This window comes from Amblyomma americanum, chromosome 1 (assembly GCF_052857255.1).
Source record: "Amblyomma americanum isolate KBUSLIRL-KWMA chromosome 1, ASM5285725v1, whole genome shotgun sequence".
Taxonomy (NCBI): Eukaryota; Metazoa; Arthropoda; class Arachnida; order Ixodida; family Ixodidae; genus Amblyomma; species Amblyomma americanum.
Genome location: NC_135497.1, coordinates 542,513,018 through 542,657,196, shown reverse-complemented (window position 1 = coordinate 542,657,196; position 144,179 = coordinate 542,513,018). Strand labels below are relative to the sequence as shown.

At 48.0% G+C, this 144,179-nt stretch overlaps 1 protein-coding gene, 1 long non-coding RNA gene and 1 pseudogene across 2 annotated transcripts; 1 reads left to right on the top strand and 2 right to left on the bottom strand.

Moving 5' to 3' along the window:
- Nucleotides 1-84,039: 84,039 nt before the first annotated feature.
- LOC144129384 (uncharacterized) lies at nt 84,040-84,831 on the bottom strand (annotated as a pseudogene).
- Nucleotides 84,832-99,586: 14,755 nt separating this feature from the next.
- LOC144107891 (uncharacterized) lies at nt 99,587-137,325 on the top strand. Its single transcript, XR_013309430.1, has 5 exons — nt 99,587-99,625; nt 100,945-101,152; nt 107,756-107,892; nt 114,724-114,856; nt 136,788-137,325. It is a non-coding gene; the product is annotated as an uncharacterized LOC144107891 (long non-coding RNA).
- LOC144109701 (uncharacterized) lies at nt 102,490-105,161 on the bottom strand. The gene is made up of 3 exons (XM_077642773.1): nt 103,489-105,161; nt 102,949-103,164; nt 102,490-102,746 (listed from the first exon to the last, which is right to left on the bottom strand). Exons 1-3 carry the CDS (start codon nt 103,691-103,693, stop codon nt 102,490-102,492), a joined length of 678 nt encoding a protein of 225 aa, XP_077498899.1. The 5' UTR covers nt 103,694-105,161.
- Nucleotides 137,326-144,179: the final 6,854 nt, after the last annotated feature.

Below are 144,179 nucleotides of genomic sequence, written 5' to 3'. Positions count from 1 at the left end.
ACTAGTTGACGCGCACCTTCAGACACAGTACCTTAGACTTGCCAGGAGCGCCACTGGCCGCCATATACTCTCCTCCCTTCGCATCAACCTACCCGCTAACCAGTCAACCCTTATAGCCCTCCCTCGACACATCCATGCACCTCTCCATGTGAAACTTCTTCCTCGAAACGTCCATCCCCAATATCACATCCCTAGCCGCGTAGCTCGCGCTAATGCCCTCCATAAGTATTATGGGCAGGCCCACGATGCCGTTTGGGTAGACGCCGCGTGTACAGCGCATGAAACAGTAGCAGTTGCCTACGATCCAACCCTACCTCACCCCCTAACTCACCGTCTTCCCTCGGGCTCTACGACTGAGGAGCCAGAGGAGACCGCCATCGCCCTAGCCCTTGCACATTCAGAGGCCCAATACATCTTCAGCGACTCCAAAACGGCTCTGTCCAACTCTGCCAGAGGAAGGATTCACGCCCCTGCCTGGCAATTGTTCAACACCCCTGCCCAAAATTTACCGCGCAGGGTAGAGCTTCAGTGGGTGCCGGCTCACTCTGGGAACCCTGGAAACGAGGCTGCCGATAAATTGGCCCGAGGTTTGATTTGCCGGGCTCAGGACCGTCTCGATCCAGGATTCTCGAGGGAGCGGGCGCACACCTTTGCGGAGCTCACGCAAATACCCCGTTTGGACCGTCGGACTTACCCTCCTCCCCACCCCTGTATTACGCACTCCCAACAGATCCTCTTAGGACGCCTCCAGACCCGCTCTCTGTCATCCCCTCAGCTTTTATCCCACTATTGCGGCACATCCCCTGCATGCTCCCTATGCGGTGACCCCCACGCCACACTCTCACATATCCTTTTCGGCTGCCCTGCCGACCCTACCCCGCGGGGACAGCACGCCATCTAGAGCTGGGAGGACTGGGAGGTCGTGCTTATGTCTGCAGACCCGACATCGCAGCTTGCTGCGGTGACTCGGGCTGCCGACGTCATGTCCCGGCATGACCTACTTGATGCAGTGCGGAACTGCGGAGTGGCCCAGGGACCCCGCTGGTTCTAAAACTAACTCGCTCAATAAAGTTTTTCTGTCTGTCTGTCTGTCTGTCTGTCTGTCTGTCTGTCTGTCTGTCTGTCTGTCTGTCTGTCTGTCTGTCTGTCTGTCTGTCTGTCTGTCTGTCTGTCTGTCTGTCTGTCTGTCTGTCTGTCTGTCTGTCTGTCTGTCTGTCTGTCTGTCTGTCTGTCTGTCTGTCCAAGATTTCTCGCTTTGCTTTCCCTTGCCTCTACCAAGGCTCTCTTTCTACCGGTCAGTCGCTCGCTACTTTCGGAAGATAGCGGAACTCGGACGCGCCGATCGCCCTATGAGGTGTGAGGGAAGGAAAAAAGGGAAAGAATCAGCGTAAACCGCGACTCCTGTCCAGACAGCCCTCATCAAAAATGTTCCCATTGCCACGTGAAAGACCTTCAGCGAAAACTTTGGCAGTGATAAATCGACTCTCAGTAGGCATACCTCCACTACTCTAGTCAGGCAGTGGCTTGGGGCACCCTGCATTACAGACGGGGCCAAGCATCACGAATACGCCGACTGAGGCGAACCTTTTCAGTGCATCAGTGAACGGAGCAAAGTAGTTAAAAGAGCACACAATGACGCCCTAAACGGAGTTACAATGCACACCGTAAGTGCCAGCCGCGGAGAGGTACCTTCTCCAGCTGTGCGAGGATAGGCGGATGCTAATGCTGAGATAGTAAAAACAGCGCCTAAGTTCCTCCCTTAGGCTAAGGATTGTTCCCATATCCACAGAAGACCAAGATCATGCCGGCCACATCTCCTAGGAAGACTAAAAGGATTTCTGCAAATCACTGCGAGGCCCCCTGGGGACCTAAGGTACCAGGGTGAATTTACGCATTCTAATAGACCTCACAACGTTTAGTTCCACTTCGAACCGAACACTCAGAAAGAAGGCATATCTCTCCTGGAGGCGATGAAGCTTTGAAGAATGCGTTCTGAGCCAAATACGTAGGCTCATACGTCCCGCAGCTCATAATACAGTACACGGGAACGAGCAACGAGGAACTAGACGTGCCCATTATCCAAGCTGAAGTCTACGCTGCAGCGCGCTCAGCCACCCACTAAACAGCCGCAAGCGCGGAAAAATCACCAACGGAGTTATTAGAAATGTGATCAAAACCCAAACACATATTCTCACAAGATACATCAACGATGCCCTATGGAAAGTATCAGAAGGCCAGGCAGAGTCTAAACACAGAAATAATTAGAGTTCTCAAACCAGGCAAACCACCCAGCCCGGAGGCTCTCAGGCCCACCTCTCTTACCTCCTGTTAGAGGAAGCTGTATGAACGCATCATTGAAACCCGTCTCCAAATTTATTCGAAGATAATGATAACTTCGCTCCCTCCTTCTAAATTAAAAAGTATTACAAAACAATCCATGTCGTAGAGTACACTTATCTTGGCCGTAAATCTCAAGGATGTCTTCGACCACGTCTCGCATAAAGCCATTCTCCTGAAGCTAGAGACTATTGGATGTGGCGTATAAACTTTCAACTACATCGAACCCTGTCATAGCAACCACACAGCCACCCTTGGCCAGGAACAAGTGCGTTCAGCAACGGGACACAAGCCCAACAAAGCCAGAAAGGCAGCCCCCCCTCCCTCCCTGGCTGGATTATCTCCCTAATACTCTTCAATATCGCTATGATCAGCATGGCCACAGGTCTCGACATAGTTCTAGACATCAGATATACTTTGAATGCAGAATAAATCACAATCATTACAACTAAAGGCTCCTTCGCCACTAAAGAAGGAACCTTGCAGATAGCGGCTATAAGTGTCGAAAGCCTGGCAGCAAGATGTGGTATCCGATATGCGCTGGAGAAATTCTAAATCTTTCGCATCATAGGACAAGCATACAAATTCCCGGGTGTGCTCGATGTGCTGTTCGATGGTACCCTAATAAGACAAGACTGTCTCCTACGCATCCTGAGGCTTTGGATTAAAAGGAATATAAAGGCAAAATATAAGCTACAGCGCCTCCACTCTGCAATTCAACAAATCGCTTCCATGATCAAATGGGTACACAGAACCCGCAAGAGAATGCGTCAGGAAGACACCAATACAAGGCCTAGCAATGATTAACCCATCGAATGGACTCCCATACCTCACCCTGCTTAAAGAAGAAATCAGCAAAGACAACGCGATCATCCACATGGCCTACAGACAAGCAATCGGCCTCCTTGTTTACACAGCCAACGAACACCTCGACGTCAACGGTTTCACCAACACCTTCGCCGTGGTCCGAGAGCTGTCCTCTCCTCACAGAAAGACTATTCGCCACTAAAGCCTGAAGAGCCATTCTAGAATGAATTGACACATCAGCAGACAACCGGCAAGTACATGACACCCAGGACAAGGACATAAACACCAATCTGCTCTGGCATTCAGGTGACCCTTCTGCCAAAAGCATGCAGCGGGATATATACGAAGACCCTAATATGGCAGGAATACATTACATGCGCCGCACTCAACAACTAACAAAGAATCGCCGTGTATGTAGTCCCTGCCACACACCCCAACTCTACGATAGTAGTTGCAATTGTCTTAGTTGTACAAAAAAGGAAATATGCGGTGTGTGCACAAAATGAACGCTTCCTTTCAGAATATATGGGAAAAGTACGCATTGCCTTTTGCAATCCAGGACAACAACTATACGGACATTTCCAGCGCCTTCATCGCAAAAAGTACCCATACTGCAATCGAAACAGCTGCAATCGCGCTAGCGTTTCAATATGGCGACGCCTCGGGCAAATACCTCCAAATTGTGAACCTCAAATTCTGCGAGTCGGCTCCTCCTCTCAGGCAGCATTCCCAAAATCAGTAGCGTCCCTGCTCAACACTAAGCGCCCTCACACGACTTCCAAAAAGCAACAAATCACTTCCAAACCTGGGCACGAGGGGCTCGAGGGAATTTAAAATGAGGCCGCGAAAAGGCATGCTCGACGGTGCAATAGCCGAGCAGATTAAGACAGTGAGCTCTCCTACGTCTCCTCCACATAGGGAGAGAGACTACTCATCCTACGAATGCAGAGACAAGTCTACCCGCTCTCACACCGTAAAGTAAACCAGGGAGAGGCTAGGCATTGCGCAGATTACAAACCTACACTTTCTGAAACGTAATTAAATTTGATGTTATCTTTTGAGATCGCAATGGCGGGTTTGCGCTTGTGGTGGCTAAAATCCCACCACATACCACGCAACATAGCAGATGCTCTGACAACAAACACCCGAATTACATACAAACCAATAGAAGGAAAAGCTCAGAACTGGCGAGCCAGCGTGAATGGTGTCCCAATCTAGAGCGACAGCGATGGCCTTTGGGTTCGTGAACTAAGCATTCCACCAGCATGTGCAGTATTTCCTCTCTCTTCCTGCTTTGTGAAAAATGGTTTCGAACACCAACAACAGGACAGGATTGCTTGGTGAGATATAGAGGCAATTATCCCGCAGTGGGCGTTGTTACGGTGATGGTGATGATGTAACAGGCACAATTTTGAAAAAAGAAAAGGTGACATCGTTTACGCAAGCTGTTGCTAAATTCTGCGATTTAGTAGGCGTAACCGTTGTCACTTTTTGTGCCCTATCTCCAGCGCTCCTCGCCACCGGCGGCCTCCCTTCAGCTACCTTCATCAGGGTTACCTCTGCTCCTTGCGCACGTCAAACGACGCCATGCTCTCGGCAGTCGAAGCACTCCAATACAAAATTTAGCATTTATTTTTCATTTATATCCTTTTTAGCTTTTGCTAGCGGTTTTTTATGTCAATTCAGCAGTAATTGAATTTTTTCGACAATACTTTTGGCTACTTCAAAACGATATACTTGAGCACATTTGTTGAGTAGATGTTGTAGGGATTCAATTATGCGGATGGTGATGTAGCTGACCCTAGCTTATGTAAAGTAGGCCTAATCTAGACGCGCCTGATGTGGCCTGAGTGTTACTCTTTCTGTACTTATGGTCTGTACTTACGCTCTAGGAGAACGCAGCGCCTGTAAATACACTAGTAAGCCGCTCAAGCTCTCCCTTTCACAAGAAAGAAAAGTACTGATACTTCAATACACCCTCAAGCTTACGTTGCGTTCGTAGATACGCGGCTCTTACTATTGCTTTTATTTTGGTGTTCTTGAAGAAATCGTGGTATTCAACCAAGAAAACATCGCATGTGAACTTGATTAATTTTATGGGAAATAATATAGACCAATAGTGACAACAATAATTTAGATAACTGATGATTGGCAGTTCATCACCTGAATCGATGGGCAGACTTTGTAGAGGAGTATATAAGCCTCGTCTGCAAGCTGTTCCATAATGTGAAATGAGAGGGCTTTGTATGTATGCGTGTGTTTGCGTGTGAGCGTGTGCATATCATCCTCTTCTGAATGTTTTGAGCACTACATAAGCACGAGCTTGCAATGTTAAAGTGTGAGCACTGGTTGCCTCCATTTCTTGCTTCAGGAAATGTACGCGCGAATTGCATCGACATGGGCCTTCCGGTGCAGTAGGTGTGCAAAATATAATTTTTTTTTAATTCATCCAGTGACTGTTCTTAAAAATCTCTGAAATAAAGAAGATATCAATAAAATAATTGAAGAAAAGCAATAAAAAATCAAAACAAAATTTACAGACAGTACTCAAAATAATTTCAACTGTATTTCAGTGGCGCCCCGCCGCGGTGGCTCAGTGGTTAGGGTGCTCGACTACTGATCCGGAGTTCCCGGGTTCGAACCCGACCGCGGCGGCTGCGTTTTTATGGAGGAAAAACGCTAAGGCGCCCGTGTGCTGTGCGATGTCAGTGCACGTTAAAGATCCCCAGGTGGTCGAAATTTTTCCGGAGCCTTCCACTACGGCACCTATTCTTCCTTTCTTCTTTCACTCCCTCCTATATCCCTTCCCTTACGGCGCGGTTCAGGTGTCCAAAGATATAAGATACAGGTACTGCGCCATTTCCTTTCCCCAAAAACCAATTATTATTATTATTATTATTATTATTATTATTATAATTATTATTATTATTATTATTATTATTATTATTATTATTATTATTATTATTATTATTATTATTATTATTATTATTATTATTATTAATATTATTATTATTATTATTTCAGTGGCCAATATTCAAGAGATCTCCTCACCTTTAATGTTTCATCAACATTAAGACAAAGTTATTTAAATGTGATCTCTCATTATTGAACAATAAGAGTTCAAGTATTTTTCAAATAAAATTTTTTGTGAAGGTTCATAGCTACCGCTGGAGAACTCCACCGAACAAGACACCTGACATTACTTTCACGGCTTTCTTCGCGCTTTCTACTTTGCATTGGAAATTTGAATTGTAGACCTCAGTGTGTCGCTCAGCTCAGACAGAAAATTTTCTTGCTTTTTGTTGAAATAAATATGTTTGATGTTGCACCTCAGTACTTCTACTGCGTTTCGGGCCACGTAGAAAATGAAAGCTTCAGCCTTGAACATCTATCTGCCTTTTCGATTAATACCTTTGTGCTCTGGCAGTAGTGCCGTCGGACGGTGAGGCGCTTGCCGCACAAAATAAAGAGGTCTCTGGTGCACCGATTTTGTTCGCCGGTTTGCTTGGGACAAGACGGCTGTAAATCTTTCATTGCGCAGATTATTTGCGTTTGCTGCATTTTCGTATCTGTCGAACACACAACCATGCTACCTGCAAGTAGCATGTGTTTTTCTTTAATAAAATTTAGAGACCCCTACGGCGACCCGCTCTGGGAGAATGCGAGAGCATTGACATATCACCCACACTGGTCGCCTGTCTTCACTTAATTATTGTGACTTCTAAATGCTTTTTTGTCGTTCGTTTCTGTTTTTCAGCATTTTTTTCTATTAAGTATCTATTTGTTTTTTTGCTTTTACGTAAATTAACACATTTTAACTTGGCTTACACTTTTCCAACCTATTTTTTTCGCTTTATAACCTTTGAACATCCGAGACTGTTATGACGTCGTCCCACAACATCAACGTCCATGGTTTTTATTCTCCTCTAATTTCTATACATCAACCATAGCTTTTTTGTTTAATAATCGTTCATTAATCACATATTAATCTATTTCAAGCATTCATCCTCCTTGTTAGACGACCACGACTCTTTTGACGTCCACCCACTATATCTACGTCCTGGACTATTTCGACGTCTAGTATACTTTTCAGACTCTAAATAATTAGATACTCCACATTAACCAAATTTGCCGCGCATCGTCATTTTGTTATATTCTCTCTCACAATCAATCATTCTTTACTGGTAACACCTCCTCGAGCGATGCAGTGGCTGCCGACAAGATTTGCGTCCACTTTCTGCTGACACGAAACCTCGATGATAAGTAATGCTTTCGCATGAAAACGCTAGACTGAAACTCGAATAATTTGCTTTGTGCAAGTGGGCTTTGCCCTGTGTCGTGAATGGAGGATTGAAAGGGACAATCCCCGATGCAGTACAACGCTGTGTATCAGGCTTGCGTCCCTCGTCGTGCACAGATATTCCCATTCGCGTCCTGCACTCCACACGCAAGCAATGCTAGCCCAGTTCCGGCCGCTGCAGCCGCGTTTTAAAGTGAAATGTGATCAAAATCACCGGCTCGCAATCGTGTCCATGGCCATCCTTTCGCCTTAGGTTAAGCATAGAGTTATGACTGGGCTTGCAGGCGACCATGAGACGTCATTCACCGGCGGAGCCGTTCACTGGATACGGAAGGATGCAAGCTGGTGTGGCAATCAAGGACGCTCAAAGGTGTCGCATGGAACGGGCATCACTCAGATCCTGCCGTCAATGCGGAGCGCGTGACGAGATTTTCTAAACGTGTGCCATGGCGATTACATTTTTGTCACCTGCAAGCTGGCCGCCTAGCAACCACGTCGTCACATGTAAAGACCAGGCCTGACTGTGCATGTGATGGCAATTTCTACATCCGTATTTTTTTAATTTTATCTTTATTTAGTCCTCAAATGCTTTTTGGACAGGGGTTTTACATGAAGGGTGGGCGGCTTCACAGACGATTTCAATGGTGGGTGGCTTCACAAAATAAAATTTGCAATGGCTGTCCTGCAATTTGTCGCACTAGTGTAATGAACAGCTTCATCAAGCAGATCATTGTAGTCTTTCGCTGTTAGTGGAAAAAAACAAGTGAAGGTGTGATGATGTCCGCGCGTGCGGCGGGTATACAGACTTGGAATGACTGCTCCGGGATGAATGTCGGTGATCAGGAGATATAACGCTGTTATCAATTGTAAAATGATAGATCATAAGATGCAGAACGAGCATGGCTATTTTACGCCGACTTTCTAGATTCCGAAGTTTTTATTAGATTTTAGAGCTGTGACACTAGTATAGGCAGAATGGTCATGAAAAAAAAACCGAGCTGCACTTTATTGGATAGAGTCAATGGAGTTAGAAAGATTATTCTGATGAGGGTGCCAAACTAAGCATCCATATTCTAGCTTGGGCCTTATAAGGGTTTTGTAAGCAAGGATTTTCGCTGAAGGGGAGCAGAATTTAAGATTTCGCGTTAGAAAGTCTAGAGTGCGGTTAGCCTCGTTAGATATTTTCGCTATGTGAGTGTACCATGAAAGATTCTGTGTTAAAATAAGTCCTAGATATATATAAGATGTCACAAGATTGATCATGTGCCGGGTGCGGCCTACGAATACCGAAGGACACTGGGGAGCCTCAGTGGTTTTTAAGACCTGCGCCAGACGTAGTAAGTGTGGACTCGTGGTATACTCGTTAGGTATGGACTCGGTGGAGAACTCGTGATGTGGACTCTCTTTGATGACGCCTTTCTGCGCTCTCTTCGACGCTCTTGAAAAAAAAAACATTTTTTACTATGTCAAGAACATTCCAGAGTACATGCTCCTTCCAGGCACAGCCTGGAGCCACCCTGGCCATTTATCGAGAGAGAAATGAATAGCTTAACCTTCCCTTCTTTTTTACCAGAAATTAATTATATCTCCCTGCAACATTGTAGCGAACGAGCTGGCTCATAGCGTCTCCAGCACCTTACTCCCGATGCACAGAATATGTTGGTGGATGCCCCCTTTCTCTATCTGATAACTCTCACCTCCACGTCTCCACCAACGCTCTCGGCTGACTCAGGTGAGCGCTCTCATAAGCCTTAGCGCCCTGCCGCTTACGTCGATGAGGCACGCAGAGGGCACAACCTGGACCACTGTTCAAACATACTGCCTACTTACAGCCTCTCTTACCTACAACACTGGGCGTCGATTGGGTCACCCGCCTTGTTATTGCGGTGACTTCCCTGACACTCCTCCCTTCTGTAGGAAGGAAGGAAGGAAGGAAGGAAGGAAGGAAGGAAGGAAGGAAGGAAGGAAGGAAGGAAGGAAGGAAGGAAGGAAGGAAGGAAGGAAGGAAGGAAGGAAGGAAGGAAGGAAGGAAGGAAGGAAGGAAAACGTTTATTGAGCTCTAGAGAGTAGGTGAGCAATTTGGCGGAGTCAGGTGTGTCGTCCGTCTTCTTAGCAATGGTCGTCTGCCCCTAGTCCAGGGCTCCGCTGGATGCCGCTGCCAGTTGTGCTCGCCGGATTACCCCAAGATGGACGTCCTGACGGTCGCTGTAGAGCATTCCTTCCCATTGCTCCGCACTCGGGTTTGGTATTTTTGGTGCCACCTCTATTTTCTGGCAGGCCCACGTTATATGATAGAGCGTGGGCTCTCCACGCCCTATGCCCCCATTCTTCCTTAATCGCATGGCTGATGGGCACTGCCACTCCGGCCGCCGAGCATGCACCCCTGTATTTAGATCCAGCAGGGAATCTCGGGCAAAAATCTCCAACATATACTTGTTCAACTGTGCCCCGGTATTGAGTTATCAAATCTATTAGGCTTTCATCAGATGTTTGCAGGATTGCTTCGACGTCTGAGCACACCACTCAAAACGAAGTTTACGGCGTACAATAAACCAATTAAAGTCACTGCGTCCCCCTAAGGGATTGTTCTTTAGCAGAATTGACATCTGAGCTAGTTGGTTTTTCATTTTCAAAAATTATATAAAGCGCACTTAGGACAACAGACAAGGGAGACCAAACAACACAAGCGCTTACTCGCAACTGCGCGTTTATTCGAGAAACACACAAAAGGAAGAACAATCACAAACAAAACAAAAGCCATCGCGCAGGCGTGACAGGAAAAGTGCTCATACAGGTGCGTCAAGATAACAAAACTCCCTTTCATGCAAAACCACCATAGGGTCGGCAACACACGTGTGCTGATTCTTACGGATGTGATAGGCCTCTGAAATCTCTCTGGTTAGCTGATTAGGGTGTCGGAACAAGATTTTAGTTTGGTGAAGCAAAGGCTTGCAGCCGCTGCATTTCGAACAGTGCTTAGCGAGATTAGATGAAGGCGACTTATTCAATGACAAAAAATGCTCTTGCAAGCGCACATTAAGGCAGCGGCCCGTTTGACCGATATAGGTCCGGCCACAAGAAAAGGGAATGTGATACACCACTCCTTTTGAACATCTGACATAGCGGTTCTTGTGATTCACAGTGCAGCACCGCTTTCGTTTATCACATACACCGCTGCTAGAGCGCGCGGCAACCTTCGCACAAACACTACTAACTTTCTGAGGGGCATAGAAGAGAACATTAACACCATATCTGTTACCCACGTTTTTTGGTTGATGAGAAAACCGATGAACATAAGGTATGACTGCAACATTTTTCTTTTTCTCCTCAGAACCCTTCAAAAGTGACCTATTGAACTCTTTTACTTTTTTTAGCACCTTGCAAGAAGCTAGAAACAGCAAGTCCTCTGGAAATTCAGCCAATTTTAGTCTGTTCACTTGCTCGCAGAAACTTTCCTTCATTTCGTGAGGGCACGACTTGAGCAAAGACGATCCTAGGCAGGAGACAGCAATGCCGCACTTCACAATTTTTGAGTGATTTGATTGATAATTTAAGAGTGGTTTATCAGACCTCGGAGAATACCTCCAGCACACATGATCCTGCACGAAATGAAGTTTTGTGTCAAGGAACTGCAGGCAATCGTTTGTAGGAGTTTCAAAGGTGAACTGTAATCCACGCCCATATTCTTTAAAAATCTTAATAATGTCGACCACCCTCCTTGTAAATTCATGTCGGTCAACAAACACCAGATAATCATCGACATACCTGAAAATCTTTTTTGCAAGGCCACTCTGATTCTTTTCAATATAAGAGTCAACTCGAGACAGGAAGATATCACTGAGGACGGGCGCTACTTTGGATCCGATACAAACACCTGTCTTTTGAATAAACAAATGCCCATTCCAGTCCACAAAAGTGGAAGCCAGATAAAACGACAGCACTTCTAAAAACGAAGGAACGGAAACACCACAGGCATTGACAAAGCATTGTTCATCATTATCCTCGGTAATGCAATCAGTAACAAATTTCATCAGTGTGTCATGTGGCAGCGAGTAGAAGAGGTCCTTAACATCAATACTAAATGCAGACGCTACTTTAGGATTATGATTCTTAAGGTAGTCGACAACAGCCAAAGAATTTGGCGTCTGATATGGGTCCGCTAAGGTAAGACCTTTTAGGTGCTTTTGCAGGAAGCATGAAACGACATGTTGCCAAGTCGACCGCTCAGTGACAATAGCACGGAAGGGTATGTCGTCCTTATGCGTTTTGGCTGAAAAGAAGACTTCGAGCCTTAGGCCTTCAGCCTTTTTAACGCTAGAGCGCAAATTCTCTAGGTTTAAACGCGACAAGAGTTTCAGAGCATTTTCCTTGAACTTTGTAGCTTTGACTTTAACAGGTCTAAAATGTGCTTCCATTGCCGAATAAGCCTTTTTCTTCAACAAGTGTTCGGGTAACACAACGAAGTACCCCTCTTTGTCGGACACAACACCTCAATATGAACACCTCAATATGATGCACGAGCACCGCTGAGCGAGACAGCCGACTAGTGGGCATTTAAATACCCAATGTCTTCGCATTCAGCGCAGAGAGCTATAAGGGCTCAGTTAAAATATCTGACAGCTTTATTCACAACATCCCAGTCGAAATGTTTTTTTTTTCATTTTCATCATTGAAGCTCTCCCAAAGCGTTCCACCAAACTGTTATTAAAATAAACCTCTTTTCAGCACAAATGTTGTGGGGGTTCTTACTAAGCCGTCGAGCCTCCTTTGAGGTCTAGGCCGTGAACTCCGAGCTCCCGGTATCGCACACCACGCGCGGCCGTTCTCACGGCGGCGCAGCAGAAATGCGAAATAAACACAGCATGGAACAGGACGCTTTGCCCGGGGCCAAACGTTTATTGGGTTCTCCCAAGTCGCTGGCTGCTTGAATCTTGATCTGCGACCCTTGCCGTCTGGCTTGGTCGTGCGGCTGATGGGGCAAGATGGCGACAACAAAGAGGGAAGAAGCGAGGTAATTACCTGACGTCCTCTCGCTGTCGCGGCTCGCTGAAGTCTCCCCCGGCCACGACCGGTACCCGCCGATTTCGGCGCACTTGCCCGTTGTCATATTCGGCCAATCAGCGACCGCTCCGGCGGCGCCTGGCGGTGCGCGCTTGCGACCGGTTTTTGAGAAAGGAGGCGGCGCAGCGCTCTCGAGCAGACCATCTGGCTACTCGCCCGTGGGGAAGGAGGAAAGCTTCCGCTTTCCTGCTTCTCCACGGCGCGCCCCGCCGGCCCGGGAAGGGTACGGCACTCCGAAACTCCCACACTCCTCCTCCCTAAAGACCGAACGTCCCCTGAGTTCAGCGGACTGTAGACTGCAATGATCTCATTAAAGCCTTTACCTTTATTGGCCGCTTACAAGTTCCAAGTCCCCCAGCAGATCGAAATCCATAACAAGGTCTCCGATGTCGTCGTCTGCTGGGGTTGGCGTCGCAGCAGAAGGCGCGGTCCCTGGCCCGGGTGGTGCGACCAGGGCTCGGGACTCCGGGGCGACCTCCATCCGAAGCACCCTGGCCGCGAAAACAGGGTCCCGCGCCATCCGGGCCCGCACTACCTCAGCGTCCAGGCTGCTCCCCTCCAGCCGCTGCCGGTGGTAGCTGGAGGCGACGTGCGTGCGCCGGCTGACGATCAAGCCGCCGCACTCCGGGCAGTAGGCGGCCGTCAGCTCCGGTGGCATCACGGCTTCCGGGTGCGCTGCCAGGTGGTCTGTGATGGTGTTGCCCCGGAAAATGGAGGGGACCCGCTCCCGCGCCAGACCCGCCTCCACCTGCAGCTGTCGGTCCCACGGCGCCATGCTCACGTATGAGCGCGGTGGCGCATCGCCGGCCTGATGCGCCCAGGTGGCGACGGACCGACACCGGGGTCCGGCTGTCCCGGCCGAAGCGGGTCCTCGGCGCCCGGCTGCCCGATCTGGGTGGCGGGGTGCGGGCGCGGCCCCCGAAAGCTGGTGATGGGGGTCAGGCGCTTGCAGGACGCCGGCGTGGTACTCCGCTGCACCGCGGCCTCCGTGCTGCCGCGGTCGCGGCCGTGGCCCTGCTTGTGGCCGCTGCGCCGATTGATGTCTCGTCGCACCACGTCCGACGCGGCAAGGGTCCTGCGTGGGGCCGCGGCACCGGCTGGTCCCGAGTTCTTCGTGCCGATGGCCGGCGAGCCCGTTGCCGCTGGTGGTCAGCTGGACGCTCGTGCCCGGAAGCTCGCCCCACCGACACTTGACAGGATGCCTCCATGGTGGTGCGTTCGAAGTGAGCGCCGCGGTCACTGGGGCTGACGACCGTCTTCCCGCAGTGTCCTCTGGGAAACACATTCGAGATCCCCATTGGCTCTTTCCTTCGGTTCTAATATGTCGCAGCTTGCCATTTGGAAAAGTCACGGTTCGACTGAGGAGCAGGGGTTGGCGGGGGTCATCGCGTGGTCCCCTTCTGGGAATTTTGAAGTCCATTGACCTCTCTGCGGCCTCGGCCACCCCTTTTCGCCGGTGGGTGCAATCTTCCGGGGTCCCTCCATCCTTCGTCCGCTAATCAGCCTTCGGCACGGCTCGGGCAACCTTCGCCCCGTTGTCCCCTTAGCAGCGCTTTCGCTTGCTGCGGGTATTGTAGGGGTGCGTCGGGGTCAGCGACCTTTTCCCACGATTTCGCGTGGCCGGAACCTCTCTCTTCACGGCGACTTCCCTTTGGAAGTACCTTTTTAGCTCCCTTACATGGATGGGCCCGCTGAGCCGAGCCGAGTTCGGACCCCTCAGCTTGTAGTTCAGTGGCGACAGCTTCTCAGCAACGATGAATGGGCCGACCCATTTGGGCGCGAGGCCTGCCGCAAATCCCGTGCTCGCATCGCTGAGCGCGTGGTTGCGTTTGAGAGCCAAATCTCCCACTTGGAATTCCAAGTCCCGATGCGTTCGATCATAGGCCGCCTTCTAGCTCGCCCTGGCTCTCGCGCGATTGCGGCTGGCCTCCTTCACTGCGTTTTCTATGCGTTTTCGCACACGCCGCGCGTAGTCGGCAGCTGCCGTCTGGGCCGGAGCAGCATCCCTCCTTTTGGCAAGGACAATGTCCGTTGGCGTCTGTAACTCCCTCCCAAACATCAGGAAAGCCGGCGTGAAGCCCGTAGAGCGGTTTTCGCTCGTTCGCAGTGCGAAGGTGATGGCGTCGAGGTGCTCGTCCCAGTCGCTGTGCGTCCGGGCGTATGCCCCGAGCAAAGGTTTCACATCGCGATTGCGACGCTCTGTCACATTGGACTGTGGATGATAGCACGTCGTTTTCTGCTGCCGTACTCCCATTGCTGCGCACGTGTCACGAAAAACCTTTGACGTGAAGTACGATGCATTGTCGGTGATCAACCGGTCGGGGAACCCAAAACGGCAGAATAATCCTGAGATTCTCGCCAGGATCTCATTCGTAGTGGCTTTTCGCAGCGGATAGAGTTCAGCGATCCCGCTGAAGTGGCAAGTGACCACCAGCACAAATCTGTGCCCTCTTTTGCTGCGCGGCAGCGGTCCGATCAGGTCGCACGCCACGATTTCCCATGGCTTTGTGCTCACGATCGGCTGAAGCAAGCCGGGCGGCCTTCCCCCTCTCGGCTTTCTCTCTTGACAGACATGGCAGGTTTGTACGTATTTACGTACTTCAACCTTCATTCCAGGCCAGGTAGCAAACCGACAGAGTTTCTTCCATGTCTTTGGCGCACTCCCATGGCCGTCAGCATCGTGGTAATGCTGCATCACAGCTTGCCTGAGCTGGTGCGGGATGACGGCTTTGAAGCACTCGTTTGAGTCCTCTTTGCTTGGCACGTATTTCAGCAAAGCTCCGTCAGCATCAAGCAGGAAACTCTCCAGCTCACTCGCAGCACTGCAAGCTGCACTAGAGCTCGCGCCTACCCATTTGCTGCGGTTCCCAGGCGCCCTTTGACTAGATTCGTCGGGCGGTCCGTCTCTTCACTAAGACCGGCGACCAGCCTCCGACAGAGTCTTCCTGCTGAGCCTTGATAAGCTCTTCTCTGCTGAATGTCCGCTCGATGGGGACCTGCACACCAACGACATGCGCGTGCAATCGAGCGAGATCTTTATCCCCTCGGCTCCGCTCTCCCGACGCGTGGGGAAGTTGCTGCGGCGTCTTCTCCTCTCCACCGCCTGGGAAGAGGTCATTCACTGGCGCGCGCGACAGCGCGTCAGCAACCACGTTTGTGGTCCCTTTTCAGTACCGCACTTCGAACTCGAAGCGCTGTAGCATCAGGGCCCAACGCGCGAGCCTTCCGCTCGGCTCACGAAGGCGGGTTAGCCATGTCAATGCCATGGGGTAGGTTTCGACCGTGAACTTGGTTCCTTCTACATACATCTCGAATTTTCGTAGTGCGTAGATGATTGCCAAGCATTCTTTCTCCGTCACTGAGTAGTTGCGCTCGGCCGGCGTCAGCGCACGGCTGGAAAATGCCACGGGTCGGAGTTGTTCGTCCTCCATCTGGAGTAACACTGCGCCCACTCCGAAATCGCAGGCATCTGTCTGGATCACGAATGGCCTGTTTAGGTCTGGCAGTTTCATTGACGCGGTGTCGGCGATGGCCTGAGTCAGTTGACGAAAACTCGTCTGCTCCTCCTCTCCCCATTCCCACGGGGCTGCCTTCCTTAGCAGCTTTGTCAGGGGGGTTTGCAGGCGTATGCAGTTAGGAATGAACTGGCGGTAGTAGCCGACCATCCCGAGAAAGCGGCGCACGGCCTTCACGTCGTTCGGCGCTGGAAATTACAGGATCGAGCGAAGCTTCTCCGGGTCCGGGGACACCTGTCCGCGCCGCACGCGGTAGCCGAGTAGGCTCACTTCCGCTCTGCACAGCTGCGCTTTGGCGGGGTTGAGTGTGATGCCTGCTTCTCTGAGCTTTCCCAAGATATCCCAGAGATGATCGAGGTGCTCCTCGAAGGTACGGGAGTAGATGACGATGTCGTCCAGGTAGGCGAGGGCGTGATGCCATTTGGCGTCGCCGAGCACACGGTCAATCAGCCGCTGAAAGGTGCTCGGGCTTCCAGACAAACCGAAGGGCATCCTAACGAACTCGTAGAGACCCCTGTGGCATGTGAATGCCGTTTTGCACTCGTCGCCTGGTCGCATCTCTACCTGGAGATAGCCCTTGCTGGCGTCCAGAGTAGAAAAATACCTCGCTCCGCCGAGGTTTGAGACGATATCGTCAATGCTTGGGAAGGGGTACGCATCTTTCTGCGTGACTGCATTCAATCGCCTGTAGTCCACGCACAAGCGCGAGCTACCGTCCTTTTTGGGGACGAGTACGACTGGGAACCCCCAGGGACTCGTTGAACGACGAACAAGGCCCTCATCGAGCAGCTCTTGCAGCGCCGCGTCAATCGCCTGCCGTTTGGCGGGGCTGACCGGTCTGGGATTGGATTTCCAAGGCTGTGCGTCCCCTGTTTCGATGCGGTGCTGCACCAGTTGTGTGCAGCCGGGGCGGTTCATAAATATCTCCTCGAAGTCGCTTAGCAAGGAGCATATGCGGCCGCGCTCACGCTCCGTCAAGTCACCCGCGTTCGCGAGGAGACCGTGTAATTTGTCTTCCTTGTCCGCACAAAAGGCGCGGGGTCGGCGACAGGCCGCAGCTACTGACTCCAGCGGCTGGGGGGGGGGGGGGGGGAGCGTTGTTCTCTCGGGAGGCATTCCTCATCTCCCCTTCGGCGTTTAGACATCCGATCAGTCGCGGCGGGCGCGGTAGCGAACGGCTTGAGTGGCGTGAACGGGCTTTCCCGGTAGCCGCCGTTGCCGATGTCAACTACGATTCCCGATTTTGCCAAGAAATCTCGTCCGAGAATGGCGGGAACCGTGAGTTCAGGCAGGTGAATGAAGCGGTGTCGTCGTTTACGCTGATTCCAGCACACGACAAGACGCGCATCACCGCCGGAGCACGCCTCTCCGCGCGCGAGTTGGAGGGGCACGTTGCGCTTTCGCAGCTGAATGCCCTTCCGTCTCAGATGAGAGACGACCTCGTCTCCGATGAGCGATGTGCTCGCGCCAGTGTCGAGCAGTGCTTTGAACGTAAATCCTGCGATTGCAAGTTCTATGTGATGCGTCGTCGGCAAACCTTGGCTTGACCACGTGATCACAACGTCACCTCACCGGCGGGCTATAAAAGGGGCTGCCTGAATAAATCGTTCTTTTCTTGTTGTGTCATTCCTGCGTGATGCTATATTGCAGTGGCGACGAGATAGCGCGCCGGCGCTAGGCGAACTTACGTGCGCAAGAATGAGTGCCGGGCGGCCACCGGAATTCACGGATGCAGAAGGTACGTGGCCTACGTATCGTGTTCGGCTGGAGGCTTACTTCGAAGCCCATAGCATCGCGGAACCAACGAAGAAGCGAGCGCTGCTCATAGCTTCGCTCACAGACAGTGCGGTGCGAGTGGTGCAGGGGCGGTGTCATCCAAAACAAGTGAATGAGCTGAGTTACCAAGAAGTCGTCCAGCATTTGGAAGACCACTATGCTCCGCAAGTTAACGAGATCGCTGCAAGTTATGCTTTCTTCAGGCGCTCGCAAAAAGACGGGGAGTCTGCCCAGGACTTCATTGCGGAAATTAGGCGGCTAGCGGAGAAGTGCAACTTCGGAACGTCACTGGAGCGCATGTTACGGGACAGAATTGTGTGCGGTGTGCAAGATGAAGACGTCCGGCGACACTTACTGACTCAACGGAAGCTTACACTAGAAGAGGCGGAAGACTTTGTTGTCTCGGCACAGAAAGCCTCCCAGAACGCCAAAAGCATGCACTCTTCAGAGCCAGGAGAGGTACATTTTGCCCGTCAAAAGAGTCGTTCATCGAAGCCGCGCCCAAGGCTGGAGAAGGGCGATACATGTGGCAGGTGTGGTGGCGAGTCGCACACCAAGGCGGAATGCAAACACCTTCACGCGGTGTGCTACCGGTGCGGCAAACGAGGACATCTGCGCCGAATGTGCCAGTCCAGCACAAGTTTCCTTCGGCACGCATCGCACCCGGGAGGCCAACGACGCCAGGGCTCCTACGCAATGGCAGCAGCAGGGGACACGAGCTCGGACGACAGCGAAGCCCTGTACACTATTGCAGCGGTTCTCCACCAAGAAGCCAGCATCCGCAAGGTTCGGCCAATTTACAAGGACATTAATTGGAATAGCGTCCCTCTTACTATGCTGGTGGACACAGGATCACCCGTGAGTGTCATCTCCGTAGCGACGTTCCGGAAGTACGAGGCGCTGTGGCCGCCGTTGCGCAAATCACAGCTTAAGCTATCCTGCCTCTTGGGCGAACTTCCAGTTGTCGGACAGCTCAGTATGACGGCTACATGCGACGGGAAAGGCATTCCGGGTACGGTCGTAGTGGTCGACAGCGTCGGACCATCTTTGTGCGGCAGAGACACAATCAAGGCATTCAACGAGGCTGGGGTGGCAATGCTGTCGCGTGTGGTCGCGAGTGTGCAACCAGTCGAGATAAAAGCTGACAGCACGGAACTGCAAGAGCTGCTCAACGAATATGCTGACGTGTTTGCTCCAGGACTCGGCGTATGCAAGGGACCACCGGTCACATTGCAGCTGAAAGAGAATGCGTGTCCAAAGTTTTTTAAGGCCCGTACGGTTCCCTACGCTTTGAGGGACAAGATGTCTGAAGCGCTGGACCAACTGGTTGCGCAAGATGTCCTGGCGCCTGTGAAAACCGCCGAATGGGCAACACCAGTGGTACCCGTTTTAAAGGGCGATGGGTCTCTCCGAGTGTGCGGAGACTTTCGTATGACAGTGAATGCAGCCACAGTGATGGAACAGTACCCGTTGCCTCGAGTGGACGACATTTTTGCTAAGCTGAATGGCGGAGAAGTATTTACGACGTTGGACTTACGCCAAGCCTACAACCAGCTACCTTTAGACGCGGATGCCAAAAAGATAGCAGTGCTGAACACTCAGAAAGGCCTCTTCTGTTTCAACCGATTACCTTTTGGCATAAGTTCTGCTCCAGCTATATTCCAAGAGGCGGATGGACGCGCTGCTGGGCGATATTCCAGGAGTTCAGGTGTACCTGGATGATATTATCATCGCTGAAAAAAAGGACGATGTATCAAGGCTGAAGAGGGTGCTGCAACGCCTGCGGGAGTACTGTCTCCGACTGCACAAGGATAAGTGCAAATTCCGGCAAGACGAAGTCACTTTTCTCGGCCATCGGATCGACGCTAAGGGTCTGCGACCAAAGGACGATAACATCAAGGCTGTTATCGAAGCCCCAGAACCTACTTCAGTGAGTGAGCTGAAAGCTTTTCTCGGACTTGTAAATTATTACGGCAAGTTCTTGCCCAATCTGGCCACTGTGCTGGCTCCGCTGTACGCCCTCCTAGCTAAAGGGGCCAAGTGGGAGTGGAACAAGGAACAAGAAAAAGCTGTTCAGAAAGTTAAGCAGGCAATTGTGGCTTCCAAGTTCCTTGCTCATTACGACCGGATAAGCCACTGCGGCTTGAGTGCGATGCGTCATCAGTAGCATTGGGGGCCGTTTTGTCCCACCGTGTGAACGGTGTTGACTACCCCATCGGATTCCGGTCCAGGACACTCACAAAGGCAGAGCGTAACTACTCTCAGTTAGAAAAAGAAGCACTAGCACTGGTGTTCGGCGTCGCACGGTTCAAGGACTACTTGTATGGACATCGGTTCGTGTTAGTAACCGACCACAAGCCTCTTACTGGTTTATTCAATCCAGGCAAACCAATACCACCGATGGCGGCTGCGAGAATCCAGCGCTGGGCCTTGTTCCTTGGCAACTACAGCTACACATTGCAGTACCGCAATGCAGACGCCCTCAGTCGCTTGCCATTGCCGGTTACGGAGCCGCGGGATGTCGCTCCCGACGAGTACGTTTTGTATGCCCAGTGTCTTGAGGAAACGGCGGTCGGCGCCCGGGAGGTTGAACAAATGACAAGCCGAGACGCCACTCTTCAACAGGTCAAAAGGTGGATTGCCGACGGATGGCCTCCGTATCTACCGCAGGATCTTGATCATCTCTGGGCGTACTTCAACAGAAGAACAGAGCTAACCATGAGCCACAATTTGGTGTACTGGGGACATCGCATTGTTCTACCTATGGCGGCGGCAAAGCGTTTGTTGGGGCTGCTCCATGAGACGCACCCTGGTATGACGTCCATGAAAAGCACGGCGAGAACGCTGTTTTGGTACCCGGGTCTGGATTCTGACATAGAGCGACTGGTGAAATCATGCTCTATTTGTGCACAGGCCGCTGCGATGCCACCGGCACAGATACCTTTGGCGTGGCCAGCAACCGGGGAAAGATGGAGCAGACTACACGCAGATTTCGCAGGCCCAATGGACGGACATATGGTATTGGTCGTCGTAGACTCTGAAACAAAATGGATAGATGCAATTCCAATGAAAATTGCCACATCGCAAACAACGGTGAACGCACTACGGTCAATATTTGCACGCTTCGGCCTTCCAAAAACCTTCGTTTCAGATAACGGTCCACAATTTGTGGGCGCCGTTTTTCGCGAGTTTCTGGCACGAAACAACGTAAAGCAACTCACAACAGCCCCTTATCACCCACAATCGAATGGTTTAGCCGAAAGAGCTGTGCGCACGCTCAAGGAAGGGCTAAAGAAAAACCCTGGAAAAGACCTGGAAATGCGTATAGCTCGGTTTTTGTTCCGATATCGCCGAACGCCTGTTAAGCATGGCAAGTCGCCCGCGGAACACTTATTCGGCTACCAGATAAGAACAAAGATGGATTGCATCACGCCCGGTGAGAAGTCGGCAGAAAGCCAGCGAAGAGTAGGTGCGACTAAATTGGATGTGGGAGAACCGGTCTGGATGCGCAGTTTCGGAGCAGGTCGCAGGTGGATTCCAGGAGTAGTGCATGGTCAACAGGGCTCCAGGATGGTCTCCGTTGACTCGGAGCAAGGTCTTCAGCGGCGGCACTTGGACCAACTGAGACGTCGGACTGAATCAGAAGACAGAGCCTCTGGAGAAGTTGGCAAGCGGGAACCTGCGGACGACGCTCCGACCACGTCGCAAGATAGCCCAGAAGCATCCGGGACGGAAACTGGCCCGCCTGGTTGGCGAAGATCAACCAGACAGCGACGGCCACCTGTACGCTTTCCTCTTTAAGGGGGGAGAGATGATGCGTCGTCGGCAAACCTTGGCTTGACCACGTGATCACAACGTCACCTCACCGGCGGGCTATAAAAGGGGCTGCCTGAATAAATCGTTCTTTTCTTGTTGTGTCATTCCTGCGTGATGCTATATTGCACTATGAACGGACCACTCACACTGATCGGTGTTCCAACCCTGAACAGCGAAGGGGCCGCGATTGCGGCTGCATCGCCCGGTTCCGCCACAGCCGCCGGCGCCATTACCGGCGGCCTGCCTCGTTTCCCGGCCCGGCAGGGCACGCCCGTGCAATGTGACCCGCTTGGTCACAGTTGAAACAGCGCACAGAGTTCCGTGCATGGTACCGGGACGGACGAGGCTGCTCTCGCGCACGGCCATCCGTGAGCGCGTTCCGAACCGGCATTTCTACCCGGTGACGCTGTCCGTCTGGAGGCGTAATCCCTTCGCGATCGTTTGACCGACCTTGGGAATCTCTGTCGGGCGGTTGGCGAGCGGCTGACCAGACTCCCGGCCGTGTGACCTCTGTTGCCCTGAGCCCGTATGAGTAGGTATCCAAGGCGCGATCCGAGACTTCGAAAAGCGCGCCTTGAGCCGGTGCCCGAGCGGACTCGCTTCGTGGACGGGTGCTGCCGTTCCAGGCGCAGCTGGGCTCCAGTGATTCCGATGAAGGTGGTGGGGGCCGGTACGCGCGGGCTGCCGAGATTTCGGCTTGTACCCGGCGCGCTTCCACAGCTAGCTCGTTCAAGTCTCCGCAGCGATTTCCCCGCAGATAGAGAACAAACGTGGGGTGGCTCTGTCGGACTACCCTTTCCACTCGCTCCGCGTTCGAAGCTCCGGGATCGGCGTAGTCGTAAAGCTCCTGCATCGCCCTGACGTACTCGACCAGAGATTCATCAGGGGCTTGCGGGCGCAGCTCCAACTCCCGCCGCATCCGCAGATGGTAGTCGTAAGGAAGGAACTCCTCCCTGAACATCCTGCGGAAATCGGCCATCGTGCTCGCGGTGTGGCCGACCAACCGGTGCCACCGAGCGGCCTGATCGCCGAGCGCAACAGGGATCACTCTCAGAAGCATATCACGCTCACTCGTGCCTGTTGTCGGACCGTACTGGTCGAGAGCCAGCAAAAAGTGGTTAGCGCTCGTTTGATCGCTGTAGCCACTGTACTTGGGGATCGGAGTTCCGATCCGCGGGCTGGGCTGTGCGGATTGCAGCGCTTGCTGTAACGCGCTGGCCAGAACTTCGGCGAGATTTGCCGCGTTTGCGGGTGTCTCGCTGTCAGGAGCCGTGATGAGCGGTGACCTCGTCGCATGTGGCGCGGTCACGGTTGTGCCGTTTGGCAGGTGTGAGACGGAGGGCGATGTGCTCGCCTGTTCCCAGGCGGCACGCGCCGATGATGGGTGAGCGCCAAGGCCTGGCGTGCTGGTACCGTGGCATCTGGCGGAGTTTTCCGGCGTCCACGGTGTTGCGTACGTCGCGCCTGCGACGGTGTGTCGTCCCGTCCGTTGAGCTGATTCCGCTGCAGGAGTGCCTGGGGCAGGGCGTTCCCTAAGCCCCTGGCCCAGCTCTGTGAGCCACATCAGATCAGGCAGTGTAGACTGCGGATCCGCCATGTTCGCCGGGAGCGAGTTGCTCAAGCGCGTCTGCGCGTGAGAACCATGTTGGGCGCCAGTTGTGGGGGGTTCTTACTAAGCCGTCGAGCCTCCTTTGAGGTCTAGGCCGTGAACTCCGAGCTCCCGGTATCGCACACCACGCGCGGCCGTTCTCACGGCGGCGCTGCAGAAATGCGAAATAAATACAGCACGGAACAGGACGCTTTGCCCGGGGCCAAACGTTTATTGGTTTCTCCCAAGTCGCTGGCTGCTTGAAACTTGATCTGCGAACCTTGCCGTCTGGCTTGGTCGTGCGGCTGACGGGGCAAGATGGCGACAACAAAGAGGGAAGAAGCGAGGTAATTACCTCACGTCCTCTCGCTGTCGCGGCTCCCTGAAGTCTCCCCCGGGCCCCGGCTACGACCGGTACCCGCCGATCTCGGCGCACTTGCCCGTTGTCATATTCGGCCAATCAGCGACCGCTCCGGCGGCACCTGGCGGTGCGCGCTTGCGACCGGTTTTTGAGGAAGGAGGCGGAGCAGAGCTCTCGAGCAGACCATCTGGCTACTCGCCCGTGGGGAAGGAGGAAAGCTTCCGCTTTCCTGCTTCTCCACGGCGCGCCCCGCCGGCCCGGGAAGGGTACGGCACTCCGAAACTCCCACAATGCAAAACACACTATGAGAGCACCTAACGAATACTTACGATGTGTAATATGTATAGTATAATTTGTTTTTGGGGGAAAGGACATGGCGCAGTATCTCTCTCATATACCGTTGGAAGCCTGAACCGCGCCTTAAGGAAAGGGATAAAGGAGGGAGTAAACGAACAAAAGAAGAGGTGCCGTAGTGGAGGGCTCCTGGATAATTTCGACCACCTAAGGATCTTCAACGTGTACTGACATCGAACAGAGCACGGGCGCCTAAGCGTTTTTTCTCCATAAAAACATAGCCGCCGCAATCGGGTTAAAAACCAGGGAACTCTGGATCAGTAACCGAGCGCCGTAACTACCAAGCCACCGCAGCGGGCAATGTGTATAGCATAATTTGGTCACTGGGTCAGTGGACACCTAAGTCGCGCTGTGAGTACGCGGTGGTGCTGCAGTCTCGTGTTTTGACTCATGAGACGGTCCTCTTGCAACGTTGGCCGAGGCAGGAGCGTGGCCACTTGAGCTCCAAGCAGCGCGCAGGGCACTGGATCACATCGACTGGCATCACCGCGCACCGGACGGCGGCTCGCTGCTGCAGCGTATGCGCTCGCACCCACACTGACGAATGGGCGCGGCGATACTCGAGTATGAGCAATTGACTCAAGCACTACCCCCCCCCCCCCCCCCCAAGGCTCCTGCGCGCCCTACCCTGCTGCCTCGGAGGTACAGTGAAAGATCGTCGCCATCGCGGGAAAGCGCAGCACACCCCTCTGTGCTATGCAGCAGCTGGCCAGAGCCGTCATACACGAGCTCCAGGACCATCTGCTCGTGTACACCGACGGCTCAGTGACCAGCGACAGCTGCTTCCTTGCAGCGGCGGCTACCATCCCCGCCCTGCGACAGCACAGCCAGCAACGCGCAACCTTCCTGGGCTCCTCCACCACTGCGGAGTTCATGGGGATCCAGCTCGGGCGGGACCAGCTGCTCACCCTCGGTCCTCCTCCGCCCGGGAGTGCTCTGCCGTGCTACTGCCACGCCGCCCTCAGCCACCTGCAATCTAACGGCCGCGATACCCCATTAGTGCGGGAAATTCGCACGCGCATCGAGCGCCTCGCGCAGAGAGGATTCGTCGTACGTCCGCAGTGGGTGCCCGATCACCGCGGCATCGCCGGCAACGAAGAAGCTGACGACCTCGCTACCGCTGCGCATCAACTACCTGCCAGCGATCTCCCTTTTCGCTGGAGGACGTGCGCGCGGCCATCCACGACCACCTCCGATAGCAGCACCCCGGTCCACGCATCGCAGGAGGTGAGCGCATCGACAGTATCACCGGTCGTCGCGCACTTACACGGTCGCAACGTGTAGTCATCCTCCGCGCGCGCATTGGCTGCGTTTGGCCCGGGGAACGACGGGAGCAACACGGAAATGTGACGAGTGATGTGTGTGACGGATGCGGTGCAGTGGAAACACTAGAACACCTGTTCCTTCACTGTGCCGCGTTCGGCTATGCTCGGTGCGATATGCTTGCGGCCTATATGGTGCTGTGCATACTACCAGACTTCCTCAAGACGCTATTATGGCCGCAGGGCAGTGCGCGCACTCATGAGAGAACCTTGGTGAGCCTCTGTGCATTCCTCGAACGCATGGGCTTGACGACCCGTCTGTTCCCCACCAGGTAGTTACACACAGTGACCGAACGCTCCGCGAGTGCTACCTTTAACGATTAATAACTGGACGCCCCACTCCAGTTGTAGCCAACACAGTGCTGTGCGCGTGTGTTTTAATTCCTCCAACATGAACTAATCACGCGCACAACCTGGACACATTTCTTATTGTGTAAATAGTTTGAATATATTACTTCTCCCCTATCCTCTCTTCCTGTCCCCTCACCTCTTTCATTTCATTTCTCCATTGTGCCTGCTATCCTTTATATACGCTGCCCCAGCTCAGGTGCTTCGGTATCGATGGCAGATGCCGGGGCTAGCAAAAATCTTTTCTTTCCTTTTTCCTAATATTTTAATAAAAAACCACTACTACCACATTTCCACCACCACCACCACCACCCTTCAAAACGCGGCCGCCGCGGTCGGGTTCCAACCCGGGTTCTCCGGATCAGTAGCGGAGCGCCCACGTGGCGTTGGTGTCCAAATGAATGTGACCAAATTATAATATACACATTACCCGCCGCGGTGGTTCGGTGTTTACGGCGCTCGGCTACTGATCCGGAGTTACCGGCTTCGTACCCGACCGCGGCGGCTGCGTTTTTTTTTAAGGAAAAACACTTAGGCGCTCGTGCGCTGTGCGATGTCAGTGCACGTTAAATATCCCTAGGTAGTAGAAATTATTCCGGAGCCTTCCACTACGGCACCTCTTTCATCCTCTCTTCGTTTACTCCCTCCTTTATCCCTTTCCTTAAGGCGCGGTAGAGGCTTCCAAAGGTATATGGGAGAGATACTGCGCCATGTCCTTTCCCCAAAAACAAATTATACTATACTTATTACACATCATAAGTATTCGTTAGGTGCTTCCATAGTGTGTTTTTACATTTGTGCTGAAAAGACGTTTATCTTAATAACAGTTTGATGGAACGCTTTGGGAGAGCTTCAATGATGAAAATGAAAAAAAAAACACTTCTACTTGGATGCTGCGAAGAAAGCTGTCAGATATTCTAACGTAACCTTTACAGCTCTCTGCGCTGAATGCGAAGACATTGGGTATTTAAATGCCCACCAGTCGGCTGTCTCGCTCAGCGGTATTCGTGCATCATATTGAGGTGTGCATAAACGGACAATCTCTTAGGGGGACGCAGTGACTTTAATTGGTTTATTGTACGCCGTAAACTTTGTTTTGAGTGGTGTGCTCAGACGTCGAAACAATCCTGCAAAAATCTGATCAAAGCCTAATAGAATTGATACCTCAAGTCCGGGACACAGTTGAACAAGTATATGGAGGTGAGTTTTGCCCGAGATTCCCTGCTGGATCTACATACAGGGGTGCATGCTGGGCGGCCGGAGTGGCAGTGCCCATCAGCCATGCCATTAAGGAAGAATGGTGGCATAGGGCGTGGAGAGTCCTAGAGAAGAGGAGGAGTGTCAGGAAAGTCACCGCAATCACAAGGCGGGTGACCCAATCGACGCCCAGTGTTGTAGGTAAGAGAGGCTTTAAGTAGGCAGTATGTTTGAACGGTGGTCAAGGTTGTGCCCTCTGCGTTTTTCATCGACGTAAGTGGGAGGGCGCTAAGGCTTATGAGAGCGCTCGTCTAAGCGAGCTGAGTGCGTTGGTGGAGACTTGGAGGTGAAGGCTATTAGATAGAGAAAGGGGGCATCGACCACTATATTCTGAGGCTCGGGTGAAGAGTGCTGGAGTCGCCATGAGCCAGCTCATGAGCTACAATGTTGCAGGGAGACGTAATCCACTCCTAGTAAAAAAGAAGGGAATGTTAAGATAATTATTTCTCTCACGATGAATGGTCAGGGTGGCTCCAGGCTGTGCCTGGAAGGAGCACGTACTATAGAATCTTAGTTGACGTAGTAAGAAATTTTTATGTTTTTCACAAGAGCGTCGAAGAGAGCGCAGAAAGGCGTCATCAAGGAGAGTCCACATCAAGTGTTCTCCACCGAGTCCATACCTAACGAGTCTACCACGAGTCCACACTTACTACGTCTGGCGCAGGTCTTATAAACCACTGAGGGTCCCCAGTGTCCTTATAAATCTTATAAATATCTAGGACTTATTTAAACCCAGAATCTTTCATGGTCCTCTCACATAGCGAAAATATCTAACGAGGCTAACCGCACTCCCGGCTTTCTAACGCGAAATCTTCAATTCTGCTCCCCTTCAGTAAAAACCCTTGCTTACAAAACCCTTATAAGGCCCAAGCTAGAATATGCATGCTCAGTTTGGCACCCTCATCAGACTAATCTTTCTAACTCCATTGAATCTATCCAATAACGGGCAGCTCGGTTTTTTTTCATGACCATTCTGCCTATACTAGTGTCACAGCTCTAAAATCTAATGAAATATTCGCAATCTAGAAACTCGGCGTAAAATAGCCAAACTCGTTCTGTACCTTATGATCTATCATTTTTCACTTGATAACAGCGTTATATCTTCCGCTCATGGACATTCATCCCGGACAGTTATTCCAAGTCTGTATACCCGCCGCACGCGAGCACATCATCGCACCTTCACTCGTTTTTTTCACAAAGAGCGAAAGACTGGAATGATCTGCTTGAAGAAGCGGTTCATTGCACTAGTGCGACCAATTGCAGGACAGCAATTGCAAATTTTCATTTGTGAAGCCACCCACCCATGAAATCGTCTGTGAAGCCGCCCACCCCTCATTCATGCAAAACCCCTTTCCAAGGGGCATTTGAGGACTAAATAAATAAAAAATAAAAAATACCGATGTAGAAAATGCCTTCACTTGCACAGTCACGCGTGGTCTTTACAAGTGGTGACGTGGTTGCTAGGCGGCCACCTTGCAGGTGACAAAAATGTAATCGCCCTGGCACACGTGTAGAAAATCTCGTCACGCGCTCTGCGTTGACGGCAGGATCCGAGTGATGCCCGTTCCATGCGACACTTTCTAGCTTCCTAGATTGCCACACCAGCTTGCATCCTTCCGTATCCAGCGAACGGCTCCGCCGGTGAATAACGTCTCATGGTCGCTTGCAAGCCCAGTCATAACACTATGCTTAACCTAAGGCGAAAGCACGGCCGCGGACACGAATGCGAGTCGGTGATTTTGATCACATTTCACATTAAAACGCGGCTGCAGCGGCCGGAACTGGGCTAGTATTGCTTGCGGGTGGAGTGCAGGACGCGAATTGGAATGTCTGTGCACGACGAGGGATGCAAGCCTGATACAAAGCGTTGTACTGCATCGGCGATTGTCCCTGTCAATCCTCCATTCACGACACAGGGAAAAGCCCACTTGCACAAAGCAAATTAGTCGAGATTCAGTCTTGCGTTTTCATGCGAAAGCATTACTTATCATCGCGGTTTCGTGTCAGGAGAAAGTGAACGCAAATTGTGTCGGCAGCCACTGCATCGTTCGAGGATGTGTTACCAGTAAGAAATGATTGATTCTGAGAGAATATAGCAAAATGACGATGCGCGGCAAATTTGGTTAATGTGGAGTAACTAATTATTTAGAGTCTGCAAAGAAGATTAGACGTAGAAATAGTGCCGGACGTAGATATAGTGGGTGGACGTCAAAAGAGTCGTGGTCATCGAAATTGCGGGAAAATACGCAAACAAGCCATATGAATGTTTAAAATAGATTAATAGGAGATTAATGAACGATTATTAAACAAAAAAGCTATGGTTGATGTACATCATTTAGAGGCGAATAAAAACCATGAACGTTGATGTTGTGGGACCACATCACAACAGTCTCGGACGTTCAAAGGGTATAAAACGAAAACAAAAGAGGTTGGAAAAGAGTAAGTCAGGTTAAAATGTGTTAATTTACGTAAAAGCAAAAAAATTGATAATTAATTGAAAAAAATGCTGAAAACAGAAACGAACGACAATAAAGCGCTTAGAAGTCACAATAATGAAGCGAAGAGAGGCGACCAGTGTAGATTAGATGCCAATGCTCTCGCATTCTCCCAAAGCGGGTCGCCGTAGGAGTCGAAAGAAACACAGGCTACTTGCCGATAGCGTGGTTGTGCGTTCGACAAATACGCAAATGCAGCAAACGCAAATAATTCGCGCAATGGAACATTTACGGCCGTCTTGTCCCAAGCAAACCGGCGAACAAAATCGGCGCACCAGAGACCTCTTTATTTTGTGTGGCAAGAGCCTCACCATCCGACGGCACTACTGTCAGAGCACAAAGGTATTAATCGAAAAGGCAGATAGATGTTCAAGGCTGAAACTTTCATTTTCTGTGTGGCCCGAAACGCAGTAGAAGTACTGAGGTGCAACATCAAACATATTTATTTCAACAAAAAGCAAGAAAATTTCCTGTCTGCGCTGAGCGACACACTGAGGTCTGCAATTCAAATTTCCAATGCAAAGTAGGAAGCGCGAAGACGGTCGTGAAAGTAATGTCAGGTGTCTTGTTCGGTGGAGTGCTCGAGCGGTAGCTCTGAACCCTCACAAAAATTTTAGCTGAAAAATACTTGAACTGTTTTTGTTCAATAATGATAGATCACATTTAAATAACTTTGTCTTAATGTTGATGAAACATTAAGGGTCAGGAGATCTCTTGACTATTGGTCACTGAAATACAGTTGAAATTATTTTGAGTACTGTCTGTTAAATTTTGTTTTGATTTTTTTTGCTTTTCTCAATTATTTTATTGATGTCTTCTTTAATTCTAAGATCTTTCAGAACAGTCACTGGATGAATTAAAAAAAATTATATTTTGCACTCCTACTGCGCCGGAAGGCCCATGTCGATGCAATTCGCGCGTACATTTCCTGGAGCAAGAAATGGAGGCAACCGGTGCTCACACTTCAACATTGCAAGCTGGTGCTTATGTAGTGCTCAAAACATTCATAAGAGCATGATATGCACACGCTCACACGCAAACACACGCATACATACACAGCCCTCTCATTTCACGGTATGGAACGGCTTGCACACGAGGCTTATATTCTCCTCTACAAAGGTCTGCCCATCGATGCAGGTGATGAACTGCCAATCATCAGTTATCTAGATTATTGTTGTCACTATTGGTATATCTTATTTCTCATACAATTAATCAAGTTCACATGCGATGTTTTCTTGGTTGAATACCACGATTTCTTCAAGAACACCAAAATAAAAGCAATAGTAAGAGCCGCGTATCCACGAACGCAATGTAGGCTTGAGGGTGTATTGAAGTATCAGTACTTTTCTTTCTTGTGGTAGGGAGAGCTTGAGCGGCTTACTAGTGTATTTACAGGCGCTGCGTTCTCCTAGAGCATAAGTACAGACCATAAGTACAGAAAGAGTAACACTCAGGCCACATCAGGCGTGTCTAGATTAGGCCTACTTTACATAAGCTAGGGTCAGCATAATTGAATCCCAACAACAGGTACTCAACAAATGTACTCAAGTGTTTCGTTTTGAAGTACCCAAAAATATTGTCGAAAAAATTCAATTACTGCTCAATTGACATAAAAAACTGTTAGCAAAATCTAAAAAGGATATAAACGAAAAATAAATGCTAAATTTTGTATTGGAGTGCTTCGACTGCCGAGATCATGGCGTCGTTGGACGTGCGCAAGGAGCAGAGCTAAGCCTGATCAGGGTAGCTGAAGGGAGGCAGCAAGTGGCAAGGAGCGCTGGAGATAGGGCGCAAAAAGTGACAACGGTTACGCCTACTAAATCGCAGAATTTAGCAACAGCTTGCGTAAACGATGTCACATTTTCTTTTTCAAAGCTGTGCATGTTACATCATCAACATCACCGTAACAACTCTCACTACGGGATAATTGCCTATATATCTCACCAAGCAATCCTGTCCTGTTGTTGGTGTTCGAAGCCTATTTTCACCAAACAGGAAGAGACAGAAAATACTGAACATGCTGGTGGAATGCTTAGTTCACGATACCAAAGGCCATCGCTGTCGCTCTAGCCTGGGACACCAGTGCGCGTTGGCTCGCCAGTTCTGAGCATTTCCTCCTAGTGGTGTGTATATGTAATTCGGGGGTTTGTTGTCAGAACATCTATTATATTGCGTAGTATGTGGTGGCAGTCTAGCCACCAGAAGCGCAATCCCGTCATTGCGATCTCAAAAGGTAACATCAAATTTAATTACGTTTCGGAAAGTGTAGGTTTGTAATCTGCGCAATGCCTAGCCTCTCCATGGTTTACTTTACGGTGCGAGAGTGGTTATACTTGTGTCTGCATTCGTCGGACGAGTAGTCTTTCTTCGCATGTAGGGGAGACGTAGGAGACCTTATTGTCTTAATCGGCTCGGCTAGTGCAACCTCGAGCATGCCTTTTCGCTGCCTCATTTCCCTCAAGCCCGTCGTGCTCAGGTGTGGAAGTGATTTGGTGCTTTTTTGGTAGACGTGTGAGGGCGCTTAGTGTTGAGCAGGGATGCCACTGATTTGGGAATGCTGCCTGAGAGGAAGAGCCGACTCGCAGAATTTGAGTTGTCACAACTTTGAGGTATTTGTCCGAGGCGTCGCCATATTGAATCGCTAGCGCCATTGCAGCTGTTTCGACTGCAGTATGGGTACTTTTTGCGATGAAGGCGCTGGAAATTTCTGTATAGTTGTTGTCTAGGACAAATGCAACTACTATCGTAGAGTTGGGGTGTGTTGCGGGGACTACATACACGGCGCTTCTTGGTTTGTCGTTTAGTGCGGCGCATGTAATGTATTCGTGCAATTTTTTCGTCTTCGTATTATCCCGCTGTATGTTTGTTTGGCAGAAGCGTCACCTGAATGCCAGAGCAAAGATTTGTGTCGATGTCCTGGTCCTGACTGTCATGTACTTGCCGAATGTCTGCTGATGTGTCACTTCATTCTAGAATGGATCTTCAGGCTTTAGTGGCGAATAGTCTTTCTGTGAGGAGAGGACAGCTTCTCGGACCACGGCGAAGGTGATGGTGAAGCCGTTGACGTCGAGGTGTTCGTTGGATGTGTAAACAAGGAGGCCGATAGCTTGTCTGTAGGCCATGTGGATGATCGCGTTCTCTTTGCTGATTTCTTCTTTAAGCAGGGTGAGGTATGGGAGTCCATTCGATGGGTTAATCATTGCTAGGCCCTGTATTGGTGTCTTCCTGACGCATTCTCTTGCGGGTTCTGTGTACCCATTTGATCATGGAAGCGATTTGTTGAATTGCAGAGTGGAGGCGCTGTAGCTTATATTTTGCCTTTCTATTCCTTTTAATCCAAAGCCTCAGGATGCGTAGGAGACAGTCTTGTCTTATTAGGGAACCATCGAACAGCACATCGAGCACACCCGGGAATTTGTATGCTTGTCCTATGATGCGAAAGATTTAGAATTTCTCCAGCGCATATCGGATACCACATCTTGCTGCCAGGCTTTCGACACTTATAGCCGCTATCTGCAAGGTTCCTTCTTTAGTGGCGAAGGAGCCTTTAGTTGTAATGATTGTGATTTATTCTGCATTCAAAGTATATCTGATGTCTAGAATTATGTCGAGACCTGTGGCCATGCTGATCATAGCGATATTGAAGAGTAATAGGGAGATAATCGAGCCAGGGAGGGGAGGGGCTGCCTTTCTGCCTTTGTTGCGCATGTGTCCCGTTGCTGAGCGCACTTGTTCCTGGCCAAGGGTGGCCGTGCGGTCGCTATGACAGGGCGCGATGTAGTAGAAAGTTTATACGCCACATCCAATGGTCTTTAGCTTCAGGAGAATGGCTTCATTCGAGGCGTTGTCGAAGGCATCCTTGAGATCCACGGCCAAGATAAGTGTACTCTACGACGTGGAATGTTTTGTAATACTTTTTCATTTAGAAGGAGGGAGCGAAGTTATCATTATCTTCGAATAAATTTGGAGACGGGTTTGAATGATGCGTTCATTCAGCTCCCCTAACAGGAGGTAAGAGAGGTAGGCCTGACAGCCTCCGGGCTGGGTGGTTTGCCTGGTTTGAGGACTCTAATCATTTCTGTGTTTAGACTCTGCCTGGCCTTCTGATACTTTCCACAGGGCATCGTTGATGTATCTTGTGAGAATATGTGTTTGGGCTTTGCTCAGATTTCTAATAATTCCGTTGGTGATTTTTCCGCGCCAGCGGCTGTGTAGCGGGTGGCTGAGCACGCTGCAGCGTGGGTTTCAGCTGGGATAATGGGCGCGTCCAGTTCCTCGTTGCTCGTTTCCGTGTACTGTATTATGCGCCGCGGAACGTATGATCCTGCTTATTTGGCTCAGAACGCATTCTGCAAAGCTGCATCGTCTCTAGGAGAGATATGCCTTCTTTTTGAGTGTTCAGTTCGAAGTAGAACTACAAGTTGTGAGGTCTATTAGACTGCGTAAAGTCACCCTTGTACCTTAGGTCCCCAGGGTGCCTTGCAGTGATTTGCAGAAATCCTTTTAGTCTTCCTAGGAGATGTGGCCGGCATGATCCTGGTCTTCTGTGGATATGGAAACAAGCGTTAGCCGAAGGGAGCAACTTAGGCGCTATTTTTACTATCTCCGGATTAGCATCCGCCTAGCCTCTCACAGCTGGAGAAGGTACCTCTCCGCGGCTGGCACTTACGGGGTGCATTGTAACATCGTTTGGGGCGTCATTGTGTGCTCTTTTTACTGCTTTGCTCCGTTCACCTATGCACTGAAAAGGTTCCCCTCTGTCCACGTATTCGTGATGCTTGGCCCCGTCTGTAATGCAGGGTGCCTCAAACCACTGCCTGACTTTAGTAGTGGAGATAGACCTATTGTGAGTCGAATTATCACTGCCCAAGGTTTCGCTGAAGGTCTTCCACGTGGCGACGGGAATATTTTTGATGAGGGCTGTCTGGACAGGAGTCGCGGTTTACGCTGATTCTTTCCCTTTTTTCCTTCCCTCACACCTCATAGGGCGATCGGCGCGTCCGAGTTCCGCTATCTTCCGAAAGTAGCGAGCGACTGACCGGTAGAAAGAGAGCCTTGGTAGAGGCAAGGGAAAATAAAGCGAGAAATCTTGGAAGCATACCATATCAGTTTTTCAGGTCAGGATTGCATTAGCACAACCTCGGTGCGCTTACTCGAGAGGGAATTCGCTTTCTTAGGCCGGTCACGGTAGATGTGTATCTTGTGTGCCCTATGCGCTGTGAGTTGTGATGCGGCTGTTGCGCATGCTCTGCTGGCTTTGCTGGGACTATGCTCTGCCTAATAAATCACACTTGATAGTCCAGTCGTTGTGGCGTGAACACTCCTTCTCTTGTCCGTTGTATTTTGTGACTTTTATTTTTCACGTCATCAGGGAAATCTGCAGGTGACAAACGAAGATTTCGCGTCTGGATATTGAAGTAAGTTCTGCTTTGAAACCCTTAGTATCATGTCTAGATGGCTAGGTGTGCCGACCCGTGTGGGAAGCACGCGCCTTTTTTTCATGACGCAGCGGTGGCGCAACCGTTGAAAGACCGCTTCGCGCCCGTTTCCTCCGCCCTTTGCTATGCATATATGAAGCCAATACACATCAGTATTGCTATCGATATTACTGCGTATATGACCTTATGGTGAGTAAAATGCACAAGGAAAAAAGACAGAGACGTGTGCATATTATACTTGCAGGGATGCAGAGTTTGGAATATCTGACCCGTTAAGCTCGGCCGTAGGTGTAGTATCAATTTCCCCTTCACTAATGTGTGATATAAAGCTCCACCTTGAGGAAAGTTCAAAAGCCATATTGCGGCAATTTTTAATAGTTTTTCTTTGAAATTGTCTGCAGTATCATGTAACCATATTCCATGCATTTTAAGGAAGCGCACGCTTAGTCATTTTACACAATGCACAGGGATCTGACGAATTGGAAGGGATGGATAGAATACGAACTTATACTTACATTCGATACTGAAGCCAATGAATGAACGAACAAAGTAAATCATGGATACATGCACATATAGGAGTGTTTATCAGCGCTTGCAGTGAAGTAACGACTTACGTGTCCATGCAGATTAGCGCGCGTCTCAGCGCTACGTTTCCTCACGCTGGTCACGCACCATTTTTTTTTCAAGGAAGGAGGCCTTATAACCATGAATGAAATGAAAGCTCGTGATAGACTGAAGCTTGCTGACTCGCGATTTGTCATCTGGTCCTATATTCTGCTCACATTCGATCTCATATAGCACCTTTGAGCCGCGGGCAGTAATTTCCGCTCAGCCCAACCTCAACCCACCTTTGTTCCTTAAGTAAGGCACCCCCTAAATTCCTAACGAATTTCGTTTGGTTGCAAGCGACGGGAAATTTTTGTCATCTTTTTAATGAGTGTTAGAGACAAATTTAAACGTTACGCAGCATATAAATGGCACAAATTAAAATGTGTACCGCTTTTTTCTACTTTAAAACTTCCTCCTTCTCACTCTCCCCTTATTTTAATTCCTTGGGAAACGCCGCTCCGCGGAAAATAGCCAAGTGGCCATGCAAACTCGCCTAAATGGTTTGCACTCTAACCGAGAGAGCGAACGTGCAAGCAGTCGCGAAGGGGCCATTTGCAGCAGCAGGTTTGAGTAGGAGGCTTCCATGTTGACGCAGGCTGTCATGTGGCCGCGGTCACAGCTAGAACGGAAGTGCTGCCTTCCAAAAAAACGCTAGCACTCCCCATTCCATCTACGCTGGATAGCGTGCCACGAAAAAAATGATTTTGATAGCGTAAGAGCATTACCATCAATGACAAATGTGTCGTACGTACTGGTGCTCCAAGTAGCATTAACGCACAAAAGCGGACTGCAGTACCTACTTGGCCAGATGACGGTCAACTCGAATTTGCAAAACAATTTGGGACACCACAGCACAGAAATATGAAAATTCAGGCCCCTTCCACGACGGATGCCAGCTTGCTATAAGCTTCTTTTTTCATTTTTACCGTAAAGCACTAGGTCCATTGCAAACTGCATTGCGTTATAGCTGACGGAAGCAGAAGCAGATAAAGCAGTTGCTTTGCCTTACCATTAGCGTTTCGTTGCCAAATAGTGAATATCTCCCTCATAGGTAGTGGCCAGAGATAGTTAACAAAAAAAGTAAAGTTTTGGGCCAAAACCCAGGCGAGGGAAAAGCTAAATGCAAATGCGGCGCGTAGCAAACAATCCGCACCCGAGCGCCGCGCGGAGGCGCGCGGAACAACGCTCTATCCCATGCCTCTCGGCACACCTACTTATCTAGCCACCGTACCGCTTGTGCGCTTTCGTTACACAAAAAGACGAAATGAAGGCAATCTGAATGTTGGAAGCCAAAGAAAGCCATACTTGTTGGCGCCACAGGTGGCCAGTTCCGTCTCTGTATGATTTGGTGCTTCGCGGCGTTCCCAGCTATGCGCTTTGTGTGACCACGTGGTTTCGTTTTTTACGTGCCTCGATTTGCAAGTGCGGAGCAGCAGAGAAATTCCAAGTTCCCCTCTAAGTGCTCCTCGAACGAAGTTCATGCCCCGCCACGCTCCTGCGAGGCATTTTGTGGTGGCTAGTTTACCATATGGTACAGAGCAGTGCGCGCGCCTTCGTGCCTCCGTTTGTGGCGCTCCCAGCCAAGCTACGCGAACATACTGCGACAGCGCCATACTAGGAAGAAGTCTTTACCAACGCTAACCTGATTACTCGTGAGGGAAGCGTCCCGCAGGTATAAATGGGAGTATTTATTATCACAGCTACTATTCAGAGAAGGCAGGGGAAAACACCTATGTCATGCCGATGTTGCAGAAGACATCGTCAGCAAACGCACCGTTCGGAGTGTTCGCTTCGTGATTGTACCAATACGATGGGCTGCATAACTAGTGATACGAGGACTGTTATTACGTAATTCAAAGATGTTAGTGCGTACCAGTGTCTACTCATCATTCGCTACGGTGGCTCGGCGATGACAGCTGCCGCACCGGTAGCTTGGTTTGCTGCCCACACTGCCGACTTAGCTCGCCACTCGAACATTATTGATGTCCAGGCAGTCATGATGCCTCAGCCCTCAAAAGCATCGCATGATCCGTGGACCTGAGGTCGGTAAAGGGCCGGCCGGACTTCTCCGAGAGAAATTCTTTCTCAAGATCGAGAACGGGGTTCATCTTAACGCAGGTGTAAACGTAAACAAAGCCACGGTATCGACGGCTGATGCCTTCAACCACCGGCCGTCGGTAACTTTCATTTCAGCTGCTGGTAGGCCGCACCGCTCGCCGCCAACAATCAAAGAGTCCGCGTTTCCGTTGGTTCACGTCACTTTTCGTGTATTGCATATAAAAAGAGAGTCCCTATAGTTTGACACAGAGCAGAGGGAAAAATTTTCTTCCTTTTTAATTAATTTATCTTTCGTTCCGAAGAAACGCAGACAAGCCCGCAAATCCGAACTAAAGTATTCTCTCAACAATACCAAAAAAATTGTAGTTTTTTGCGTGTTCCTTTAAAAGTGCATCTTGCAACCCCTCTTACATTGATGTTTGCTCCCTAAGGAGATAGGCGATCCGTTATCTTAGGAGCGCTTCCGCATGGATGTTTGGATGATGAGATCTTTTCATCACCATCACCATCATCAGCATGAGCAAGAAAACTGCAGAGGAAAGGCCTCTCCCAAATGTATCCAATTAGCCCTCTCTTTTCCAGCTTCGCCCACGCAACGCCTGGGAACTTCCTAATCTCATCCGCCCACCTATCCTTCTGCCGGCCCCTGCTACGCTTGCCTTCTCCTGGAAACTACTCCGCTACCCTTAAGGATCAGCGGTTATCTTGCCTTCGCATGACATGCCCTGCCCAAGCCCATTTATTCTTCTTTATTTCGATAAAATGTAATAAAGCCGCATTTTTTCCCTCACCCACCCTGTCCTCTTCCGGTCTCTCAACGTGACCCCTATCTTTTTTCTTTCTATGGCTCGTTACGTTGTCCTTAACTTAAGTTAAGCCCTTCTCGTTAGCTTCCAAGTTTCTGCCCCGTAGGAGCACTGGTAAGATCCAGCTGTTGTACAGGGGCGATGGAAAGAACCGCGAACAGAGCGGATCCTAGGCGCTCCCTTTTTCGCATTTTTTTTCATCAGGCTTTTAAATTTGTATTAGCAAAAAGATGCTAGAGTCGTCCGTGATGCATTCTAAGGCGACTTTAATGTCTTTATTTTACCTGCCGGGCAAAACCGCGATCAGCAGAAATTCGAACAGCCGAGCGCGTAAACGACGCGCTGTTCGCGTTACTTTCCATCGCGATGGTACACTTTTATCTTGCGGGATATAGGTAAACTGCCATTCATGAACTTAAAGGAGCACCTAAAGATCTTAAAGGAACTGCTAAGGGTCATTGCTTGGGTTTTCTGGTGCCAGCAGGAAATAATGTTCACAGGGGCAGGAAGTTTCCAAGCTGTACTGCAAGGATTGCACGATCGTGACCGCGCAGTTCTGATTAGGTACCCAGTGCATATTTCTAAAGGTGATGATCTGCCTAGACAAGAAGGGCTTCTGTAAACAAGAGGCGCCGTTACTTAACAAACATCGCGGAGCACACATGGCGAATCGGCAGTATTCATGCGAGGAAAGTTTTTGAGTAGCAATATCTTTATAATTGCATGTATTATTATTGCATGCGCGTAAGGTGATATACTGTTTTTTTTATCCACGAAGAGAGATGCGGTGATATAAGGATTTAATTGGAATCCCACATCACCGTGATTCTTTTTCCACTTAAATTTTCCCATGCCCGCACAAGTCCACTTTCTTGAACATGAGTTTTAATTTTGAGGCAACTGTGGAATATTCTAAGACACAATTATGAACTTATTCATCGCGGCGCTGGGTGCCAAGGGTCGGTGTTTTCCAGTTATCATGTTGATAAAGCCTTGGAAACAGTCATGAGAAATAAGCAAACTTTTTGCAGCTGGGGGAATAGTAGAATGAATCTGTTTTGTAAAGGACAAGTAGTTTGTATGCACATAAAAGCCTTCACAAATATTGCGATAGCATCTGTTATATACAGGCTGCTGGCAATGCAGGCAGAGAAATTAAAAATGCAGACATGGTTAGAAAGCAATTAGGTTCTTGGAGCACTTCAGAACGGGTTCAGAAGGGGTAGGCGCTCAGATGATCGCCTGTTCATGCCTACCCAATTCACAGAAACAGCCAAGGCGGAAAACAAACCTCTGTATTTAGCCTTCCTGAACATAATCGGTGCATACGACAACGTGCTCACGGAACTCGTGTGGAACATGCTAAAAGATGAAAGTATCGGTCATGAAATGATTGACTATGGTTTATGCGAATTTAACGATCCAAAGCGACTCTGGCTATGAGGGACACCGCATTGAATGGCTCCAGAAATTTCCACCACCTGAAGTTCTTTCACTCGCAACGACACCGCACATAACTCGGACCAATACAATTTCGCCTCCATCGAAATTCCACTGTCACGGCCGGGACCGAACCCACATCTTTTGGGTCAGCAGATGAGCGCTGTAACCACAGAGCCTCCCCGGCTGTCAAATATATAATTTCCTACAGGACATATACCAACATTATTAAGTTTAAATTGCATAAAAATGGATAAAAAGTACAACTGTAGACGTGCAGAGATGATTAGGACATGTTTGTCTTGTATCATTTCTGCAGTTCGTGCTTTTTATGATGTGTAATCAGTGTGTAATCTGTCACATATATAACACGCGGAAAAGTAGTTGAGCAAGGGCTCCCCGGTTTAATGCATGCGGGTGATATTGTACTCTTAGCAGATGGTCAGGAATATTTGTAAACTCTGGTTCGTTGTGAAGACGAAGGAGACGCCCTAGGACAGATTTTTTGTGATTACGTCAGATGTGCTGATTTAAAACGATACAACTGATCACGTGCTTACAGTACAAAGCCATGAAATCCTCATGGTGGCCGAATACAAATATCTCGGGGTATGGGCAAACGAAGGTTTTATATGCACGGAAACGACGAACAGTCTATTAGGGCAAAAGGGTGCAGAAATGCCGGGTTAATGAAACATAGGCATTATGGGGGCAGAAGAAAAATGAATTACTGAGAGGTATTTCGAAATATATGACGATGCCGGTTCTTTCTTTCGATAACGCGGTTTTGTGTTTAACGGCAGATGTTGAGTCGAGATTAGAAGTAAATCAGAGAGCTGTTGCAAGATTAGCTCTTGATGCTCACAGCAAAACCAAAAACTAGGCAGTACAGTGAAATGTGGCCTGGGCATATTTCGAAGCGCGGGAAGCTCAGAGTAAAATATAATTTTGAAAGGGCTTGATGAAATGCGACCATAATAGATGTGCAGCTACGATTTTTAAATAATTATACAGAAAGAGCGTCGTCTCTGAATAGCGGAAAAGAATTAGGAAGATAACCAGTAAACAGGCAGGACACAAGGACGGAGAAATAAAGAGCATTAAAGAACAAGTAACACATGCCGAAGATTAAAACTGGAATAGCTGAGTAGAAAAAGAGTGTGTGAGCTATATCGAAATTGAAAACGGCAGAGCAGGAAGGAATGGTTCTATGATAACTTTAGAGGCAGCGCCCTGCTCTTTTAAGCAGGGTGCCTTGAACGCACGAACTTGGAAAACCTGTGTTCGAACCCGGGTACTCCTGCTACTGATCAGAGTACCAGTGTTCGAATCCGACCGCGGTGGCCACGTTTTGATAGAGGGGAACGCTAAGATGCTCGTGTGTTGTGCCATATCAGTGCACGTTAAATATGATAATAATAATAATTGGTTTTTTGGGGAAAGGAAATGGCGCAGTATCTGTCTCATATATCTTTGGACACCTGAACCGCGCCGTAAGGGAAGGGATAAAGGAGGAAGTGAAAGAAGAAAGGAAGAATAGGTGCCGTAGTGGAGGGCTCCGGCATAATTTCGACCACCTGGGGATCTTTAACGTGCACTGACATCGCACAGCACACGGGCGCCTTAGCGTTTTTCCTCCATAAAAACGCAGCCGCCGCGGTCGGGTTCGAACCCGGGAACTCCGGTTCAGTAGTCGAGCGCCCTAACCACTGAGCCACCGCGGCGGGGCAGTTAAATATGCCCAGGTGGTCTAAATTATTCCGAAGCCCTCCACTACGGCACCTCTTCTTCCTTTCTTTCACTCCCTCCTTTATCCCTTCCCTTACGGCACGGGTCAGGTGTCCGCTGATATGTGAGACAGATACTGCACCATTTCCTTCTCCCAAAACGAGTTTCAATTTCAGCCAAGAAGACGACACATATGATGTGTTTGGCAGATCTGCAGAAAAAATTGAACATTCCATACTCGAATGTGATGGTATCCATCCGGCGATACCTGCACAGTCTCTCTCCTTGAGGCCGCAGGGTTTTGAGATAAAAGTTATGGTTGAATCGGCTCCACACATCAGGCCGAGGCATGTGGCGTTACGCACCCTTCTTCTGTCTAACCCAGGTTTCTCTGCTTGGTCATCCCGGAGCGGACTATTAGCAAAAGAACCTTCATAAAGAGCTTGATGAAGTCACGAACCTGGCTGCGTGCGTCACGCCTACAACGCCGCCAAATCAGCACGTGACCTCGCCAGACATATCTTTAAATCATAATCATCATCAGCATGGAGGGGGCGCTGCAAGCAGCCGTCTCGAACTGACGCACGTTCGCATCGCTCCGACTTTTCGAAGCTTTTTGGCCCAGACGTTTTTGGGCTAGGCTCCCTAAAATGGATGGACCAGTGTCATCGTGTTCCTTGTCACCTGTGGACAACAGTTTCAACGCTTCCATGTCGAAGACTACCACAGGAAACCATCCGGATACATCCGATATGCCCACCGCCGATGCCGCCAACATGGCTCCCGGGGAGCCGCAGCAAGCCGCCGAGGCAACATCGCTTCGTAGCGGCACGGATAACGCGGCGCAATCTGTCGCTGTAATTGACGCCGACGCAAGCATGACGGACGACGAATCCAGCCAAGTGGTTGCGGCGATACCTGCCTCCAATCCCTTCTCTGTTCTTTCCACGGAAAACATGCCTTGAAATAACCATTCTCATGTAGGATCTTGCACTTTTCCATTTTCGAAATTTGCCAAGCAGCCTAGGATGGGGTTAGGCACTTCTCAGATAACTCAAGAAAACGCTCGCTTGGTGAACAAACGACACGGCGTAAAATTTGGCCGCTCGCAGACAGCAATAAATGGTTGCTACGCGGATACGCATTTTCAATCGCGGGACCCTTCCTCGGCCCCCATGGTCACCACATTCGGCAGAACCGATCACTCGGCTGATAATGACCACTCTGAAGAGGATGACTGGCAGCCTGTTAGGCGAAAGAACAAAGCTACAGCTGCCGATCCAACCTGTGTTAAACATACTGTGATAATGAAGCCAACTTCACCTGGACAACTAGGCTCACTCCCCGCACACTGGCTGCACAGAGCCATTGCCGATGAGCTTCAAAAAATCCATTTTCACTCAGGCTTTCAAGTACGGCCTCTTGAAAGAAGCAATCAGTTTGCGGTCGACGTATCGCATACGCATGACAGGGACCATCTTCTCGGACTGCAGTCTGTCTCAATTTCTGGAAAGCCTACATCTATACAAGCCTATGAAACCATTCGCTCCGGCCAGATCCGCGGGGTCATATATCGGGCCAACGGGCTAACAAGCGAACAGCTCATGGCCAACCTCACGTGCTACTCGTGCAAGGTAATCAGTGCCAGACCAATGGGCAAGAACGGAGCAGCTCTCATAACATTTGAGGGCTCCAGCCTTCCCCGCAAAATCCATCTATACAGCATACTCCTGCCGGTCATACCTTATCACCCGAAATCTGTCATATGTGAGACCTGTCATAAAATCGGACATAGGACAAATTCGTGTTCACTAGTCGACCAACGCCGATGCTCGTTCTGCGGTCGCCCCGCACATGGCAACCTCGAGGTATGCCCGACAGAACCACTATGCCGTAATTGCGGAGGTCAACACGTAGCTACAGACCCGAAGTGCCCTGTTCGGCGACAGGCTACCAAAACCCTGAGGAACAGCATTGTCCGCCGAAGTCGAGTATCGCGACGAAAGGAGCGCAAGCAACAAGCCGAGCTTCTACATGGCAACGAAACGTTTTCGACGGCTGCGCACAAGAGCCATGCCAGCGCAGAGCGATCACCCTCGGAGCAAATTGTGCTTGTTAAGGAGGACTTCCCTCCAATACAAAGTCAGCCGTTACCAAAGGAACGAGGCAGTGAACATAAAACTAGAGGGAAAAATGCGCACGGCCGCTCTACACAAACTGAGAGCACTAGTCTAAGGAATGCCACACCTCCATCCCTAACGAGATCTCTTGAGCATTCCGCGACGGCGCCAAAGCAAGCACACATACACCGTGCTTATACTGAAACTCTCCGTGCTACACAGCGCGGTGCAGAAACGCATCTGGCGCAAGATCGCTCACGCACGGTGCACTTAGATGAAGACCAACTCAAGCACATTATCGAAATGGTCACTGCTGAGGTGATCAAGCGCATGCTTCCACTCTTAGGACTGTCGCAGGCTTCTCCGAATCAAGAGCCCGGAATTGGGCACACATCATCTTCTCTTCCGCGCACCTTCCAGTTTCAAAATGGCGGGCACTAGCGCGAAACCTCATGACATTTTTGCTTCGGACTCTCGTATATGGTTCTTACAATGGAAATGCCGGGGAATCCGTCGCAAACAAGCAGAACTTCAAAGGAGACTGTCCATCACGCCGACGCTTCCTCTAGCTATCCTGCTTCAGGAGACTGGTACTAATAGACCCAATCTAATAGGGTACAAACCTTACTGCACCCCTTCCATAGAGCACCGACGTCCTGGACCAGGATCGCGATCCGCGAATCCAGTAGCCTATGGGCAGGCATGCGTACTTGTTCTCTCTCGCGCTGCCCACACCGAGCTTGATACGTCCGCGTGGTGCACGCAGACGCAAGAGGTAGCGGGAGTGCGCCTTACATTAGAAGGGGACCAACAAGCATTGGTTTTTTCGGTTTATGCCAGATCCTTCGGTACTACGACATATCGAGTAGATATATCTTTTATAGAACACTTCTTAAGGATATATCCTCAGGATCGCGTTATAGTTGGGGGTGATTTTAATGCCATGCGCACCAGCTGGGGATATCATCGCTCAGATGCTAGGGGAAGGCATCTATGGCAGCACATTGTCAAAGACAAACTGACCATCGTTAACGACCTTACGCTGCCCAGTCGCTGTGGCCAGCACAAAGGTCAACAAGACACTTCTCCAGACCTGACACTTGTTTCCCATCCTAATGAGATCATATGGTCACGGGCTGATGATGTCATGGGCAGTGATCACTATCCCGTGGTGGTGTCATAGGCCCCTCGAGGGCGAAAGTCACTAAAGCGGCAACAACGCCATCGAATAGAGGAGCACGTCTCATGGGACGATTTTCGCAGAATGCTCGGTGAGGTGAACGTTCCCACAGAATTAGACGAACTCATTACTCAGATCAACGGTGCCAAGAAGAAAGCCACAACGAAGCTTTCAGTTAAATACGATGCCCCGAAGCCGGACTCCCACCTTTTGAGTCTGTGGAATCGTAGGCTTCGTGCTCTCAAGGCGTACCGCCGCTCTGGTCGGACTCACCCGCATTACTCAAGAGGTCAAGCAGTATACTATGCAGCTCGCTCTCCAAGATTGGCAGCTGCTGTGCCACTCGCTCAATGGAACAGTTAACTTGTCGAAGGCCTGGCACATATTTCGAGCTGTCCTTGGACGCAAAAGGCCGATTCCCCCTTCCCAAGGCATGGCCCTGAAATTGAATATCTCCCCGGCTGATCTAGCTATACAAGCAGGGAAGGTCTTTTTTCCCCAACCTGAAAAGGTGGATGCCTTGCCTGCGGACCCCGTCTCAGATACATCGAATTATTACGACGTTCCCTTCACATTACACGAACTGGAGGCAGCCTTGTATGACTCAAACCATAAAAGTGCCCCGGGACCGGATGGGGTACGCTATTCAACACTTCTTAACCTTCCCAAATCACATAAACTTGCCCTGTTGAAAGTATTCAACGAATGCTGGACCAACGGTGCTCTTCCCCCTGCCTGGAAGGAGTCAGTTGTCATACCAATTCCAAAACCCGGTAAGCCAAGTCGGACATTGCAAGACCTCAGGCCGATATCGCTGACGTCCAACCTTTGCAAAGTCATGGAACGTATGGCTCTGAGAAGACTGGAATGATACTTAGACAAGTTCAGCGTCCTGTCTCCTATGCAAGTAGGTTTTCGACGAGGACTCTGCGCGCAAGATATTCTCAGAAGACTTCATAACGACGTTCTCGCATAACCTAGCAGCGCACAGCTCCGGGTGGTTGTTGGGGTTTACGTCAAAAAGGCTTTTGATTCCGTGCCCCACTCTACCATACTTCAACGGCTCCAGGAGGTGGGGATACGCGGGAACCTCTACCGCTTCGTGAAAGCGTTTCTTGCGGACAGAACTTTCTCGGTAATGGTTGGGAATACTCAGGGTGCACGGCAACCTAACCGAACCGGCGTACCCCAAGGCGCCGTCATATCTCCGGCTCTTTTTAATATCGCGATGTCAGGTCTTCCGCCAATTTTAACGTCGATACCCGGTCTTAATTTTGCCGTGTATGCGGACGATATAACGCTCTGGACCAATTCTGGGACCCCTGCGGAGCAGGAATTAGCCCTGCAGACAGGCCTTAATGCCGTCCACGACTACATCAAGAAATGTGGCATGAAAACCTCTCCGGAAAAAACCGAGTACGTGGCTGTCATAAACGGTCCGCGGCTGCGAGCCGAGGCCGAACGAAATCTTATCTCTCTTCATTTAGGGGACTCGGTTATTTGCCGGAAACAAACAATCCGTATACTCGGAATGCTTATTGACGAGGATGGAGGGGCCAAAAGCTGGATTCATAACACGGTGCTTAGTTGCCATCAGGCTTTACATCTTATGCGCCGCGTCTCTGCTCGTGGGTGGGGAATCAAAGAGGTGGGACTCCGTCAGATAGCCCTGGCACTCATAACATCAAAAATACTGTATGCATATTCCTACATGCGGCTTAACGCGACCCAACGCCTTCAGCTTGAGCGAATCAATCGGGAGGTGATGCGCCTTGTTACCGGCCTACCACAGTTCTGCCCAGTAGAGGACCTACACGCATGCAGCAAAATCAATGCCCTACAGGATGTGGCAGAGCAGCACTTGCAAGCCCAGCGTGTCCGTCTCTTCACAACGGCGGCTGGCCATCAGATCCTGCGGGCATTAGGCTACAACACTGACAAATTAGAGCTGCTGTCGTCTCCTGCCCAATCATGGGAACTATTCGATTTAGTAGAGGGTATGCCACTACCAAAGAACATGAGTTCAGCTAATCCCCAAAGGCGCAAAGCTGCCGCTAAACGTCACGAGAAGATGTCATACAAGCTAGCCCAGGAAGGGGCTATCCAGCTATATACAGACGCCGCTCAGTTTCAACTTGGCGCCGCAATAGCTTGTCACGACTCTGAGTCACATACCACAATAGTTGAACGGCTCTCCGAAGAACACACTGTCACTAATCTCGAACTCATTGCCATACGCCTTGCCATTACTCGAATAGTAGATCGACAGGATCCGGCTCCATGCACCTACCATATTTACACTGATTCGCAAGCAGCGTACACCGCATGCCGCGCGGGGGAGCAGACTATGCCGTTCTCAGCGCAATTCGAACGGAAGCCCGACGCCTGCGAGAGGAGGGCTACACTATTGTTATTAGATGGATTCCTGCACACGAAGGAATCACTGGAAACGAAAAGGCACACCAGGCAGCGCGCGCTGCAGCTCTTTCCGCACCTTTGCCTGGATGCACACTCGTTTCCGCTTCTTGGGCCCGTGACGACGTTGCACATCCGTCGTCACCTCCTATGGATAGGGCCGAGACATAGCATCGCGCACAATGCTATCGCCGCCGCATCCTCCAGCACGTGGCGAACCCTGAGCAATTATACCGCCGCCCACCTAGAGCTTTCCGAAGGGTAGAGGCGGTACTCCTCCGCCGCGCCCAGACTGGCCAGCTTCTGTCGCCAGCAAAGCTCAACCTCATCAACCCGCACTCATACCCGACCCCTCAATGCCCGGCATGCCCGGCCAGAGGCACGGCCGAACACCTTTTGTGGCGCTGCCCTGCTTTTGACGTGGTGCGGGAGCGAGCACTTCAGTCCCTGGGCTGGCACCGACCAGGCACCTTGCAGGAATGGGTCGATCCACCATTACACATCGGATCATCGGACGCACTCCGGCTCTGGCGGGCTTTTCTCCTATACTTCAAGGAAGAAGAAGGGTCTGGACGTTTCTTCGCAGAGCCGACCACAGGACCACCTCACTTCGAAGAAGTGGAGACCGGCCCTCCTCCCCCTCCCCCACCTCCACCCCCATGAAGCCCCTCATTTCTGCCGCAAGGCAAGGCCTATTTTATGCAGAAATAAAGACGTATAAAAAAATCATCAGCCTTACTGCACCCGCCGCAAGGCAAAGGCCCCTCCCTTGTCTCTCCAATTAGCCCCTTCCTTTGCCAGCTGCGTCCACCCTATGCCGCAAGCTTCTTAATCTCATCTGGCCACCTAAATTTCTGCCGCCCCGTGCTAAGCTTGCCTTCTCGTGGCATAAACTACGTTACTCTTAAGGACCAGTGGTTGTCTTGTCTTCTGATTACATGCCCTGTACAAGCTCACTTCCTCCTGATTTCGACAACAATGTGGTTAAGCCGGGTTATTTTCCTCACCCAGTCTGTCCGGTTCCGGTCTCTTAACGTTACACCTATCATGTTTCTTTCCATAGCTCGCTCCGCTGTCCTTTTCGTTTGCCTCCACGTTTCTGGCCGGTAGGTAAGATACAGCTGTTGTATACTTTTTTGTATAGGGATATTTGTAAATTGCCATTCAGGATCTGACAGAAACTGTCATATACGCTCAGCCCCATTCTTATTCGACTAGTTATTTTCCCATCATGATCCGGATCAACGTAAATACCTGCCCTAAGTGGGCGTTTTTCCTTAGCCACTTCCAGCACCTCGGTACCAATTGTGAACTGCTGTTGCCTTGCTAAAATGTACATTACTTTCTTTTTCTGCATGTTAACTTTTAAACCCACTGGTCTGTTTTACCTGTCTAACTCAATGATCATGCTTTGCAGTTCATCTCCTGAGCGACTTTGAATTTGAGTGTGATCAGCGAATCGCAGATTATTTAGGCATTTTTCATTAACTCTTAACCCCAGCTATTCCCAATTCAGGCCTCGGAATACCTATTCTAAAAATACTGTGATTAGCTATGGCGATATCCGGTCTCCCTGCCTGCCGCCCTTGCTTATTGGAATTTTTTTGCTCACTTTATGGAGGATTGTGGAAGCTGTGCAGTTCCTATAGATATCTTCCAGTATTTTCTTATAAGGTTCTTCTTCACCCTGTTTTTGCAATGCCTGCGTGACTGCAGAGGTTTTCAATGAGTGAAATGCTTTCCCGTATTCAATGACGGCTGTATTCAGAGGTTCGTTATGTTCTGTGCATTTCTCTATCATCTCATTGATAAAGCGAATATGATCTATTGTGAAATATTCTTTACGAAAGCCTGCTTGATCAATTGGCTGATTTAAGTGTAAGGTTGCCCTGACTCTATTGGTGATTACCTTCGTAAATACCTTGTAGGTTACGAACAGTAAGCTGATTGGTTTGTAATTTTTCAAATCCTGGGCGTCTCAAAATCCCCTTTAAATAGCCGACTGCAAGCATTTAACTTCAGTGGGCTCGGCACACCAGGCAGAGGCACGTGGCCTTAAGCACCCTTCTTCTGCCTTACCCAAGTTAGTGCCTAATATTGTTGATTTAAAAGTGATTGTGTGGAATCCTGGTTCTGCATTGCTGCCAACAGTGCATTCGTGTCGCATGTGACGTATACATAATCTGCGAGTTGATGTTGTGTGGCGACGTCGAACTGAGTCCTGGCCCTGAGGCAGACTCGGACAGTGTGAGCACGCAAGAATTGTTGAAACAAATGATTTTGGGACAGCAATTATTGAGACAAGAAATTTCAGCCTTAAGACGCGAAATCCAATGTGGAAAAAATGTGCGAATACACCAGCAGATCAGCCAGCGTTAAAAATCTTGGAAAGAACAGTGAGCTCCCCCACGAAAATGTTATCGATTTGTAGGACAGACTAGGTATTCTAACTTTGTTGCGTTTCGAGTACAAGAGAGCGATGAAACAGAATGTGCCCTTAGAAATGAAGTTATTTTTTTAGGTTTTTCAAGAGAAGCTTGGTGCCATGAGCAACTCCGCCAAAATTCACCGTATCGGCAGGACTGGAAAAAAGCGACCGGTCTTGTTGATATTCCAGGGCTTTTTTGAAAAGTAAGAAGTAATGCGGAAGGTATGCAAGCTTAAAGGAACCCAATTTTCTTTCTAGAGTGACTATTCGCGTGACGCCTTCGTAAAATTGAAAATAGAATTTAGGGGGAAAAAATGACGCTGTATCTGTCTCACGTCTCGGCGGACACCTGAAACGCGCCGTAAGGGAAGAGTAAAGGAGGGACAGAGAGCAGGAAGGAAGAAAGAGGTGCCGTAGTGGAGGGCTCCGGAATAATTTCGACTGCCTGGGCATCTTTAACGTCTACTGACACCACACGGCACAGGAGCGGCTTTGCGTTTCTCCTCCATCCAAACACGGAAGCCGCGGACGGGTTCTACCCGGGTACTCCAGTTCAGTAGCTGGGCTCGAACCCGACCGCGGCGGCCGCATAATAAGAAAGCTTTTACGGTATAGTACAGAAATCGATAGGGATCAAGGCAGTAACCCCATTCTGCCGCGCGATGAACCCAAAATGGAGGGGAAGATTTTTACGTTGCATGAGGCCAAGAATTGCAGTATCTAGATACGCAATGAGCAGAGTAAAGAGTAACTCGGATCACCGCTTATCGAAGAACTCATGCTGCTAGACATAAATGCGCCAGCATGGTGAATAAGAGCGAATGTCTTGAGTCCATAATTCTAGGGAAACAGCCAGATATCGTTGTAATACCAGAGATTTGGTTGGGCGAAGAAATTGATGATGAAGATGTTTACCCTCTCCTTTACAGGGTATTCCGTCGGGACGTGTCTCGCTTGTGTCTGGCCAACGACTCCTATTCCTGTGTCCGCGCCCGCTCGCGGTCGCGCCCCCGTGAACACACCACCATGGAGGTGCAGGTGCAGGGAGAGATTCTTCAGCCCTGCGACTACGACGCAAGGGACTGGACTCACATCCTTAGTGTGCCTGCCCGCTCCAGGGACCGCTGTACGTCAACAAGCCAGGAAACCGCAGCGTCCGCAAGCGGTGCCGTCATTTCACCTACTGCAGGTCCTGACAAGTCGCACCTGCAAGCAACGCGCGCAGCTGCGCAGCGTTCGCGGCAGCAGCCGCCGCTCCCGGCTGCTGACTACAAGATCATCTTCAGGTCTCGAGGCGGGCTGCAGCTGAACCTGCTTCCGCCCCGACTACTACGGGAAACCATCCTCCGAGCGGCGTCCCAGCTTCAAGAACCAACGCGTACCCAGATCAGCGTTCACCCAGTCAACAACACGTGCACAGTAAGCACGCCCCTACAAGCTGACGCACTCGCGCTGGTTCTTATAACCCAAATCCAACACCAAGCAAAGGACTTCGCAGTCGCAGCTTATAAAGCGCCACCGGACGGAGCGGTACGCGGAGTAATCTCCAATGCATACTGGAACGAGACCCTGACAGCTCTTCTCCAGGACATCATCACTAGCAACCCGGAAGCCCCCATCGTGGACGCCCGCCGAATGGGGGCCACGCGTTTCATTCTAGTCACCTTTCGTGCTGGACCTGTGCCACGCGCCATTCTTTATGGAGGAGCCCTACACAGGTGTACACCGTACCGAGGGCATATAGACGCCTGCACGAACGGCCACGTCCCAGACCACCGGGCGGATGTGTGCGTCCACCCAAGATCTCATAAATGTCCCCGCTGTGGGAAATCCCATCCCAAAGAAGATGTGCCATCATGCACCCCCATCTGCATTCTCTGTGGGGGCCCACATATGACCGGAACTTGGAACTGCAAAGCACGGGACCGTAAACTAGCGTCCCCGAGGAACGCTCTCTCTCCTCCGTTTAAATCGCGGCTGTCTCGCCGTGATCAACAAAGCACAACCAACGCACGCAGCTCGACGGCTTCCCGGTCAAGTTCCAGAAACCGACAGAACAGCAGCAAAAACGCCTCACGTCTCACTTGGGCAGACCGCGTTTCCGGCAACGCCACCCGTCATCCCCCGCCACCCTAGTCCTCCCAAGAGATTCGAGAGACCAGGAACTCCGGGCCTTGCGCGACGAGGTAAGCTGTCTCTCCTCCCTTTTAAGCAGCCCCACCCTTTCCCTGCCTACTCAACGCGCACCCCCTCTCGTTAACCCGATATTCCCATCCACAGACACTTCGAGCACCCCTCCTACAAAGAAGCAGCGCACCTCAGACGCCACACCGCCTCCCATACCCCTAGAAATAGACGCTAAATTTGCTGCACTGGATGCCAAATTTGACCACAAACTAAAAGAGCTAGACGCCCGCCTTGAGGCCAGATTCAATCACCTTGCCGCCACCCTCACCGAAAAACTTGAGCAGCGCATGGACGCTTGCTTACCAAGATGATGGAGCTGATGGAACATAACCTTACCCATCGCTTCACCGAAATTCATACCACCTCCACTCCTCCCCCCCTACCTCCGCAAGCACAAAGCCCCTTTGCTGAACACATACCAATTGACACCCGTCTCACTCCCCTCCTCAACCCTCCGACTCTCCAATATGGCGGGGCGGAACACTAATTCTCTCCCTATTTTAACTTGGAACTGCCGCGGTTTCCGGGCCAAGCGCGCACCTCTGCAACTTCTCCTTCCCACCCTCACGCCCACTCCCCATATACTTCTTCTCCAGGAGACTGCACACCGGGCAACCCTCCCCAGCTACACATCTACACACTCAGACACCACTAGCAAACCCAGGGCGTCCACACTCATCCACCGCAGCCTCACCTATAAAACTTATCACATCACGTCGGAGACACCCTGCGTGATCACTGAACTTATACATAACACACATACACTTCCTTCAATCTTTATAGAAAATATATACCACCCCCCGTCCCAGCCGATGGCCTCGTTAGAATCACTTCTGCGAGAGCTACACCACCTAGCAGGGAAACATCCTCTATTAATTGGTGGGGAATTCAACAGTCAGCATACTGACTTGGGATACACAACCACGACACATCGAGGTCGCAGGCTGTGGCTGCTCCTGCAGAACCTCCAGCTCACTGTTCACAACACGTTTCAGATGCCCACGCGGATCGGCAACAGTGTCAGCATGGACACCAGTCCGGACCTGACGCTGAGCCGCTACATCCGCGGTGTTACCTGGAACAGAACTCAACATACATTGAGCAGTGATCATTACATTATACAAATCACTGTCCCGTACAAACCACCCCGTCACTCCTATACACCACATAAACTGGTTTACTGGGACGCACTTCGCGCTGCACGCACCGCCCACCCAGACACTCCTATCACAGAGATCGACGCCTGGGTGCAATCACTCAAGCATGACGTTCACCACAACACACAACACATTGAAGCGACCACCGAAACCCCTACCCTGGACACACACCTAGCCCACCTCTGGGAGGCTTATCACAGCCTCCTGGAACGCTGGAAAGGCAATAAATATTACAAGACACTTAAAAAGCGGCTGGCCGCGCTGCAGACAAAAATCTAACAACACTCGGAGGAGCTCTGCCGATCCAACTGGGGACAGATATGTGGCGGCATCGCCGGAAACCTGTCCAGCAAACGAGCATGGCAACTCCTCCGACACCTCATCGACCCCACAAACACCAAATCATCAACACAACACCACGTGACACGCCTCACACACCAACATATTGACGATCCCGAGGCCCTCATAAAGAAGAAGTGGTGGTGCCGAACGTTCTTTGTTTGAGCGCTTCCACTTTTCTGCAGTTTTTTGCTTTTGTGCGTGAACTGTGTCCTCGTCATCCTTCGGGATGGCGGGAGTACAACCCCTGCGTCCACCCGTGGTCGCCGTTGACAAGACTGCGGCTCTACCAGGTGGCAACTCTAGTGCTGTTGTGGAGCTTCCAGATTCGTCTGATGAATCCACGGTGACATCGATGGATTCTGACAGCAGCAGCTTCACGCTTGTTAAGTCGCGCCGCTTGAAAAGGAAGTTGCGCCGGACATCGACAGCGGGTGAGTTGCCTACGAGGAATGTTGACCAGCCAGGTGTCTTCTCAGTGGCCTTCGTTCCTACAACGCAGACGGCTAATCTGAACACCATTAACAGACAGCGGCTAACCCAGTTTTTCGACCGGGTTGTTCCGGGACAAGTCTGTGAAGTCAGAATTAATGCATGGAAGAATGTCCTGACAGTAGATGGTACATCTCAGGCATCAGTAGACAAGCTGAAAGAAATTAGCATCCTCGGTGGCATGGCGGTCCGCTCCTACGTTGCTTACGGGAAGCGGACAACCACTGGAGTTATCACTGATGTTGACCCGGAGATAGCTGACAAGGACCTCTGGTCGCTGATTAAATCTACGGCCCGGATTGTTTACATTCATCGTTTCGGGCGCTCCAAGTGTGTCAAACTAGTTTTTGAAACGGACGCTCTGCCATCCCACGTCAAGGTGGGCTATGTGAGGAATTCCTGTCCGCCTGTATGTTCCCAAACCTGTTCAGTGCCACAAGTGCAACAAGATAGGTCATGTGAGTGCTGTTTGCACGAATGAGGTATCCTGCCATCGATGCGGCGGGATGCACCAGCATGACACCTGCACGACGGAGACTATAAAGTGCGCCCCCTGCTCGCGTGCCCATGAAGCCACAGCTAAGGACTGCCCTAAGCTGCAAAACTAAAGACTCATCCTGAAAAAGATGGTGAAGGACAATTCGACCCACCAACAAGCGGCGGCGTGTATTCGTCGCCGCAAACTTCGTTCCCGGTGGCGTCGTCCGGTTCCACACAATTCTAGTCCACCTGCACCACAGTCGCAGGAAGTATCAGCTCAGCCGGCACAGCAGCATGAGCCTAACAACGATAACAAGACGTCTGCGGCCGTGTCCCATGTTACCGCAGTAGCTCAGTCTGATGCGTTTGTGTTGCCTTCTTCCTCTGATGCTGAATGGCCTGCTCTGCCACCCAAGGAGATCGCCACGGCAAGACGAAGACCGGTTGCCACTCCAGCTGACACTGTTGGCAAGCCCGAAGGTCAGGATGTGAGCATAATGTTAAAAAAGCTTGTGTGTTCAATGCGCGTGCTGCTTTCAGACATTAACACGCCAACAGCAAAGATTGTTGTGCAGTTTTTGGATGCACTTGAGCCGCTCTTGGCGGCGTTTCAGTAATTCATTATGGCACAACCAAAACCCACCTCATCTGTGCCAATGCACGTGCGCCGTAGTGTAGTGGTGCAATGGAATGCCCGAGGCCTACGAGGTCGTCTGAGTGACTTCCGGCAACGCGTCCACAAGTACCGCTTCCCTGTGCTGGTTATATGTGAGCCCAACATGCCGTCGCCTTTCCGCCTTTCTGGATACGTGCTGCTGTGGTCTCGCACAGAAGACGAAACTAGCAAAGTGTTACCCGCCGCGGTGGCTCAGTGGTTAGGGCACTCGACTACTGAGCCGGAGTTCCCGGGTTCGAACCCGACCGCGGCGGCTGCGTTTTTATGGAGGAAGAACGCTATGGCGCCCGTGTGCTGTGCGATGTCAGTGCACGTTAAAGATCCCCAGGTGGTCGAAATTAATCCGGAGCCCTCCACTACGGCACCTATTTCTTCCTTTCTTCTTTCACTCCCTCCCTTATCCCTTCCCATACGGCGCGGTTCAGGTGTCCAACGATATATGAGACAGATACTGCGCCATTTCCTTTCCCCCCAAAACCAATTATTATTATTATTAAAGTGTTAGTTTGCATACGCCAAGACATTGCGCACGTCCGCCAAGTTCTACAGCCACACCACACAAACCATTACATCTGTTTGACAGTCACGCTAAAAGGACGGGTCTTATCGATAATCGGTACCTACATTCCACCTAGAGATGCCATTGATACTTCGTACCTATATTCAGCCATCCAGAGTTGTCCAGCTCCTCTTATCATAGTGGGCGATTTTAATGCTCATCACCCTCAGTGGGGCAGTGCTGTTATGAATAACCGAGGCAGGAACCTGTTTGACTTCATGCACTCCCAGAACTTCATCAATATCAACGATGGTTCACCTACGTTTCTGCGTGGCACGTCGTACAGCACCTGCTTTGATCTGGCGTTTGTTTCAGCAAGTCTCCAGTTTTACGTCAGCTGGTGCAGTGACGTGGAAACACATGGAAGTGACCACATTCCAACGTATGTTTGCGTCAAAAGGTACGCACCTACAACTCCGTCTCGCGTGCGATATACAGACTGGCCTGCCTTTAGGTCGTCCGTGGAGATTTCCTGTGTGGACCTCTCAACACCATCTAAAATAAAAGGCCTGATTACGTCCTCTCTCAGTGAGACCACGCGGCATATATTGTGGGTTTCTCAGTAGGCACAGGCCACTACCCACCACGGGTTCGAGCTTCGCGCGAGCCAAGGGCCCCGATCAGCCGTCACCACACGCACCCTGGGGCACCGCTGCGGCGGCGTTCAACCTCTGCAGAGAGGAGAGCGGCTCGCCGCAAGAAACAGGCCTCCAAGTTCACAAAGAAGACGTTTATTGACGCCGTCCTCCAGCGGTACACACACACACACTCAACAGTCACCCCGTCCCGGGGCGCGCTCAGAGCAAGGCTCCGGTGCGCGCTCGGGGCAAAAAGAGAAATGCGCGCCGCTACCACACCGCTGCAGCAGATTGTCCCCGCGGCAGTGCTGTGATCTCTCTCGTGTCGGCCGTTGGGCCGTTTGCGAGAGAGAGTGGGCAGTCAACGCAAGGTGCGCCTGTCAGAGGTCGTTGGACCCCTGGACAGGCTCGAGCCGCGGCGGATCGAGGACCCACGCTGGCGAGCTCGAGTATGAACTGGTCCGAACGGCAGAGGCCGGCCCGGACGAACAGTAACGTACGCACCTTACGCTGTCTCGGAGGGGTCTCTCTCTCTCTGGGCCCCGCTCGGAAGGTCGCGCGACCACCCCAAACGGGTCCCGAATTCCCGCCAAAAGTCACCAATGGCAAAGGCCCTTGGGAAGCCGGGGCGGAGCTGCGGCCGAATGACAGCGATTAGCCACCAGCCGTCTCTCCGCCGCCCGAGGCGGGAGAAAGGGAAAGAGAGCGACGCGGGATGCCGCGCAGACGCCACGGCGGGAATCTAGCAGGCTTCCCACAATATGTGCGCCTACGCCAGGGTCTACTATTGACGTGGAATTCGAAAGACTACGCGCAGTCCGTCGGCGCGCCGAAAGGAAATACAGAAGAACCAAATCCACGTATGATCTTGCCCTTTGTCGCCGAGCTCAACGACAAATAAAGCGCCACCTAGCGAGACTAGGGAGACAACGTTGGAGGCAGTTCTGTTCATCGCTGGACCCTCGCAAACCACTGTCGCGTATTTGGCATGTAGCCAGGAACTTGCGTTCACCCCCGCAGGAACGCTATCCTTTCCATGCCCTGTCTATTTACCAACGCCGTAATAATGTAGAGGTAGCAGAAGAATTCTGCTCAATGGTTGTGGGCACAACTATGGTACCATCAACCAGTTTGGAGGCTTTTGTACCACCTTCACCAGATGACCACTACGACATGCTATTCACGATGCCTGAACTAGAAGCTGCTCTTTCCTCGTGTAGGCGTCCATCTTCACCTGGTCCTGACGGGATTTCGTACGCGTCCCTCTCTCACCTTGGCATGGAAGGCCGAACTGTGCTGCTCAGTTACTACAATGATACATGGGCTTCCGGAATCGTTCCAGAACACTGGAAGATCAGCCGCCTGGCTGCACTTTTGAAACCTGACAAATCTCCTTATGAGCCTACCTCATACCGGACAGTTGCACTTGCAAGCGGCGTTGGCAAAGTTATGGAGCGAATGGTTCTGGCGCGGCTCGAATGGTTTTTAGAGCAGAATGCTTTCTATCCGGGTATGATGACCGGGTTCCGGAGGGGGCGTTCTTCGATTGACAGCGTAATCGACCTCATATCGACAGTGGAACATGAAAAACGTAGTCGCCGACTCGTCGCTGCTGTCTTCTTGGTCATCAAGGAGGCCTATGATTATGTACTTCATGACGCCATCCTTGATGCCCTTCACGACAATGGCGTTGTTGGCGGCCGGATGTATTCGTGGATTGGGAGCTACCTCAATGGCCGGTCTGTTTACATGTCTACGCCTGATGGGGAGACTACCCGTCATCAGGTTTGCCGTGGAGTTCCTCAGGGAGGACGTCTTAGCCCAACCCTATTTAACGTGGCATTGATTGGACTGGTGAATTAACTTCCCACTAACATTCACATCAGTGCCTATGCTGATGATATCTGCATCTGGGCGTCGGGTTCGACACGTCCGCAAATGCGTGCGAGATTACAACGTGCCGTGTCATCTACTTCAAGGTACCTACGGCGTCAGGGCTTGCACTTGGCAGCTGAAAAATGTGCTGTGGTCGCATTCACGCGCAAGTCTGTCTGCCACTACCCGGTAACTCTGCAAGGGGTTGCAATACCATACGTCTCCCACCACAGATTTTTGGGCATTATCATTGACCGCGATCTGTCATGGTCGAGGCATATAAACATGCTAAAGAAAAGACTCACTCTTTTTTGCCATGTGCTTCGCTTTGTGGCAGGCATTAAATGGGGCCCAACGGAGCGCTCCTTGCTTCGACTTTACTATACCCTCTTTATTGGCTAGATTCCTGTACTCTCTAACATGAGTATTTCCTGCTTGCGGAAATTAGAGAGTGCCCAAGCACAGGCGCTCAAGATATGCCTCGGATTACCACGTTGTGCCTCGAACAAAGGCACGATTGAGGAATCTCGTGCGTGCCCAATATCGGTCTACCTGTCACACGAACCACACGTGTATATTTACGTGCGCTTACACGGCACCGCTGTCACCCGCTGACGAAGATTTTTGATGAGCGACCGGAAAGCAGTTTTGCACGCGCACTGCGCTTCCATCTCTCCGAATTGCCATCAGACTATGCCCTGCCGCATCATTCCTTACAGCCCCCATGGGTAATGGCTCAGCCTTCAGTTTGCCTGCATGTCCCTGGCATAATCAAGAAGTCTGCGATGCCGGTTAGCTGACTGAAGCAACTCGCACTTGCCTACATCTGGTCAGAATACCAAAAATGTGTGCACGTCAACACGGATGGATCTGCGTCTCCAAATGCATCAACAGCAGCTTTCGCAATCCCTGCACAACAGACGACCCGCAGATTCATTTTGGGACACAAGACTACTTCAACCGCTGCAGAGCTTGTGGACCTTCGGGAATCGATTCGCCACATCTGCGGAGAACCGCCTCAGGAGTGGTGCATTTTCACCGACTGTAAACCTGCGCTACACATTTTAGGATGCTTCCTACGCCACACAGCCTACCAAGCTCTGGCTCTTAATATCATTAGTCTCGTATCATTTGCTCAGGGAAACGGCCATCGTATAGTGTTTCAGTGGATCCCCGGACACTGCGGACTTGATGGAAATGAGACCGCCGACGCTTAAGCAAGGAGCGCCTTCAGCAGTGGCCTGCGTACAGCTGTACCGTTCTCTATAGTGGACACAACTTGTCTCCTTTCGCAATTGATGAGGAGGGCGACGGCTAGGTACTGGGCCCTGCCAGACACCCGCCACATCCGCCTTAAACGGCTAGATCCGACGATGACCTTTTCAGTTCCTCGCGGAATACCTCGCCCTATTGCATGCGTTATCCGTAGACTACGTTTAAATGTGGCATTCACGCGCAAATACTTGCACTTAATAGGACAAGCGGACTCCCCGGAATGTAGCACATGTGGCGTGCTAGAGACTATAGAACATGTTTTAGTGGCGTGTCCAGCGTATGCACGTGAAAGACTCATACTGGCATCTGCTCTGAAGCCTATGGACACATCGCTCCTCTCTGAGGATTTGATCCTCGGCGCTTGGCCAGATAGTTCTAGAACTATAAAGGCAACGCGAGCGCTCTCACGCTTTTTGAGCGACACGGACCTTGTCTGGCGTTTGTGATGTCAGAAAGTGTGCCTTTTTTTAAAGTAGTTTTTCATCTGCCTCCTCCCATCATCATCGTCCCCCATCGTGACCTTCTTTTATCTCCTCTTCCCGTCCCCCAGAGCAGAGTAGCAGGCCAGATATTTTTCAGGCCAACCTCTCTGCCTTTTTAATCAATAAACCCTCTCTCGCTCTCTCAGAACACATACACCTCTCCGGGTGCCCCCACACCTCTAGCCACCTACACAGGACCAGCCAATCCAACACTCGACACAGACATCACTGAGACGGAAGTTAGAGCGGCCCTCCTGACTCTCCGAACCAACTCCGCGCCTGGTGCAGACCAAATCACACTCCATGCTCCGTAATCTGGATGACCAATCGATCACCCAAATTACGCAATACTTCAACCAGAGCTGGAGGGAGGGTATCCTCCCGCAGTCCTGGCGCCACGCGAAGGTAATATTCATACCCAAACCCAACAAAACACTTACACTTTAATACCTTCGCCCGATTTCGCTAACCTCACGCCTGGGAAACCTCTTAGAGCATGTTGTGATAGCAAGACTCACAACGCACATGGCGGACAATAATCAATACCCGCATAGCATGGTAGGATTCCGGCCCCATCTATCCGCACAGGACGCCATGCTGCAACTCACACATGACATTTTCGACCCGCTTCTGCCTGGTCACACAAAGGCAGTTTTAGCTTTGCATCTCTCCAAAGCTTTTGATCGCATCGAACATCAGGCGATCATGACTGCCCTATCTCCATTGAATGTGGGTGCGCGCACGTACGCCTACATTCAAGCATTCCTCACTGACCGCACGGCTGAGATACATTTTGGCCCCTCTCTCTTCCTCCTCCTACACGCTTCAGAGTATGGGAACCCCTCAAAGATCCGTCCTCTCCCCTTCCTCTTTAACATCACCCTCATCTCCCTCGCCCGAAAATTGGCAACTATTCCCCACCTTAAGCACACTCTTTATGCCGACATCACACTGTGGACCACCCACGGCAGTGACGGTGACAAAGAGAACACCTTACAGGAAGCAGCCACCCTAACCCAAACTTATGCACAGAACATCGGACTGTCTTGTTCTCCAGAGAAGTCCGAACTGCTCCTCATCCGGCCTGAGAACCAACGCTCCCCTCGCTCCCCCATTGCCATCGAACTGAATGGGGTCCCGGTACCGGAGGTTGACACCCTCCGCGTATTGGGCCTGCACATTCAGAACGATGGCAAAAACACCACCACCCTCAAGAAACTCGAGCAGGTTGCAGGCGCGATATCGCATCTCATCCGCAGAGTTTCGGGCCATCATAGAGGCATGAAGGAGCGCGACCTCTGTCGCCTCATTCATGCCTTTGTCCTCAGCCGTGTGCTCTACACTACCCCATACCTAGAAATATCCAAACACGACATAAATACTTTGGATGCCTTGATCCGCAAGGCATTCAAAGTGGCAGTTCATCTTCCCCTCAAGACCCCCACAGACCGATTACTAGGCCTGGGCCTCCACAACACGATCGGGGAGCTCGTGGAGACCCATCGACAGGCCCAATACAAAAGGCTTATACAAACCTCCACAGGCCGGTATATCCTGGACTCCCTCGGGATCAGAATACCGGCCAACGACCCAACCCTCCTCCCCATTTCTCGTTCCCTTCACCGAGAGCTGGTCATCAAGCCACTGCCAAAAAATATGCACCCCTCCCACCATGAGCAGCGCCGCAGAGCCCGTGCGAAGGCACTCCACCGAGTGTACGGCTCCGAGCCGGACGCCGTATGGGTGGACGCCGCCTGCACGGGTGACGAAGCAACCGCTGCCGTGGTGGACTGCTCTTCATCCGCCCTCCTCACACTACCTCTCACCCCTGACACCACCCCAGAGGCTGCAGAGGAAGCCGCCATCGCAATTGCCATCACCCGCACGGAAGCCCAGTACATTTTAACAGACTCTAAAACTGCAATTCTAAATTTTGCGCGAGGCCGAGTCCACGTCCCTGCTTTTGGCATACTGGGCTCGCCCGATGCACCCCCACCCCGCCAGGCAGAGCTTATATGGGTGCCTGCGCACTCCGGGAGTCCCGGAAACGAGGCCGCCAACCTTTTTAGCCCGAGGTTCTTTAAACTGGGTTCAGGTGGCCTCTGATCGGGGATTCGCGAGGGAGCGAATGCACTCGTTCAGCGAGATGACGCAGGCCTACAGAGCCTCGCGCCAGCTCTACCCCCGCCCCACCCCTCCCTAGATAACAAACACGCAACACTCTGGCGCAAACTACAGACACACACACTCCCCTCACCGCTGACCCTAGCCCACTATCACCCCTCCTTCCCCACTCCTGCCTGCACATTGTGCCCAGAACCATTCGCCTCTTCCCTCCACATCCTCTCCCTCTGCCCGGCGGACCTTCCCCCGCGCGGCCTAGAGGACCTCAAGACCTGGGAGGACTGGGAGACCCTGCTGCGCTCGGAGGACCCGGCCGTGCAGACAATCGCCACCGGCCGGGCTGCCAGTGTTATGGACCTTAGGGACATAAACACTTGAGTGCAGTGGGGTAGTGCGGAGACCCAGGGGTGTGCCCCGACTTCCTCTCCAACAATAAAGTTTTTCTCTCTCTCGCTTGTGTCTCCTCGTTTCTCTACACTGTCAAAAATAAAAAACCTTTAAAGGAGTTTTCAGGTGTCTATAACTCACATCCTTGCACCCGGCCCAGAAGGGTCTTGTTTTCATATACCTTTCACGCGGGGTGTTTCGGGAAAGTACCAGCCCGAATGTGACAAGAACTGACCTAAAGGTGTTGGGTCGACTCGCACACTATTACCGCCAAGCCATTGCTTTTTAGCGCTTCTTACACCCCCACAACCTTCAGGAAAATGCACGCAGTGGGTTCATAATTTGTTCCCACTTTTATTGCTTTTCTTAAGTGTTCCTTAAATTTACCATTATAATGCTCATATAATATAATATACCTGCATTACTGGAGCTCTTCATAGCAGTAGACAGGCTGTGCGCCAAAGAAAAACATTGACACGCAAATCACAATACTGTAGAAATCTGGAATTTTTTTATTTTCAGATCAAAGTCATCCACAAAGCACAAGAAGCTTCGCCAAAAAATTCCTTACTGCGATTAAAGGAAACGACTGCACCATGCCTGCTTTGTTGGTGTTATGATGCTGAAAAAATACCATACATATGCAGTTCTACCTCCTAATTGTTTCAGAGGAAACGGTCAAAAATTCATGCCTGTGCATCATTATAAACCAGCTTGAGGAAGGTTTGGGCTGTGACACTAGCTAACTGGGATAGCTTGTATGCAAACAACAGGGATAATATGCTGAACATCCATAATCTTGACAGTATGGCAGCTGTAGATTGAACCGCAGTGGTGAGCCTGCTGAGTAGTCATCCTCCCTCGAGGAACAGGTTCTCAGCCACCTCAGGATTTCCATCGCAGAATGGCATGCATGATGCGAGTCTGCATTCTGCGCAGAAACAGTACATTTCTTATCAGTTTACAATGCTCAATGGCTCTTATAAAATGCCAACATACTTCTTATTAATGATGTGTGATATTATGGATGCTAACACTAACAGAGATATTAAAATCTGCCCATTCGGCGAGCGAGCGCCAGCTAATATTCCCTAAACAATTGCAAGGAGGCCATTGTGGTTTCAGAGAAAATTGCTCTAAACGGCAATATAAAAACAATTTTTGAGCTAGAAAGCTACTTGTTAGGAACTGAAGTGAAGGTGGTCAGGCCATCCATTTAATTCCGCATGAATTGCTACAGGCTAGTGCGAACCACTGGCCTTGCTGGAGAGTGAACTGACTATAAAAGGCCCAAAACACCACGACAAGAGATGAAAATACAGCGCCCTTCAATATGCTTTATAATCATACCAACCAAAAGTCAGGTGAAACATTCACTGGGACAGAAGAAAATATAGTATCCGTGTCAAAGTCAGCGATGCAACCCCTTCCATGTCAGTGGTCCGCTTCAAAGCAACACAAAGCATGCATTCATTATTATACCAAGTATGTGACATCTTGAAAGGCAGGCACCAGTACCAAGTTAACATATCTTCCGTGTCTCCACAAAGTAAACTCAAAAGCCATCAAGAAAAATTTGCCCGAGGTCACTAAACTACTTCACAGAAAGCCGCCACGCCAGTTGGTCTATGATTCTTGACAAAACCGCGCAGGGTAACATTACACTGACAAAATGACAGATATACAGCGCTGACTAACTGAGGAATTTATTGCTTTGCTCGGAATAAATACAGGAAGCATCATCTAAAATATCGAGAACAAAGGTCATGCAATCATCATTTTGTGACATCTGTCGTGATTATCAACACATATATTATCACAGATTATATCCGTGACAGTTATTTATTGTCGCGACCTGAAGAACCGTCCAGGTAGGCGTCGGGGAGATCCCAAGACCGAGAGCTTTTAATTAGAGGAAATATAAGTGGAAAAACATCATAGCGAAATGGGATTCCGATTAAATCATTCTACATCATTTCATTTTTTGTACGCACAGAATTACGTGAGGGGGCGAAAGAAAAAAGCTGCCGCATGCCTCTTCGTAGATAACAGCACATCACCGTACGTACAAAAACCCTCGTCGCTTGAATTTTGCCGATTAGCCATGTGTGCTCAGCCAGGTTTCTTAAGAGACGCCACCTCGTATTTACAGAAGCCCTTCTTGTCTAGCCAAATCATCTTGTTTAGAAATATGTACTGTTACTAAACTGCGTGCTGATAATATGTACCCCATAAGAACTGCGTGGCCATAGTCGTGCAATCCTCCCAGCACAGCGTGGAAACGTCATGCTCCCGTGAAGATTCTTTACTGCTGGCACCAGAAAACCCAGACAATGACACTTAACAGCTCCTATATGTTCTCCTAAGAGCGCATATCGCATGTTCTCTCAGATCATGAATGGCAGTTTACCAATATCCCTCAAGAGAAAAGTTTACAACAGCATTATCTTACCGTTACTCACCTACGGGGAAGAAACGTGGGGGCTAACTAAAAGGGTTCAATTTAAGGAGAACGCAGCGAGCCATGGAAAGAGAAATGATAGGGATAACGTTAAGAGACCGGAAGCAGACAGAGTGGGTGAGGCAGCAAACGCGGGTTAATGACATCCTTGTCTAAAACAAGAGGAAGAAATGGGCTTGTACAGGGCATGTAACGCGAAGGAAACACAACCACTGGTCCTTTTAGAGTAACGGAGTGGATCTCAAGAGAAGGCAAGTGTAGCAGGGGGCGGTAGAAGGTTAGGTGGGCGGATGAGATTAAGAAGTTTGAAGGCGTAGGGTGGGCGCAGCTGCCAAAGAACAGGGTCAATTGGAGAGACATGGGAGAGGCCTTTCCCTGCATTGGGCATAGTCAGGCTGATGATGATGATGATGATGATGATGATGATGATGATGATGATTATGATGATGATAAGACCTCAGCCTGCTAACATCTATGTAGTGGCGCTCCTAAGATAACGGCTCATATTTCTTAGAGAGCAAACATCTATGTAGGAGCGGTTGAAAGATGTATTGTTAAAGAGACACGCAGGACACTATCAGATTATTTTGTCGGGAAAATTGTTTATTTTGGATTTTCGTGGCCTTGTTTCCACTTCTCTGGAACGAAAGATTCATTCATTCATTTAATTCAGCATCAGACGAAACACAGACCCTGATTCAGGGACAGAAGCTAGAAGCTGGTGGTGCCTGACGCGGCCTCTGACCCTACAACACCTGACATACCTGTATAGTCGGTGCGTTTGCTGACGTTAAGGCTTGTGCGACATCGACTAGACACCGGCATTTTCCCCTGCCTTCTCTGAACAGTGGCTGTGATAAAAAATACTCGCATACATGCCTGCTTAACGCTTCGGTCACGAGTAATCAGGTACACTTTGGTACTGAAAGAATTCTTGCTCGTATGGCGCTGTCGCAGTATGTCCGCGTAGCTTGGCTGGGAGCGGCAAAAGCGTAGGCACGAAGGCACGCGCACTGTTTTTTACGGTAGGGTAAACTAGCCAACAAAAAATGCCTCGCAGTAGCGTGGCGGGGCATGAACTTCTTTCGAGGAGCACTTATAGGGGAACGTGGAATTTCTCTGCTGCTCCGCACTTGAAAATCAAGGCACGTCAAAAACAAAACCACGTGGTCACGCAAAGCCCATAGCCGCGAACGCCGCGAAGCAATACATTCCAAGATGGAACTGGCCACCTGTGGCGCCGGCAAATATGGCTTTCTTTGGCTTCCAACATTCAGGTTGTCTTTTCTCTTCGACGTTTTGTGTGATGAAAGCGCACTAGCCCTTACAAAAATCGGTGTGTTGTTTTAGTGATCCTTTCGTGGACTTCCGTCAACACAGACAACAACATGGCAACAAAATGACCATACACCTTATTGTTGTCAAATTCTTGCATAGTGGCACACCTTTTTGTTGACCAACTGTTGAAATCTGTTGAGTTGAGAAGTTGTTGCCCTTTTGTTGATTTACACAGAAAGATAATCTTGTTGATCCCCTGTTCAACCGTTGTTGAGTTGAGATGTGGTCCTTTTGTTGATGCACACAGAAAGGCAATCCTGCTGGAAGGACATATATATGCAAATGCAGTTTGTGGCGCACGTACCGGCATGCACTTCAAGACGTACAAGAAAAAAATGTTAAAAATCGTTTTATTTGCAAACATCACAGGTTCCTGACTAGAGTGAAAAAGCTACACTTAAAAAATAAACAAATTCACAGTTATATGTCGCAGCAGGTGAATGTTGCTGCCGGCCCATTACAGTAGAACCCCGCTGTTACGTTCTTCACTTCTGCATTTGACCGGCGGTTGCGTCGGTTTCATCCAGTCCCAGCATATATCTCCCAAAGGATCCAATGTACTGGGAACCCCGCTGTTATGTTGTAGCTGTTAAAACATTCCAGGAATGATACGTCGCAACCTGGCACCCCGAACTTGTCCGGGCAATGCGCGCCAACCGCCACTCTTACTTTTGACGAGCCTTGGCCAGGCTTGGCTACAGAACTGGCTGCACGAAGTCACACAATTGAGAGCTGGAAAGGTCGCCACTAGATCGCCATCTGCCTCGTGAACATCGAACTTGTCACTGCGATTTTTGTCGTGCTTTGATGGCATCGCGAAAGTGGAAAGCGCTTCCCCTTGAGCAAAAACAGGACGTATTAAACACGGTCGACAGGCAGCCAACGCGGAAAAGAGTCGACAATGCCAAGACCTTGGTCTGCGCCTCTCGACGCTTAACAGCATAGTCTCGAAGCATGCCGTTAGAAGGGAATGCCGCGCTCTTTGGCCCGAAAGCTAAGCAGGCTCGTGGCGCCAAGTATGGACGACTACATCGCCGTGGATGCTGCCGTAGTGATGTCGGAGAGCCAAAGCATGACCGAAATCGTTGCGAAATCAGTCGCGAGTGAAGCTGCTGACTGAGATGATGGTGAACAGCACGAGCCGCATGATTCCGGGGAGTTGGCAGATACGAGCTTTGGAGAATCCGTCGCGGCTCTGGACCACCTGCGCAGGGACGTCACACCTCCAAGCGACGCTGACAGCAATGCGGATTTCCAGGCTATTAGAAACGCATGGTGCTTTCCAGCGAGCAAAAAAAAATGGCAATCCACCATTCTCGATTTTTTGAAGTGCTATAAGCTCACTTTGCGGAAATAGTTTTAAAGTCAAAGCTGCACTGTTCTCATTCATTTTTGAAGCTTTCCTCACTGTTACGGTTTCCCGGTTGTTACGTGTTTTTCCCGGTCCAGTGAAAAACGCATCAACGGGGTTCCATGTAATGAGGCGTGTGAGGTAGCATATGAGACTATTTTTCAGATGGCCTGCTCTGGCGCTGCTGCTGCGGGCCCATTGTTGAGGCGAGCCAGGTAGCTCGCCAGGCTATTCTTGACGTGGGCTGCACTGGCATCTGAGAACTTCCTACATGTAAAGCCTGAAAACAAATATAGCAAACTGATGTTGAACATGTAAAAATATCTGGCGCCAAAGCACTTGATGTGTGGTATCACCCTCACATGTCAGCAACATTCATATATGCCTTGGTGAATCGACTCGTCCTTTCCTTTTCTTTATCTGTACAGTAACTCTTGTTTGCTCCATAAAACTATAAGCAATGATATAATGAATCCAGCCATATCCCTCTCAACTGTACAATGTGAAGCTATTGCTAATAAGGGCAAATATAATAAGTTACTACAGGCAGTCCTAAAGGGGCCATGACATGGTCCGTCTTCATATTGAAGTTTTGTGCTTCAGTAACTGATACAAGAGCTCATGATTCAATTTCCAAAATATGGCTGCCCTGGACGCGCTGTATATTCCAAAAAAATGCAATCGAAATTGAGACCGGGAGACTCCTCCCACCGGCAGCGACCGCCATATTGAACGCTCTCGTGACGTCGTGACAGAGCAACGTCGTCTGCTTTCGTTGCTGCAGTATGCGCCGCGAGGTCTCATTCCCTCCTGTATTTTCGCGGACGATCGAAGGAGCAGTCGTCCCCTATATATGAGCGACTGGTGCCGCAAAAGCAATAATAACTGTAACGCAGTTTTTCTTCGGTATAGGTAGGGTCCGGTCACACTATAGGCCGATGCGACGGCGATAGACGGTCGGTACACAAATGCCGTCGCTGACGCACTGGTCTGTCACGCTAGACCGACGACGACGCCAGCACGATCAACGACCGCGTATCGTAGTGTTGTTAAGAGTCAGCTTAGTTCCCACTAAGCTGACTCTTAACCAGAAGAGTCTGTTAAGGGACTATAGTTGGTATGACATTCTATAAACTTAAGAATTTTAGGACTTTTTGGACCTCATGCTAGGCACGGCGACGTACGCAATGTGCGTGCACCAGCGAAGGTGTGCTTTCATTCGGTGCCTGCGCATAGAACCGATCGGCGAGGCAAGCGACAAGGGCAGAAAACGCCGCACAACGGTGCCGCTCGTCGCTCGCCGCCGTTGCCTGGGCTTGTGCTGCCAAGCGAAAGCTTCACGCCCGGTGGGGCGGCGGCCGGAAAAACTGCGCTTGTGTACCTTCCGTATCGGAAAAAGCGAAACGAGCGACTACATATCATATCTTCATACATTCTTACTAATCAGTGAGGAACTTTTGCCATATTCTTGAATTTCGGTCGACGGTGGACCGCCGGCCCCTTTCGTGAGGAGGCCTAGCGAGTACGCCGGATTCGTGTGTGCGATTTGATTGCAGAGAGCGAATTCGCAAATTTTACGCCTGTAAATAGCCTTCGAGCGTAGTTTTGGCTGCAGTGCCTTCAAAGCGACGACTGCCTAGATCGCCGGACACGAGTACAATAAGGGAGGGGCAAGTGGCGATATGTGACCCGGTCTGCATAGCATGTGCGGAAGGCAGCCGGCAGCAGCCGTCGGCGCTGACTGTGGACAACAAATGTTTTTTTTTTTCATTAATTCAAGGAATGTCCCAACGTATTTTCAGCTAAAGCGATCTAAAATTAAATTTTGGCGACATAAGAGAAAGCAGATACAATTAGCGGGAAGCGCCGGTATCCTACGCGAAGCGTTTCCCAAGCAGGCGATATAGCATCATCAGCGCTTATTGCAGTGTTATCATGGTGTGTAAATGAGTAAAAGTGCAATTTGTGGACAAGAGTACCTAATATATTTAAGATAAGAAGAACCCACCTTGCGTTTTATACCACGCAAACGAACAGTACTGTTTGCGCACAGCCATGTAAACAACCTCAGCGCGGGGCTGCAGTTGTCGTAATCGTCGCACTCCTGGGGCACAATGCGCACGCACAACAAAATGCTAAATGCTGTAATATTATTTTGAAGCACTCATTTAGACGGCGGCGACTATTCATTGGTGCGGACCGTGAAAGCATTCGATTCGTGTAGGGTTTTGCAAGCGGCTTGGTTCCTACAAAAGGGTTCTACGATTCGAAGGAAATGTATGTTCGACTTACAAACGCGTACATGCAGCGGGGAAGTCGTCGCACTCGGCACTTTCCTCTGCTCTTTTCGTGCCTCAAGGTTACTGTAGTGCCACCTTTTGATAATTTGAGTTTAATTATCGAACCGATGAATAGCGGACAAGAACTTCGTAGCTATAGCTACAAAATGCCGCGGCTTTCACTGCGCACATCAGCGAAGGCATGCACTGCGCGTGCCGCTTTTCACATACGGGAACACTTGACTGCTCAAAAGAGACCACCCTCATAACATACCAACCAACAGCAATCTTCTAAGCGTAAATAATAAAGCAGGGGTCCATTAATTTCTGTTTCTTCAACAATCGAAAAACGGGCGCCACGAGCAAGTCCGCTTTCCCAAAGATCACTCAGCTCGCGTAATAAGTTGAAGGCTTCCCAAAAGAGAACACGGAAAATGCATTTTATTTCGCTAAGCTAAAAGAAAAAATCTTTTCGAGCGACCGCTGTCTACGGTGTGCATGCAAGCACCTCAACAACTCGCAGCAGACGACGCGGGGCGCATATGTCCTCGTGACGACAGCGATCATATGTTGCCAGAGCAGCAAGCAGTTCGCAGAAGAAACGAAAAAAAATCGTTTTAAAAATATTTACCGCGCAGAATCAACTGAAAATTCGGGGAATTGTAATTTAACTTGTTGGAAATTAAAAGCGATAAGCAGGGTACGCGTGAAAATAGTGCCGCCAATATTTGCAGTGTTTGTTCGTTTTTCAAATCTGCCGCGACACCACCTTATCGCTTTGTTTGCGACGCAAGACGCGACTAGATTTATCTCGATTGATCGCAGCCAGGCAAAGCTGATTCTACGTTGTTCCGGAATGTTCTAGTAACTTTGCGCCCTTTATCTCGAATGTTCGATATCAGCTTTAAATTGAGCGCGGCCGACAGCGGCGGGCATTCTGTTCGACGACCGCCGAGCACGCTTGTCGCTTCGCCGCCGCCGAGTGATTCAGTCCATTTTGGGTGCAAGTCAGCCCAATAAACAGTACTTTTAGAAGACCCTTTCGTCCGTCTTCATCGCTGCTTCGACTGCCGTCACCACTACGTGACATCTGGTGGAGGTGCGGGGTAACTTCCATGTTCCGGACGCCCCCTTCAAGTCGTGAACCCAGCCCTAAGCGCTTCACACCCGAGGACGAACCAGCAGCTCAGCGAGCCAGCCGACGTCTCCAGGGAGAGGAGCCTGAGTTCGGGAAACTGCCGGACCGCACCAGACAGCGAAAAGACGCTGCTACCAGCACTGCAACCTCGCCAAAGATGTCGACACCGATCATACTGCAGCAGCCGCGGGTGCCGCCAACTTTCAATGGATCCCTAGGCGAAGACCCTGAAGAATGGTTGGACCAATTTGAGCGCGTGGCGTCATTCAACAAGTGGGATGATGCGGCAAAGATTGGACACGTTTTTTTCTCATTGGATGGCTCCGCACGCACGTGGTACGAAAACTACGAGTCGTCCGTTACGACATGGGAGCTATTCAAGAGAGAACTATTGAAGGTATTCAATAGTGTCGTGAGGAAAGAAAAAGCCGAACGACTCCTCGAGTCCAGGATCCAGCTTCCGAATGAGCCCGTCCGCAGTTACGTCGAGGAGATGAAGCGCCTATTTCGCCGCGCCGATCCCGGGATGACCGAGGAAAAGAAAGTTCAGTTTTTAATGCGCGGCGTAAAAGAACAACTCTTTGCAAGCCTCGTCCGCCAGCCGCCAAAAACAGTCGAGGAGTTTATGCAAGAAGCACGCACGATTGAGAATACCCTCGACATTCGAGTTCGGCAGTACAAACGCCCTTCCTCTGCCTGTGCAATCCGTTCGGACACGCCGGCCACCACCAGCGACAGCTTGCGGGAAGTTATCCGCGAAATCGTCCGAGAGGAGCTACGCCGATTACTGCCATCTTCCCCACAGCCACAAGCAGCGACTCTGATGGATGTGGTACGGGAAGAAGTGCAACAGGCACTTGGCACACCGACGGCCACAGAACCCCAGGCCATGACCTACGCCGCTGCAGTGTGTACTGCTCAGCCCCAGCGACAACCCCCACGTCCTCCCCGAGATGAGCCAATCGTTCCACAACGCCGCCTCCCAGCCCCCGCCCGCCCAGCCTATGACCGACACTCAAGCCCCAGGAAATGCGACGCCTGGAGGACTTCCGACAACCGGCCGTTGTGCTTCCATTGCGGTGAGGCCGGCCATATTCTTCGTCACTGCCCGTACCGACGTATCGGTCTTCGAGGATTTGCCGTTAACGCCCCACGACCACGCTTCGGACAACGTCCGCACGAAATCGACGAGTACCTGCGTCGAGAAGAGTACACGCCGAACCGCTTTTCGCGCTCACCATCGCCGTCAACCTCGCGCTTTGCGTCGCCACACCGCAGCTACGCAGCCGCGGTACGAGGAAGGTCGCCCAGCCCCCGTAGGGGAAACTAAAGGCAGCAACCTCTGGAGGTGAGGTTGCTCACGAGCTAAACGCCGAAGATCCTCCACCGACCACGCCCCATGAAGACGCTGCACCCGCGACGCCGCATGAAGAACCGACACTCGCTGCACCGACGCCGCACACAATGAGAACCTCGACCACGACGCAAGCTACCTTGAAATCGACGCCGCCACCCAGAGGAGCTTCGACCACACGCCCAACCCGTGACTCGCATACGCGACGAAGCCGTGACCCGACGCCGAGAGCGACATGCAATGCAAGAGCCAGGACCTCCGACCTAGAAGTGACTATCGACAGCCGGAAAGTTACCGCTCTAGTCGACACAGGAGCCGATTACTCGGTGATGAATGGAACATTCGCTGCGCAGCTCAGAAAAGTCACAACGGCTTGGGACGGCCCACAAATTCGCACCGCTGGGGGCCACCTCATTACGCCTTCAGGACGATGCACAGCGCGAGTGACTGTCAAAGGACATACCTATCCTGCGACCTTTGTTGTGCTACCGCAATGCTCCCGCGAAGTGATCTTGGGTATGGATTTCCTTAATGAGCATCAGGCGATCATCGACCTGCGATCCAAGCTGATCACGCTTTCGACGGACGAAGCCATCGCTTCGATGAAAACTCGGGAAAATCACGTTGCCCTAAGTGTCCTGGAGGAAGAAGTGAGCGTCCCACCCCGTTCAAGCGTTATCGTGACCGTAGGCGCCACGAAAGCCATAAACACTGAAGCCATCATCGAGGGGAACATGCAGTTGCTACTAGACCGAGGAATCAGCGTCGCAAGAGGCATCGCACATTTCCGCAATGGCCAGGCCGAAGTACTGCTGACTAACTTCAGCGAAGAATACCGGCATATTAACAGAGTAACGACGATTGCTTTCTACGACGAAATATCTGACGTACGAGATTCCTTCGCCCTCTCCGACCCCTCCGCAGAAGATCCGCCTGACCAAGAGAACTCGCCCACCTTCGACATCAACCCAGCCCTGCACCGGAACAGACAAGACCAGATCCGCAATCTGCTTCAAAACTACAGTGAGTGCTTTTCGACATCGCCGAAGGTGCGACAGACGCCAATTGCCAAGCATCGCATTATAACGGATCAACACGTCCGACCTCTCCGTCAAAGCCCCTACCGTGTGTCTCCGCGAGAACGACAAGCCATCCGGGTCCAAGTCGAAGAAATGCTTCGCGACGACGTCATCCAGCCTTCAAACAGCCCATGGGCGGCACCGGTTGTTCTAGTGAGAAAGAAAGACGGCGCACTTCGATTCTGCGTGGATTACCGCCGCTTGAACAACATAACAAAGAAGGACGTCTACCCCCTCCCCCGCATCGACGACACACTGGACCGCCTCTGCAACGCCAAATATTTCTCATCGATGGACCTCAAGAGCGGCTACTGGCAAATTGAGGTCGACGAAAGAGATCGCGAGAAGACAGCATTCATAACTCCGGATGGGCTGTTTGAGTTCAAGGTGATGCCATTTGGTCTCTGTTCCGCACCAGCGACGTTTCAGCGAGTAATGGATACAGTGCTGGCAGGCCTGAAGTGGCAGATTTTTCTGGTATATTTAGATGACGTCGTTGTCTTCGCCTCGAACTTTGAAGAGCACCTCAAAAGACTTCGAACAGTACTAGACGCAATCAAGTCGTCTGGCCTAACCTTGAAAGAAGAGAAATGCCACTTTGCCTACGAAGAGCTGCTGTTTCTAGGCCACATCGTTAGCAAGGAAGGAGTACGCCCAGACCCGCAGAAAACAGCTGCTATTGAACAGTTTCAACCGCCGGCCGATAAGAAAGCAGTGCGCAGATTTCTCGGACTATGCGCATATTACCGACGATTTGTGAAAAACTTTTCGCGCATCGCCGAGCCCCTGACCCAACTGACGAAGGCAGACGTGCCGTTTAAATGGGAAGCGCCGCAAGCAGAAGCCTTCAAGGAACTTCAGCGTCGTTTACAGTCCCCACCGATCCTTGCGCATTTTGATGAAAACGCCGATACTGAAGTTCACACCGACGCAAGCAGCGTGGCACTAGGCGCCGTTCTCGTTCAAAAAAGTGACGGGCTGGAGAAGGTCATCGCATACGCTAGCCGTTCCCTTTCCAAGGCCGAGGCTAACTATTCGACCACTGAGAAGGAGTGCCTTGCCATCATCTGGGCTACGTCGAAATTCCGCCCCTACCTCTACGGACGGCCGTTCAAGGTGGTCAGCGACCACCACGCGCTCTGCTGGCTTGCCAATTTGAAGGATCCCTCTGGCCGACTCGCTCGATGGAGTCTGCGTCTCCAGGAGTTTGACGTCACCGTCGTTTACAAGTCCGGACGCAAGCACACTGACGCCGATTGCCTCTCACGAGCCCCTGTAGATGCACCGCCGCTGGACGACGATGAGGACGCCTTCCTGGGACCCATCAGCGCAAGCTCTTTTGCTCAGCAGCAACGCTCGGACCCCAACCTAAAAGGCCTCATCGAGTACCTGGAAGGCAAGGTTTCTTCACCCCCCGCTTCATTCAAGCGAGGACTGTCTTCTTTCTGTGTGCAGAATGAGGTCCTTGTGAAGAAGAACTTTACAGCGAACAAAACAGCCTACCTCCTTGTTGTACCCACTTGTCTCCGCGAAGAAGTTCTACAGGCTTCACACGACGAGCCGACAGCTGGACATCTCGGGTTTACTCGCACCCTCCGCCGCATTCAAGACAAGTATTACTGGCCCCGACTGTCTGCCGATGTCGCACACTATGTGAAAACATGCCGAGATTGTCAGCGACGAAAGACTCCTCCCACACGACCAGCAGGATTTCTGAACCCCATTGAACCTCCCGCAAGACCCTTTCAGCAGATTGGCATGGACTTGCTTGGCCTTTTTCCAACGTCAACATCTGGAAATAAGTGGATCATCATAGCGACCGACTACCTGACCCGCTACGCCGAGGCGAAAGCCCTACCGAACGGAACAGCAGCAGAAGTGGCCAAATTTTTCGTGGAGTGCATTCTTCTTCGACACGGCGCCCCCGATGTGCTCATCACGGACAGAGGAACAGCATTTACGGCGGAACTCACGCAAGCCATCCTGCGCTACAGCCAAACCAGCCACCGGAGGACAACTGCATACCATCCGCAGACCAACGGACTGACCGAGCGCCTGAACAAAACCATCGCCGATATGCTCGCTATGTATGTCGATGCCGAACATAAAACCTGGGATGTCATCCTGCCTTACGTCGTCTTCGCCTACAACACCGCAGTGCAGGAGACCACCCAGATGACGCCTTTTAGGCTCGTCCATGGCAGGGATGCCACGACCACGCTAGACGCCATGCTGCCCAACGTTACAGAAGAAGAGAACGTCGACGTTGCCGCCTACCTTCAACGCGCAGAAGAAGCTCGAAGGCTTGCCCGATTACGGATCAAAGATCAGCAGCGGTCCGACGCCAGACGCTACAACCTACGAAGACGCAACGCGGAATACAAGCCAGGAGACCAAGTCTGGGTGTGGACGCCCATTCGCCGCCGTGGATTGAGTGAAAAGCTTTTGCGCCGCTATTTCGGCCCGTACAAGGTTCTTCGTCGGCTGGGTGAACTGGATTATGAAGTCATCCCTGACGCAATGACTGCATCCCAGCGACGTCGCGTACGACCAGAAGTTGTCCATGTAGTCCGTCTGAAGCCGTATTATGCGCGTTAAAGGCCGCTGCATTTGCATGCTCTATTTTCGCAAGATCCGTTTTTTTCCCTTACTAGTCGCATTATTTGTTTTAATGCATCGGGTCGATGCTTCTTTGAGAGGGGAGTAATGCCGCCAATATTTGCAGTGTTTGTTCGTTTTTCAAATCTGCCGCGACACCACCTTATCGCTTTGTTTGCGACGCAAGACGCGACTAGATTTATCTCGATTGATCGCAGCCAGGCAAAGCTGATTCTACGTTGTTCCGGAATGTTCTAGTAACTTTGCGCCCTTTATCTCGAATGTTGGATATCAGCTTTAAATTGAGCGCGGCCGACAGCGGCGGGCATTCTGTTCGACGACCGCCGAGCACGCTTGTCGCTTCGCCGCCGCCGAGTGATTCAGTCCATTTTGGGTGCAAGTCAGCCCAATAAACAGTACTTTTAGAAGACCCTTTCGTCCGTCTTCATCGCTGCTTCGACTGCCGTCACCACTACGTGACAATAGGCTGTCATGGCCCCTTTAACTGATACGTGTCACAATAGTGGGATCAGTATTTTTGTATGCATGCATGCAATCTGCAATTTTAAGGCATTCAGCAGCTGCTTTGTTTCAACATGCATGACAATTTTCATTCTTTCCTATTCCTTTCTTTTCTTACATACCATTTAGTTTATGGTTTATAGGGGTTTAAAATCCGAAAGCGAGACAGGTTATGAGAGACGCCGCAGTGAACGAATCCGGAAATTTCGACCACCTGGAGTTCTCTAATGTGCACCGACATTGCACAGTATATGTGCACGGGCCTTTAGAATTTCGCCTCCATCTAAATTCGACCGCTGCGGCCAAGATCGAACCAGCGTCTTTCAGGCCAGCAGCTGAGCGCCGTAACCACTCAGCCACCGCGGCGGCCACATACCATTTGGAGAGGTCTTGCTATATGCTTTGTGTTAGGTGCGCGCGAATATTAGAAAATCAGTTTGATTTGGTTTGGTTTATGGGGTTTAATGTCCCAAAGTGAGTCAGGCTATGAAAGACGCCGCAGTGAAGATCCGGAAATTTCGACCACCAGGGGTTCTTCAACGTGCACTGACGTCGCACAGTACACGGGCTTCTAGAATTTCGGCTCCATCGAAATTATACCGCCACAGCCAGGATCGAACCCGCGTCTTTCGGGTCAACAGCCGAGCACCATAACTACTGAGCCATCGCGGCGGACTATTATAAAATATCGAACGAGGCAAATAGTGCATTTTGGAAATTATTCGAACCGAATCGAATTGGTTATGAACTTTCGAACAGGTTTTGAACACTTGGCATAATGATCAAATAAGGCTCGGCAGTATATTTCCTCGATGACTGCTCTTTCAAAGAACAAGGCACACACTGATGCTGCATATCATCCTGCCGGTGATCAACATCTGCGCGATGAAGGGTCTAGTGCCACTACGTGGGCCTTTCGTGTGGAAGCATTCGTAATGCTCATACATGGCCTCTATGATGCGACAACGCGGAAAGGCTTTGCCAAGTTTAGCAGCCATGGAGGCCATGGCTCATATATGCTTTTGCCCCTCTCATGCTCTTAGCTGTGGCTCTAGTTTATTCTTCACCGTTATCAATAAGAAAATAATTTTTGCACACGCATCATGGAGTTAACATAATGAACTCTTGTAGCAGCCCCTTAATGGAAATCAGTGCTGCGTAATTTAACAACTATAGCTTTAACTCCGTAAGTTTGCATCGTACTGCAGCGCCGCCACTATCACATCAATGCTTAACACTATTCTTCTATTTTGTACGATTATTTGCAAAAGTAGCAAATATTGCCACAAATATTCCATTCGTATTCAACTCAGTGGGCCAGCTGCAGTACTCATGTTCAGTTTAAAAAAGTACTATCCGTACACATCAAGTTTGCATTCCTGTTTTGTTCGCAAAAAAATCCTAAGTGCTTTCAAACCAGGATACTGAATTTTTTTGACCCTCATCAACAGAGTTCTAAATTCTAATTGAGCAGTTTGGATTTATAAAAAGTATTTTAGAAGGCTGCCTAAATGAAGATATGTCTGAAAAGGACACTTACAAATTACTGCCGAGACCTTTGCTTGGTCCAGAGCCCCGTGTTTCGAGTGCGTGCGTGTGTTCTCCTGCCCGAAGAGAGAGCTACCCTGCAGCTCCTCAGGCGAAAACAGATCGCGGAGCAGCGCACGGGCATATTTCCCAGGCCGGCTGTTCGAATGGTTCAACAGCTCGAGCACCGATTTATCAACAAGCACAGCACCACCGATATCAACCTGCAAAGAGAAAGCATGTTCCACCTTTGTAACAAAAGCATTCTCAAGACAGCAACGAGAAGGGAACCAGGTTTTATAGAAGGCCTTGTTTTACAGAGACCGCGCAGAAACTGCTACCTAATGAAACATGCTCCTGCTTTGGGGTTTTGCCATAAAGAGAAAATATAATTGATTTATTTGTTTACAATACTGCTAGTCTCAATAAGAGAACATAGGAGGTGGGCAATCAGTACAATACAAAGTTCAAAACAATAAAGAGAAATTGCTAGCAGGGGTCAACAGAAAGGAAACTTTGAAAATAAAAGTTATGTAACTACTAGTAGGCAGGTTACCAAAGAATACCTTAAAAATTCAGAACAACAGAAAAAAAGAAAAAAGTACAGCAGCATTCTTGCTAGTAAGCATGCTAGTAAAAGAAGGTAACGGATCACAATGGTCCACATTGTGGGAATCCGGGATTCCCGCCGTTGCCTTTGCGCGGCGGTTGCCGGCATCCCGTGTCGTTCTCCTCTTTCCCTTTCTCTCGCCTCAGGCGAAGGAGAGACAGCTGGGTGACTAATCACTGTCATTGGGCCGCAGCTCCGCCCCGGCTTTCCAAGGGCCTTTGCCATTGGTGCCCTTTGGCGGGAATTCGGGACCCGCTTGGGTGGCCGCGCGTCGCGCGACCGTCCGAGCGGGGCCCCGAGAGAGAGACTCCTTGGAGACAGCGTAAAGTGAGTACGCTACTGTTTGTCCGGGCCGGCCTTTGCCGTTCGGACCAGTGCATACTCGAGCCTGTCCAGGGGTCCAGCGACATCCGACAGGCGCACCTTGCGTTGACTGCCCACTCTCTCTCGCAAACGGCCCAACGGCCGACACGAGGGATCACAGCACTGCCGCGGGGACCCTTACAAAAATTGCCATCAACATTCATTATAATTTGTATCAACATTCTATCAACACTATACCAACTTTTACAATCTATGAACTATTGTTAATACAAAGTTGGTAGAAATTTACTTCTTGGTATGTACTTTTTTTGATAGAAAGTTACTAGAAACAAACTTTTACATTCTATCCACACTTGCTAATACAATGTTGGTAGAATTTACTTCCTTGTATATACTTTTGTTAATAGAAAGTTACTGGAAACGAACTTTTACATTCTATGCACACTTGTTAATGCAAGGTTGCTAGAAGTTACTTCCTTGTATATACTTCTGTTAATAAAATGGTGTTAGAAAATATTGAAGCATTTCGTCATATCAAGAGAAATGAATGACCAAAAGTGCATGCTGTTGAATATGATTAAAACTGCCTTCACCATGTAACAAAGATGACCTTACCCGAGTGCACGGTGAAATTCGTTGCAGCTAGCTGTAAGCATATTACCCAAGCGCAAGAACAATTTAAAAAACCTCCAACTTCAGTCATATAGCAGGCAATAAACAAATTGGCATATAAACGAATTAACCAAATTATAACAGCAGATGTTTTTTTATTTTCATTTGTTGATACAAAGTTGGAAAATATTTCTTTACTTCTTGGTATTTACTTTCACTAATAAAAGGTTTCTAGAAAGCAATTAAGCATTTCAACGCAACATAAAGACGTGCCAAAATGCTAACAAATGATAAGCTTAATTGCACCTCAAAACTATGACGCTGTATACATTACAGCAGTGAAATCAAATTTTGTTATACCATTTGATATTAATTACTCCAAGCATTCCCATATGCGTTGGTGGGTATAAAACCAAACAGCATTAACAATAATGTACTTTGCCTGTTGCAGTTAATTAACCATTGATTAAGCTGCATAAATATTGAATCCACAGAGGTAGCCTATTTTAATATGACCAAAACCTGACCACTCATTACCATAACAGTGATAACCTATTACATGAGTGAATATAGTTAAGTTAAAAAACCTCACACTCTAATCATACGATAGGCATTAATCTAATTTAGGAATACAAAAAATAACCAAATTAGAGTATCGCAGCGCAATTTTTATCGACATCTGTCTATACAAAGTTGGTAAATCTTTCCTTACTTCCTGGTATCTACTGTTGTTAACAGACCGTTATTACAAAGCAATGAAGTATCTCGACACAGAAAAAAGAGGTGCCAGAATGGTACACAATGTTAATATGCATCTCAAAGCAATTCAAGCAGCACTGTGTAAAACAAATTTCAGTGACAACAATCTGTTACCACAGTGGAATCAAATTTTTTTATACCATTTGATTTCAGTGATGCCAAGCCTATCCCATATTCACTGGCAAGTATATAAAAAACAGCATTAACAATATTTCATCTTGTACTGTTACACTAAATTATTAAGCTAGTGCATAATGAATACAGTGACAGTCTTTTATATCACATACCAGACCACAATTTACTCGTAGGGCAGTGACAATATTGCCTGAGTGCACCGAAAGTTCAAAAACTTCCAACTTTATTGATATTATGGGCATTCATCTAATTAAGGCATACAAATGATGATCACGAAATAACAGCAGATTTTTTAATCAACACTTGTTAATACAAAGTTGTTAAGCTTTCTTACTTCCTGGTATTTACTTTTGTTAACAGAAAGTTACTAGATAGCAGCAAAGCATATCAATGCAGAGTATTGAATGCAGAGCAAAGAGGCATCAAAGTGCTCAGATTATTAGTTTGAATTTTGAAACAAAGCAGGCCTGCTTGAAAAGCAAAGTTTAGCAGAGACATTCTATTACCACAACGCAAGGTAGTTCGTTACAGCAATTTCATTTAATGCTTTAAGTCCATGCATATAGCTTGCATTGGTAGTTATGGCTAAGAAAAATCAAAGCGTTAGTTGTACATATTGGCCCTTTACACCAAATTAGCCATTGACGAAGTTGCTGTTATGAAACAACAATTAAGGAGCGTATAGTTGGTATTGCATTGCTATATGTAGCTTGAATGTGCTAAGTGCATCGTTAAAAAACTGACACGAGACAACTATTTTGTGTGTCATACAGTATACAATCGTACAGTTGATGCTTCGTGATATCCTTGTAACTATTTCCAGTGCATTGACTAAAGCGACGAGTGTGCAGAATTAAAACAAGAGCAGTTGGAAAGTGCAGCTCCAGTTAAAAGAGGTTCGATTTACTACCTGGCAGCAAGGAATGGTTGTTGCATTTTCACTTCATCAGTTGAATCAGCACAGATGCAATTTTTTTTCCGATATCCTCTTTGACAGTAGAAGGCTGGCCATGAGTGCAATTGCTCATGTTTACTGAAATATTCTATCTTAAATAATTTTAGCTGTTACTAATCAGTTGTGTTAAGCTGTAAATTATGACAAAAGAAACAAGACTGTTCCATGGAACATTTAAATTTCTGTTGGGCTGACTGAAGTTCAACATTTTTCAACATTCAGTTGGCAGTATACACACTTGGGCCGTGTTCACATATAAAAGGAAAGATAACTGTGCAAGTTGGTGGATATTCATAGTAGAATTTTGAAATGGAACATGCATGGTCAGAGAAAAATGACATTGGTACAAGTGCTTACTGCAAATAAATTTTATTTTGAAAAGCATATACTTCTATAAGAGGAAAGAACTGCAACAAAAACATATTTCCAGAAACCGCAAGGAACTAAAAAAACTAAATATGCACAGACCTCGTGGAATCTAGATAAGCACCTCAGTGGTGGCCTAGTCGTTCGAGCATCCGACTGGCATGCGGTAGTTGCTAGGTTGGATTCCCCGTGCCGCCAGGTACCCACCAGTGAAAAAATATGTACAAGCTTTTCCCTGCCTGGTACTCGGCTTACTTAGGGTGAAATGCTTGGAAAGTGGGTGTTTGACCCCACCTTGAGTAGAAAAAACAACCTTGCGCAATGGCGCTCTTCGGCCACAGATGCCCTTGTACCAGAAAAATGCATCATCACCATCATCGGAATCTAGATAAGCAATTTCCCTTATGGAAAAGGCAAACAGAGCTTAAGGAGATTATGGACATTCTATTAATGTAGAATGCCACCAGGATCTCCTGCATCAACCTATTTGTGCACCTACATAAAAGATGTTTTGTGAAACATTGGCTTGCAGTTGCAGCAGTGGCGGTGAATGGCCACCCCTAATCTGAAGAAGTCCTGATATTATCGACACATGCTTTAAGCACACATTAACAGACCTGCTGGTTGGTCTGAAGGAGGCATCACAACAAGATAAAAGCAGGAAGTAAACAACAGTGGTGTTATAACCTACTTAGCAATTCGCGTTTCACTGCAATCACTGCTCATCAGTTGCATTGTCTCAGCGCTACTTTTTTGCAGCACATAACACACACTCATTTATTTTTTGGTGCAAAAGACACCGCTTTCATGGCATATATTCCCATAACACTCGTCAGAGAGTGAAACTCTGTGCACGTATGAATCACTAGTCTTCTTCGCTAACTGGTATCTAGCTGGTTGTGTTCTCCACACAGACTGCGACTTCGACCAAGCAGCTTTTCACATGCCCAAGAAACAACCTGATGTGGGTAGCTGGACCCTTCATCCACACTACTTCTCCAGAAAAGCTTTCTTTCACTCCATGACAATATCATTTCAAAAGCCAAGGATGGAAGCTCAACACACAGCCATTCTGGACATCTTTTAGGCAGCCAAAGTTAAATTCAAAAGTAGCTTTTTAGAATGAGGTCAGTATAACCCTAGTTTCAAAGGACATCTTTAAATCTGAACATATATGTTGATCATCTACAGTAAACGCTTCTAAAACTTAGTCTTTGAACCTTGTTGTTGTTCTTCAAAATCCTGTTAGGAATTCCCCCATGTGATTTACGCAAGAATAATGGTCATGCTACTGATCAGACAATGCACATGTTCAGTACACATATGTATGAATGACAGCTACACATGTAATCATGTAATTTTTCAGGGCATATATGCAAAATATAAAAAATGCATAATTCATGAGGAGCAAAAAGTAGTTCTTCAGCACGTTCACAAACAAGGAAGCATATTAGTATTAAACCTGTATGGGAACAATCAAAATAAGCTATCTGGCTAACCAATGTAAACAATATGCGCAGGTATGCAGTTATGTGCAACAAAGTAAGCCTCATATAAGTCATGACATAAGTCATGATATAATTATGGGTACCAGTTCTATAACCTGGCTGGCAGTTTTCTAATCTTTCAATGGAGATGTGTAACAAATAAAACACATACATATAATTCATGAGGTTCAAATAGTGGCTGCTGAATGCATTTACAAACAACAAAAGATACTAGTATATACAGGTAGGTGATCATATATGTCATATTGCATACATATGAATCACAAGCCACTAGCAAAATGAGTTCTTTTTGGGCATTTAATATGCTCACAAATTAATCTGAGTAGCAGCATTAGATAACACAATGTTGTGCTCCAGGAATGTAGAAGTATGTGACATTCTGGCAGTAATTAAAGGTCCCAAATGCCTTATGCTATCTGTGAGAATACTTGTGGAAAGCACGAAACTTGAACTCTTTCGTACACTTAATAATCATGATAAACACACTTGTCACATGGAAACAAAAATAAATCACTAACATTAAGTATATTTATGATGTACTGACACTAAATGAGCTGTGAAAATTCCCCTCACATCTATGCAACCTGCCTCTGGTTGCGCAGTATATATAGATACATACAAAAGACAAATTAGGTGGCTACAGTGCTACACGGCTGGAAGATCCGATGGGCCTTGCCTTAAAATAAAATATAATCTATGTTTCTTAGCCAGATTCCAAAATATATTCATCAGAGATAGGGTCCCCGAGCAACAGAGACCTGTGCATTTTCTCACTTCCAAGGCTCTCACTGTGGAGTGTTCACTTGTTTCTGGAGCAGTGAAAAAATGAACGGAGCTGCAGCCAACTCCACAGCCTAGAAAGACATTCACAATATGCAGCTTTTGGACTTTGAACAGCACATTATTTCCTAAAGTGTCAGAGCCCGCATTGTTGGCAGTTAGAATGTCAGTCACTATCCAAATTCATTGTCATGAAAAAGAACAAAGGAATTTCTTCGGCGTGACTTGTCCAGTGAACTAACACAGTAAGTAAATGCACCAACTGTTGCCTTCTTGTACCGTATGCTGTCGTGTTCTACTTGTCCCTTTCCATAAAGAACTATATTTCCACTGTGCAATTTGGCCTTCCTAAAATTGTAGCCCTTCAGTAGGGAACGAACAAATAGCCTAAGCTCATTGTTCTGCCAATTTGTCGTCGTAGACAATATTCGTGGTAGACTTTACAAGATTGAAAACTTCTCAGTGATCTTTGAATGGGCATACCGTGTTCCTTTCACTAATCGTACAAGCTTGCCATTGACTGCCTCAAATAGAAATGCTGAGAATCCCCACAGCGGTCTCCACAGCTTGACATGGTCCACCATGTGAAGGAGAATGTGAGCATTGTATGTCATGCTTTGGATTCCGTATAGTTCTTGATATTCTTTTAAAAAATCGGTCAACAGTTTCTTGATTTCTCTGATCCTGTCAACAGGAAAAGAAGACTGCAAACAGAAGTGCATGACCTGCACAAACTTTGTCCAATTTTTGTAATATTTTCCTGGCAAAACATATTTTAAAATAACTGGAGAAAAAAATAGTAACCAATCTCTACACTCAGAAACTTTCCAGTACTTCATTTCAGAAAGTGATCGTGGTAGACGTGTTATTTCCCAAATGGGAGTCAGCTGATGCAATCTTTCATCTATCTCATGAATGCGGCTTCCAAGTTGATACTGTAAATTGCATTTTCTGCTGAACCACATGCATGTTGTGGTCCTCACAAACCCATTGCATACAGTGTATATGTAGTCCACAACAAATGAATCTGGAAAGCTGAAAATCATCATGAAAAAAAAACGCTAGGGCCCTTTATACCCCGATGAGATCCCCCCTTCTTCTGTGCCTGTTCTGCTTGACTTAGTAAACTTTCTTGAGTACTTGGCCTTGGTCCAGGCTCCACTACTGGATAAACACGGCTATGCCCTTTGCCCTTATCGACCACTTCACCCATTTGCTCGCACGACGCACATCCATATCCTGCATCAAACTGGCTCATGTTCATTACCATGCACCGCGCGACAATGTCCACCGTGCATGGCCCTGGGTAAGCTTTGCACACCTTGCTCAGGCCATCATTAGTTGTCCATGCAATGCCTTTCGTTGAGAGGGTGTTCATTTTTTTTTCAAATGGCCTGAGATATGTGTTCATGATCGGTTTGCCTACAGCAAACCACAAACCAAGCAGCAGCTGTTTCTGTAGTCTGTCTTTATATGAAAGCTCATTCACTTGTAATAACAATGGCCACACACTGTGCCCTGAAGACTCAAACAGTGAAACAACATCTGTGTTCCACGTAACAGAGATATCATCCTCTTTCAATGGCAGTCTACAATATGCAGGACTTCGTGTGATGTCACCAACATCATAAACAGGACCACTGCATTTCTGCATCAGTTTGCCACTTAAAAGCACTTCCTTGATCTCAGCTTCAATGTCTAGAATAAAAAAAAATGACCCAGTCTTCAAGAGCTCAGAAACCTTATGCACCAAAGTGCACTGAGCACAACGTATTTCAGCACTTGCACAGGGAAGTATATCCAAGTACTCAGAACACTTTGGGCAATAGATGTGTGTTACGCGCCTGGACTCAAATAGGGATGCAAAATTCTTGAAGAACAAATATTTTGTCTTTAGGAAGTCAGCCCCTTGTGGCATGTGGGCTTCAAGCAGTGTAAGCAAACTTTCCCGTCCTTCTTTTGAAGTATGGTGTCTCAGTGAATGTGCCATGACCGTCACAGTGCTCTGGCCTCTTGACAGCTTTGCTGTGGGTTAGAGTGGTTCCTCCTGGAAGAGTCATCAAACTGCTCACATAAAACATGACTTAATTCACTGTTCACAGGCCTTTCCCTCAACCTTAATCTCAGAAGAATATTATATGGTTCAACACTGTCAGCTATGCTATACAGTAATAAGGAATCTAATGCCCCATATAAGGTTTAACAGAGATGTGTGGACAAATTAACCTGATATGCACAAATCACATATGCCATGCCCAGTGACAGCTGAATTAGCAATGCACGTGCATTGTTTATTTCAATATCATCTTTTCTCTGCACAGAAAAGGTAGGTAAAATACAGGTAGGTAAAATTGGCAGTTAAATACATTCGAGCAGAATTTGCTAATATATTAATTTACTACAGGCAAAAGTAAACAAAATCCAAATATCACCTGCATATCCCAGTCGCCCTGAGTGCCTGCTGCACAGAAGGTATCCGTCTACGCTGCGCCTCTCACCTGATCATATGTGCTACGCAGGTCAGAGCAATGAAAGTTTTTTCCACCGTAATGCCACGCTAGAGTTGATGCAATTGTAAGCGCATCCAAAATGGACACTTGCACATTCACTACGGAAAGCACATTTAATTGTGCTTTATACGAGTGCGTTAACAGCCGAAAGCACACAGCTTTGAAAACATGCATCATGAGAACAATTGTAATTTAAGCTAGCTATCAAAAATATACTAAATTCTACCGCTTTTTTTCATGTCTGTGAAAATACCCTTAAGTCTTATTCGTAAATTTTGTTGCAAGTTCAGCTCTCTCTCTTCCAACTTCAAGTTGAGGTAAATTGAAAATTGGATTTTGGGGAAAGGAAATGGCGCAGTATCTGTCTCAGATATCGGCAGACACATGAAGCGCACCACGCCGTAAGGGAAGGGATAAAGGAGGGAGTGAAAGAAGAAAGGAAGAAAGAGCTAGGTGACGTAGTGGAGGGCTCCGGAACAATTTCGACCACCTGGGGATCTTTAACGTGCACTGACATCGCACAGCACACGGGCGCCTTAGGGCCCATTCACACTTGAGAGTCGCAGAGGTCGCGCGACCAACAGCCGCCTGAGACTACACCGCAGTTCGACAACACCGATGTTCACACTTGCAAAGGCGACCTGCGGGTCGCCTTCTCGTTCGATTCTCGTTTGAAATAAGAACTCTTGGTAATGACGCCGTTCGCGCGCTTTCGAGAATTTCGTCTGCTTTGGCCGCGTCTCCTGCGCTCGCGCTTGGCCCTCGAAAGTGATCTGGTCCTTCGATAAGAGCAATGTACTGCGACGACCTGAGCGAAGAGAAGAAAAAAATGGCTAGGCTTAGCTTGGTTAAGCCAAGAATGCGTTGCATATCTCGATGGAGGTCCGTGCTGCTCCGTTGACTAGGTAGGCTATTGTGATGACCCCCCCATAATGCGCAGGTCCACACAGGACGGAGAGGCAATGAGACACTGTATGGCTCAGTTTAAACAAACAGATATATTCAATAATTACACTTGATTATGATTATACATCAGAGGCTGGGGCGTCCGAGCTTACGTGCCGACGACTTCATGGGGACGATGGAGGGGCTCCGGAGTTGAGCTCGAACGGTTGCTGGCAGAAGCTGCACGCCGTCGGGCTTCGGCGCTGAAGGCCCCCTTGGCGAACGATGTCGTCCTGAGCGTTCCTCCTTCGGTACTCCTTGTCGATTTTTATATCCTCTTATCCCCACACTCCCTAGGGTGAGGACGCCCACGCCGGAGTGGGGGGGGGGGCCTAGGGCTTTCACTTGGGCGCACAAACACACCACCGCACTTATGGTCTCGCCCCCCTCACGTGTTGAGTCCGAGGGAAAGAAGGTTGTCGTCGAGGTAGCGCATAGCGTCGGCTGTGGTAAGGCGCGCTCTGGCCCGCTGTCGGTTCCCGCGGGTCACCGGCCTCCGTTCTCCATCAAATGACACTCGCCCCTCAAGGCCGGAACGCGAGGTCGCTAAAAGGCCGGGAAAGTGGTCCCTTGTCCTGGGATGTGCTCGGGAGGGTTGATTGATGATGCCCGCCGTCTTGTCGGGGCCAGGCCCGCCGAAACGAGGCCCCCTTGGAACGGCCACGGCAATTGGGGAAGATAACGCCCGCCTCCCCGCGGCGGCGGCGGCGGCGGCGTTCGACTCGTGCCGACACTATGGAAAGGGGATCCAGTTGTGCTTAAACCCCTTCGTTCTGGTCGTTCACTCTCAACGAGTATGGCTCGGTAATTGATGATGCCGCTGTCATCTGGGTCGTCTCCGTGCGGTCCACGGCGGCAGGCCCAAAAGCAATCTCACTCAAGTTGCTTGCAGCCATATACAGTAGAAACATGATAGGGGGTCCGGTTGTGCTTTCGCCGCCACTGGGGGCTCCGTCTACGCCGCGCAGTAGAACGCGGACCCTCGTAGCACACACAAGGAACGTCACACTCGCTCACCCTCCAGAAGAATGTTCTCCGAACATTTGAGTCCATGCAGCTCCCCTTGTCTTTCTGAATCGCCTCGCACAGTGCGTCCGACAAAACACTTTTCGCTGCACTCAACACCACTGCACAACACCATATGCCTCCGCTGTCATAACTGGCGTCTCCAGGGGCAGCACTGATCTTCTTTCACAGATAAACATGAAACTCAGCACCCAAGCCTCTCCTTTCTAGTCCAAACTGGACGAAATAAATTTACCACAGTTACAAAGGAGCTCCCACTTCTAGCACGATCACGGCACAGACAAAATATAGATAACGAAAGGAAGTAGGGTAGGTTCTGCATGCGCTCAGCATGCTCTCCTGTGAAGGTGTTACTTAATGACAGAAAGGTTTAACTACCAACTCCGATAACTTAACACATAAGCACATAGCAATGTTATGAGCTGCGGCATTACACAATTCTAACCAGTTCACAACTCCGCTCTGTTTACGCCATTAGTCCGACTTAGCTTTCCGATTTCGCAGCGGATATCGGCCTTCATGAGTCATACTAAGTAAGTCTGTGACCCTTTGTCTGCTTTGGGACTCGCGAGGGCTCTTGGCAGGAGCCTCTCCTGGCGTTATCTGCGCGGCAACCTCGCGCGCTTCTTCTTCTAGCAATGCATGAAGTAAATCCGGTGGCATTCCGGCCGTCACCTCTGGCGCCTGCCGAACTAATGCAGGAGAGGGCGTTTCTTGCGAACTATCTGCGCGCTCCGCTTCACTTCTGTCCCCATCAAAATCCGCGCTTTCCCGTTCCTCATTTCGTGAATACTGAACCGGTGCCGACTTGAGGCGATTTGCGTGTATCCTTATCAAGCGCCGGTTCACGTCTCGGACTCTGAAGTTTACCGGAGAAAGCTTCTCGACAACCTCGCACGGTCCTTTCCACTTCGTCTGGAACTTACGAGCTAGCCCAATCTGCCTTTGGCAGTTTTCAATGTACACGCTGTCCCCCACATCAAACGGTGCGTCTCTAGCACTGCGATCGTGCACCTCCTTCCTGCGCTTCGCCGCTTTAAGGCCTCCTTTGCGATGTCCCTCGCCACTTGCAATCGCGATTCTAGCTCAACCTTATAGTCGTCCAGTGAAGCGTATGGGACACGACGGGGGCCCTCTGGCACTTCACTAGGCTGGTCCGGGTCTCGGCCGTAGAGAAGAAAGAATGGCGATTCGCCCGTGCTCTCGTGTGCTGCGGAATTGTAGGCAAACATTGCATACGGGAGCCACAAGTCCCAGTCCCGCTGGTCGCGCGAAACAAAATGCGACAGGAACCCGGCCACGGTTTGGTTCAGTCGCTCCACCGCACCGTTGCAAGCCGGATGGTACGGTGTTGTCTGCTTCTTAGCGATCTTAAGCAGCTCGCAAACTCTCCTCATTAGCTGCGACACGAAGTTCGTTCCCCGATCTGTCAAGAGTTGCCTCGGGGGTCCATGTCGGAGCACGATATGTTCGACAAATGCTCTTGCAACGGTGTCTGCCTTCTGATCTGGGAGTGCTACCGCTTCCGCGTATTTTGAAAGGTGATCGAGAAATACTAAAATGTACTTGTTTCCGGAAGTGGTCGTGGGCAATGGGCCCATTATGTCCATACCTGTTCGCTCGAAGGGAGCCGAAACCTCAGGGAACGGCTGAATTGGAGCTGGTCTTCGTCCCTTGGGTGTTTTTCTTTCGCTACAGGAATGACACTTCGCACAGTAGTCTCTAAGATCCTCTCGCATGCCACTCCAAAAGTACAAACGCTCCACACGCCTGCGTGTCTTCGCTACGCCAAAATGACCGGCGCATGGCGCATCGTGAAACGCGCGAAGAACCCTTTCTGTCCACGACCGAGGTATGACGACTCTCTCCCAAGCGGTTTTCTCTGGTCTCCCTTTCCTGGTTGGCCTCGTGCGCCGACACAGGGTGCCGTCTTTGCCAATGAAATAACCTAGCTGTTCGGGGTGAGACGGTGCGCCCTCTAAGCTTTCGATTATTCGCTTCAGGTCAGGATCTTTACACTGCTCTGTGCGTAATTCGGCGGGGTCGACTACGGGGACAAACTCATCTATTGCTCCCACGGCAGCAGTGCGGCTGAGTGCATCAGCATTCAGATGTGTCTTTCCTGACTTGTGCTCAACTTCAAAGCAGTATTCCTGCAGGTGTAGATTCCATCTAGCGAGTCGCGAGCTAGGGTCCCTGACACTCATCACCCATTTCAGAGGATGGCAGTCTGTGACTAGCTTGAATTTGCGGCCGTAAAGGTAGCATCTGAAGTGCTTTACTGCCCAGACAACGGCGAGGCACTCCCTTTCCGTAGCTCCGTACTTTTGCTCTGTGGAGCTCAGCTGTCGGGTAGCAAAAGCAACGGGGTGTTCTTTGCCCTCGATAACCTGAGATAGCACGGCACCAACTGCGAACTTTGACGCATCTGTGGCCATAACGAAGGGCAAATTAAAATCCGGGTGGCGCAACAGCGGTGCACTCATTAGCTTCCTTTTCAGGGCCCCAAAAGCATCCTCCGCGTTTTCGTCTCAGCGAAAGGCGACATTTTTGGCTGTTAAGGCGGTGAGCGGCTTAGCGAGCTTGGCGAACTCCTCTATGTGCCTTCGGTAGTAACCGATCAGACCGAGAAACTGCCGGACCTGGCGGACGCTAGTCGGGGATGGAAAATCCGAGACACACCTTAGTTTCTCAGGGTCCGGTCGCACGCTGTCAGCTGAAACAACGTGCCCGAGGTATTTCACCTCGTTTTTAAGGAATTGGCACTTAGAGGGCTTCAGCTTGAGACCCGCTCCTCTTAGTCGCACCAAAACCTGCTCAATATTGCGCAAATGGTTCTCAAAACTGTCACTGTATATGATCATGTCATCCATATACACGAAGCACCGCCTCCCCAGAAGACCTGCCAGGATAACATCAGCGGTTCTCTGCCAGACAGCAGGGCTGTTGGCCAGACCCATCGGCATTCTTTTCCATTCATAGTGCCCTGAGGGCGTGTTGAATGCCGTTTTCTCGGCATCTGCCGGATCCATTGCTAACTGCCAGAATCCCGCCGCCATGTCCACTACTGTGAAGTACCTGGCAGAGCCCAGCTGAGAAAGCGTCTGCTGTATATTGGGGATGGGGTATGGATCGATACGAGTTACGGCATTTAGTTTGCGGTAGTCCACTACCAATCGATACGAGCCATCTGGCTTTTCCACCAGTAGTGCTGGTGCTCCCCAGGGTGACTTTGAGTGTTCGACAATGCCGCTATCAATCAGGTCCTGCACCTGCCGCTCCATCTCCTCACGTTGGGAGTAAGGAATCCTGTACGCACGCTGGTAAACGGGCGATGAAGTGCCGGTTTTTATCCTGTGCTTTATAACGCCACAACAAACCAAATCCAGGTTGGACGCGGCGAATACCTCCGAGTAGTCGTTCAGCAAACCAACCAGAGGCTCTCTCTCCCTGGATTTTACGTGAGAAAGATCGAACGACACCTTTGGAGCAGCCGAAGGACTAGCATGCTCTACAGTTGCGAGTACCGTATCGGTGGGCTCACGTTTCTCTATCGCAGAGGTGAAGAAAGCCAATGTTTTGTTCTTGGGAAGGCTCAGTGGCTGCTGGCTACAGTTAACCACCCGTAGGCGCACTCTGTGGGCGTCATTAACTGTCACGAGGCACGCGGCTGCCTTCAGGCCATTGCTGAGAGAGTCGACCGGCTCAAGCACTCCCACGGCGCCGCTCTCTACATCTGAAGGCACAAACGCGTACAAAATGTGCTCCGACCAAGGAAGGACGACCGCCTCATCGACCAGCCTGACGGCAACCCCCGAATATACCTTCTCCAATGATCCCACTGTTTGACGGGCGTCAATATCGGTAATGCGAATCTCAGCCCCTCTCCTGTTCAAAAACGGAACTTTTGAGCCGCCCGCATTAACCTCTTCCTCAGAGAATGAGACTACTACCTTCCCTTTTTTCAAAAAATCCTGCCCTAATATACCTGACACTCCGTTTGGCAGAGACACCGTGTCCGGGCATACGTAGCAGGGGTGCTCCAATGCAGTTCCGCCGAGAGAGAAGAGTAACCGGTAGAGTCCACTTATGCCAAGAGGATCCCCCGTTATGCCTACAAATTTGGTTGCCATACCACCAGACGCTTCCAACACCTCGCGGTCCCCCTTCCTTCGAAGCGTGTTAAAACTGCTCTCCTTAAGCAATGTCACCTTTGACCCCGTATCTATCAACAATTCCATGCAACAACCATTTAACTTACAACGCACAACAGGGCATGCCTCGTCGGCCACACAAACTACCACCACCTCATCATCCACTGCTCCCTCCCCGCGCTCCTCAGGCTGGGGAGGACTATCTAGTTTTTTGTCTCGGTATCTGGAGCCCCGCTGTAGGCTTGCTTAGGGCGTGTCTCGCCTGCTTCTCTTTGCGGCTCCCCACGGCGCACGTTTTGGCAGAACCTGGCGATGTGTCCGCGACCCTGGCAAGCGAAGCATACGATTTCTTCAAAATCTCGCATACCGCGCCTGTAGCTTTGTGGCGGTCTCCGGTTTCCAGCGAATGGGCGCTGTTGAGCGCGCGCTTCAACCTGGCGTTCCACCTGCTGAGATAGCAGCTGTTCTAAGCGATCTAACCGCTCTGTCAAGAGAGCAACCTCAGGGTTGAGCACCGCTTTCTCTATGACGCGTACTCTCGCTGCGGCTGTCGTTAACGCCTCATTTCGTTCCTCATCCAATGCGGCCGCCACGGCTTGGTCGAAATTGCTCGGCTTGCGCGAGAGCACGAACCGACGCACGGGGTCTTGCAGACCAGCCACGAACAAAGCGGTCATTTCCTCTTTAAGTAGATCCTCCGCGTATTTCTTCCTTAGCTGGTCTCCTTCCTCCTCCCTGCTTAACGTATCGCGTGCTAGGCGCTGAAGCCGCGACGCAAACGTTCGCACGTCCTCCCCTACCATCTGTCCGGCGTCACGGAACCTCTGTACCCGCACGTGACGTGGTTCAGTGTCGAAATGCTCAAACGCGAGCTTCTTAAATTCCGCAAATGACGTTGTGGTTTTTACTTTTTCGTCTCGCCATGCAAAATCATGAGCAGCTCCTGCCATCTTACACCTCGCCATTCCCAGCATTTGAGCATCGGACCATCCCCCCATTTTCGCAATCTCTTCTAGCATGGAAAAGAAATCGCAGATTGGAACCCCTGTCTTATCTCCTGTAAACGTCGGAATGACGCTTCCTAATGCCAGCATGCTTGCTCCGAGCGACGGCTGTGGAGTGGGAGCTCCCTCAGATACAGACATTTTTTTTTCACTCAAGCCCTCCGGTGCCTCAAGCCTCTCAAATGGGGGTAAAAGTCCCACAATCAGTCCCGTGATTCCCTTTTGATTACAATTTTGAAGTCATGAATGTCGCAGCATTCAGAGGACATTTGCATTTGAGACCCCACTTCTGACACCAGTGTGATGACCCCCCCATAATGCGCAGGTCCACACGGGACGGAGAGGCAATGAGACACTGTATGGCTCAGTTTAAACAAACAGATATATTCAATAATTACACTTGATTATGATTAAACATCAGAGGCTGGGGCGTCCGAGCTTACGTGCCGACGACTTCATGGGGACGATGGAGGGGCTCCAGAGTTGAGCTCGAACGGTTGCTGGCAGAAGCTGCACGCCGTCGGGCTTCGGCGCTGAAGGCCCCCTTGGCGAACGATGTCGTCCTGAGCGTCTCTCTTCGGTACTCCTTGTCGATTTTTATATCCTCTTAAGGCCCCCTTGGCGAACGATGTCGTCCTGAGCGTTCCTCCTTCGGTACTCTTTGTCGATTTTTATATCCTCTTATCCCCACACTCCCTAGGGTGAGGACGCCCACGCCGGAGTGGGTGGGGGGGGGGGGTCTTAGGGCTTTCACTTGGGCGCACAAACACACCACCGCACTTATGGTCTCGCCCCCCTCACGTGTTGAGTCCGAGGGAAAGAAGGTTGTCGTCGAGGTAGCGCATAGCGTCGGCTGTGGTAAGGCGTGCTCTGGCCCGCTGTCGGTTCCCGCGGGTCACCAGCCTCCGTTCTCCATCAAATGACACTCGCCCCTCAAGGCCGGAACGCGAGGTCGCTAAAAGGCCGGGAAAGTGGTCCCTTGTCCTGGGATGTGCTCGGGAGGGTTGATTGATGATGCCCGCCGTCTTGCCACGGGGCCAGGCCCGCCGAAACGAGGCCCCCTTGGAACGGCCACGGCAGTTGGGGAAGATAACGCCCGTTTCCCCGCGGCGGCGGCGGCGGCGGCGTCGTTCGACTCGTGCCGACAGTATGGAAAGGGGATCCGGTTGTGCTTAAACCCCTTCGTTCTGGTCGTTCACTCTCAACGAGTATGGCTCGGTAATTGATGATGCCACTGTCATCTGGGTCGTCTCCGTGCGGTCCACGGCGGCAGGCCCAAAAGCCATCTCACTCAAGTTGCTTGCAGCCATATACAGTAGAAACATGAAAGGGGGTCCGGTTGTCCTTTCGCCGCCACTGGGGGCTCCGTCTACGCCGCGCCGTCGAACGCGGACCCTCGTAGCACACACAAGGAACGTCACACTATTGACTCGATCGCCATTGAAACTGCCCATGTAGCAGCACTCGATCGCCTTTGAGTCGATAGACTATCGGTTCGAGGGCCCTCGAAATGCCCGTGTGAGAGGGGTATAAGACTGCCCCGGCGAAGGAGCGCAGCTCTTTTATACATATGCCGTGACGTCAATCATAGCGCAGCGCCCATAGCGGGAGGAGCGGGAGTCAGGTGGTGGCTGCGGCCGCGCGCGACCGCGCCAGTTGGGGCCCAGCTTTTCCTCCGTGACGTCACGCGCCGGCGCAGCGCCCCTAGCGGGAGGAGCGGGAGTCAGGTGGTGGCTGCGGCCGCGCGCGACCGCGCGAGTTAGGGCCCAGCTTTTCCTCCGGCTGTCGTGACGTCACGTCCCGTGGTTTTGTGGCTGCCTGGCCGCGCCCAAGGGCTGAACTGAGTGATTACAATATGCAACGCATAATATATAGCGGCAATGTGCACCGCGGCTGTACAAGCGGCCTGCCAGCCAGCCTGGATGCCGGCCGCCAGCGCCAGAAAAATGCGCTAGTATGTTCTTTGTTCGCGTTCATAGCATGCTATGGGAAGTCGAAATTCAAAAATGAATCAGTTTTGAGGGTGGTTGACCAATACCCAGCTGCTGGATACAAGCAAATTTCTTCTCATAGCCGCTTTGCTGCTGTTGCCCAATTAAAGTGGCTCGATCGCCTCGCGTCTGCTTTCTCCGCTGCGTCGCGGAAATCGAGCATACTTTTATATCATCATGACACGGTGTTCACAATAAAGCCGTGACGAAAGTAGCATCTCGGTTACAGCGCTGGTCAGTTCCGAAACACCCTCAGCAGCGGCATCGATGTGAAACCTTTTAGGCTTCGCGACGACTACGGCAGCCAAGGAGCAGTTAGCGCAGTTCGTCGCTCGGCGCACCCGCGAGCGGTGTCGTTGCCGAAAGCTCGGCTCGCTCGCTGATTGGTTCAGCGGTTTGTGACTCGCAGTCGCGGGGCTGCAAAATCGAGCAGCGAGCGACTGGCCCGCGACTGTAGCTTTTCTACCAAAAAACAGTCGCGCGACCTCTGCGACGCTCAAGTGTGAATGAGCCCTTCGCGTTACGCCTCCATTGAAACGAGGCCGTCACGGTTGGGTTCAAACTCAGGTAGCCCGGGTCAGTAGCCGAGTGCCCTGACCATTGAGCCACCGCAGCGGGTCAACATATCTGAATTGTGAGAGGTTGATATTATAATTTCTGCACTGCAAAAGTTTTACAAATAACTAACTATATATAGCCCAGCCGCACTTTATTCGTTTATTCATAAAGTTCTTTCACTAAGTGCAAGCCTTCTCAATAAGCAGAAAGTTAGCAAAAAGACAAAAAAACAAGGGAAAGAAAACTGCGAGGACTGCATGGGGATCCTGCATTCAACACGACGACACGGAATTGTCAGGCTCAAACAACCGCGGTTTATACATTTACAAGCCTCACCAGTTCGTTTCTCGTTTCCGATATTTCATCGGCTCTGGGGTCGGAGTCATCGGTTGTCATTGAAGAATCCCGCGAGGAGCTATCGTCCGGATCTTCACTCCCAGCAGTCTGGCTCTTGTAGTCCGGAAGCGTTGCTGCACTGGATCTTTGGCGGGCTTGCGAGCCGCTAGCTTCTTCTGTCACTGCAGCCGCATGCGCGCCTGGTTCACTTATCTGCAGAGGGTGAGGTGTCGGCACGTTTTCCTCGCATTCCGATTCAGATGAAATATCGGAGCTGAACTGTGCCCCTGCAAGAGCACTGCTTTCCGCTTCCTCGCATTTTTGCCTATGCCTTGTCCGCACCGGCACATCACTAGTTGTATCGTAAAGCAATCGCTTATACTTCTTCCTTTTCGTCATGTCGCGGATGTCGCGTCTCGCGACTGAACCAAGAGGAACTGGCGACCAGCCTGCACGCGCGGCAACCGTAAAGACACAAGGCAAGCGTTCGGTGGCGCCTCAGCGTCCCGTCTACAGGCGCTGTCGCTCGAGCGCCAGCAGGAGAGGGACAGCCCGGAGACGCCCTGCCGGGTATGGAGAGATCGGAGATATAGTGGTTGTTCGGAGAAGTGGAAATTGCCTCCGCCGATATGTGAGACAGATACTGCGCCATTTCCTTTCCCCTAAAAACAATTTTAAAAAATAAAAAACTGCAGCGGCGCTCATTCTTCCCACAAACGCCGCGCGGAGAGCGCACGTCTCCGAGCAAAGTCCAAGCCATATATAGTACTGATGCGCGACGAGATACGTACGCGCGTTGGCGGTGAGCATATACAAGAAGGGGCATCCCTCGTCTGGAGATGCTTCGTCTGCATTGAGCTACACAGACTAAGTAGCAGTAAAAATATGTTTACTGATTGGAAATGAAGTCCCTCAGGTGACGACGCCCTTAGTCTTGACTACCTTCCTAATTTGTTGACGCACGCCTGCGCAACGTGTAGCGATAAGGCGGCCATATGACAATTGCATTTTGGGTTTTACAAAATGGCTAACACAAATACTTCTACTGCACTCAACTTGATCTCGGCCATATAGAGCATACAGTAACTGAAATGCGCGTGAAATTTTCACTGGGACGCTTGCGGCGCTAATGTTTTATAACAAGAAATGTGTTACGTGTGGTACTTGTACGTCGGTCATGGAAACGAAAACAACTTAAACCAAACCGGCATGTTCTCAAGCCGGTGCGGGACAGTCGTTTTTCTCATTCGGGAACAAAGAGTAGCGTTTCTGAGATGTTCAGTTCCGTCCACGGCGCAGACGAATTTTGCGCAAAAGTAGTGCGCAAAAGCCATAGTAGCGAAAACGCAGAAGCAACAACGCCAATAAAAGGTTTTTGGTTTCTGCAGTGCCATTAAAAACCTCTTAAAATGATGGAGCGACAATATTTTTTTCACAAACATATTTCTTTTTAAGAAAGTGCCTGTTAAGAACGAAATAATGGCTCTTGTCTGCAATACTTGGCCAATAGGAGTCAAGCCATCACTTATTTTTGGCATATTTTATATTTACTTTCTTTTCTGCTTGTTTGTTGCAATTTATAGACCTGATATTGAATGCAAGGGAATTCTTGATTATCGAACAACGTTTGTTTTTGCATTATTTTTTGGCTAAAAGTTGTGGTTCTGCCGTCGGTAGCTCTCCACCCCATGATGCTTAGAGCGCCACTGGAGTATAAGGTGGTCTCGAGGAAGCTCCATGCAAACTCCCATAGGCGGGCGCCAGCTTTCCCTCTAGTTAATAGTAAGAAACTCTATGGCGCCTGCATATAGGCTTGAATTACTGCCCTGCGGCCGCTAAAAAACGTCATCCAGCATACTTCCACAGCGTGGTTGTAGTGCAGGATCGAAGTCTTTACGTTATCAAAAGGATAAAATTGATATGTTATTCATGACATTTAGTTCGGCATTCACCTTAATTGTGCCGGCGCTTAGCACGCGCCCGCGCTTATATCGATACCGTCTTGGTGCTCCATCACAGAGAAAATTTTTTGTTCAGTATAAGCATTATGTTCACAAATATTAGGGTGGGGCAACCTAAAAAAATGAAAAACAACAAGCCCCTGCCTGCACCACTGAAGTATAACAGGCTTCATCGAATCTTAAATGAAAATGCCCGAAAGCAATAGTATACTTTTGCCACACGTAGGTGGGGAAAAGGAAAAAAAATGAGGGGCGGGGGGGGGGGGGGTGTAAAAAGCTACATAGCGACCCACAGCCGGGGTGGCGGGCCCGGGAAGACTCCCGTGATGATTTGGGATGGGAATGGGGACAGCGACTTTTGGCTCTGATCCTTCATTTGTGTCGACTCCATTGCTGGCGTGTCTGGCAAGGACAGGGAGAGAGTATGGAGATTGCCCATTGGTGCGGCTCCACTCACGGGATGCCCGACCATCCACAAGCGCAACGGGCTCCGACCGCCGGAGACAGGAAAACGTAACCCGGGGTCAGCTACCTCGGGCTCCTCCACGACTTTAAGGGTCCGTTTCGGACCTGCCAGCTACTAGCCTTAGAGTGCTTTTCGCGGTTTTTCAGACACCGGAAGTATGTGGTGTGATCCAGCTTGTAGAGGTTTAGGTCGTCAGCCTAACGGCCCTTCGGCGCCATGACCTAACACCTCCGAGGGCACCCACCTGTGCTTCCAACCAACAAACAAACCATGCACTTATTTCCTCCCCTGGCTTGCTAAATGCCTACTGAGGAGGGAATGTTTCTCTCGGCGCGTGTGACAGCCACTTGGCCAAGTGTCATAGAATGTAATAAAAGCGTGCACATAATGCTTTGATTCAGGCAGGTACCAATAGCAGAGAGATACTACGGTCAGCCCTTTATCCCGCCAATCCCTCTGAGATACATGCGGAAAGAGAAATTTAAATTGGTAGCGGTCGTGCTTACGTTCCCGCGCACGAAATATATTACAGACTTTTAGTATAGCGTATGAGCGCTTGCGTACGCTATACGCAAGCATTTAGCGGGAGGTAACAGAAGAGGTCGCACGGCCACATTTAGTTTATCGTATGCCAACCTGAACGCAATGATAGCGTAGGTTGCAGTGGCGCCATCTGGTGTTAAATTGTGAAAATATGTTCCGACAAAGTTTTTTTTCTATTTAGCCAAGGCACGGCCAAGGTTATCCAAGTCGAATCACGCAGATCGCCGGTTGCGTGGCCAAATGGTTCGTACTCTGCACAGTGGAGGTAGGGCCAGACTTTTTTTAGGTAACCGAACCGAGCGAGGTTCTTAATAACGTCATGGTGCGTACTAGCATCCTTTCGGACCCCTACTGCCTAGCGTTTTTAAGCTGGGACGACATCGAAGCCGTGATGATGCGCGAGCGTGAACAGCAATGCAGACTCTATGCATCCAGGCGCGGCCTGCTGAATCTGGACACCATGCCCGACAGCACGTTCCGAAGTCACTTTAGGTTCGAGAAAGCGGACTTTCGGACGCTTGTGAACGCTTTAGAAGTGCCCGAATACATAACAAGCGCTCAGGGAGTGCGAGTGTCTGGGCGAGAAGGCCTGTGCATCTGTTTGCGGCGACTGGCCTACCCGAACAGACTGTGCGATCTGCAGGAATTCTTTGGCCGCCACTACTCAGTAATATCGAGCATTTCAAACAAAACAATGCTGCACATCGAGCAGAGATTTGGATCACTGCTTGACAATCTGCTGTGTCACAAGTGGCTGAGCACGTCTTATTTGAAAGAAATGAGCAACATAAGTTTCTCATTTTACCCTTTTATTCTGCATGTCGCATGACATTCACAGCAGAAAGAAAAAAGAAGGAATTTACATAGCACTATGAATAGAAGTCTTAGTATGTAATGAATGAGTTGCAGAAATCTAGAAGCCAGATTCGTTGCTGTGAAAAGTGCTTGATTGTTGTGGCGTCAAGTACACTCAGGCGGAAACTGCGCAGGTCTCCCTTTTTGCTGTGCTATTTCCTTAGGAGATGACCCTGCGGAAGCATGGTGAGGGCTCTCATTATGTGTGTCATTTTCGTTGCATTATGTAAAACTAGATGCCTGTGTGCTGCGCGATGTCAGGGCATGTTAAAGAAATCCAGGTGCTCGAAATTAATTGGAGCCCCCCTCTACGGAGTCCCTCATAACCTGAGTCGCTTTGAGACGTTAAACCCCCATAAAACCAAAACCAAATGAGTCATGTAAAAGACACAATATGCACAGTTGTCCATGTGAAGTCTTAGGATATGGTTGTGTGTCAACACTTTAGCAGTTCCTATATCTCAGTTGCGTCTCATGTGATGTGGTTGATGAACAGGGCAAGAAAAATTCTCAGACGATGGGAGCGCTCACCAAGCAGTGTGTGGTATCACTGCATGCCATTTGACTAAATCACGTGTTACTACCCAGTACTTGCAGTTTTTCTTTCCATATTCTATCACCATAATATTTTGTACACTGGTTACCACGGTTTAAACTATAACATGTGATTCCTTGAAGTCTCTAAACATGTGATTAAGCTTAATCGCATCTCATTGTCTCTCATTTCAGGCAGTTTACTTAAAAGGTGCCCCCCTGGACAACTGCTGGGCATTTATTGATGGAACGGCACGTCCCATATGTCGGCCATCAGAAGGTCAAAGAGTGTACTTCTCTGGGCACAAGAGAGTCCACGCACTGAAGTATCAAGCCCTCATGTGCCCCAATGGGCTCATCTGTCAGCTTGACGGGCCATATCCAGGCAGCACGCATGATGCTGGTAAGTTTCATTGTGGTAACAGAATCACTGTCGGCATTATCTGTTGTATTTCAGTTTTGCACATGTCTGTTGTGTCATTATTTTCTATTCTTCTTTCTTTCCTTTCTCTCCCTTTGTTCCCTTTCCTGCGTGTCTGGTTGCATACTGGGCGTTACCTAGTAAACCTGCCTGCCTTCCTGCTTTTCTCTCTCTGTTTGGTACCCTATCACACATAAAGCATAAAGAAAGCACGGAGTGTGTATAACGCAATATTAATTTTGCTCTGATTTAATACGCAATGATATTATTATATATAAAGTATTCTATTCAGTGTCTGCTTACCAGATGTGCTGCTGTGAGCATTGTTCCGGTAATATTACAGAACATGGTATGCACCAAATTTTTGTCTCATTTCTGGAATCTTGAGAGAAAGCAAACTTTATGAGACACTTGAGGAGCTGGTACCTGGAAATGATGCAGTGATATATGGGGACCCTGCATATCCCCTGCGGCCGCTTCTCATGAAACCATATGGAGGTGCACGGCTCACAACTGCTCAAGAAAACTTCAATGCTGCCATGAGTACAGTTAGGCAGGCTGTAGAATGGGGATTCGGGAGAGTAATTTCCCAGTTTGCTTTTCTTGATTTCAAAAAAAATCAAAGGCTGCTTTTGCAGGCTGTGCCTAGAATGTACAGGGTAGCCGTCATTCTCACCAACTGCCATGCTTGCATGTATGGTAACCAAGTCTCTAACTACTTTGACCTGGAGCCACCATGCCTCTTTGATTATCTCCACCCAAACCAGTCATAGACAAAAATGCTCAGGATTGGTTCAGTGTTTATTAATTGAACTTTTACCGTGCGCAGTACTTGCTTCACTTTAAAACCTTCTTTGTCTTACATGAACTAAATGAGCTGTCCTAGTATTAATAATGCGTTTTATATTGTTTGTGGCGCGCAACTTCTCGAAGCCGCTTGAGCTATGAGGGACGCTGAAGTGGTAAATTGAGATTCTCCGGGGTTCCTTAACGTGCATGGGCATTGTACAATACAGTGCTTGCATTCTAGGAATCAGCCACTGAGCTCTATTACCAATAAGCAGCCACTGTGGGCCACCATAATATGAAATCAGCAGCTTTGGCATGTATTGGCAGCAGGAAGTGCTGTCAGCATGCAGTGAAAGATTTTTTTGCATTCAGTTTGTATAAATGCATTATAATGGAGGCAATTAAAAGCACATAGTTCTGTCGGATAATAATTTTATTCTCTTGTCATTTTAGTCTTTGCATAATTTCTCTGCAATTGAATTCAACACATTTACTAGTGCTTGCTGGCTTGCACTGTTCGCCTCATTTTGTTACCTTCTTGCTTGTACTTCGTTGGCACGAGCCTCCAATTCCAGCTCACGCAGCTTGAATTCATTTTCCATTTTTATGGACTTCATCTGCTGTCTTTTTTCATAGCGCCTCTGTTTAATCTCGAGGCGCACCTTTTCAAGTGCAGCACGCTCCATCTCGAGCTGCATGTCTTTCTCCTTCATTGCCCTTTCATGGCTCCATCTTTTTTCCAAAAACTCGTGGTTTTCATCGCCCGCTGTTTTTGGCTTCCTTTTTCCTGCAAAAGTATGTTTTCCAAATCGAATTAATGCATGACAATGCACCAAAAGAACAAAATCGAGGCAGGAGAGCAAGACAGATCCACATTTGCATGTTGGCAAAAGAATTTAGCACGTCTGAGTCGCACAAACTGATTGACTAATGAAACAGTTTGAATATGCAACGTGGTATGATACAGCTCAAATGAAAAGTATGCTTACTTCGCTTCATTTCAGCTGTAGGTTGGGGCTCATGTTCCTCAGTTTCTTCTTGTACGTCTGTCGTAACATTTGCGCTAGCCGTTTGCTGCGCACTCTGAAAGTTTTCAGCGTCAGTCGTGAAATAATCATCAACGACATCTCTGTCGCTGCACATCTGCTGCAGCACATAAGATGCTGTTTCGGGAGTGTCGTTGGCAGTCCCAGATGGTGTTGGGTCTGAAAAATAAGGAGAAAATGTAGACCCTCCGTTACAACAATGGGTGCTTCCCAATAAATTGCATTTCAGCACAAATACGCCATGACCTTTGCCACTTGATACACATCAAGTGCTGGTAGGTTTGATGATAAAAAATAACGCCAAATACAGAAATCTGCACACTTACAGTCACTTGTGTTTTTCTTTTATTTATGTATGTCACTTATTTCTTTGTTGTTCTTTTCATGCAGTGGGCAATGTTTATGTACCACACTAAAGCGGAATGACTCACGCTTACATCATGCTTAGCAAGTGAACAGAAAAGGAAGTTGGTGTGTCCTTACACGAGTCACTGTGATGTGGTGACACTCTTGCAGCAGCGGCGCAGGCATTGTCGCGCACTCCTGTAGCAAACGTTTTATTTGCAGCAGCTTGTGCCTTGCGGCTCTTACACTTGTATCGAAATTCTCTTGCGAGGTCAGAGATCTCCTGCAGGAGCTTCTCCTTCTCCTCATATTCCTCCTCTGTGCCTGACCTGGGAGGATTCATACGGTACAAAATAAATTTGCTAATTCATACAGAGAAAAAGGTGTAAGCGCCATCTGTATACACACTTCACATCTCATTTAAGGCTTTCAAGAGCCTTGTTTTGTTTTCACCCAATTTAGTTTTTTTTTCCTGCAAACAGTACCCAGGCGTCACTGAATGCAATTAGTGCGTTTTCCAGCAGAAAACGGCAAGAATTTTTCTTCGACAAATGTACGAAAATGATTACGGACTGTTAATTCACTAAGAAACAGTAAAAATTACAATCTAGAATTTATGTGCCCAGTATATGGGTATGGTGGATTTATTTCAAACTTCAAAGGATCCACCGGCAAAAAGTAATCGATAAAAAAATATTACTATTGGTTGCAAAATCTGCCCGCACGGAAATGACAGAGAACAAGTTGCCAAAGCCAACGTTGCATGAAATAATATTTGCTGTGTTCGCTAGTTAGCATTTTAAAGCACCCTATCGGCTAAGTGATGCGTGCTGAGTTCTGACACGGGCCTCTAGAATTTCGGCTCCATCGAAATGCGGACCGCCACGCGCGGGATCCAACTCGCGCCTTTCGGGTCGGCAGCCGAGCACTATAACCACTGAGCCACCATGGCGGCGCAGTGAAAAAGAGGCCGTAGTGGCGAGCTCGAGGGGTTGGGTGCATCTACTGAACTGCAAGTATGTTCGAGGTAGAGTATAAGCATTACATGAAAAAATCGGCTACTTACTTGCGCAAGTTCGTTCTGTCGTTAGCGATGAACTGGCCCAGAAGAAGGTCGAGCCTTTCTCTCAAGGCCCGGGCAGTGAACGGCTTTCCGCAGGCGAAATTCACATTTCTCAAAATGTTTTTCCACTCTGCAGCGTCCTTGAAGGGATTTTGTGCGTTTACCTCCCTAAGTAACGCTAAATCGTCTGCGAATGTAAATCGCAGGCGAGGAGCGGAATTTTTTTGCGCTGTCAACACGGTGGCTGCCATCTCAGAAGTACGACCACGATGTCAACGCACACACGTGCTACGAGCACTGCGACACAGCGTTGCTGCGACGGGCTTGGTGGCTAGCCTAGACGAACCAGCTAACCGCCGAAACGGCTACATTTGGCAAGGCTGTGACTGCATTTCCTTAAGAATCCAAATCAAGGCAATCCACAGTCGGTTCTGTCTTGTTAGGGTTAAGAGCTGCGGAATCGTTACACAGAATCGAAAATTGGGCAAGTTTATCCCTCTTTCTTTATACTGTTGGCGAGGCGAGGCAAAGCGAATATCACGTGTGCCATTTAAAGTAATGAATATGCCTAAAAGCCCAATAACATTGACGAATTCTCTCCGAAGCGGAGGACGTGGGCGCCGCCATCTTGACAACGCTATTTTTCCTAGCGTACGCAAGAGCACGTACGCTAAATTCGAGAAATAGCGTACGTAACGCGCACATACGCTAAACCTCGGTTTGGAATAGCGTTTAGCGCATGCGCAGTACGAAGCACGCTATTTTATAGCGTACGCTATGCCTTTGCGTATGTCTGCGTACGGAACAATAGCCAGCTCAGCGCACGGATGTCGTAGAGGTACTCGTGTGAAAACACGCGCTTCGCCTGGACAACCTTCGGTCTGCAGCTGGCCGATCCGGTTACCGCTTGCACATAACTGCACTATCGAGTCGAATCAATAAATATACATTCTGATGCATAAAATTATCATAGAGGGTAGCGTACGCAAAAGACAGCAACAAACGACACGGAAGCGAAGAACACGTAAACACGCATCCTACGCGCCGCCGGCGCGACCCGGCCGCAGTGCCTGCTGTTCAACGTGCCACGGGCGCCGTCAGATGGCGACTGGTGTTTAGAGTATGGACCTCCTTCACCCCGCGACGTCACGAAGGTGCGGTGGCGCTGATGTTAGCAGCGACTTTCGCATGGTAGGCAAAACAGGTTCCGCTTGCCCGTGCCTACTGCAGCTGCCGCACCTACCGGCGGCTGCTTCAAGCCTGTGCACTGCAGAAGCAGCATATATTGACCAGCTGCGTCACTGCTGGATCCGCGTAGTAGCATAAAAAATATTAAATTAGCCTCGATAGGTTTCTCGCGCATAAATGCCGCATTCGGAAACTGGCTAACAGGCATTGGGCCACGGTAGTAAAACGCGAAGTCTGGGAGTCGATAGGCACTGCCACTCAATGCACTTAATAGCATGCAAGTTACTGCGTTGATTCACCTGAACTTCAGGATAGTATAGGCTGATAATTTCTCAAAGAAAAAAAGACATATGTAGCTGCACACATACTTATCACATTGAGCCGGGGTGCACGGGGCGCCGACAGGTTCACTCGCCCCCAAGGAATGCGTTTTTTTTTGTTAATAGCACACCATGTTTTAATGGCGCGTTTTGTGACATTTAATATTTACTTGAAACTGTTTGTTGATATGACAACGTAATTATTTCATTCGAGTAGAAAGAAGTCTGGTAAGTTGTGTCAATCTTGCGCGGTCGCGTTGGTGTGCTTAGAATAGCGTACCTTAAATGTGCTAAACGCCATATGCTTTTTCATTGTATCATGCATGTGTCATGTCTCATGACGTAATACATGATCGCGAAGCTTGTTTGGAAAGAAGCAGCCGCAGGCGTGCTACTAACAGACACGTGGCGAGATTGAGAGGGGACGCGGCATGAAAAGTGTTTTCGTTATTCATGCATGCGATATGTAACTAAACTTGGTGCAAATATAAAATTCCTACGCTAGTTTCAGTCATTCCTTTTATTTATAGCTATACCTGGTGCAGTTCTGGGCAATTATAATTAACACCGTCGTCAAGTCCCCCCAAGGTCTCAAATAATTGAGTAGATAGTGCGCAGTTTTTTATGCCAGCATGTACATAAAGCCCTGTTCTGTATGATGACGCGATTAGTTCTTTTTCTATATGATCAGTACTTATGCATGCATAGTTACATGAAAACGTTTCTTACAAAAAATAACTAACACAATACTGCACCTGTAGGGAAAAAAATCGAGAGATTTATTACGCTCCTCAACGTCTCAGGAATAGATTGCGACAAATTAAATCATTTGATTTTCATGCGAATTACGAAGGTGAGTGATCCAGTCGCAGAAAATGTGAGAGGTCAGAAAACGAACCTTAAAGTTTATTCCCTCGTTTATGGCATCTTCGCTTTCGCTTTGGTCAAAGAAATGCGGCACTGAAATCAAAGAAATTACCTCACAATTTTTGATGACCACACTTCTAAAAAGCGTAATTTATAAATTTGTTTTCAATATTGTGCTATAATTTTTCGTCACGAAACTAGACTTCAGGGTTAGGAAAGAAAATAATTCTAGAAATCAAAAATTTTCACCAAATCGACCAGCCTAACAAGAGGACAAGTCGGCCTGGCTGGTGCGTGGTCATGCGGCTAAAAACAGCGCTAAGCGAGACAGGAGTTCGGGGACACGACGCTGTCCCCACTTTTCGCGCAGCGCGACACGTACGTATGTCAGCAGACGATGAGCGCATGTCTGCTCCGACGAAACAACGCCAGCACTTCCGCTCACTACTGTCCCGAAGTAAAATCATTCCGGCTAGTGCAGAGTGTCAAAACTTGTTTTATTCAATGCCTAGCGCATAAATAAACGGCAGGAACGCTTTCTACATGTTTACTACTAACCATATATACAATACACAGTGGAAAACTATTTCTCTTTATAGGCCGCACGTGGCCAACGCCAGCTCGTGTACTTCGACAAATTACTAAGTTGGAAGCATCGACCATTGCTATGATTCGCAGAAACTGGAAACGCGCCTACAAGCCTTGAAAACCCGCGCTCAACACCTATCCGCGACGCCACTCCCCGACCTTTTGCCTACCACGAGCTCGCTAGCGACCGCAGCGCCACCTCGTTTGTTTACAAACATGCAGGAGGTCCATACGAGCGCTCCGGCTCCGGCAGCCTGTGTGCGAGGGTAAAAGAATCTGATAGTTGCAGAGTGTGAAGGTGCGAACTTGTAAACAGTGCGATGTTGCACGTTTTGGTTAAATGGTCCAACGAAAACTCATGGGATGTTTATCCTCTTAGGCACATTACCGACCCTGCTATACGAATACAGCAGTCCAATGATCCTGTCGGCGCGCTGCGAAGACTGCACGACGTCGCTGTGGATGTGGTGTGGAAGGCGGGAGAAACTCCCGCGCCCGCCAAAATACTAGCCGTGGGTGAGTACGATTGCCCGTTCTTCACGAAACCGTCCTTGACGCTCTTAGCTGGTTTGCATGACCGTGTTTTTGTATGTTTTTTGAGATCATTGTTTTACGTGCTTCGACTGTTACTGGCTCTTCGTCAAACAGATGCCTATTAAATATATACAGATCGAAGAAGTGCTCCAGGGCATGCAGCCATGTTGCGTGCGCAGTGTTGCAAATCCGATGCCTTGTTATGCACTGTATACTTGTGTTAATTCACGCGCACCTCGGCCGAGTGTATGAGCACCAAGTGAAGATTATGCATGGGCTGCGCGCCGTTCATTTGGTACTGTAATCAGTACGTATGCCTTTAGAGTTTTAGACACGTAATTTTGGTAGCATGTTTTCTTCTCTACAGTAATGCGGAAGTCACTATTACGCATGATTCGCCATGTCGTATTCACGTGCGACCGCTAAATAATTTAAAATCATTTTTTTGCTGTCATGCTGTTTTGGTTTCAACAGCCGAACGATGGCTGTGACGCTAAATTGCTCTTGGGTCACGTGATGCATGGAAAAACGTACATATAATCGCAGCTTCGTCGTTTTAGTTTACTACATGTGCTGAAGCCAGCCTTCCTCAAGTGCCGGAAGGATGACGAATGTGGAAGCAGCGATAATATTAGTTTTTTTTTCATGTCTCACGTCACCTATGTAAGCAAACGTCGGCACAGTCCTCATTCGGCTTTTGAAACCGAAACAGCAGGAGAACGAAATGCGATTATAAATTATTTGCCGCTCCCAGGAGAATACCTGGTGGTAATCCATGTATATTAATGCTTTACGCATCATTACCAACAAGAAAATACGCACCCAAAGGTTAGGTGTCTATACTCCTTTAACGTCGGCACTGACTGATTATCCTGCGCCAGTCAAAATATTCCGCGGGGACACCAACGCACACACACTTTCTCACTTGGCCGTAGCGCGCGCTGGCCGCTCAATGTAAATGTAAATGTTTACATGCCGTGCGCGTGCCGTGTCCTCTCACGGGAGGGAAAAACAAAACAAAAACGCGCGGCACACTGTACACATAGGGGTGCCCACCTGTAGCATATGCGCGGAGCGTTCTGTCGTTGCGCTTAACTACCTGGCGCGGAACAAGCCCCGTCTGTTCGAAGTTACGCAGAGGTTCAGCAGATTTCGCTCACGGGGGCGCGCACTGCCCTGTGGCCGTAGGAGCGCCGATATGCACTTTCCGGGGCCGGATTCGAGAGGGGCCCCCCCAATGACATAAGGCGGGAAATACAAAAGATGAATGGAGTCGGTTTTAGAGTCGTTGTATCGTCCACTCGCTCGAACTACGTGCGAATGTGCAACTGACTTGGGCTGGAATTTTTAGTGCATAAACAAAGCAGAAATAGGCACCATCGTCTCTTCACAAACTTCATTTACAGCGTATAAAGTTCCCTGCGAGGCTTCAACCTTGATATTCCTAAAACTTTCTTTTGGCACTTAATTATATTGCCATTATTCAACAAAATGAAAAGCCAGCAGTCGCAACATTAATACAAGCAACACTTTTTTATGTACTTTGTTCTTGCGACTACCTCTAGCTCTTTATGGCAACAGGCGGTGCATATCTTTATTTTCTTTTGTTTTCGAGCCCTTTTACTAGTTGTACACATGTACATGCAGTTATAGTCAAAAGTTTGCACGATGTAGGCTCGCAGAAAAAAAAAATTCTTTCTGTGTGGTTGGGCACTGCAGGTCAATAAAAGCCTAGAAAGTATGGGGTCATAAGTGCTCCATCCGCTGGAACAAATACCAATTGATTGGCTAGTGAGGCAGCACAGGAAGAAACTATTATACTTGAATCCACACTCTAAACTTTTGTCCATGACTGTACCTGTGGTGTAGCCGCAGCCTCCTTGTTGTGTATCATCTTATTCCTTGACTTTCATGATATAAATGTAATGATCACTGTATCATCGTATTCCATGCCTTTCATGATATAAATGTAATGTATTCACTGCTGTGAACAGCTCAGTCATGTTGACACAGTGCTAAGCATGCATTTAGTGCATGAATGTTTCGTGAAGGCACAAAATGAGAACCACACCAAGTGGAAATGGCTCGCTGCTTTTTAATGCATGCAGTTAACATTGTTACCATGTAACTTAGGTCGTTGTGCCTAAATATCAGAATTATGCAATTGCTACTGTTCGATAGTTCGTGTTTTGTAGCATAGAATAGTGTTAAGATACTTTGTTGGGTCGGCTGCTTCACACTAACTTGCGTAAAGGACCTCCAAGCGGGACACAAGAAAGGCACAAAGGGGCGTATGAGCAACTGATTTTTATTTGTGCACAGTGTGGATATATATAGGCATGCAACACTGCATTGTCATATGACAATATTTTTCATATTTTGAGCCGCAACGGTGGCTCCTTCGTTATGGTTTTCAGCTGCTGACCAAACAGATGCGGGTTAAGTCGATCTCGGCCGCAGTGGTCAAATTTTGATGGAGGCGAAATTCTAGAGGCTGGTGTGCTGTGCGATGTCAGCGCATGTTAAAGAACCCCAGGTGATCGAAATTTCCGGAGACATTCATTATGGCATCCGTCATAACCTGAATTGCTTTGGGACATTAAGACAGCACAAACCAATCATATCTGGAATATTGGATTTTAGATTATGAATTTCATGAGCTTAATTTAGGGCTGATAAAGAAAGAAATAGTACTTTGGTGCAAACATTGCAATCAGTATTTTTAGTATTTGCACTTTTTTTTCTGAAGCAAATATTTCAAACGCTTGCCAGTTAGCCTTAACCAATTAACTAACAATGCAGAATGAAAAACTACTGCAGACAAGTTAGGCTGCACAACCCTCAACAGCACTGAGTTTCAGTTGCCTAGGGTTGTCAGCGTATGTCTACTGTCCACAAACAAAACACAGTTACTCATCAGCTCCTGGTCATCTAATTCCAATGTCCCGTGTCTGCACCGTTCTATGCAAGTTAGTACAATATTTATTTGTGACATGGGCCCTCACCTGATGCTAGGCATATTCCAGGGAGCCATCCATCAATGGAAATGAAACGAACACTCTTAGCAGATGCAGCTAAAGCAAATGAAGATTCTTCAGCTGTGGGCAGTGAACAACAGATAACTATTGTTTTCATTTCTGTTTCTGAGTAAAATGCCTGGACTTCAACTTCGGAAGTTTAAGAATTGAATTAGTGTGGCAGAAATGTTACATGTGTCACCTCTCACACAGTGACATTCTCTACTGAACTGCTTATTTTTTTCATATCACATGTTGTACGTTGAAATAATTGCTGGGGACTTGCAGCTTTCGTGCCTCCAATGTTTTACTGTTTTCACTTTGACATAGCTAAAAATATCTCCTCTGGCATGTGAAAGCGATCTGCTTGACACAAAAAGAAGTAAATAAATCTGTCAGCATAAATAGTTGAGACTTCTTGACTCTTATCACTTTTTTTGTTGTTTAACATTATTTAACTGGAAAACATCATTAATGTGTTTGAAATCATAACTTTCCTTAAAAAGACTTCTGCACAATTATATTATACCTCATCCTTGGTTGTGATGGTATACTTGCATAAGCGTGAACCTTGTTTCTTCTTGCAAACATTCCACATTTTATACGTCTTAATACTTGTTATGTCTATTCGTTGCGGGGGAGACTGATGACATGGACTAGCCCAGTTGTGGATGGAGAAAAAAACTTACGTTTTTCCAGAATTGAGTTCGGTTTGCCTTGTATAGGTGGCATTAGCTATGGGGGCCTTGTTGGTCAAATGTGGGCCCAAGGTGGAGTATATTTGTAATAAGGGAGTAATTACTCATTGCCATCCACCCACGTGCAGCCTTATGGCTACAGAAGAAAGCTGTACAACTATGTCATAAACTTCATAGTTAAAGGAAAATTTGTCCCAGGGTTCAAACCTGGGACCACTGCTGCACCAAAGCAGTACGTTGATTTACCAACTGAGCAAACCGGGAAGGCTAACATATGTTAGGGTGAGAGCGAATGGTAGAGCCTTGTTAGGTAAGGAGACTATGGAGAGATGGTGCGACCAGAACAGAAGAGGTGATATGCGTTTATATGAGAGTGCTGATCATCACTGTCAAATCACAGTTCCTGTGCTTCTGCAGACTTTGTGCTGATTCATTATCATCAGCCCCACTACATCCACTACAGGACAAAGGTCTTTCCCAGTGGCCTATATTTGCTGGTGTCCTAGACTTACTGCTGTCACTTTAGCCCCTACAAACCTCACAATTTCATCCACCCACTTCATCTCTGCCACCGCCTGATACGTTGGCCTTCGCTTAGAATCCGTTCGAGTACCCTAAGTGACCATCAGTATTTTCCCTTCATGTTACACACTTTGCCTGTGCTCATTGTTTTTATTGATTTCAGCTTGGATGTCAATAATTCATGCTTATTCCCTGACCCACTCTGCTCTTTTCCTTTGGCTTTGTATCATTTTCCTTTCCATACCTCACTGGGCTCTTTCAACCTTCCAAGTTTCTTTCATATAGATGAGTACCGACAGGCTATGAGCGTTGTATAATTTCATCTTGAGCGGTACTAGCAAGTTGTTAGTATTCATGACACAATGTACTGGCCAAATCCACTCCACCCCATTTTATTGCCTTGGCTATTTCTCTCTCATTGACCAGATCTGCAGTCACTACCTGCCCTAAGTAGCTATGTTTGCTTACCATTTCCTTCGTGACCTATGAAATACTGTTGTTCTCCTAGACTTTTGAACAAAGCTTTAGCTTTCTTCATATTAATCAGACCCATCATATTGCTTTTTCCTGTTTAGGTTCTTACTCATCTTCTATAGCTTGTTCCCTGGTTGGGTTATTTAGCAGGGCGATATCATCAGCAATTAGGAGATTTTTAAGGTAGTCTCCCAGAATACCTCCTGTAAACACGCAGTGAATAGTAGAGGAGAGGTCGTGTCTCCATGCTTGACACTCTCTGGCTAGACTTTATCACTTTCTTTGTTCAAGGTTATGGTCGCTGTGCAGTCCTTACAAATTTTTCCAACACCTTTACGTATGCTTCTACAGGTTCCGAGATTATTTTCTATATTAAGCACACATTATTCAGTAGGCCCAAAGTGAATTTTGTTTTGTGAAATACCTGACATTAGAGGAGAAAAAAATTATAAATGATGTCGTGGCAAAGGCAGCATTTTCAAACACAGCTCAATTTCTCAAATTTGCCATGACGTAAGAATCTAGATATGAAAGTTTTGATGGATATATTTTTCGTGCTAAATGTGCAAGCAAAAACGTATATGTCAGGCTTATTTCCTCCATTTTGAAGAAGTTGTCGCTTACTGGAAAAAATTTCGTCGACGACACAAGTATCAAGCAAGGCTATTTTCAAGAATTTTTTTCTCCACAAAAACACGTTTCTTTCAAATTTGCACAATAGATACGCATTGAGCTGCTAAAAGAGTGTACTGACTTTCCTTGTTATGTAGTGTAGGGAAGTGCAAGAAATATTGCTCTAAATCTGACATTTTTTTATAGTAGTGTTTTTCAAAAATCAAAGGAAAAAAACCATCTCTAATTTTTCTTAACACTCCTGAAACAAGTCTCTAGAAGGAGGCAGAGAAGTATACGAAAGGACATGCTGCATTATTTTATTTACAACTATGTTATTCAAGCTCAAACATTTAGCTTTTAGTGCATCAGCAGCAGCACCTCAATGAGGGGGCAGGAATAGCAAACACGCCCTCCGTTGTTCTAAATTTCCCCAAATCCCAAAAGTGAGACCTTTTCCATTAAGAGAGAGCATACCTAATTACTACGTGTGGACAAACACCAGTCTGTGACTTATGCAGGTTTCGATGGCGCCGCTATCCCCAAGCGCGGGTAAAAACCGGGAATGAGGCCCATATGTCAATCAAATCGCTACACTCAATGCATGTACAACATGACATTCTCTGCCCCGCCCTCACTGGAGCAGTTTAGTGTTTATAATCCGGGAGCACAACAACACGGGCGGGACTGAGATTGCTGCATGGTACGTGCATCACAGAGTGTCTTGATTTGATTGATGTTGCTTTGAGCCCTGCCACAAGCACGTGCTGTGAAAAAATGGCCCTAATTAGTGGAGCCACATGCGGCAGGAGTAATCGCATTTCCAAAATTCTAAAACCTGATATGGCTATAACAAATGGCCGACTACAAATCACTAAAAATAGTCAGGTGCCTATTGGTAAGTTAAAAAGTTAGCATTAGAATTTAGTTAATCATTTTACTAATTATTTAACATGATTTGCCTGTTTTTTGACGTCTGGCGTTACTAGTATCGTTATGCTGCAAAGAGCTTGTTTGTGAAAAACATGAGAGCGCAAAATGGCAACACTAACGAGTAAGGGAACAGGACGAGCGCTCGTCCTGTTCCCTTACTTGTCTGTGTTGCCATTTTGCGCTCTCATGTCTTTCACGAATATGCACGAACAAGCCCAGTTGCAAGTACTTCTTAGCTTCTGTGAAACATATGGTATGTTATCACTGTGAGGTATGGCATTACAAAGCGCTACTGAAGTGCGATAAAGGTTAAGGTCAGAGTCTGAAATGTAGGCAAGATCACTTTAAAGTGCACAACAGCATTATTTTTCTGGAATCGATACTCTGCAGAAGTAGCGTAGTGGCTCTGAAGCAGGACATTAAGGCATAGCAGATGTTCCACTAGTCAGTATAAAATGTCTGCACTGGCTGCCCAAGGTTGCTCTTAAAAGAAGACAGTCTGCTTTTGGTTTTCCGTGTTCAGCAATAACGGTGTCATTCTTAATTTTTTTCAGCAGATGATCTGTAGTTACTCAAGTGGAGAAGAAGAGCTTAAAAGGCAAAACAGCCAGCTCAAAGAGAAAAATCAGCAGCTAAAGGAAGAAGTTCAGCAGCTGATGCGTGAACTTCAGCAGGCTCGGGATTCTCTTGGTAAGTCTGCATTTGCTGGAAAATTCTTTCGAGTGTGTAATATTGCAAAGTAGCACACCATGGTCAATCTTCTTTACTCTGTTATGTTTAAGCGAAGGGAATACTTATTGGAGATAATGCCACCCGTATGCTTGCCTGAGCCATTTCTTATTACACTGGATGAAAAATTTAACTTTTACAAGTTGTGGCTGTGAACTGTATGAAGATAGGGCCAAGAATAAGATGTGTGAACAGAACCTATCAACTGAAAATTACGCTCTTCAGCCGCCGCGGTGGCTGAGTGGTTACGGCGCTCGGCTGCCGGCCCGAAAGACGCGGGTTCGATCCCGGCCGCGGCGGTCGAATTTCAATGGAGGCGAAATTCTAGAGGCCCGTGTACTGTGCGATGTCAGTGCACGTTAAAGAACCCCAGGTGGTCGAAATTTCCGGAGCCCTTCACTACGGCGTCTCTCCCAGCCTGAGTCGCTTTGGGACGTTAAACCCCCATAAACTAAACTAAACCAAAATTACGCTCTTGAGTCGGTGAAAAATTTGTAAGATGATAGTACCAGCTAGAAAACACATGGACACAAAAAACACACAGCAACACAGTTGCTGACTCTCAACACGTTCTAATGGAAAGCACATCAAGTAGAGGACCCTTTGTTTTTGGGTTAATCTCCGATTTGCCCGGAGTTCTTAAAAATTGTGTTAAACATAATTCCTTGCCAAAAATGTGCCTTGTAGAGTTGAGTTGGATAGTCTTTTATTAGATAAAGGAGGCACTTGGCCATGGAAGAGTGGGGGGGGGGGGGGTAACAAGGAGTAGACAGATTATTCAATGTTTGCATGATCGTCAGTCACTTCACATTGCTCTGAGCAGGCCACTAAGGGAGCCATATCTTTGCAAATACCATTTGGAGATCAAAGTCAGTTTCTAGAAGATAGCGGAGTTCAAACATCCATGTAACGCAAAAAGAACTAGGTGAGGTCTAATAAACCTCTCAGCAAGACCACGCCCAAGTCTTGTAGACGTCTAGTTGTAGATGTTATCTAGCTGTGGAAAGCCTGAAGCCTTCCTGTAGCTGTGCTAACGTGACGCTAAAAGTTGGCTAAAAAACATCTTGCAAGAACATTTCAAGCCCTCTTCAAGCCCTGCCCTAGAATCCGTTTTTTGTTATACATACACCATTTGGTGCATTCCTGCAACCAAGCGAGGTTTGATCCTGACCATATTGGCCATTCAGGCATATATGACAAATTTAGTCACGCGTACAGCCACCCACATCTCTAACTAGCGTGCACGATGGCTATTTTCCTTCCCGTAGCTGCGCCTTTGCATGGATCAAACTTGTGAATAGGTCAAGATTAGGCAAGGGCTTGGTGAGCCTCTGATTAGTCTTAATCTCTTCACAGGTTAACTGTTTTGTAACATGCAGGAGCGCAGAAAAATGGCCATCACGCTAGCTAGTTAAGGATTTGGGTGGCTGTACAATATCGTCACTTGTAAAAAATCCCAATTAAAATCATTTTGCATAAGAGCCATTGAATACGCTATCCTGAAAAATAGTGTTGTCACAAGGGCTCCTGGCAAAGGCAGAACAGCTTTAGTCACAACTTATGTAGACATGCAAAGTAACTGAAAACTAACCAATACATGGCAAATTAATGACTTGACCTGTACAACCAGTGGAGCCATTGCTCTATGTGTGACTGATGGTAAGAAGACTATCACACCGCATTAACTTTTGTGAACAAAGATTTTATTGCCTAAAAGACTAGGCAGGAAGAAGAAGTTCTAGACTTTTAATTAAAAGCACTGATGCAGAATTAGCAAGCTTGAACACAATAGATGCAGACTCCCACTTAATGTGAGATGCTCGTATCTTGGGCACCCCAGCAGTCCACGATGCAACAGACTTGCACTGGAGGCTTGCGCTGCATGGTCCTAAGCAGGCACTGCCTTGGAAGAATCGGAATACCTGCATTAAAAAATGGGCACATTATAGTCATAGACAACAGTCTCACAGTAACGAGGTGCAACCCAAACAGGTGGAACAAAAAGCTAAAGCATAAATTCCCTGATGGAATCTGCCTGTTTCACAAGGCCGATCTGTGCATGCGCCCCTGTCCTCCTCCAGCTCCCACTGGTTGAAAATGAACCACTGCCTCCTATCGCGCACGAACAGTTTATGTTAGTGACAGGCGTAGGCGACAGCTATCAAGCACACTCATGCCACTCAGGTGCAGTTGGCGCCTGGTGGAACCAGATCGCGGCTTCTCCAACGTGCGTTTGTTCTCAACCACTAGCAGACAAATTTTTGCCACTTTCCAGAGGGTGCCACATCTTGTGAAAAAGTCAGATTGATCTATGCCTACTCCCTTGGCCTTTGTCTGTCTTGAAGAACATGAAGCTTGCTTCTGTTATATCTCTACCATCAGCCCATTTTCTGCAATGCCCTTTCAATACATGGTATCTAAGGCTAGTACCGGTTAAAAGGCCCAAATATTTTTCTTCTACTCTTTCCGAAACAATCTCAAGCAGAACTTTTAAGAATAATGAGAGTAATGCGCCATGGTCCTCAAGCCGATGGCATTAAAGTTCAAACTGCCAATCCCTTTCAGTAACATGTAAAACACAGCACCATAAATTACTTACAGAAATGTTTTTTATTCTCACTTCAGTACGAAGACCGCTGACTATACAACCAAGTTTTATGACAGCACAAAAGCACTATTACAGAGTAAACGAAGCCGACAAGCACTATTCTAAATGACCTTAAAACACCACATGGAAAACCATCTGTTGTTGAGAGAGCAGAAAAATAGTTTTAGCAAGTATATGCATACTGTATGCTTATAAAAGCACTCTGGAACAGCCACTAGGCCACTCAAAAAATATTTACACACAGCAAATATCAAAGTGGCAAAAAAAGCTATCGTTTTGCGCATTCACTGCTGGATCGTTATAAAATGCTCATTAGAATTAGCAGGCAACTCTCCTCATTACAGCAGCACAATGGTGCAGGCCACTATTAGCCACAAGGAAATGAAGGCACAGAGCCGACAATACAACCCGATGCCTGCCTAGATGCGGAAGAGTGTGAATAAATAAAAATGACATGCATTTGAACCAGCTTACCAGAGAAATAATGACCGTGACTGCCATTCTCTGCTCTGGCCTTCAGCAGGACATAACTGTCACCAAGATGCCTGCATACATATAGAAAGAATGTGCGGTAATAACAGAGCTAATTAATGCACAAGTTGGTTTACCTGATGTAAACGAAAGTGAAGCTCAGCAGCAACTGTCGAGTATATGTAGGAGTAAGAAGAATTGCAATTGCACTACTTGTGCAGACGATGACACTGCTGCCTTGCAGTACATCCTTGTTGGGCACCTACTCATCCACTTGGAAACTGGAAGTCCAAAAGCAAATAAGAATAAACTTTGAAAAAGCCCAAATGAACACCACTTACTAAATACCAAACTAGACTGACACGATTTTTTTTTGTGGAACGTGAAAGACTTTTCTTGTTATTGTGTCCCTAGGAACGCAACTTGCACGCATTTCAACAAAGCGATGTTTAGTATGCACAGCCCACAGGCAGATGCTACAAAGCACCAAGCATCACATGTAGCCAGGTTCATCATCATCATTCGTTTATTGACCCTTAAAGACCCCTGGAAGGGGCATTACATAAGGGGGGGGGGGGCGGAACATCGAAAATACCAGGTCTTGACTAGAGCTAATCATAAACACACAAACTGCCCTCTGCTGTTAACTGGAACTCGAGACAAGCATCTTGCTTTGCTGACATCCTGTTTAAATGGCTGAAACGACTACACTGGATGTAATATTCTTTTTATTTCATTTTCATTTTACACTGAGCAATTTTTTTAGATATTTCTTTTGTTTAAGTCAGCAATAACTAAAATGAACAAAACCAGGACACGTTTTAATTATCTTCAATAAACTCTCACTATATCAAAACAAAAAAGAAACATATTTGAAGAAGCAAACCTGCCTTTTGTTCTACTTCATCGGAATGTAGTACAGCACAGAACTGGATGTGACGCAGAGCTATCGGAAGTCACCAATTTGTCTGCAAATTTTTTTGAAAATTGCTTAAATTGCCAAGAACAATATTAACCCAGTTCTTATGCAGTAGCAAATGGCAGTTAATTATGTGCTCTGTGGTACCCTACGTTGTTTTTTCTATTTAGAAATTTAAAATCCCACTAAGGCAATAAATGCCTATTTTTTCAATGAACATGCACATGAGCCATGTTTGGTTCATTACCTCTTTTTACCCATGTAATTGCTTTAAATATTTCTTTTTTCCAAGCACACTAAAAGAGTGGAATTGGCTTAATAATGACAAAATTTTACAGCAATCTCTGGCGTCACTGACCAGAAGTCTAAGTTTTGCTAATAACTACTTCGTTGCTGTATTACGTTATATTTTTACATTTGGTTTAAACGCATTTGATACTGACTGGTTGAAGCTGTATGTTTCTTTATATTATTTTTATTTTTTTTACTGCCAATGAGTGGTTGTTTATTATTGTTACTTCTGATTATTGTCTGAACATTTGGCACCTGTACTTCTATTTTTTTCTTCCTTGTATTCCTATGCCCACCCTAGAAATATTGTGGGATTGTGGTAATTACAAATAATAAATTATCTAGATATCCCCGACTTTGAGCAGTGCATAATATTGTGAACAGGTTTATCCCGAACACTTTTAAATGCAGCCTGGCCACAGCAAGTCCCCATAAAACGGACAGATGAGCAATAAATTATGATACACAGAAGCAGTCACCTCTTCGTTGTGGTGTTCAAACGTGCCTGGCAGTTTTTGAGCCAAGCCATAACTGCGGAACGCGCATCCATGTCTGATGCTGAATGCGTGTTGGGATTTTTCCGGACAGACTCTACAATAGGTACGTCACATTATAAGCTGTAACATATCTTCATATTGCCTTAAGAAAGGCAAAACAAACAAGAAAAACTAATCATACAGGCAGATTACTCTCGTAACATACTAACCCCACAGCTTTCGCCAGGCAAAATATAGATTGCATGCAGCTGTTATGAATTGCCCATTCTGCTCTTCTCAGCTCTGCTTTGCTTTTCCGTATGTATGTCTAAGCCCACTGCTCACCCTCACTGCGCAAGTGACAGACAAAAGGAATACTAGCTGGTCCTACTATACTCTTCTTGCATCTGTAGTGATGAAACCTGTCTGTGAAAAGAAGAATCCGTAGAAATGGTTAACAAGTGCTCCTCATCTATTCATTTTCACTGCAGTAGTCAGATATTGCAGAAGTAATTGGCATACTTTAGCCTAGATTAGTTACCCTGCTGATATTTTTTTTTACTAAATCAGGTTACAAGAAAGTAGGGCTTCCATCCTTAAAAATGCATTATACCACCGAAAGTGAACAGTAAAAACTCGCTTAATATCCGCAAAATATTATGTTGTTTATTATGAGCAGCTGGCGAGGTAAATAACTCAACTGCACAGATAAACATATCCTACAAGGAGCCTTTTAAAAATATTTGTGCACAAAGCTAAAATGTAATGTGCCCTTGCCAGAGTTTTTCTGGCACTTGTGTTCTGTTTGTTGCCCGCAGCATACTGCCTTATCACTATCCGCTGCACGAGATGCGACCAGGGATGTCCTAACAAATCATGGTAGTGCATGCCAATTTCTGCGTTTAGTATAATGACTCATGTTTCAGATAGACACTCTCTTTAAACTGAGCATGGCTGAGACCGACTTTCTGTTCTTGACTCGCATTAAGTGCCCTTGCAGCTATTGACCTTTGATCTGTTCCTCTCAGGAAGTGTTGTGCTATTTTTATACCAGCTCAACAGTCGTCACCAACTATACGACACAATAACAGGGACTACAAGCAGCTCTGCATGGCTCTGAAGCACCAACTACAGTGGAGACCACTTATAGCGTAACCGCTTTTAGAGCGGAACCGGTTATAACGCGGGTTTTTCTGACCACCGGTATTCCTGCCATAGAACTCAATATATAGGCAGACCGCTTAATACGCGGGCGCGAAAACCAGAATACCGGTTAAAGCGCGGTTTTTGGCAGGCGAAGGGTGCAGCCCGCGCGGCAGACACACCGCGGGACGCGCGCGACGAAAAGAGAAGAGCGAGAGAGAGGGAGAAGAGCAGGCGGACCCGGCGGCCTCGAAGAGTCCGAAGGAAGGGGAGGCGCGTACGTCATGCTGGCAGCGCCCAATCCGGGCGTGCGCTGAACAGAGTGCGGGGTAGAAGCAGTCGCGCTGCTGTCGTTTTTTTTTTTTCCAACAGTTTCTTTGTTGCGTTCAGTGCGTGCTTGTCGTGCTCTCTGCTTCTGCTGTCATGTCGTCGGCGTCTTCAAGCGTCGTGAAGAAGCGGAAAGCATTACCGCTTGAAACGAAGGAATGCATTATCAAGGACATTGAGAGCGGGCTGAAGAAGGCAGCGGTGGCTGCAAAGTACGGCATATCGGACACAACTGTGTCGACGATCTTTAAAAATCGGGACAAGGTGCGGCAGCAACTGCAGCAAGATTCTAGTTCGCTGTCGCGGAAGAGAATTCGTGCATCGAAGTACGAGGACGTGGACGCAGCGCTCTTCAGATGGTTTAAAGAAGTTAGGGCTCAGAGCATACCGGTAAGTGGCCCGATGCTCCAGCAAAAAGCTAGGTGCCTGGGTGCTCTTTTAGGCCACAATGACTTCAACCCCCTTAACGGATGGATACAGCGCTTCAAGGACCGCCATGGCATCAGCTGCAAAGCTGTGTGCGGTGAAAGCGGAGAGGTGAACGACGAGACCATCGCAGTCTGGCTCCGCTTAAATTTAGGAACCATTCTCTCGACGTATACGGACAGAGACATTTATAATGCCGACGAAGCAGGCTTATTTTATAACCTGCTGCCCAACCGTACTCTCGCGCTGAAAGGCGAACCCTGCTCGGGCCGCAAGTCTTCAAAGGAGCGTGTGACTGTTTTGTTTTGCGCTAATATGGACGGCACCGATAAGCGTCGCCTGTTCGTCATTGGCAAATCGGCGAGGCCGCGTTGTTTCAAAAAGCGTGAGTACCTGCCAGTAACGTATAAAGCGAACAAGAAAGCGTGGATGACGCAAGAGCTTTTTACGAGCTGGCTTTGCAAATTTGATGAGGATATGGTGGCAGAGAAGCGGCGGGTTGTGCTCATCCTTGATAACTGCACAGCTCATAACATCCAGCCCAGGTTGACTGCTGTCAATTTGAAATTTTTGCCAGCGAATACTACCGCCAAAAGTCAGCCCCTTGACCAGGGCGTCATCGCCACTGTTAAGGCACTCTACAAGAAAAGAATTTGTGAGAGAGTTCTGCTGAACATGCAGCAGCAGCAGCCCCTTAAGGTGCATTTAAGGGGTGCAATTGACATGATTGTTGCTTCGTGGTGGCAAGTGAAAGCTCAAACAGTAAGCAAGTGCTTTCGGAAGGCTGGCTTCGTACGTAACGCCGAAGTTGGAGCTGATGAGGAGAGCGACGTCGTCGATGAGGCAGTCAGCACTGACGACGTGTGGTCCGGCCTCATTGAGGGTAACATCGTTTCCGCAACAGACACTTTCGAAGACTACGTCAGTGCTGATGAAAATGAGCTGGTTGTCTGCGAGGAAGCGAGCACGGATGATGCGATTGTCGCAGCGGTGCGCAGTGGCGTGGAGCTTGCGACCGATGATGAATCGGACGGGGAGGACGATGTCGACCCAATGCCAGATGTGCCATGCAAGGACGCGCTCGAATACCTGAGCAAAGTGAAAATGTACTGCGCAAAAAACAGTTTGAGCGACAAAGCGCTTCAGTATTTAAGTCTTGTTGAGGACGAAATCGTTCGAACTGCAGTTAAAAAACACCGCCAGACGAAAATCACCGCATTCTTCCGCTCGTAATGCACTTTCGATGCAAACACTCTTGATGCTCAGTTGCAATTGTTTTGTGTGTGTGTGCGTGTGTGAAATGTGCAATAAATTGTGTTTTAAAGGTAGGTAGCCCGTTTGGCATGCGTGAGAGCTTAAAAACACGATGTTTTGGTTATAACGCGGTACCGCTTATAGCGCGGATATTCGGAACTCCCACAACTTACGTTATAAGCGGTCTATGCTGTAAAACAATACCCACTGGTTGATTGTATAGTTAAAGGACAACAAAAAGGAGCAAAATTCAATACCACTACCTAAAGCTGCACTGAAGACAAATGCTCCTAATTGCTCTCAACTGTAAAGTGCATATTTAATCACTCACCAACAATAACCTTGAAGAGCTCCATGCTCACTACAGCCTTCTTTCCCTTCTGTTCGTATAAACTGTAGTTAACACCCACGGAGTCATGGAGAAGATGCTTCAGCATATTGGCTGTAGTATTGCGCACAGTGGTGCCACCGATGTGTGAGAGAACCTTGCGCTGCTGCAAAATAGCCAAGCATTACCTTGTGCAATTTAAAGGAATCCATGCCCTGCTTACCAGTTGCTTGCGAGCTGCCTCAGAGTTTTTCAGGCTCTTCTCCACCTCCTCCACATCATTTACAGTCATCAAAGGGTAACTGTACTGTGCAGGCTCCACAACATCAACCTCACCCTGACCAAATAATGAAATTATGACCTCATTTTCTGCTTTTAGAAATGCCATTTCTTTTAGAATTGTACGTGTTGCCACTGAAAAAGAAAAATTGAAACACATTTAAAACATACCAAACTTTAAGGCTGCGATCTCTTTTTACTCAACTACAAGAATAACTTTCATGAAAGCTTTGTATGCACTAGTATGACCTAGCTACAGCTATTAGTACTTTTTCACATCAACCAAATTTATTATTTTCATCACGTAAGTTATGCCTCACTGACATCAAAATATAATCAGCTCAAAAAAAGTGATACAGCCATTAGGTAACTTGCTTGAAGTGATTAGGAAAATTGCCAGGAGGAACTCGCTGACAGTTTTGAGTTTTTCAGCAGATCCATAGTATATTAAACATTTTAAACAAGACCTATCAACTGCAAATAACTGAAAATTGAATTTACTTAAAGTGAACGCATTACAGTTACACTATCAACTATCAGCAAAAAATTTTACACAGGCCATTTAAATGAACTGCTTGAATAGAGCAGGGAACATGCACTAATGAAATGCCCTCACTTGATATTCCAGTTCTGATCACGGCTGCCAAGCTTTTGTGATCATATCCTGAAAGTATAAGAAACAGGCAGAAAGCAAGCACTCTATTATTAATTTGAACAAAGAAAATAATGCAATATCAGAAAAGATTGACACATGCTAAAAAGTAACATTTGACTTCCTGCGGTGACTCTGATGCAACCAGGACCTATACAAATTTTCGCATTGCAAGTGAGCATCTCAGTACAATAAGGCAAGATGCAGTTTAAAACAAACTCTACACCATTTTTAAAATGCTGACTTGTGCATAAAATAGAACATATATCATGCAAGTTGTTTTTACCAAGGCAATAAATACTGATTAAAGTAGTGCAGAAATTCAGTGCTTAGGATGTGTATGTTACCTCCTTCGGATGAAACATTGGTTAAGGGGTCTCTTGATGCTTCATCTGAAAGAAAAATAAACTGGTCTCTTTCCAAAGAAATTAAAGTAAATGGGGTCAGATATTTGAGGCATTGCATTACCAAGAAAGTGAGGTCCAGCCATCAGTTCATGTGCACAGCTTCCTTAAAAAGAAAATTATAGAGTAACAATGAACCAGATCTCTACATGCATTCCAGACACATGGCTGAACTGTTAAACATTCCTCTCAAGGCTTACCTCGTGCACTTTGTGCCACTCCCTGTTGTGAAACTGTGAATGCAAGACAAATTGAAAGAATAAATGCAACAATTCAATGGGATAAACAAAAGAAAACATGCTGGTGTTGACATCATTTCACTGTAATAAGGGAGGGTGCTGGCACACTGCATCATACCGTATTGGTCTGGCTGGCTGTCTTGTGGCAAGCAAGAAAGTCTTCCTACCGAGAACAAGAATATTGCACTAGGGCTTCAGCAAACCAGCTCTCTGGTAATGAACTTATGCACTAGGAACTAAAATGCCAGCTAAAACTTACCCTGGCCACTCTGCACAAGGCCCCGCAAAGAATCTGCACCAAAGAAGCACAAGCAAGAAGACAAAGAAATGAAAATTGAAGAATGAGACGGGACAATCATGCAGTGGTATTAATCCCCTGCCATGAATCAGCTGGCATGTCACATCTTACCAGAACGCTGTGAATGCAATGAACGAGCGTGACCTGAAAAGCACAAGAACAAAAGCACCAAGGTTGAGTAAACCAGCTCTTCCAACCAATTTGCCAGCAAGAACTCACCCGAGGCAGTCCGCAGAGATAGTTGGGATGAATCTGGATCAATGAATAAAAACAGAAAGCCATCAAACAGTTCAAAGGAATGAATGAGATAAAAGACACGCGTGCAATGCTAATCTTCCTCTGCACTGAACCAGCGAGCTGACATGTCGCATCTTACCAGAACATTGTGGCAGCCGTGAGCGAGTGTGGCTTTCTGCAAAGCAAAAGAACAAATGTGCTAAGGCTTCAGTGAACCAGCTCTCCAAACCAATTTGCCAGCAAGAACTTACCCGAGGCAGCCCGTGAAGACCTTTGCAGTGAGTCTGGATCAAAGAATAAAAATGGAAAGACGTCAAACAATTCAAAGGAATGATTGAGATAAAAGACACGCGTGCAATGCTAATCTTCCTCTGCACTGAACCAGGGAGCTGACACGTTGCATCTTACCAGACCATTGTGGCAGCCGTGAACGAGTGTGGCTTTCTGCAAAGCAAAAGAACAAATGCGCTAAGGCTTTAGCGAACCAGCTCTCCAGACCAATTTGCCAGCAAGAACTTACCCGAGGCAGCCCATGAAGACCATTGTGAGTCTGGATCAAAGAATAAAAACGGAAAGACGTCAAACAATTCAAAGGAATGAATGAGATAAAAGACACGCAGGCGATGCTACATTCCTCTGCACTGAACCAGGGAGCTGACACGTTGCATCTTACCAGAACATTGTGGCAGCCGTGAACGAGTGGCTTTCTGCAAAGCATAAGAACAAATGCGCTAAGGCTTCAGCGAACCAGATCTCCAAACCAATATGCCGGCAATAGCTTACCAAGGGTACTCTGCACAAGCTCCCGTGGCAAGTCTGGATCAATGAGACACAAATGCGAAGGCATCAAAATTATTTAAATGTTGAAGAAAAAATCCCTGCAATGTATACTCTCATTGCCCTAATAGGGAGCACGGAGTTGCCATACGAGATCTTACCAGGTTGGCTTGGCTGGCTATGCTGTACTGAGTAAGAATGGCTCCCTGCAAAGTGTAAGTACAAAGACTTCAGCAAAATGCTTTCCTTGGTCCAGAGCACATGTTGCATATGCTCATACACAAAGACAACTGAAATGCCTTACAGGGCCTAATTTGGGCACTGTGCGAAGAGCCAGAATATCTATGAAACAAATACAAACGAAAGGATGGAATCGAACTCATCCGTGTACTGGTATCTCATGAGTACTTAAGCAGCATGCTGTTAACTATAACAGGTGATTGTTAGTCCAGCATTGTTCTGTGTACTGCTCCATGTTTTTCTGTCTTCTTTTCGTTGGTCCCATCACGGGTAAGCAGAACACTGAACAGTATTCTTTAACTTCCGGCTTCAATGAATGTGATGTAACAACAATTTGATTTTAATTTATTTTAAGAGATATGACAAACGTTCATAGATGTGTTACGAACTTACCCATGCTGTTACTTTCTTCCGTCTGTGGACTCCTGGAAAAGTTTCCATAATAGGTGCCATTGTTACAGTACAACAAAATAACCATTACCTTTGGAGACGAAAAGGTGGCTCCGGAAGGTTAAAACACTGAGCTCCAGTCTCGTCATCATCAGATGAGCTGGACAGCAGCAAGAATCTTCGTCGTTTGCCTCGCCTTTTTTCTATCAAAATGACATTCAGAGTGAGAAAAAAAATTTACTCCGAATGAAGAAAACAGAAGCACATACCTTGATCTGTTGACGTTTCCAAATGGTCTGTATCTTCTGCTTTACGCAGTTTTTGTCGTGCTTTGTCATACTTTTCTAAAAAAAAAGCATTTCATTTCCTTCATCAAGTAGTGTACTGACAAACACTTTGCTATAAATTACGAGCAATTTATTCTACTATAGCATCAGACAGCAATGGCTTAGTGGTCTGCCTATCTGATTCACATGAGGTAGGTGCAAAGTTTGACCCACTGCCCTTGCCTACTCACTGGCTTTACAATATTTACAAGTCTTGCTCTCGCCTGGTGCTTGGGTTTTTTGGGTGAAATGCTTGGAAAAATGGTGTGCCCCGTGAAGTGCAGACTACTGTTAGGCATGACGCTCCTAACAAGCTATTGTAATACCAATAAATTATAGCTAATTACATATTGAAAGGAAGCTAGCAGCTATTACTGACATGCTGGGCAAGATGTTGAGTCACATAGAAGTTTTGGTTCCCAAACTAAGCCGGTGCCTTGTTCTTCACGTCTCTACACACGAAGCCAAGCTGGCATAAGCCTTGGTGCATTTTCCTATCTATTATGCTGTGCATGTATGCTTCCAATGCAAAGCCCATAGACTACCATGTTTTTTGCAGGCATTTCATATTTTTTGCCTCTTAAATGTCTTTTCTGCATTGTGAAGGACACTGCATCAGTGGAACTTCATTACATGCATATATGCACAACTGGAATGTACACTGCAAGTATGTGTGCCACAGCGGTAACTTTTGCTGAAACCACTACAAAGAATCTAAGATTTTCAAAAAGCACTAGACATTGCATACCTGTTTTTTCAAGAAGTTCGATGCTATACACATCTGCAGAAGAGTCCAGCTGGGACCGCATTCGCACTAATTTTTGGATGTTTGTGCTTGAGGTTGGCCAGGAACATTTTGTGTCATTGTCCAAAAGCCAATTGGTAGGCACCACTGCGACACTGTTGCCTTCGACAAACCTCACAACAGCATACATTTCCTATCAACACACGTGGCACATTGTGAGCAAGCAGAGTAGCTAAAATGCAAAGATATATAAGCATGACAGATGCATGAGCCAACACACAAAGTAGATTATGAGCAAGAAAAGCTACTAAAATATGAAAGATGTATATGAAGAATGGATGCATGAGCAAGCAGAGCTGCTAAAATGCCAAGGGTATTATATATGCTGAGTGGATGAAAGAGTCAAATGGATAAGAGGAAAAAGTGCTTACTGAGACTCCAGGCACTCAAGAGGCAGCAAGATGCACCATGACTTAATATCAGAGAGCCGCAATGAAATAAGGGGGCCAGAAGTTTCCTTCGCAATAAAAATGCCAAGATTTGAAGATGTGCATGGCGTGGTGAAGAAGTCGCCAAGAATCTCCAATTTTCTGCCAACTACAACTTTGTGACCATGGCAGTCAAATGCAAAATTTTCGACCATGATGGCAGTTGAATCTCTCATGGTGCAAGCATTGTTTGCTGGTGATGTTCTCAAAGTGAAGAGAGGAAACTTTGCAATGCTGAACTGAGGCCCACGGCAGTTTTCGGCCAAGGGGCCACGGCAGTGCATCTGTGAATACAGCACTGTCTGGTAAGTAGGCTCCTTGGTCATGAACAATGTACCAGCAGCCGTCCTTTCAGCAATGCGATTAGCAAGCTGTTCTAGTGGCTTCTGTGAGTGTCTTATCAGCTTCTTCAGGTGGTGCATGAAATTCTCTGCAGGGAATGCACTAAAGTTGTCGAGAGCTCCATGCTTGGCCACATCATCAGCCAAATGAACCAAGGAATGCACATTATAAGAGACATTGTGCTCACCATAAAGTGATTTAAACGATGAGACAAAGCAGATGAGCAACTCCTTGCCATAGTCACAATAGCCCTGGCACATAGCATCACTGGAAAGTATGGTGATTCCCACATGCAGAAGTAGAAAATGAATGTACAATTTTTCTGGTAGAATGCCCTTCAGAACAGCTGGGCCAAAGTACAGCAGGAAACAACGCAGCTCGGTCGCTTTCCAGCGATAAATTTCTCCCAGGGAGTGTTGCTTCCGGGCAATCTCTTCGCAGTGAATGGTTGCCAGCTCTAGTAACCCTTTTGTGATTCTTTCAACTGCTGATGAAGGCAAAGGATATTCTAGTGAGCCTCTCATCCACAGCAGTATCAATTTTTTTGTGACTCCCAGGCAAACTAAGTGCATGTACTCGAGTGGGAAATGAGATACAAGGCCAATTGGAAGGGAAGAAAGTGGTGCCTCTGTCACATGATATTCCTCCTGCACTTTGTCAGCAAAGCTCACATCTGTTCGCAATGATGCATGTGTGTCTGGAAACACAACTCTACCTTCAACATACTTTTCTTTCTGTTGGCACTTCCCACAGCCATAGTAACCAGAATGTAGTTTTGTGCCTAAAACAAATGCACGGGCAGGTGCATCGCTTGCAAACCCTTTAATAGCTATAGCGAAGTAAAAACCATCAATGCACAGTCTCCTCTCTAGGAGCTGCAGCAATTCACCGATCAAAGAACTCAGGAAATCACACAGTGATGGAGGCTTTTGGTTACCATGGTAGCATGCAACCAAAAACACACCAGTGCCAGGAATGTCATCAGTCTTTGCAAGAATGGGCCAGAACTGGCTCTGGGAGCTTTTGCTGAGTGGAAGCCTATCAATATAGAACATCAAACCAATGCTTTTAGGTAGCCGAGACAAGTTGGAATACTTTGCCAACATGCCTTCAAGGCTCTTTACAATACCAAAGTAGACATATGATCCTTTTCCTGAAGTCTCAACTTCGGCAAAACGTGGGGTTCTCAGTAGCGTCCGCGCATCTGATGGCAAGCTCGCGAAGCATTCATGCGTTTTTAATATTTTCAGAAGTGAGGAAAGGGCTGCCTGTGTAACATTGTGCTCGCATGACCAATTTCTCAAAAGATCAGCTATCTGTTCTGCAGAATCGGCGCGCTGCTCAGAAAACTGGCATTCAGTCTCACTCTCACTACTCCCGCTACGACTAGGTGCTACAACACTTGATCTACCCGGTTCTTCGTGAACACAATATCGGCTATCGTACTCATGCGCGCTCAACTCGCTGTCACTTGACTCTACCAGAGCCTTTGAACGCCCCGGTTGCGGTTCCAATTCGTCATGAGCAGTGACCACACTCTGTACTAGTGGTGTGTCTACACATTCCATTCCGCGGTCCATGCTGGAACAGATCTCCTGAGGAGCTCGCGCCGAATTCAATAACCAAAGCAGAGCGATCATCTAGCTTAAGTTGTGCTGCTTCACAAGAAGGTCTCTGTTCTCGTATGGTTCTTTCTAAGTCGATCTCACGAACTAATGGCTGAATGAGGGCATCAAGTCTACGATGCCGCTGAGTTCGCGAAAGCGCGTCAATGGCCTTTCGTTTTCTTTCCATTGCTGCGTAACCTCAACTCACTTAAAAAGAGACTTCTCGGCCAGGACAGCCTTAGCGCCGACAGCAAATAAACAAGATAAATTGCGTCTTCAGCCGCGTACACAAAGGCAGCGCTGAAAAAAAAGAACGGCGTACAGAGTTCCTCTCATTAAACTTTCAAAGGCCATACTGCACGTGTGATATGCGAGACCGCGAACATATTGACCAAACTGAAACTATGGGACCACGTTTACTCACACCTGGAAACAAGGTGTTGCAGGAGTAACGAAGAGCGCCTCCACTTGCCTTCACCCGTCGCACACAACGTGGTAGTAACGCAGCACTTGCTCGCTCACAATGACATTGACCGCGCAGAAACAAAGGAGCTTAGTTCAAGCGCTGGAACCGAAAAATGCGCGCGCAAGATGCAGTCACGTGATGCCGATCTGTTGCAACCAACCACCTAGTGACGATCAGTAGTTAATAAAACATTTTGCTGGGCGAGTTGGTTCATTTTGCTCGAGGGGATGCTTGTAGCGCGACAAAAAACACAAGGGACAGAGATGAAAGGGACAAAAAAAACATTACTTGAAATACCAGCAAAAAGCAACATAAAATTGTTAATGTAATACAATAAATTTATTTTTTATTCTGATGATTGCTTATGACATGCGCTTGTTTCATTATGGCTGCGCGAAAAGCTAACGATAGCCAAAGCCAACCGCAGCCAGTCGTGTGTTTTCTTGAAACGTGGTTTCGTGTTAGGTCGTATACTGTAAATGCGGGCCCATTTTTTGTCTGCGTGTTCCTTGCTCTGTCGTGTGTATGATTTTAATTATGTGCACAAGCTGCAGCAAACCAGCCCGTCTTTGTACCATGTACGCCACAACGGAAAGCCTTCATGTACTGAACGCGGTGACCGGTGGTGGCGGACAACATGTGTATGGCATACGCGTTACAGCCTTGCAAACAGCCCTGCATAAGCATCCGTGGCACGATCTGTGGATTAAAATGACACGTTGATCTTTGAAAACAATTTTTATTGCCTAGCTCAGGCGAAGTGCGACTGACGCTGTTCGATTCTATCGGAATTGGGTATGCTTTTCGCGCCGCATGACAAAAGACGCGGATTCCTGTTATATAGATTGCATATTTACATGCATTCGTCGGCCGCGGTGCTCCCTGTTTCTATCTCCCGTAACAAATGGCACACGTCTTCGCATGTTCTCAAAAGGGACGTTTAGAAGAAGTTCACTAATAAACCTCTTCTGTTGATGTATATTAAACGTTCGAACAGGGAACAAGACGTCTGCGGCCGTTTGTAGCTGTTTCTAGATTTCTCAGAGACGTTTTGTGTTTCGTGGGCAGTAGGGTGCGATCTTGGGATGTCCGGTGGCGAAGCCAGGGTAGTCCCGCACAAGGTGGAATATACCGCTTCTTAACGTTGTGCAGCGAGGGTAAGTAATCCTTTCCTCTGTGTAGTGACGCCAGTGAGCCAGAATACGGGGTGTATAAACCACATGGGCAAGTAGCTTATTCAAAATGACCTCCTTTGGTTGAGAGGATTAAAGGAGATATTGTAGAGAACATCTTTTTTCCAGGGCACCGAGGTACAGACACTGCCAAAAATTAGCAGATATGTTGTGCTCATTCTATGGGCATATTGTATAGAGCTTAGGCATCTTGTTGCTTTTGTTATTCACGATGCAGCTAACTCTGTGGATAAGTTCAAAAAGTATGCTTCAGAATCAAGAGGCCAAAACAAGAGCGCTAGAGATTGCTTACTTCATCATTTTGTCGAGCACTATTAAATATAATGTGCTTAAAATGATTGGTGTGATTTTGAATAATATTTTTGTAGTCTACTAACAAACTCAGACAGGTCTCGCGCGTATGAAGAAGTGCTGTGTAGGAAATTATAAAGCACGTGGCGAAGTAACTAATGAATTCGAAAAAAAAAATATGTGATTAGATAGAAGCTTTACAGTACTGCCTGCCATTTTCTTGTTGTGTACAAAATAATGTGCAAAAACAGCAATTGATGCCTGACAAAAAAACTAGCATTTATAGTATATTGTCTTCTGCTGCAAAATATGATATGATAACGGTGAAATTAAGGTGAATTCCCACCCCCTGCCCAATCCCCCAAATTCCATAAAAAAATAAATCCCAGAAATGAAAGGCATTAAGTGTATAGTTTTCATTGGCAACCCAGATAAAACAACCGAATGGTTCATTGGAATAGCCACTCTGAGGTCCGTAAAAATGAAAACCACAACAGAAAACAAGATTATGAACCATTAAAAAACATGAGCTCATTGTTTTTGAGTGCAACAGGAGTGCTAATGCAGTGATTATGGTTCTTTGAAATTTCAGCAGCTTGAATTACCTAATCTTTACCACCACCTCCAGCTTTTCTATCTGTCTGTTAGGGTTTGTGTAGCACGTAAATTCAGGCTCACAACGTGTAGGTTCCAGCAGGCGGTTATATTTTTCGCAGTCAAGCGTTGGGTTTCCCCTGACAGCTTTGCATTCATCATAATAGCCTTTAGCGTTAGGCCCCTGAACATCCATGCCGCGTTTAGACATAAGCGAAATGCAAAAACGTACAGAGGTGAGCAACACTTTTCTGGAGCTCTCGAGCTGTGCTCTGTGGAAGAAACGAAGTGAGGTTTTAAAGCAGGAAATGAGTTTCACAGATATTACCTGCACTCAAGCGCAGCCGGATAGGCATGTGAACCATGTAGGTACAAGCACCTTGCCGTAGAAAAGCAGCTGCGTTAAGGTAACCTCATTTGCTCCCGGGCCAGTGCATCACTCGAGTGCTCTAGTAAAGTTTTCACATGTCTGTACGTGCACTGAAATATCGGTGCAGTGCGCTTTAAGGTTCCTCAGGTGCTTGAAATTAATCCTGAGTACTCCACTATGCCATGCCTCTGTTTTGAGATGAATGCTAGTCAGGTTTAACATACGAAAGCTACACTTGGGCTGTGCGTGATGCCATAATTGAGGGCACTGTTTAACTTGAACTACAAGAGGTTCTTTAACCATTCACCGGCACCACACAGGCACTTCGCATTTTCGTCTACATCAGAATGCGACTGCCGAGCAGTATGCGATTTAGCAAGCCGAACGCGAAAGTGACTCGGCAACTGCGGCGGGTACATCAGTGAACGTTTTTACCGCAGCCAGCATAGCAGAGTATAAATTTCCCACTATGTTTTATCATTTTCTTGCGGGTTCGACTGCTGTGCTTCTTCACAACAGTAAAGTTTGCCCCTTTAACATTATGCTTTTGGCATCCACTGTGAGGTTAGCGACCTTTCCTTTTGTGCAAGCGTTGTGTGTATGCAAAATATTCATGCCTCTCCCCCTATCCTTGCTCGCTATCACTGCTGTCTGTGCTTCACCTATCTTCTTTCCTGTCCCCTTATTTCTGTGCAGCGATAGCTGTTGCCACAGCCAGCACCTCTTTTCTCCTTCCATATATTGTAAAATTTTATTCACTTTTTTACTGCGATGCTTCTAGCAACGGTTGCAAATTGACACATGCGGTGTGCACTGTAGTGCAATGTACACGGTGTACATTAATCTTGCCAAGGCAAAGAATATGTAACTGCACACAGTGCAACCATATGCCTCAGGCACCCTTATATTTGCACAGACTTATCTAAATATACCAAAAATTCGTTGGTTTGAATTAGTTGTGTTATGGAGAATACACCGAAGCCCATGTTGGCTGCTGAAAATGAAGTTACTGCTTCCCAAAAAAAAGCTGAAGTGCTTGAAAAGGAATACTTCTTAATCTTGCCCTAAGTAAATAGTAGTGAGACTGGCCTATAGCAAAGAAGGGTGATCTATGGATCATGACAGTCATGAAGTGAACAAGGGAAAGAAAAGCCTCAGTTGCTTGCCAACGTTTCCACAAGAGGATTTGTCTTCGTCTAGGCAAAGCGTTTATCATTGATGGAGTCTTCACTCCAAGGAGGAAGGGCCCAGTGAGGAGGAGGGTGTGAAGTGGGAGGGGTATTAGAATGGTGAGGGAATGGTAAGTCTTGTCCAGGAATGATGGCTGCTAGAGAGGATTAACTGGTTGATCTGCAAAACTGAAAAAAAGGCCAGAGAAGCAGAAAGGAATCCGTGAGTGTGGAGCAGGGAGAGAATGTGGGCTTGAAAGGTTGTGGGTCCAGCTGCTACAGGTGGCTTGGTATGACTAGCTGCGCTGACCTGAAAAACTCGCGTAAAGGAATTAAGCAGCATGGCATAATGAAATACTGGGGAGCAAAAAAAAGATAAGAAGTTGAAGGAAAAGGGAAAAATGAGGGTAAGTTCAGAGAAAGCGCAAAAGGAAGTGGGGAGGGGGGAGGGGAATGTGGAAGCCAAGAGTCCCTGAGAAATGGTAGCAAGAGGTGTAGGTATAAGGTAAAAGTAGAAAGATAAATTGAACAAAGAGGGAAGAAAAAGTAGACGAAAAGAAAAAGGTGATTGAGGGGGGAAGGACGGGTCGGGTTGGAAGGGTAGAGCGAAAGAAACAATAAAGCAGTGTTATGAAGAACTCGGAACTGCTCTCACTATGTGCACCACCTTCTTAAATTACGCCACTGCCAGAATGTACTTGAGAGATCTAAGTTTCCTTGGCATATGTTGATATCCGCTGGCTGTAAGATTTTAAATTTGTGGATTAGGAATGCCCCTGTGTTTCTATTCCTTGCATATTTGAAGCCTTACTAACGAATGAGCAGCTTAAGTTCATCGAAGTTCTGACCACGTTCATTAAAGTGTTCCAACACTGTGTTCTGTATGTTCCTTGCTGTGTCAGCTCAATGACCATTTAGTCTGGCGCTCATTGGTTATATATGGCGCTCATTGGTTATATATATTGTGTCTGACAAGAGGAGCATTGTAGCATGTAGATAGCATTAGATGACATAATATTAGACGATGTAGCTGCAGGATATCTACCTGCTTCAGTGCTCCTGTTGTAACAATGTATCGGAGAAACCAGGCAATCTGTGACCACCAGACTAAATGGTCATCGAGTTGACACAGCAAGGGTACAGAAGGCAGTGTCGGAACATTTTAATAAACGTGCTCACTTCGGTGAGCTTCAGCTTCTTTTTAAAAGTAAGGCTTCAAATCGTGAAGGGGCGGAAAACTCAGAGAGGCATTCCTAATCCACAAATATAAAACCTTACAGCCAAGAGGTATCAACATATCCAGGGGAAACTTAGAACCTCTCAGGTACATTCCGGCACTAGTGTAATTCTTTAAAAAGGTCTTGCACATGGTTAGAACATTTCCCAGTGCATCATAACGCCACTTTATCATTTTGTTCAACCTACCCTCCGCCCCAACACATCCTTTCCCTGCTCAAGAGCCTTTATTTTTCTTTTCCCCTACTTTTTTCTAATCTCTTTTTTCAATTTATCCCTCTAGTTTTGGCTCCCATTGGCTTCCGCATTCCTCCCCCTTCCTTCCTTGCTTTCTCAGAACTCATGCCCATTTTCTCTCTTTCCTTCAATTTCTTTTGTTTTGCCCCTGGGTATTTCGTTCTGCCATGCTGCTTAATTCCTTTATCTCAGTTTTTTAGGTCAACGCAGCCAGTCATACCAAGCTACCTGTTGGAGCTGGACACACAGCCTTTCAAACCCACGCTTGCAATATCTCCATGCTCCACACCCCCGAAATCATTTCTGCTGCTCTGCCCTATTTCTTTTCCCAGTTTTGCAAGTCATCCGGTTAATCCCCTTTAGCAAGCCATCATGCCTGGACAAGAATCACCCTCCCGATCCTAACACCATTGCCATTTCACGCCTTAGTTCACCTCTTAGTTCTTTAGGCCTTAATGTTCGAAGCAAAAAAAAACCGACGCAACTGTTTGAAGGCAAAGGAAACGGACGAAACCCCCTGGTCTTTTCCGACCCTCGAATGTAAGGTCACAATCCACCATGTGAGCGCAAAGCGCAGCTCTCCTTTGACAGCAACGCGTTTGCTCGTACTTGAACATTTGGAAACAGAGTATGCCCGCCAGTTTCAAATTTTCATGGATGGTTCCTTGGACAAGGTCGAACAAGCTAGCGCAGCAGCTTATTACATTCCTTCTTTGGACTGAAAGTGGTATATATGCTTTACTGCTGTCGTATCCTCCACAACGACCGAAAGTGTTGCTATTGAGGCGGCTTTATGGAAGTTAGGGTCTTGTCCGGCTCAACCTGTTGTCATCCTAATTGATTCAAAATCTGCCCCTCAGAGGTTAGAGCGCGGTTATCCTACTGATGCCTTGTCTATAAGCTCTGAACGCTTGGTGCAGAATCTGCACAGCAGAGGCTTTACTCTATATATTTCCAATGGGTGCCCTCTCACTTAGTAGTCAGAGGCAGTGAGGTGGCAGTCTCGCCCATAAAGCTCTGTCAAGAAGCTCATCAAAAAAGTACCTCAAGATGAAAAAACACTTTTCAGAGGAACGGTGCTCGTGGAGAGCACCCCAAAAGTCATGTGTGACCAAGGGACTGAGAAGATCCCAGGCCACTTTACTACATCGAATTCGCACGGGCTCTGCTCGTACTCCTGCCTGGATGCATAAGGCGGGCATGACATCATCTCCGCTATGTTCTTTATGTGGTGTGTGCGGGGTTATAAAACATTACATTATGTAATGCCCAGAGTATAACATGGAAAGTTATGTTATGTTCGCTTCCTTCAAGAAGACAGGAGCCCTTCACAGTACAGTTCAGGACATTGTCTACCTGAGTGGAGACCAGACATGCGGAAGGGAAGCTGAACGCCTTTTTTAACATTTCTGCATGACACTGATCTTGTCTCTAAATGGCGACAGCAGGAACGGACTATGACCTACTGTGATTGAATGTGGGCATAGATGGTGTCTTCTGGAGTGGACTATGTTATTCTGTGAGTGAATATGTGCATGGATCGTGGCACTGCAATGGACTATGTTCTACTGTGACCGAATATGTGCATGGATGGTGACTTCTGGAGATTGGAAACTCAGAGAAGCAATAAAATGATTTCTGGATATGATGTGTGTAATTTGCACAACGCAAATTCAAACACTTTCGAACTGAAGGAAGTAGCTGAGAAAAATACTCAAAGAGGCGAATACAAACAGCTGTAAAAAGCACTCGAAATTACAGTTAACTACTCATCACTAGCAAGCAGCGAATCTCAGTTGCAGGCCCTAAATAACCTTATATGTTATCTTCCTGCACCTGTGCATCTCATCTAGCAGGTTTTAGAGTAAGTCAAGCGCAATACCAATTAAATGAATACATGTCGCTCCACCTTCGCTTCCAGAGACATGTTTTGTGACATATCTGCAGCATGGTATGGATATGTTGCTAGCTTGTAGGATCATGCCAAACGGACAGCACAGACCTCTTGAATGTGATCACAAAAATCAGCAATAAAGATATGCTAGCGCAGAAGCACATTCTATGAGCGTGCAAAAAAGGATTTTATGACATAAAATACATTTTAAATATATGGTCTTGCATAATCAGTATATTTCACAAACTGTGGCCAAAAATTGTGTGTTAGCACCTTAAATTGTCATGATGGAAAAGATTTGGTTTTCGGTATGGTTTGTGAGGAAAGGAAATGGTGCAGTAATTGTCTCACATTTCGGTGAACCCCCGAACCATGCCATAAGGGAACAGAAGAAGTGTCAGAGCTGTCTAGCTTTTGAGAATAAAGATAGTGTGATACAGGTAGTGAAATCAATTTTACAACCACAAGCCATGATATAGACAAAAAAAATCTGGCATGCTTGTAAGACAGAAAAAGAAAAAAATTCTATTCTGAATGATTACAGAAGAGTAGACGCACAATTTTTGGTTGCGTGTTTTATTCTTTATAATGATGCATAGCACAGTAATTGCACGGATCATGTCACAAAATTCGGCGCATCTTTGAAACAAACCGGCGCTGCGCCTAAGCAATCGCGGCCGTGCGCGATAAAGTAAAGCAAAAAAAAAAACAGCGGGGGGGGGGGGGGGGGGGGGAAGAACCCCGGAACGCACGGTGCTTTTCACTCAGCTCGCCGGCGAGGCGCCAAAGTAAGCATAGACACGCGCGGCGTCGATTTTTCTGGAACGTTGGAGAAGTTCTTGCTTGTTGTTGACGGAAAGGGGGTAACTTTTTGTGCACCAAAGTGAACCCCCCCCCCCCTCTCGCTCCGGCACCGATTACTCAGCGTGCCGCGAATGACCTAGATTGTTCTAGAAGGCGGTTTCCGCGCTCGACCAATGGGGTCGCGCGCCCGGCGCAAGGAGGAGAAGGAGTTTGTGCGGGTGAAGCTGCGTGTATGTGCGCGCCTGCCTGAGCGCGAAGAACAAACAGACGCGGTCCGCGCCTATAAATGAAGGGCTGCAATCGCCGTCTGTTAGCCCGAGCCGCCGTTCAAGCTACCGAGAAGCGCGCCCGCTCGACTCCCGGGAGAACACCACTCGCCCAGCCTGGACCAGCGAGACAACGTGCGCCAGTCTGCGGATCGGCCCATCGTGCACCTGAAGTCGTCGGACTGTCGCAGTGCCTGGTGAACTAATTGTGTTATGTTTATTTGTCTCTCCCTGCGTTAGTGCACTTTAGGTGCAAAGATTTTGTTGAATTGTTATCTCTCTCAAGTGTTACCTTGCATGTGTTGCATGGTATTGGTGAATCACTTGGTATGTGCTCGTACGAGTGATAGTGCAATCCTTTGTGTACGAGTGATAGTGCAATCCTTTGTATCGTCTCTTCGCTGTATAAACTTTGTTTTGTTTTGTGAGCCTTTGGCTCCGACTCATTCTCTGGCTTGCGAGCGGCGAAAGCTGGGCACCAAACGACCAACCCCTTGTCACTTGGTAGCTGGTCTCCGGCTGAGTTTGCCACGCCGAGTCGAGGGCATCTCCTCTGTGATCGAGGCCGCTACCCCCACACGCTCTAAGGGTGTCTGGGAACGCACGCAAAAGTGTGCGAAGTGGTGACAGATCACCATGTGCTATTTGGCCGCTAAATTTATACAACCACTAACTTTATAATGCGGCTTCCCCACAGCTTGAGCTTTGCAGTGAATCAAAATAGTGAAGCAATTCTATACGCAGTTTTTTTTACCGCTTACAAGACCTATAAGAAAATTTGACGTCATAGCCGTCGTCTTGCTGTAGGAACCAAAACGAGCGAGGGAAAAATTCAATGATAATAGACTTGCATGTTGTAGGCCTATACCATGTGATGGTTCATGTTCAGTAATGTCTTACGCATCATTAACAAGACAACATGCAACCAAAATTTGGTGTCTGTACCCCTTTAAAGACGGTAGTACTTGACAGTATCCATACAGGCTGTCTTATCTAACGCTGCAGATTTTTCCTTTTTCCTGACAGAAATGCCGCATCCTCAGCAATACATGAATATTTTGGGCTCACAGCACAAGCATCCGCACAAATATCGAATGAGCACTCATCAGCATTTCTGTGAGTTTGATCCGTTTAACGTTTTTCTTTGTGGGATGGAGCAACTGAAAGATGCTAATATTCGGGTACAAGAGGCCTCCTCTTCTGAATAGAAAGCTTTTAGGCTGACGATAAACATGCACTTTATTTTATTTCATTTCATTTATTTTTTCCCTTAAAGGCCCGAAGACATTACATAAGGGGGAAGGCATTACATAAGGGGGGAACATAATCAAGGTCAAAACAGAGAAAGAATAAATGTTTAAAAAGAGAACAATAAAAAAACAGTATGTAACAGTTAAAATAATCTTGTGACACGTATACAACGCAAAGTGGAATGCACAGGATAGAAACAGGTAAAAAATTATATATGCAACACTCAATCAATACAAGAGAAAAATATGCTGCAAAAGACATGACATAAGAAAAGAAAAGTAAATATAAACAGCTCTTCAAAGTGCTGAGGTGAATATGGCACGAACTTTTTGCCCTCATGAAAAATGGTTGTTTAGTTTATCCCGGAATGCTTTGCGGTTAGTGCATGATGCGATGGTATTTGGCAGGCCATTCCATAGTGCTATCGCGTCCGGAAAAAATGATGACTTTAGTGCCAAGGTGCGACAGTTGATGCGTTGCGTGCAATACTATGGTCATGGCTTAGGCGGCTAGACGTCCTGTGCGGGGGTTGTAGCTTTTCGTGTCTCGTGCGTGGGTGATAACAGAAATGATGAAGACAGAGGCGAGATATGATGCTGCGTGACTCGAGTGATGGAATGGCAAGGGAGTGTTTCAGCGCGGTGATACTTGTTTTCCTTTAATAGCAAGATGTTATAAATCGGATGGCGCGATTCTGTACGGCTTCAAGTTCAGCGGCCAGGTACGCTTGTGATGGGTGCAAAATGGATGACGCATATTCTAGTTTTGGGCGAATGAATGTTATATATGCAAGTTTTTTTATGTCAGGGGATGCGTCCTTCAAGTTACGGCGCAGGAATCCGAGTGTTCGTGAGACTTCAGCGCAGATGTTTTGAACGTGAGTTACCCATGATAGCGATGGTGTTAGATGGACGCCAAGATATCTGTAGGATGATGCAGAGTCCGTGGAAAATGAGTCAATACTGTATAAATGTCAGTAATAATAAATGCTTCTCATATTTGGTGTCCTCTTCTTTTGTGGAGTCTTTGCGCTGTTAATATGAAAGCCCGTAACCAACATGCCCAAATTATTCTATTATGAATGTATTTTGAGACCAATCGCTAAGCAGCTATGATAAGGTGCATGCGTTAAACGAAGAATAAGCGGTAAGAATACACAGTTCAGTAAAGACTGATGAACACCCAATTTAAACCTTCAGTTTACACAACTAAAAACTTCAGAAACTGGCATTTGTGATACCCCTAGATGCACGCACATTTCTTCCACAGCCCTAAGAATTTCCCAGCCCTAAGAAAGTAAAAATGTAAATTTGGTTTGCTTTATGGAAGTTACAAAGCAACTCAGGTTATGAGGGACGCCGTAGTGAAGGGCTCCGGAAATTTCGACCACCTGGGGTTATTTAATGTGCAATGACATCGCGCAGTACACGGGCCTCTTCAATTCCGCCTCCGTCGAAATTCGACCGCTGCGGCCAGGATCGAACCCGCGTCTTTTGGGTCAGCAGCCGAGCGCCATAACCGCTGAGCCCCCACGGCGGCCGTGAATTTGGTGACAATTTAATTCTTATAATATGCAGGTGTAGTTTACATGTAGTTTATGCCGGTGAACATATGCAAACTCGTCATGCAGCATGACAGAGAATCAGTTACGCTCTAATCTCCTAATATTTGCAAGCAATATGTGAAACGTTTCCATTATCTTGCAAGCTAACTGACCTGGATGGTTGTAGACAGTGACTATGTCTTGCTTCACATCAGTTGTGACATTGCGCAACTAATTTAGAACTGGACCCTTTTCCATGCATCACTTGTGTCTCATGAACGCGCAATGATGCAATGAGGAGTCTGGCACATTTACACCCTTTGCCAAAAGTTTAGAACCCAGGGTGTTTGCTTCCAAGCTGTGTAGTCGAATTCCTGCAGCATTCAAGGAAGGTCTATCAGTTGGAGGGGGCAAGACCAAATATCTTCTTACCTCTAGCAGATTTACAAAACTGTAAATGTATTACAAGCCACACGTTATGGCTTTTGAGCAAGGTTTTATGCACTGTTACAAAGTAACAGAATGACATAAAACACCAACCTTGCACCGAGTTTATCTGGAAGCAGGCCGTACACCGCATTCTGATCTGCTTGTTTCCTCATTTTTCTATCTTATGTGCCATCCATCAAATGCGTTTCTATTTTTTGGAGGCTTTAAAGTGAATCCCATCAAACCAAGAGGCAACGTTCTTAAGCCAATATACCAGCTTATGCACGTAGGGACAACAGCTAGTATCTTTTCCTGAGCGCCCTGCTCCCTTTACTGATTGTCCATGTGGGGCATCCTAAGTTTCTTTATCAGGACGCGCTACACAAAAAGCAGAAGTACCTCAGAAAAAAAGCTATGTATTTTTTGCGCTCATAATCACGAAGAGGAGGCACCGAAGCATGCTGTTGCTATTTCCTTCTTCACTAATTTGGAACAGCTGATTCAAAATTCAAATACTGGCTTATCCAACCTCAAATTGTGACACCAGAAGACATGAATGTTCTGAAACAAAAGATTAAAATCAAGGTACTGCAGTGCATCAGCTTCTGACAATTATACATTGAAATTCACGACCATTCCCCTCTCTTTGAAAACCTTTGGTACAGGGGTTTCAAACAAGCAGCCTGTGGGCCTCATGTGACCCACGGAGCTGCGGCATGCGTTCAATGGCACCCCCCCCCCCCCCCCCCCCCCCCCCTCCCCAAATTTCATTTCAGCGTGCTTAGAAATTTCTGCATGCCTATAAGTTAATTCATGCTATTCAAACAATAAAACCGCTTATTGATCAGGCAGATTACCTTCGTTGTTTTGCTTATTAACACACAGGAAGCAAAAATAAAGCCATCATTATCACTGATACCCAATAAAACTTGTTGCTGGGCTAGTTGGTGACACATACTTGAATAAAATGTAGCGTATCTGCGGGGAGGTTGAGTGCGGTTGCAAGAAGCACCATCAAGAAGCCTTCATCAAGTGCGCCTTGGGAGTGGTCTACGTCATTCCCTGTCCCGCGGAAAATGCTATATAGTGCAGACGGGGCACTGTCTCAATGACTGTTTAAGGGAGCATGCTTTAAACATAATGAAACAAGATAAGCTTGAGAATTTAGTTTCACATGTTCTGACGTGCAAGTGCAAGCCCCGCTTTAAAGAAGCAAATATTCTGGGCAGGAGTGCTAACACAAAAGCCAGTGTTTTGCTGGAGGCTTTCCACATCCGCAAAAAAGCAAGTCATTGTATTAGCAACGCGTCAATAAGTTTGTACTCCTCCGAGCGCGCTTTTCTGGAAAGTTTTCTGTAAGAACAACACCGCCTCTTATTTGCATCCCTGTTTTTATTTAGTTTTTTTTTTGAATGCCTGCTAGTTCTCCTCTTTTTTCGCTGCTCATACACTTGATTCAATGAAACTTGTGGTTGGGCTAGTTGGTGACACATGCTTGAATAAAGAGGACGCGCAAAAGAGACGAGCTCGGGAGGGAAACACGACAAGCGTTCGTCTTTGTCGTGTCTCCTTCCCGTGCTCGTCTCTTTTGCGCTACATCTTTATTCAAATACACTTGATTCCATTTATTTCTGCGATTGTAGATATGTAATACCCGTTATTTCTGCGATTGTAGATATGTAATGTGATTTCTCTTTCTTTTCTCTGTGAAGAAGCCCAGCGCCGCCCTAGGGTTTTGTGCGCATGCGATGTGTACACCAATATATTGATAACTGTTACAGAAAATAAAGCCAGTTGTTAGTACCGTTCCTGTTTTTGGCATCTTCCTCCCGTGCTCGTCTTTTTTGTGCTACATTTTATTCAAGACTGAGCCCAAACTCTCTATTTTGCGCCTTCTGGCACGTGGGAGGCAAAATTTTCTTAATGCGGTCCACATAGCAACATGAGTTTGACACCCCTGCTTTAGTACATTTACATACACGAGACACATCCAGACCCCTGACGAGAACAAGGTAGCCATCCACAAATATGAAGATGTGTGGCCAAGCCCTCAAGGTCGGAATGAAGTTTCGCGCGCTTATGGGGAACATGAGCAGTGCAACCAAAATGGGTCCAGTTCAAAATTTGTGGAGCACTGTCACAACTGACATGAAGCATGACTGCTCCCGAAGGCTGCAGTACATGCGCTTTGTTTACAACCATCGAGATGAGTTACCTCATGAGATTATGGAAGCGTTCCACATTGCAAAATTTGGAGGTGAGTATGTAAGTAAG

Excerpts from the sequence above, each read along its gene's own strand:
- LOC144109701 (XM_077642773.1), bottom strand. The coding sequence starts at position 103,693 with ATGAATCCTCCCAGGTCAGGCACAGAGGAGGAATATGAGGAGAAGGAG. Across the intron at positions 103,165-103,488 it reads ACCACATCACAGTGACTCGT|ACCCAACACCATCTGGGACT; the intron begins GTAAGGACACAC and ends CTTATTTTTCAG. Across the intron at positions 102,747-102,948 it reads TACAGCTGAAATGAAGCGAA|GAAAAAGGAAGCCAAAAACA; the intron begins GTAAGCATACTT and ends ATACTTTTGCAG.